Here is a 123,760-nt window from a genome sequence, read left to right as displayed (position 1 = left end):
GTGCACGTAGGGTGGGAGTGGCCAGCAACTGTCAGGGCTGCCCAGGAGGCTCCCACTGCAGGCCAAGGATGACCACAGGGTCTCCAACATCTCCCTCCAGCTCTGGGGCAGGCATTGACTGCAGCTGCCAGGGGGCTGCCGTCTCCCTGGACACGCCCCCCCACCCAGGGACCCGCTGCAGCTGTGGGCTCCGGCCTGCTGGGTGCAGGTGGCTCCTGGCCGAGTGTTGGCTCCCCTCCACCTGCACAGTGCAGGCCTGGCTTTGCTGGTCATTGCACAGAAGAGGAAACCAAGGCAGACAAGGCGGCCGCCTCAGGGCTGACGCTGGTTCTGCCCCCGCAGCAGCTCAGGAGCCGTGCAGGTCCCTCCTGACCTGGTCCTTAGCCCGTCCCAGGAGCACCGAAGTGCCAGAGTGGCTACCCCTAGCAGGCACGCTCCCTGCTCGCCCCAGTGAAGGAGGCTGTGTTCCGGGGGTGGGCGGCTCAGGGCCTGGAGGGGCCCCCCTCAGACGTCCACAGAAGGATGGGCAGTTGGAGAACACGCTGGAGGCGCCGTCTCCAGAGCAGGCCAAGGACACTGGTGCTCCTCAGGCCCCCTGGCCTGTCGTCGGCCTTCAGCACCCTGGCACTGCCGACAGAGGACTTGGGGTGAACGGCCCAAGGCTCTGCCAGGGCTGGAGGGGGTGCTCATTGCCCGGAACCCACCTCCTCATGAGGTTGAACGTCCTGGTCAACAAAACTCAAAAATTAAGAAAAAATAAAACTTCAAGGCCCAAGGTCCTCCCAGCAGCACCCGGGCGGTAGCCTGGAAGGTGTGGTCAGCCGGATGCCCTCTGCTGAGCCAGGACGGGCGGGAAGGCCCGACACCCCACAGCCCAGGGGTCTCTGCAGTCTCTGATGGCTCTGGCCATGTCCAGGCGTCAGCACCAGGCCTGGGCTTCGGGAGCAGTCACCAAGCTCAGTGTGCTCCCTTGGTGCCAGGGCTGGTGTGCAGGAATCTGGCTCAGAGGGAAGCTGGGGTTGGAGCACGCTCGGGATGCTCTAAGGCTGGGACCAGCGCCACCCGTGTCCTCGGAGACTGCGCTCCTTCCAGCAGTATTAGTGGACGCATTCCAGCGCAGACTGTCTTCAGTAATGTAATCTTGGGGAAATGTGTTATTTTTTTAGCTGTGTTTTGGCGGGAACTTTTGTTTTGTAACCTAATAAAACACGTTTTCGGATGACGGGCTCTTGAGGCTAAACCCTCTCCCGGGCTCCAGAGGATCATCCTGAGGTCCTCATGGTCCTGGTCACACGGCAGCAAACTCAGAGAGATGGGGTATAGGCAGGAAGTGTGCTGGCCCCGCTGGCCCTGAGCACTCGCATCTCTCTCTCTCTGGCTGTCAGTCCCTCTGACTGGGCTGGGGTGGAGGGTCCCCTGCCCTCACCCCAGGAGAGGACGTGTGGGCAAGGGAGTGGCCTCCCAGGGGCCTGGCCACCTCAGGCCCCAGGTTCAGGCCCCCAACCTCTCGTCCCTACTGGGTCCCTGGCTTTAGAAGGGTCACTGGCTTCCAGGCACGTCACAGACACCCTCGGGGACACGGGTAGTCAGGCACATGCACGCTCCTCGGCAGGACCCAGGGGGACGGACGGAACCCAGGGCTGGCTCCCGGCAGGCTTGCGGCCACCTGGGCTTCACTTTGGTCCCCTGGTCTCAGATTTCTCAGCTTTGAAGTTGTGAACGAGGCGTCAGGAACCTGTCACCGCAAGATGAGGCTGGGGAGGCTGCTCAGCCTTGAGGGAGGCCAGTCTGAAGCAGAGTCGGATGAACAAGAGGCCCGAGGCAAGGTGGGGAGAGGCCCACGCTCCCCCCTGCTGCCTTGGAGCTCCCCTGGGGTCCCCATGCTGGCCGTCAAGCACAGGGAGGCCCAGCGACACCCTTCCATCTGCGTCTTCCCTGGAGCACGTCTTTGCCCATGAGCAGCTGGGCCCTTCCCGGATTCACGTCCATCCCCGGGTCCACCGTAGTGGGCTGAGCGGGACACACATCCCCCCCTTCCCGGGACGGGACTCTGGACCACAGGCACCAGTTCCTCAGAACTGGACGGGGGCGAGGACTGGGATGACTCATTTGGGACAGCCACCCACAGCACAGACGCCGGGCGCTGACCGCCCTGCGGAACCACAGCAGCTGGTGCCTTCAGGGCCAGTTTCAATCTGTGCTTTAAAACAACGTGGTTTGGGGGTGGACGGCCAGTCAGCTTCTCACGCTGTGTGTGACCAACGACGGCTTAGACGAGGTGATTTTGGCTCACGGTTTCGGAGGCTCAGCCCGCTGTGGCCGACTCCCCGGCTCTCCCAGGTGAGGCAGGCTGTCACGGGGGAGGGACGGCAGAGGACCCTGCTCCTCCCAAGACGGCCAGGAAGCAGGGAGAGGGGAAGGTCCCCAGGGAAGACGCACCGCCCAGGGCAGCCCCGGGCCTCCTCCTCCAGCCAGCCCCACGGGCCCCAGTTACCACCATGGCCCCATCCACGGGACGGACTGATGAGGTCTCACAGGAGGGTCACTTCGCCTCTGGACAGTGCTGCGTTAGCACAGGGGCTGGGAATGCCTGGTGCCCACCACAACACAGGGGGTGAGAAGTACAGTTATTTTCAAATACACAAAAACACCTCCGATAGGTCTGATTTTTAAAAAGATGAGCTGGGCACAAAGCAGAGCTGCCCCGCTGTAAGGCCCCGTCCCTCATAGAAATGCTTCCACAAGGAACGAGAGGCCGGATCCGGAAACGGTGTCCACGCCTACACAGGTGGACTTTGGCGCATGCCCTCTGACTGGAAAGGAAGTCTGTCTGCCAGCAGGAATAGTGAGTGTGCGTCACCCAGTGCTGTGGCCATCCCACGACGTGGGCGCCAGACGACGCATGCACCACCTCCCACATTCTCCAGGGAACTGTCACTGCTGTGATCACCAGAAAAGGCCTGAGGACACACGCAGCTGCTTGGGGCGCTCGGCCAGCCCTCAGCTCGGCTCCCACAGGGGCTCAAGTGGAGGTCACCCGTGAGCGACACCATCCAGACCCGACTCGCAGTCTCCCTGAGGACTGACCAGCAGGACTCCAGGCCTGCCGAGAAGGCCGGCCAGAGAGGCTCAGGCCTGCACTGATGCAGGGAAGCAGCTTTGTCACTGGCCGAGGTCGCGTGAAAGCCAGATTCCACCAGCAGGGAGACACCACGTCCAAGGGCTCCTTTCTTGTTTCCAGCAACCATGTCACGGAGGTCCTGCTTCTCCTCAGTCACAGGAGGAAGTAGAACAGGCCGGGGGCAGCGCAGGGCTAGTCTTGCCCATAGAAGCCACCACTGCCAGGGCTCCCAGGACTGCTGGTGGCCTCCGTGGACATGGCCCTGAGGAACTGCCCCCTGGAGACTCAGGGGGCCTCTTCCTTGGCAGAGGCTCCTATGCACAGGCTCAGGGTGAAACCAGCACCTGGGAGACAGAGGTCACTCCTCTGGTGGACGTGAGGAGGTCCCAGACTTCTGGGGTCAGTCTGGGGGGCTCTTTGGAGGTGCCCACTCAGGACACGTGATGCCCACCAGAGGCAGGAGTCTGGACAGGGCTGCCATGTTGCACACCTGGGACTCGAGAACATTCCTACCGAGGGTCACCAAGGTGGCAGTCACAAGCACAGATGTGCAGTCAGTGGGCGGCGCCTGGGTCAACTTCCTGCCTGAGGGGGCCAGTGGCTGTCCAACTCCCTGGAAAGGGCATCTGGCCGGGAAGCTGGCAGACACTCCCGAGTCCCTTCTGAGGACCTGCAGGTTCCTAGAGCATCTAAGGATGTCTCCATACGGGGCCTGGTGGTGGCTGGCCTGGGAGTGGGAGCAGAGGGACAGGGAGAGACCTGTCCAGTGATGCCCAAGGGCTCTGATCATCCACTGCAGCTGCCCAGGGAACCACATGCCAGCTGACTCTCGCAGGTCTAGAGCGGAGCATGCGGTGGCTAGAAGGGGCGGCTGGCGTCCTCTAGACCACCCACAACCGGCCTGCAGCTGGTCAGCGGAGGGGCCTTTGTGGGGAGGGAGGGGCGTGGGGAGGGAGGGGCCGGAGGCAGCCATTTGCAGGACAGCTTCGACCTCATGCCACCAGGCAGCCACCAGACAGCTCTGCACGCAGCCATGAGAACCACAGGCTCTGGGACAAGCACACGTGGAATGTCACCTTCACGGGACAGCTTCATGCACCGAGCCTTGGGGACACACCCTTGACCCCAAACTGTCAAGCCAGGCTCTCGCCAGCGAGTTTGAGGTGGTTTTCTGTTGGTTTGCCCGTGGTTCGTCCTGGGGATGGAACCTGCAGGTGCCTTACCACTGAGCTTCCCGTCCACCTCAGAGGACTGGTCCAGTAGTCCCATCAGTCCTTTCCCTGGACGTACTCTCCCACTAGCTCACAAGCTTCTGTTCCGTTTTCCACCCATTAACTACACCCCCTTTGTTTCCTCGCCTGCTTTGGAAGTGGTTTAAAGGAGACCCGAAGGTGACTGAAGACCACCTGTGACCGTCTTCATCTCACGGCTCGTTGCCAGCTGCTACCCGACAGGAGGAAACTGGAGACGACAAACTTCATTTGGGAAAATCATAAACTGGGGACACCCCAGCGAAGGGCGTACATTGTCCTTAAGAACCTGGAGGTGCACAGCCAAGCCCTGCTCCTGGAGAGGCTGAGGCCGGAGGACGGCACGCTCACCCCCCCTCAGCTCTGCTACGGCTTGGATGCCAGTGTCCCTCGAAGCTCACGAGTGAGAGGGTCCAGGAGGGTTTAGAGTGGGAGGATTGGGTCACGAGAGCCTTAACCCGACCAGTGTGTTGATCCGCCTGAACGGATCCACTGGGTGGGGACTGTGGGCAGCTGGGGTGCGGCTGGAGGAGGAGGGTCACTTGGGTTGTATCTGTGTGTGGTCCAGGGAGCTCTCTCCGCTTCCTAATGCGAGTCCTGAGCTGACCTTCCGCCGGGACTTCTGCCTCAGCCGGCCTGGCCGTTCTGGATGCCTCGCCTTGCCCTGGGCTTGTGCACGTCACTTGTCACTCCCATGGCACGTGCTGCTGGCAGGGAGGGGCCTGCAGCGTCAGCCGGGCTGAGCTCGGGAACCCTGAGCCCAACTTTCCCTCTCATAACTATTCGTGTCAGGTCTTTTGGTCACAGCAGCAAGACCCTGCCTTGAAATAAAGTGAAAAGTCGGGGACGTAGCTCAGGGGAAGAGAGCTGGCCAGCACGGGCAAGGCCCTGGGTCCCCTCTCCAGCACCGTGGGGGAGGGGGTAGAGAGAGAGAGAGAGAGAGAGAGATTACAGAAGAAGAAAACGGCAGGCCAACAGCCCTCAAAGACGAAGACACTAAAATTCTTAGCAAAAATTTAGGGAAGTGAATCCAAAGGCAGCATGGTCCAGTGGGGCTCAGGCCAGTGTTGGGCAGCCTCAACCTTAGCCCACCCACTCAGCAGCTCAGTGGGTGCAGCAAGTGAGGGGCGGAAGACGAGGTTCTCAACCTGACACCAACGTCACGTTGCACGGTGGAGGCTGCAGGCCTCCCTTCAAACCCCAGCCAGGCATGGCCTCCCTGCCTCCTCAGTACCACAGGACCGGCCCTGGCCAGTGTGGCCAGTAAGGGGAAGAAAAGGGAGGAGGGAAGAGAGAAGTGGTGAGAGACAGACGGGGAGAAAAGGAGGAAAGAGGAACAACCGCAGTGAAAGGGAGGAGCCGTCTCCATTCAGGGTCCTGCGCACGCTGCAGAACGAGCTTCCCGAGGTCTCAGATGCAAGCATGCGCGTCCAGTCCTGCCCTACCCAGCAGCAGCCAGCAGCCACTTACAAAGGCACCGCAGTGTCACACAGGCGCCCTGGCCCTGGGCGCTGAAGGCCCAGGGCAGACAGACAGCAAAGCCGACGTCGGGCAACGCAGCCCGGCTGACCTGCAGGCCCCTCCCTGCCAGCGGCAGGTGCCCTGGGAAGTGACATGTGGCCGTACAACCCACGGGGAAAGGTGAGGCATCCAGAACAGCCAGGCTGGCTGGAACAGAAGCTCGCTGGACGACCCGGCACCCTCCTTTCAGGACTTAGTCAGAGGTGACAGGGGTGGAGCCCCCGTGATGCAGGGGAAACGGCCGGACAAGAGGACACAGGACACTGGTCCTGCAAAGGCAGAGGCAGCTCCCTGAAGAAAGGAGTCGCCTCGGGGCACCGCAGTGTCCCGTGGATGGCGCACGGAGACGTGCCTGTGGGAACACGAGGTTAAGGGAGCAAATCTACAGACTGGGCCCGTCGGGCTGCCCACCGGCCTTCCTCTCCAAGAAGTGAGCCACCTGCAGTCCTGCCAGGCTAGGTGGACAGGCCAGTTCACTGCAGGAGAAACGCAGGCCCAAGATAATGTCCATCAGAGGAGCCCAAGTCACCCTGAAGGGGGAGACTTTTGTGGTTTCACAGACCAGTCCCTGAAAGTCAGGGAGATAAGAATGATTCCTCTTAAGTATGAAATCTGTAAGAACTTATGGTCAAGAATCTACTTAGAACCAGTCGCCATGGGCCAGGGGACCTGGAGTCGCCATGGCAGCGGGGACTTGAAAGTCTGATGTCGACCTGCTGTCAGTCAAAAGTCAAGAGGTGGACCTGGGCAGGACTCTCCAGAAACTTTTCTGGGACCCCCAATAAAGCAGGAGGGGCCCACTGCCCTGTCCTCTCTGAGAAGACCCACTCCGTCCCTTGAGAGTGTCCCCTTCCCTTTTCCCATCCCTTCAGTAAACTCATTCCTGTTACTCTGAGGGGCATGTCTGAAATCTCTCTGACTCGATCACAAGACTCAGGGTTTAAGGGGGTCTTCACGCTGCCTCAGTTTCTCTGAATGCCCCAGCCCTGTAATGCCATAAGCAGCCGGCTAGCGGGCAGCAGTGTGGTCCTGCTCCTGGCCTGGGTGGCTGCGTCCCCAGGGTCCTAGTGGAGCCTCCTGCTCCTGCCCCGCTGGGCCTTGGAGGTCAGCATCCTGCTCAGCGAAGGTTCCCACTCCCCATGCTCTGGCCAGTTGAGGGAGGGGTCTCTGCGTCAGCCCTGCTCAGCCGTGCCCACAGCAGCAGCAGCAGAGGAGGGACGGTGGCAGAGAGGAGGACTCAGCCATGAGTGTGCTCATGGGACTGGACGGAGCAGCACGGCCTTGTGGAAGGACACGGTGGCATGGACAATAGGGACAGACTTGAGAACATGGAGCTAAGAAGCCAGACACAGGACAAGCCCCGAGTGACCCCCCCACAAGGGACACCCACGAGGGACACAGAGTGGCATTGCTGGCACTGGGGGCTGGTGTTTCGTAGGGACAGAGTTTCAGTTTGGAAGGCGGCTGGAGGTGACAGTGGCCCAGCAGGGTGAATGCACCTAAGCCCTGAACCGTCCACTTAAAATGTTCACACAGCAAATTCTACTCATGGGCAAGCCGCGAGGGCGAGAGGAGTGGGGACGCCAGGCCCCATGACACCTGCGCTCCACAGCTGCCTCCCGTCCAGACTCGCCCCAGTTTTTATCTACTCCTCCTGTTAAGGATGCTCTGAATGGCATGTTCAGCAGGGGTCAGCCCAGCCTGCTGGGCACACGACGTGTCCTGAACAGCCTGGGCTGAACGGCCACGTGTGGCAGCACAGCCTCGCTGTGGCCCCGGAGCTCACCAATGTCTCACGTTTGGGGGTTTTTGGAAAGTTCCCTGGTTGCTCTTTCAGTTCTGTATGGCATGTGGCCCAGGCCCGCGTTCTCCACGGAGGAACGTTTTCATGCCGTAACTGAAGCATCCCATTCACAGAATCGTACGTTCAGATAACACCGAGACCAGGTCAGGGCGCTTTGCAAACCCAGAACACATGTGGCCAGCCAGAACACCATCAGTGCCCAGAGCCTCGGGGTCCTCCCATCCCCAGCCAGACTGCGGCTGCAGCCAAGGGGGGTTCAGGAAGTTCAGGCTGGGCGGTCAGCGCTGCGCTCAGGGAGTCTGGTTCTGTGTCTGGGTGGCCTGCTCCTCGAGCTGCTAGAGTTCAGGTCAGAAACCAGCCTGTTTGCTGCAAGTGCTTCTGGGCCACCTTCTTGTCACACGATTCTCCTGTGCCTGAGGAAGCGTGCAGAGGGGGATTGCAGCGTGGACCCCAGAGCATCCGGCTCTCAGGTTGCAACCCTGTCTGCAGAGCCTCATCTGAAGTGATGCAAGCTCTCCACGCAGGCCGGGCCGGGCCGGGCCGGTTCCGCCCTCCCTGTGGTCACACACTTGGGGGTCCAGTGGGCAGTCCCTGTCCACTGGCAGGAGGCAGGTTTCCATGAAAACAAAAACACACCTGAAAGTCCAGAGGGGTCCTGGAAGTCTTGCCTCGGATGTGTCCCATGAGAGGCCCCTACCTGAATGTCACTTCCCCAGGGTGTGTCCCATGAGAGGCCCCTACCTGAATGTCACTTCCCCAGGGTGTGTCCCTGAGAGGCCCCTACCTGAATGTCCCCCTTGTATGGGGAGGTTTGCCAGGCCATAAACACCAGAGGGAGTGCAGACCCGGCGGTGGGCCAGGCCAGCTCTGTGGTGAGACTCCTGCCCAGGTGGCACAGCTGACCCCACAGCTGGTCTGCTGATGGGCAGGTCATGGAAGTCTGCGGCACCTCCCCAGATGGTGCTGCAGGCACCTAGGAGGCACACTCAGCCACGCAGATACTGCCACCTGCTGGCGGGCCACGTCCCACATGGTGGAGTGAGCTTAGGAAGGAGGAAGGGAGAGAGGGAGACAGCTGATCCCCGCACTCAAAGGCTGCACCTGCACCAAATCCCGGGCCAGGTGCATCTTGCCACCCTACGCTGCTGCAGTGCCCTCCATCCTCAGCTACCCCGGAGCACTGTCTCCGCAGCGGGAGGTGTCACACCAAAGCCAGCAGCCAGCCTCTCAGGTCCTCCGGGGCTCCTAACACACTGGACGGAAGCCTGGACCTCACGGTCTAGCCCCCGCCCCAAGTCCACTGCCCTCCCGCCAGCACTCCCAGGCTACTGAGCCCTGAGCTAGCAGCATGTGGCTAGTCAGGGGCCAGGAGGACTTGCTGACCTCTGTCCAGAGCACCTGCCCCAGAAGCCTGCACCACCAGCCTGTGCAGGTTCTCGTCCTGAGACCCACGGACCTCTCTCTCCATCAGATTCCCCAGCCCAGGGTGGGGTCTCTGCTGCACTGGGAGCTGTCTCCAGCCCCCAGAACGGTGCCTGGCACACAGCTGTTCAGAACCCTTGGTGGAGGACTGGAACCGCACTGCTGGCGGTCGAGGGTGACACCACATCCTCTCTGAGCCACCCTCGCATGGCTTGGCTCAGCACATGCTCAACTACACAGAGCAAGAGGCAGGGGCTGGCGCCCATTCCACTCAGATGGCCCTGTGTCACCACACCCCACCCCAGATCTGTCCAGCCACAGTAGCCGGTGCCCTGGCTCTTGCCACTTCTGGACACCACTGTCGAACGCTTCTGAAATGTCACTTGTTGGTCTGTGTTGAGGACACTGGTGGCCTCTGCATTCAGACAGCAGGACCAGGGAGGTGGCTAGTGGGACAGATGGCATTCATCCCTCTGGGGCAAACATGTCACTGGTGGTGGAGCTGATGGCATTGAGGGGACAAGGAGCCCATAGCAGGACGGGGCAGGCTGGTGCTGCTGGGATGGCTGAGGAAAGGAGAGGACGGGGGGAGCAGATGATGCAGCAGGGCTCACTGCGCTGGGTGTGGCTGCAGAACAGGGTGAAGACAGGCGGTTTTAACAGTGTGGAGAGACTCACAGCGCCAGCCCGTGAATCAGGTGACCAGGTGACCAACGGGAGACTTAGTCCTGCAATCCCGTAAGGATTCTGGCTGTGGACATGTACAAGACAGCCAATCTCCTCTGGTGAGCACACTCCCAAGGAATAGCAAGCATTTTGTTTTCCACAATTGGAATATTCTGCGGTCTCCCCCGGGAACTAATAAGACAACCGACCCATGCTCAGGGCCTGGCTGCTGTGGCAACGTCCTCCATGAGGAGGCTCTGTGCTAGAGTCTTACCAGCCTCAACCTCGACCTCAGACACTCAGCTTCGAAGAATGAAGGAACGCTCGTTAGACAACACCGATGGGTCACGGTGCCTCCACCTGCCCACGTAACAGTAACTGTGTACTATGAGCAATAAGCACTAACGATGCCAACGACCTAATGCAACCTGTGGACTTAAATAAAGCTGGCAGGTCCCATGGCAGCCTCTACTCCTGCCCTGTGTCGTGTTCCACGACTGAACACTCAGGGTCACTCCAGGTGAACTGGGCTGCACGAAATAACCACACAGGGCAAATACCTTTTTCTTTGGGTCCTGTCATGGCTCCTGACTTTAGGGGTCCACGGAAAGAGACAGGAGCACGCGCTGAACCCTTTTATTGGGGAGAAGCCATTCAAATGAGGCAGTGAACAGGTGAGTGTAGCTCCACCCCTCTGGGTGCCGCCTACAGGTAGGGCCACCCCCAGGGCCACACCTTATTGTCCGAGGGAGGGAAAAGCCCTAGTCACATGGCACTACCTCGCCAGACTACGGGTGCGTCAGGACTAAAGGTGGTGCATTTGGAGGGGCTCCCACACCCCTGCACTGAGCTTCGTCTCCTTTTGTTTTTCTTACAAGTCCCTGCACGGGATAGGAAAGCGTCAGGGAGCAGGGCACAGTTAGGAGGCAGTGAGCAGGGACATCTCAGGACTTCAAGGGTTGGCTCCCGAGCAGATGCCCTGCACGACGTGCAGGCGGCAGCCCCTCAGGAGGCGGAGAATCCCGAGGGAGGGCTCACAGCTCTCCAAACGGTGCTGAGGGCCGGCCGCCCACAGGGGCGGAGCACAGTCTGTGCCCAGGAGAGGCCTCAGGGGGCTGCGCCGCCGGGATCACACCTGTGCGAGCCCGTGAGCTCCCGGCAGGGCCGCGGCGGGACCCAGAAGGATGCGCCCAGCACAAGGAGGCTGCAGGCCCGGTGCGGGAAGGGCGCGGCTCCCCAGGTGCAGTGGGCCCCAGGGCCAGGGCCGGGAGACCTTCGCCAGCGAGCAACGTCCCCTCCCAAGGAGCTGAGGCGTCTCCTGGGGGTGGCCGGGGCCAGTCGGCACCTGCGGGGTGATCCGCTTCGGCTCCCGCGGGCACACACCACCCTGCCCCCGTTTAGGAAGCACAGGGCGCGGGGGTCCTGGACCTGGGATGGGACCCTGGTCTCCGAGGTGGGGCCCCGCGCATAGGCAAGGTCCTGGCCCTAAGGCACCGGGTCCAGCCAGCCTCCCCGCCCCATGCCCTTTAGGCTGCTTGTCTCCAGGTGGGTCAACCCCCCACACAGGCCTTCCCTGATTGCACAATCGGGGCTTTTCCAACCAATTTCTATCTTTGAAATAATTAAGAAAAACAGTGACCTTCAGCCATTTGAGCCCCTCGGGTTCACTGAGGGAGGTGGGAACCTTCAGGTGCATGACCCGCAGGGGGCGGACGCCCAGAGAGGGCAGCCAGTGGACAGGGGTCCTTTCCCCAGCACCTGGCTCCACACCAGCCTCGAAGCCCCTGCCCCTGCCCACCAAGGCCTACCCACCAAGGCCTGCCCACCTGCCCCTTCTGGCACCACCAGCCTCTTCCCGTCTCTATGGACTGACTGACTCGTACATTCCAGAAGGTGGAATGACCATACTGCCTGAGTGCTCCAGTGAACTCCAAGGGAGGCACCTCCTCTCAATTGGGAGAGTGGTTATAGGAAACTTTTCCTGGACTTAGACACTCTCTAACATAATTCAGTAATTTTTGCAATCCCAAACTCTGTGTCCAAGAGCTTGGGATTGTAAGGGTTGTTTTATATTTTATTTTTTTACCAGGGATTGAACCCAGGGGTGCTCTACTACTAAAGCTATATATTCCCCAGAGTCTCACTAAATTGCTAAGGCTGGCCTTGAATTTGTGATCCTCCTGCCTCAACCTCCAGAGTCGCTGGGATGACGGGTGTGCCACCACACCTGGCTACAGGTTTTAAACAATGACAGTATTTTACCCCAAAATTCAGAGTCTCAAGTGTGCCAAACAGACAGAGCCATCTCTCTCTCTCTCTCTCTCTCTCTCGTACTGGGGATTGAACCTAGGAACACTTAACCACTGAGCTACATCCCCAGATTTTTAAAAAAAAAAAAATTAGAAACAAGGTCTCACTGAGTTGTTTAGTGCCTTGCTAAGTTGCTGAGGCTGGCTTTGAACTCTGAGATCTTCCTGACTCAGCCTCCCAGCCACTGGGATCACAGGTGTGGCCACGGCCCGAAAGCAGTCTTGAAAGAGAAAAGAGCTGGAGGAATCGCCCCCCTGATGTCAAAGCTCCTGTGAAGCAAAACAGAGCGGTGCTGGCCCAGCCCGGCCCAGCCTCAGAAAGTCCAGATGCAATGTGCACCTGCTGGCTGGGCAGTTGCTGGGTCCTTTCACTGGGTGGCAGGGTAGTCCTCTGGATAAATGACGCTGGGAAGCTGGACCCCACGTACGATGAAGGAAGTTGGGAGCCCGTACCACACGCAGAGCCTGACCCAAATAGATCAAGGAACTCGACCCAGAGCTAAACCACACAGATCTTAGAAGAACCCACGGGGCAAAAAAAGGTTCACAACCAACGGTTTCTCAGCTAGGACACCAGGCGACAGATCAAAAACAGATACATCAGGCTTCATCAAAGTTAAAAAAAATATCCTTCAAAGAATAAAATCGATAGAATAAGAAGAAAACCCACAGAATGAGAGAGAGTATTTGCTAATCATCTGATACAGGATTCATATCCAGAATATATTAAAACTCCAAGACTCAAAAACCCCACTCAAAAACACAATTAATAATAGGCAAAGGACTGAGATGGACATTTCTCTGAAGATGTCCGGCTGGCCGATGAACACCTGAACTGATTCTCAACCGCTAAGTGCTAGGGAACTTGGAAAGCGCAGAGAGGCCCCGCCTCCTCACCCCCAGGACCAGCCCCAGCCCGGGGTGGTGGCCAGCACAGGGCTCTCAACCTGAGCACGGTGCAGACTGGAAGGGTTCTGCTTCCAGAAAGAACAGTGAGTGAGCCTTTCTCTGGAAGAGGCCTTTCCCTCCGTCCCACTCTATTAAAAAACGGTAATCACACCCCAGGTGTGAGAAATGCCTCCAGATGGTGGCTTTTCACCAAGGATATCAACCTTTTCATTGAGGCCCCTGATGCAGAGTCAGGTTTAAATAAGGGGCAGCAGGGGTGATGGAGTCGAGGGAGGACGCGGGAGGGAAGCTGACCGCACCACGGTGCGAGCCCTGGGAATGTATCCCGGCGAGGCCACCTGAAGGTCTGGCTCTAAGGCACCAATAAAAGTACATTTTAAAAAACGAGGATGAAGGTTTTCAAAATCAAGCCAGGAGGGGTGCAGGCGGCTGGCCTGAGGCCCTGCCACACCTTGGGACGCCCTGCCGGCCACTCCCCAGCTCCCCTTCTCAGGTCCCTTTCCTAATGGCAGAAAATGGAGGCAGATGCAACCTGCCCTGTTGCTATGGAGACATCTGTGATGCCACACATGGCTCCCAGGGTCCGCCCCAGGCAGCAGGTCCCCGCTCAAGGTCAGATTCCCCTGGACACCCCGAGCGGGACTGAGGAGGGTCCCCAGGAACAGCAGGCCAGCGTTCTGACTCCGGGCGAACTTGGGAAGTTCTGTCCCCCTTCCTGATGCTACCTAAGAAAGAGGGCACGATGACGAGGTGCAGTTTGATGCCTCACCCCCTCGCCAAGGGCCTCATGATCCTGCAGAATGTGTCCAGCCGTGACACCCAGAACCCAGAAGGGAGACAGCTCCGAAACCAGCACAGCCTCAGCAGGTCGGCACAGGCCATCAGCCGCTACTACCAGAAGATGGTACGGGCCTGGGCAGGAGGACCAGGGCTGCAGGAGCTCAGCCACCTTGGACTGACCCCCTCCTACTTGCCACCAGGCCCCGCGTAGCCGTCAGCTGACAGCACTCCACAGATGTGTTGGTGGTGGGTGTCCACAGGCAGATTCCAGGCAGCTTGGCGAGGGGCCTGCTCTCTCCAATCCTGAGCTCAGTAGCTGGGTCAGGCTGGCTCCCCTCTGTAGCCTGGCTCCCACTTCCTCTGGCCAGCCAAGCCCAGAGCAGGAACCCAACCCAGGCCTGGGGAGAAGATGCACCGTTTGCCTTGAGACTCCCTTAGGAGCATCTTGAAGAGGAGGGTGAAGGGGGAGAATGGGACATGGGAAGGGGCATCAGCAGAAGGGCCAGTGGCCTCCTGTGCTGGCAGAGCCTGAAGCAGGCTTGGCGCTTCCTAGACGTGCCCAGGGCTCAGCCCAGGCTGCTTCCATTGGGGGTCGGCATGGCTTTTGCTGTGACCTAGGTAGCCGGGAAGGGCAGACGGACGCAGTGGGCACCAGGCGGGGCCCCTCACTCAGCAATGGGAGCAGCCTCCTGGGTCTTCTCTCTCACTGACTGCCTCATGTTTCCTATTTTGCCAGAGTGACCTCAAGGACATGGACAGCCCTGATGGCTTTGTGTCCGAAATGGAGGAAATGAGGAGGGCGTTTCTCAGGCGGCCTGGCTGCCCCCAGTTTAGCACCAGGGCCACATCTATATCCCAACTGGGTAAGAACCCAGCCAGGGCCCTGGTGAAAGCCGCCCCTTCCCCTGCCACCCTTCAGCCTGCGTGGGGCCTTGGCGGCTGCTTTCAGACTCCACTCTGGCACAGGGTGCCCACGCTGGGGCCACGCCGAGACTGAGGGGCTGGGGAGGAGGGTCGAGGACTCTTCTGGGCCGGTTTTCCTTCCCACCTGTCTCCCACCTTCCTGCTCTGCTCTCATGAGCCAGGGCCCCCAACACTGTGGACAGGGGACAGGGAGGAGGCTGGGGCTGTGGGACTGTCAACAAAGTGGCCCAGGAGACCACAGGTAGCGCATTAGGAGCAATCACCGTGGTGGAGCCCAGCGGCTGTCCTGTCCAAGTCCCCGTGTTCTGATGCAGGGTGCGAGGCTCAGAGGACAGCTGGCAGCTCAGTGGTCAGAGCCAGGCTTCACCCCCGCCCCCTGCTCCCGACCTGGGCGTGTGCAGCCTCCCTTGCTATCCTTCAGGAGGGTGGGCTTGAGGCTCCGTGCCTGTGACCAGCCCTGGGGGACTGTCCATGGTCTCAGCTGGCAGCTGGGCACAAGTAGCAGTTCCTCCTCTTGGGTGTTGTTTCCCCTCCCCAGTGAGAGGAACCCTGAGGTGGGCAGGTCTCTGGGGCTGAGGGTACCCTCCTGGGCGTGGGTGTGCTCCACGTTCTGCTCCCTGGGCGCTGCCGCTGGCGTGCACTTGACAGCTGTGGTGGAGGAGGCCAGAACCCACCTCTGGTCAACCCCTCCCACCAAGTCACCTTTACCCTGCCCCGTGGTCAACCATCAGGCACCACCGTGGGCTCTGCCTGGGCCTTGGGGAGACGAGGCCGTCTGGGTCACCCCTGGCACCCCCCACGCTGCAGGTTCAGGCACTGTGGTCGGTCTGCCCAGGGAGGTGTGCGTCAGCCCTGAGACCTGGAGGGTGATGGAGGACCCGCTCCTGGACAGGCGGGGCTTGGACACGGGAGTGGACAGTAAGGAGCCCAGAGCCCCTGCCTGCTCTGCTGGGCCTGATCCTCCCCAGGACCGCCTGCTGCTCGGGGGCTCTGGGAGATGACCTCCCAGACAGGCTCTGCTCCATCAAGAGTGGACAGTGCAGTTTCCAGGAGAGCAGTTCCTTGTCTTTGGCAAAACTGCAGTTGAAAGATTTTGTCCCCCACCTGGGTGGACAGGCCTCATGGGCCTCACTGAGGGGCCCACGGGACACCCCATTCTTGGAGAGAGACCCGTAAGGCACATGCGCACAGATGGAACAGGCTCTCATTTGCCAAAAGACGAAATCCCCACTAAGATGCTTCCCTCTTGCCTGGACTTGAGGAAACAGTCTACAGTGACCAGCTCCTCTGGGGCTGGGGGAGATGGAGAGCCTGGGTCCAAGGAGGGTCAGCCTGGGGCCACAGGGCCACATTGGAGGGCCTCCTGGCCTCACCCCCAGCTCTGGTTTCTCTGCCCCCTGTGCGCACTGCAGGGACGGGCGTGGACGTGAGAGCGTCCCTGGGGACACCACTGCCTTCTCAGGTCCGCTTCTTGGGGAGGTGGGTGGACGCTGAGCATACGGGGATCCTTAGATTTTACCATGGCAGCAGAATCAGGAGACAGGAGCAGGTCACTGGGGAGGTGGCTGCGGGTGGGCTCCATGCCAGGCAAGAGCGCCCCTGCCTGCTCCTCCTCTGCCCCGCCAGGGCGCCTCATTCCCTTCAGTAAGAGCGCCTGTGAGCTCAACCACCTGCACAAGGAGGACGAATCCCGGACCCCGAGTCCCGTCGCCAGCAGTCCACTCACAGCCCAGAGCTTCCCGAGACAGAGGATGCCCTGGTACATCTCGGTCATCCACGAGAAGGTACTGACCCCATGCCCCTGGCTCTGGGTCCTGACTCCCCAGGAGCCTCTCCCCTCCAGGTCTGCTTAGCCAGGGCAGGCAGGCCCCAGGTGTGTCCCCAGAGGACCTCCAGACCCCTCTTTGGTTGCAACAAATCTGATGCTGACAGGTCCCTTGGCCCCTGTCCGTCCTCACCCAGGGGAACTGCCCCACGTTTAACCCCCAAAGCTCTGCAGAGCTGTCACCCCGAAACTCCCCTCTGGAGCCTTCTGAATCACACCTGCAGCACCCACAGCTCAACAGGCAGATCTGCACCCAGCTCGATTTCCGCCATGTCCTCTTTGTGACATCCATGTCCACGAGAGAGACTGGTTTATGATTTGCGTGTCTTACGATTCACTGTTGGATTCTGGTGCAAAAGGTATCAGGGTCTCACTGAAAAGTGAGCTCGCGGGCACTTTCCCTTTACCCTCCCAGGCTCGGGAAGATTGTGCCTAAGACTGGTCTCTCTTCTCCCGTAGATTCCAGAGAATTGCCATCGAAGCCATCTGTGCCTGGAGCTTTCTTATAGGAGAGGGTTTTTTTTTAATGACAAATGTGATTTCTTTACAAGAGACACATTTCATTTGTCCTCCTGTTTTGGTTGGGTGTGTGTTTGAGAAATGTGCCTTTTGGACTTTGCCAGAATACAAGGATGACCGATATCTTCCCCGTGGATTCTGCAGGAATAGCATTGTCCGTCATTTTTGTCTGGCATGGTAGTAGGTGAGAGTTCTACCCACTGAGCCATTCCCCAGTCTTTGATTTTTTTTTTAAGTTTGAGACAGTGTCTTGCCAAGTTGCCCAGTTGACCTCAAACTTGCAATCCTCTGCCTCAGCCTCCAGGGATAGCCTCTTTTTCAAGCCTGACAGTGGTAACTTTCACCTTCTCTTGTCTACATCAGTCGTGCTAGAGGCTGCTCCATTTTAAGTCTTCTGTTAGCATCTGCCCTGTGTTTTGTCAATTTTCTCTCGTGCGCAGTTATTTATGTATTGGTATTGGGGGTTGAACCTGGAGGTGCTGTACCATTGAGCCTTATCCCCAGCCCTTTTTATTTTGAGACAAGGTCTCACTCGCCAAATTGCTGAGGCTGGCCTTGAATTTGTGAGCCTCCTGCCTCAGCCTCCCCAGGTGATGGGATTGTAGACATGTCCACTGCATCTGGCTGTATGTTTAATTTTTATATCATTCATTTTTTTGAATTGATGAAGCATTAAGGAAAGGTACGGAAATGAGTGATAAGATGTTGGGCAGCTTGTGGGAGCACCAGGGGATGAGATTGGGTGGAGGCACCGTGGGACTTAAGAGTCCCAGAAAGTCCAGGTCCAGGATATTCAGGTGACATTTACCCCTGAAACTGTAAATGATGATAGCTTTCATGATTTAAAAAGTGTTTCTACTCTTTGACATAGCAATTCTACTTCTGAGAAATGGCCGGAGGATAGATTATCTAGAGTCACACAGACACGTGTAGAGTACCGTTGGCTGCACTGTTATCATGGACCAACAGTGGGATTTACCAGATAATGCATGTGAACCACCCAGGGGAAGGGCTGCAGGCTGGGCTGCCTCCAGGAGCACAGATGGGAGCATTAGGGTTGCTGTTCTCTCTTCCTATCTGTCTTAGATAAGCTACTCTCATTTGGTGGTGGGAGTCACCTGCACCAGCAAGCTACTCTGTGCAAACCTGGCAGCCCAAGAGGAGATCAGCGCTCTTACCAGTTGTCACTGGGCTAATTTCAGACACGTGCCATGTGTCTAAAACCACCGGGGCCAGAACAACACAATGTGAATCTGCATTATTATTCCCCCCTCTAATGTCTACTTCAGACAGAAAGGAAAGTTGTAGGAATAGCACAGGTGATTGGCACACGCCTGTTAGATTTCCCGAATGTCAAAATGTTGCCCAGTGTGCTGAGTTCTTCCCCCCCTCCGACCTCCTGTGTCTAACTGGATTGTTGGCTTCCTTCTTCCCTTCCTGTAGGTTAATTTGCATTTCCTGTTCTCAATTCCTGTGTTGGGTACTGGGATCGTGGATCTCCCATTTTCGCCCTAATACATGCATTTTAAGGCTATAAATTTGACCTTGATCACAGCTTTAGCTCCCTCCCACGGTTCAAATCGTTTTGTCATTTCCTTCATGATGTCTTCTTTGCCCATACGCTAGATAGAAACGTATCACTGTATTTCCAAATGGTAAAAAGGTTTCAAGTTATTTTTTCCTTCCAGAATATTCGGTCTGGGGTCATTTTCTCCCTGTCTGGAGACTTTCCTTTATCATTGACCTAAGTTCAGATCTGCTGATGACAAACCCTCCCAGCTCCTGTTGGCCTGAAGACATCTTCATTCTTGTCTTTGATTTTGAAGAACTGAAGGAATGGAGATTCTGAGAAGGAGGCTGAGGGCCCCGAGGAGCTCGGGCGTCGCTGGCTAAGTGTGGGGGAAGGCCGGCCTCCTGCATTTCAGTGGGGGAAGCTGGACGAGGCTTTGCTCTCAGGGCAGGTGCCCAGATGATGGGCCACGGAGCCAGCTGCAGGGACGTGCTGCAGCCCTGGGTCTCAGAACTGGGACTCTGGGTGGCCGCCTGCTCCTCCCGGGCGGGGAGGAGCTGTGTCCCTAACTGCCCATGGAGGTGCCTGTCTTTCTGCCCAGGAACACTCCCTGCTGATGCTGGGAGAGGAGATTCGGCGCCTGTCCGAGCTGGAGACGCAGGTCCAGCAGAAAGACCAGGAGATCCTGGCGCTCCAGAGGGAGAAGGAGGTCCTCAGGAGGCAGCTGAAGTGCCTCCTCAGAAGCAAGAGCCAAGAGACACCGGCGTCTGTGGATAGGAAGGTGAGCAGGGGGTGCTGTGAGTGGCAGGGCTGGCCACCTCAGGCCCCCGGCCAGTCCCAGGCCTGCTGGAACGTGGCAGGCCCCCTGGAGCGTGGCCTGGCCTTGGGTTCTGGTGGACAGGCTGGACTCCCGCGGAGACTCAGGCAGGGGTGGGAAGTGGGAGGCGAGCGCTGTGAGCTGGGCCCTTGACTTGCCTTCTCCTGGACAGTCGTGGCACTACCAGGTGGCTTCCCAGCTCATATATGAGTGAGGCTGAGCCCACCTCTGAAATCTGCAGGCTGGAGGCCACCTTGCAGGTGTGACCCACGCCAGGCTGTGGGTGGCACAGGCAGTGGTTCCTGGGTCGCCCTGACCTGCCTGTGAGCCCCTCTCCCACTTTCTGGCTTTGGACGGCTCTGACCCGGCCTCAGTGTCCTGGACTGTGGGACGGGGGCGGAGACGATGCCAGGTCTGGGCAGAGGACGCATGAGGCAGGTGTGTCGGGTCCTTGGATCTTCCCAAGACTTGACCCTGCCTGAGCTTATGCTGGGGCGGGGAGGAGGCCCGGACCACAGACAAACGCCCGGACTCCTCAGAGCTGCCACATGCAGAGGGCAGGGCCAGGCAGATGGGTTCCCCATCCACCCTCCAGGGCCACTGGGTGTGAGCTGTGGAGTGCCCAGGTGAGCCATGTCAGGGGTGCTGGTCTGCACTGGCCCCTCAACTCCTCCAGATGAGCATGCCTGTCACCCTAGGCCACTTGCCGGTGGCCCAGAGCCCTGCCAGCTACCCGGGACTGCCCATCTGCCGATCACTGCCCTGCTGGGCTGACAGAGCACCCAGTGCCCCCCCCCCTCTTCTGCCGTCGCCCACCTGGACTGGGTGGGGGCAACTGCAGTCAGGGACCCGCCGTGTCCTGCAGGAGCGGCCCTCGGAGGCTCAGAAGCTGGGGGTCCTGAGCATCCTGAAGTCCCTCTACAAGGATGAGGATGAGGAGGAGCGCTGGGTGCAGGTGTGGGGCAGCGCAGGAGCACTTCCCTTCTCCAGGGCGGCCGGGGTCTGGGCTAAAGGGGCCAGGCAGGCTGTGCCCACGTGCGGCCCTGGCACGTGGGGGTGGCCGTCCCCAGTGCAGGTGAGGGGTGGGTCATGTTAGCCCCGTGGGCACAGGTCCTGCAACCTCCTGACAGCAGGTGCCACGCTGAGCCGGGGGGCTGGGCAGGGGCTGGGCAGGGGCTGGGCAGGGGCTGGGGCTGGCCTCGCTGGTGAGCTGCTCCGCAGCAGCTGGGATGAGGTGCCCTGTGAGTGCCCTGACCAGCCCCCTTCTTCTCCCTCCCCCAATGCAGGAGGAGCACGCCAAGGAGCACAGCAAGGAGGAAGAGGAGGAGGGGGAGGGGGAGGGGGAGGATGGGGAGAGGGAGGGGGAAGAGGAAGGCCAAGACCAGGGGCCCCCGGTGACCAGGGCAAAGGGCAGCATGGGCAGGATGGGGGCCGTGCCGGAGGAGGGCCCTGAGGGGGAGGAAGAGGACGAGGAAGAGGACGGGGACCAGGAGGAATCGGAGGAACGGAGCTGGGAACTGCGGGAGGGAGAGGGGAGCCCCCCGAGGAAGGCCTACTCCCTGACCGAGTCCTTGGAGGAGGAGCTGATGGCCCAGCTGGAGGAGTACGAGCGCACGCTGGTGGAGTTCCAGAGCGAGCTGGGGGTCACCAGGACCAGATACGCCCTCGCCACAGGTGGCGCGGCCCAGCAAGCCGGCCAGGGGGCGGGCGGGGCAGGGGGTGCAGGGGGCGCAACCCGGGGACGTGGAGTGTCCCCCCGCCAGTCGGACCGTCCCGTGGTGTTCACGCAGGAACCATCACGACACTGCAGCGGCGGCTGGAGTTCCAAGAATCCCAGCTGCGAAAGGTCAACACGGAGAAGGAGCTTCTGCGGAAGGGCCTGCAGGAGCGGAAGCAGCAGCTGCAGGCCATGTCCGACAAGGTGGCTGTGCGCTGGCCCAGCCACGGGCGCCCTGGCCCCCCAGCCCTGGTTGGCTCACGTCTGGCGGCTGGTGGAGGCTCCCAGCCAGGGGCGTCTGAGCACTGGCCCGGGGTCACGTGGCTGACGGTGGCAGAGCTGAGATTCCCACCAGGGCCCACAGGTCCAGTGGTGGCCCTGCTGCCCTCTGGCCCTGACCATGTGTCTGTCTCTTGCCCCAGGTGCCCTGGGTCACTTCCGGGGTACCCCCTGGACGAGGCCCTCTGTGCTCGGAGAGCGTGTGGTGCGCGGAGCCCCCTTGCTCTTGCGGGGTGCTCTTAGCTCTTCTCCAAGCTCCTGGTGGCACCTCTTAAAGACTCGGGTGTCTAGTCCCGCAAGTCCCTGCCTCTCGCTGCCCTCCCCCAGCAGCCGCTCGCAAGCGCCCCTGATTCTTCAGGAATCTCGAGGTTTGCGACGGCAGGCTCAGCACCTGCCCCTCAGGTCTTCCTCTCCCCTGCCAGCTCTGCCTGGCACCAATGTCACCAGGAGAGTGGCTCCTGGTCCCCAAGTCACCGAAACCAGAGTTTTGAAAACAGCCTCAGGGCTGAGCGCCTCAGTTTGAGCCTCCGCCCCCACACGTGCTCCTTCTTGATCTCCCTCCTCCCTGGTGCAGAGGTGCTCCGGGGCTTTCCGGCAGGGTGCAGGCAGAAGGCCTGGGGACACAGAGTGCCTGCGTCCCACTCTGGTGTCAGATGGTTTGGTGGGCCGCAGGTCCAGCTGGGAAACGGCACCCTTGAGCCCTGCAAATGCTGTGCCTGTGGCCTTCCAGCCCAGGCTGCTGCGGGGAGGCCCAGGCTGGCGACCCGTCTCCTCTGGGTGCCACTCTAGCAGTGGAGGGCCGGAGCTGCCCCTTGGCCGGGTGTCCGGGCCTCACAGGCCGGGCCTCTCTTGGCCCACTCCCAGGCCTCGGTGGCCGTCAGGAAAGCTGGCCCTCCTGCCCTCGGTTCCGGATCTTTCTGCTGTTTGTTTTCTCTGAGGCTTCTCTGGCAGAGTGGTGTCCCTCGGGGAGCTTCGAAGGGCAGAGTCTTTTCAGGTCGTCCTTTTGGTTTGGTCAGCTTCCCTGCAAGCTGGGAAAGGCACCAGGGTCTTCTCTAGAAGGCCCAGGCCCTGGGGCGGGGTGGGGGAGGCAGCCGGCTGCACCACTTCCCACCCACTCAAGCAGGTGGCCTCTCCAGCCTGAGGCCAGCCGTCTCTGTCAGGGTGGATGAAGGTAGGAACCTGGCCCCTTGAGGCTGGGAACAGGAGTGGGGCTGAGTTTCTGAAGTAACTAGTCCCAGCCTCGGGGCCGCTGCCTTCCTGAAGCCTAGGAGCTTGTGGGTGAGCCGGGAAGTTTGCGGTTCGCCCTGTGGGCGGCTTAGGTCCCGCAAGTCCGACACCGCCGGGCCTCTCAGGTGCTCTCAGGCGCTTCCTCCTCCTCTGTCACTTTAGGGAGCTGGGGAAGGAGGCAGCGGGAGCCAGGGCTCCGCCTCTCCCCTCGGCGCGAGCCTCCCAGGCCAAGCCTCTGTCTGCCTTCCAGTTCTCCAGCCTCCGGGAAGAGAAGAAGCACCAGGAGATGATGGGGCTCATCCAGAAGGACAACCTCGTCCTCCGAGAGGTGCCAGCCTGGGTGGTGTGGAAGGGCGGGCCGGGGGGCTTGTCCTTGGTCTTGGTTGGCTGAGCCTGGGCCTCTTTATTCAGGCAGCACCACCCCACACGCCCCAGGCCTCCGATCCGCACGGGGGGGGGGGGGGGGGGGGGGCGGGGGGGGGCCCTTGCGATGGCTGGCTCTGGGGTGGGAGGGAGGACGCACGCAGGCCGAGGTCTCCAGCTGTTGGAGGAAACCAGTGGGGACCAGACGGGAGAACCTGGGCCAGATGGTGACGCCTGTCCTCCCTGGCTCCTCCCAGCGGGTGTCGGAGCTGGAGGCAGAGCTCACCAAACGTGACCTGGCCATCACGGAGCTGAGCACCAAGGTGGGCGAGCTGCAGACGCAGACTGAGCGGGACCAGGACCAGGGGCAGCGATGGCAGCAGCTGCACGAGGAGCAGCAGAGCAGGAATGAGATGGTGCGGCAGGCAGAGCAGGCGACCCGCGTGGCCCTGGAGAGCGCCCAGTCCAGGGTATGCGGCCGTCCTCCCAGGCCTGGCCCGCCCAGGGAGACTGTGCACCAAGTGGGCAGGGGTGGGCCTGGGTCCACCTGGGATCCCAGGACCCGGGGAAAGCTGCCGCTTAGGCTGTGGCGGAGGAGGGAGCAGGCGGTCTGGAGCACCCGCAGGCGGCCTCGCTCAGCAGGGAGTGGGCCTTGGGTTGGGCTAGGAAGGTGCAGAAGGACTTGGTAAGCGAACCAGGCAGGAGAGGGCCCAGCCAGCACTGCTCTGTTAACGTCCTTTGACTCGTTCAACAAAGCTGTGAAGTGGACCTACTCACTGTCCTCGCTTCACAGAGGTGTGGCCTGAAGCAGGGAGGATGGGTGGGCCACACCTGCTGTGGTGCTGGGGCCTGAACCTGCTGTCTCACCTGGGGGCTGCGCTCAGCCCGGAGGTCATGAGCACAGCACGGGATGGGTGCACCTGCCAGAGAGGGACCCAGAGCCCATCTTGATTTAGGATCCAAACTCAGCAACAGGAAAGGTCACACACACACACACACACACACACACACACGGGCTTTTGAAGTGACAGTTTCCTTCCCCATCCACCCTCCAGGCAAGTCCACTCTATCCAACTCTGTTCCCTTCCTGTTCAGGCCAGCCTCTCCCATTGGCCTGGACAGCACCACTGAGGCCCTCACACTCCACCTCTTTTAGAAATCCAGCCCCACCCTTGTCACCTACCAACTCACAAGGACTTGGTAGAGTGTGGAATGCTGTGTAGATAAAAATTCTGTGAGACTGGGGTCCCCAGGACACCGTGCTGCCGTGGAGCATGCCCTGGATGACCAATAGTGCTGAACAAATGGAAGTACTCCTGGTACAGAGAAGTCCCTTGTCCTCTCGGTCCTCTAGCCCCTAGCATGGTGCTGGGGATAGAATGGGGGTACAAATGTTGGAAAGAGCAGGATCCCCCTCCCCTCGAGGCCCAGGGGCTCATAACATTCCGGCTGTTGCTTAAACTGCCCAACAGGCAAACAGACATGATGACACTCCCTGGCACTCCAGGCCCCTGGCTCTCGGTGGCATCCTGCAGTGTCAGGGATTCTGGACACAGGGGTTCACGGAGTTGCCCTTGTAGCTGCAGCTGGGGACCCTGCCTGAGGCTGGCAGGATGCTGCACAGCTCATTCCGGTCTGGCGGGAGGCATGGGGGGCGGGCTGCCAGCGTGCAGGATGCTCACGGCAGGGAGAGACCAGAATACTTCCTCTGCAGGGCCTGGCTGAAGGCTGCTCCACAGCACGATGCCTCAGGCCATGAGGAACAGGAGGAGGGCCATGCGTGCTGGTGGGGAGGGGTCCCAGACCAGGTCAGTTGTTAAGTGCCCAAATCCAGGGCCAACGATGCTCAGGGGAAGGCCTGCTGGACTCCTGGAGAGTGTCCTTGAGGGCCAGGAGTGGGCTGGCTGGAGCTCCCCTGCAGGGTCAGGAGATGAGGCTGCGGCTGTATGCAGCTCTGAACTATATCTAACTCAGTGCAGGTTTTACTTTTTCCAATTTAAAGACAGGCAAAAAGTTGGAGTGGCAGAAGCTTTTGGTCTTGACGCTGGGCTGCCCAGGGTCGTGGATTTGATCTGGTACCTCTGAACCTGGGGCAGGCACGTGACCTCAGGCCCATTTCCAGCTCCTAACACCATGCATAGGGAGGGCAGGACGTGCCTTCCTGGCCTGTAGGACTCAGGGCATGGCACAGCCAACGCACAAAGCATCTTTCTGGGGCAAAGAGTGATGGTATCCTCCCTCTGGTGGCAGCTTGAGAGACTGAGGAGTAAGATCATCCAGGCCACCTTCAATGTCAGCGGGATCAAGTCCTTGGCCACTGAGATCTCTGACAACCACATCCTGGAGGCCCTGCAGGTACTCTCTAGTATTCTCTGACTCTCCTTCCTCCAAGAGCTGCAGCTGGGGTGGGGGGAGGAACCTGGGTTGGATTTGGGGGCTCTGTCACCCTGGCTGTGCACCCGTCACCATGGCCCCAGGACCATGCTTTCCTGAGCAGAGGGTACCAGACCCTCCCTAGGGGGGCCATGCCACAGAGCTGGTGAGTCTGGGCTGTTCTCAGCCAAAAGAGGCAGGGTATTGGTGACTGGTGGCTGCAGCAGCCACAGCGCCTCCTGACGACCACAAGCAGGGTCTAGCTGCTGCATCACGGGGCCACTTTGCTTGGCTCAGGCTCCTTGGTGGAGGATTCCCTTCTGCTGGACACTAGACCAGACCTCTGAACCAGGACCCTCTCCCTCCCAGCCTCAGCCTTGAAGCTCACTGACTTGAGGCCCCTAAGCAGGGGCTCAGAGGGGCAGGGGCTGCAGCAGAAGTAATGCAGGCTGCGGTGCATTGGCTGGAGCAGTCACCACCCACTCAGTGGTGGCCAGGCTGTGGGCCACTCTTGGGCTCCCTGGGCCACTGGGGCTTCGCTCTGTAACGGGGAAGTGCACCCCCACCTTCAGGATACGGTGGGACCCAGAGCTCTGGGGTCTCTGAGCACCCGAGGCTGAGCTGGGGGTCACTTCTCACTCACAGCCACTTCTGTTCCCAACACCCATACCTCCTCCACGGTGTTGCCCTCTGAGCCCAGCACACACCCATGCGTCCCAGCGGCCAGGTCCTCTGCCTCTGCAGTGTGGGGGGTCTGGTCAGTAATGCTGCTGTAAGCAGGAATAGAGGGGAGAGGTCAGTGGCCTGGCTCCTGTTGGTCGGGGAGGGAGCACCCAGGGCCTGATGTGCTGACAGCCAGGGCTGAGGAGGGCTGGGAGGGGGACAGGGACTTTCCCTTGACCCAGTGCTACACAGACAGAAAGGACCTGAGAGACAGATGTCCCTTCTAGTCTCTGGGAGGCTGGGCTCCTCACACTCTTGGGCGGAAGGGGTGAATGGGCGTGGGCTTCGCGATGAGCCAACCCAGGAGCTGATGGTGGGAGTCTACTCCTGCCCTGCCCCTGCCCCTCCTGTCCGCCCCCGTCCGCCCAGGCTGGAGACCAGCTGCTAGAGTCCTACACCACAGGAACTGGCAGAGGGCACCAGCAGAGGTTGTTGCACACACTTGCACACCACTGCTCTAGCCAGCCTCCAGGGGAGGACGGGGCAGTGTCCAGCAGCCCACAGGGCCTGGGCAGAGGCTGTAAGGCCAGGTGGGGAACAGGGAAGACCACCTGCCCATGTACTTCCTGTCCAGAGGATCATCTCAGAGAGGAGCGACTACTACAACCAGCTGAAGCAGAAGGGGGTCAGAGTGCCCCCGCTGCAGCAGTCAGAGATCATGCTCACCAAGCCCAAGAAGGTCACCTCCAAATAAGCCCAGCAGCGGCCCAGGGCAGTGAGCCCTCAGAGGCCAGGACCCGGGATGGGGGGGGGTACCTGCTCTGATTCAGAATTAAACCCTGGTGCCAGCCTTGGTCTCCTCTCTTCCTTCCCTGCTGCCCCGTGTGGCTAGTCTCCTCCACCCTGGGCTCATGGTCCGCACGCCAGCACTCACCCCTGGGACCTGCTTGGGGAGGCTCACACTAAGCAAGCCCCCCCCCCCCCCCCGTGCCTCCTGCCCTCAGGCTGACACCTCCCCTTCTCTGTAGCACCCACTTCTCAGCCATCAAGGGCCTGCTATCTCCATGGGCGCAGGTGTCTGGGCCACTTCCTTGGTGGCTGGGGTGGGGGCTTTAGAACTCCTGCCATCCCTCCGCTCCTGGACTTCTGGTTTCGCGAGGCCGCCGGGCCGCGGGAGGACCAGGTGCCCTCTGCGGCGGCGCAGCAAGAGCCCGACCTGAGCCCCTCCCACGTCCGCTCCTCCCGGCCCGCCCCTCTGGGCTCGGCTCCGCCCCTCCCGGCCCGCCCCTCTGGGCTCGGCTCCGCCCCTCCAGGCCCGCCCCTCTGGACTCGGCCCCGCCCCGCCCCGGCCCGCCCCTGTGGACTCGGCTCCGCCCCTCCCGGCCAGGCCGAGAAGCCTCCCGCCGAGCGCGCAGCAGCCCTGGTGCCGGGCGCAGGTGAGACGTGGGGGATCAAGTTGCAGAGCCCGGTGCGGACGAGGGAGGGAGCGGGCCTGACTGCACGCCCCCGGCCCTCCGAGGCCCTCCAAGGCCTCGGCCTCCCTGGCCTGAGGATCGCTGTGCACGTGGAGGGCAGACCTGGCCCCACCGCGGACTGTCTGTGGGGCCTCAACTCCTGCCCAGCTCTTGGTGGCGCTTGGGGACAACTTCAGGGACAGTGACTCCCTGGCAGGGTCCCTCTCCTCTTCTCTGTTTTATTTATTTAAGGCTGGACACATCAACTCGCACCCAGAGGTGGGAACCACTGGCCAGGCCCTGACCAGTTTTTTGTACCCAAGAGGCTTCAGCCCCACCAGGACGTGCCCTTTGTAAGTGTGGGGTCTTCAGAGGTGCTTTGGGGGACCAGTCTAACTTTTGCAGGTGCTGCACGGAGGACTTCCTGTGCTCGATCCTGCCCCACCAGCTGGTGGAACCTCTTGAGGCCCCAGGGCTTGACAGAGGCCCCTGATAGGCTTCTCTGGCTCTCCCTGTGCCTGTGGGGACAGACACCCAGTGAGGGAAGCCCTCCAGAACCCCGCCTATCGGCAGCTGGTGGCTGTGTCCAGTCAAGATGACCTGGGAGCCACGTGTCCTGCACCAGTCAGCAAATAACAGGATCCTACTATTCCAGGATGGAATCTACTGCTGGGGTGGTTGGGTGTGTGTGTGTGCACTCTTCTGGGCACCCAGAGAAGCCTGAGTGGGCAGGTGGGGTGGCTGTGGAGGTAGCACTCTCCCTGATAGTGTTGCAGGGTAGCTGCTACAGCTCCAGCCATGACACCAAGGGAGGAAGAAGATGGCTGTTAATTTCACAAAAGCAAAAGCCCCCCCCCCCCCCCGCCCCAGCATTTTGCCTGCCCCTGGCGACCAGGGCTGTTAAGCTGATCAACCCAGATGTGCTCATGACATCTGGGCCTGGAGCAAGAACATGGCTGCCTGAAACAAGACTGATTCTGCCCACTAGGAGTAAGGCATGAGCGTAGGACCACAACCCCTCTGCCTGACACATTTCAGAAAGCAGAACTGGCACTCCAGTGACATCTGGCCCCTGTGGGTCTGAGGGTCAGCCCCAGCAGAGTTCCCACCTGAAGGCTTGGTGGCTTTGGGGACTGGACAGCTGGGTATTCCGAGGCTTGGGGCTGACTCCTCACGGGACAGCAGCCTGAGGACAGCAGGGCAGCCCAGAGAAGGTTGAGCGTTCCCACTGTAGGGCCCTCAGCTGCTGTGCACCCAGGTTACCTAGCACCCCGCTTAGGTAGGTAACAGAAGGTCAGAGGCCAGCCGGGTGCTCTGTGAAGTGCCCGCAGGCCCTCCACTTCAGTCCCAGCCCTCCTCCCTGTCTCTGGGGCACAGGACGGGGCTGAGTGCTGGAGGGCAAGACAGTCCTGCAGAAGGCAGAGCCGCAGGAGCTGGGTGGCCTGCTCCAGCACCCGGCCGTCCCTCCACCCTCCGACCTGCCAGGGCTCTTGGAGCCCCTGGATCCCCAAGCCTGGCAGAGGGTGGGGGAAGGGCAGAGGACACAGCTGCTGTCCTGAGGCTACTAGGCCTCCTCCCCCACAGCCTGGCTGTACCAGCCAGGGCCCCTGCTCCATCCCTTTCCTAGCCAGCCTTTCCAGAGGTCAGCCCTGAGGCCTTATCTGGCAGGGCTGGGAGACAGTTATCAGCCACCGGAGCTGGCCGTAGTGTCCTCATCCCTGAGGGCAGCACCAGCTGTGCTGGTCTCCCTTGATAAATGCACTGTGGAGGCCAGGCCCCAACGCCCCAGGGGGCCCTTCTGGGTGGAAACAGGGCCCACATTCCTGAGGGCAGGGCTGGGCAGCCTCTCAGCCTCCTGGGTTGGAATTCCTGCTTGGCCTAGCCCTCCCCATGTGACCTTGGACAAGTTACTAAACTACCCCGACAGGTCAGGTGAGACCAGCCCATCTTAGTGTCCCTCCTCCCTGCAGAAAGACCATCCCTAACTGCAGCCCAGACAAGGCCTGGCCACTGCCCTGCAGGGGCTGTGCTTTGGGGTGACGTCAGAGCTCTGCCTCCGGCCCAGCTTAGGCACCACAGCATGCAGCCCCACGAGAGCAGTGTCCACTACAGCAAGTGGGACGACAGCAGCAGGGACGAGGTCAGCGTGGCTGCTGTGTCCAGCACAGAAGAGGCCTCCTGTGGCAGGAGGTGAGAGGCTCTGGGAGAAGGCTCCTCCCACCTGTCCATTCACGTGCCCGCAGCCCTGGGCCTTCCACTGGGTGGGCTCTTGGGATGGGGCATCTCCCGGCTTTAGCAGAGTACCCAGGCCTCCCTTCACCTGGCCCTCCTGACGCTGGCCACCCTCCCTCAGGTCCTCCTCCCCTCCCTCCCCCAGCTCGCTTGGGTGGCCCCTCCAGGGCTGGCCTGGGGCTCACCTCCCAGCGGCTCTCACCCTAGGGTCGCCCAGAAGCTGTGCTCAGGCAGGCTGGGGATTGCCATGAAGGTGCTGGGCGGAGTGGCCCTCTTCTGGGTCACCTTCATCCTGGGCTATGTCACAGGCTACTACGTGCACAAGTGCAAATAAAGGCTGCCCCCCTCGCAGCCAGGCTGACCACAAACGCCGGGGATCTTGGGCTTGGAGGGACAGAACCCTTCGTGGACATGGACCTGAAGGCACAGGGACACAGACCTAGGGGCAGAGCCAGCTCATAGGCATCCGGGCATAGGAAAATGCTAGTGTGCATGGTTGTCACGGGCCCCACCCAGGAGTGCCCAGGTGGACAGCTGAGGATGCATGTGCCACGCGGCCCCAGCACATGGGCCACGTCCCTCACAGGCAGCTACCCAGGGGCACACAGAGCTGGAGACTGGGCCCTGTCAGCCTGGCCAAATCCCCAGAGTTCCCTGGGCAGCTGTCCTCCCTAGCTAAGGGCTTCCCTCGTCAAGACCAGGGTGGGGGTGCTTTCTAGAGACCATGGGGGTCCTCCCATGGGGAAGTGCAGACGCATGGCCCTGTGCTCTCTGGGCCTGACTCCTGGTTTGCAAGGAGGCTCTGAAAAGGACGGTGGCCCCCTGTGCACCTGTCCTGAGAGGTGGAGACCAGCCCCAGAGGCTTCCTGTGTAGAGTGGGGTGGGCCCCTCAGCAAATGAGGTCCCTGTTGGGCAACCCAGCTCCCAGGGCAGCTGCAGGAGGATGGTGGTGGTGTGCCCACCGGTTGGCTTCGCCCCAGCAGGGCCTGCTTCTTTCCAGTGCTTGGTGTGGCCAGGAACCTGGCACAGAGCAGTCATCACAGGTCTGCTGGACCAACAGCAGGAGGCACCGCCTGGCCAGGCATGACTCGCGGCCAGGACTGTGTGGAGGACCTGCTTCTCTTGCTGCGCCTTCTTGCTACCATCCTGTCTGGTTCTTGGCCTTGAAATGTGTCCCGTCCTGGATGAATCCTCTTGTAGGGACACGGGCAGGCCTGAGCCCAGGATGTGGCTGGTCCTATTCCGTCCACCTGACACATGGGCCAGGCCCCGGCTGCTCCGGGGCCTGCTGCCCACCTTGAGAACCTTCGTCCCTCCTGGTACCTGCTCCTGCTTCCTGGGCTGTGTGCTCTGCCAGTGTGTGCCACCAAGGGCGCTGCCAGAAGCGTCCCTGCAGGAAAGTGGTCTCACCTGCCCGGGCTGAGAGCGGGAGACAATGAGCAGCTACGGGGCTTGGGGTCAGGGAATCAGAAGGCTGAGGCCCTGCCAACCTCCAGGCTGGACCCCCACCCCCCAAACTCCTAAAACCAGAGGGGCCCGGCCAAGCTGGGCAGGAGGGAGGCCTTGCCCAGCTTTGGGGAGGGCCGGTGCAGCTGCTCTCCCATGCCCCTTGCTAGGGCTCTGAGGAACGGGTGAGGCTGTTCCACAGGCCTCTCCAGGCAATGACCCTCCGACGGGAGCCTGCAGCAGTCCACTCCAGTGGCCCTGGGCCTCAGCTCCAAGAGACCCCCGGCCATACCCAGTGCTGCCTGGCTGCACGCTGGGGAGGAGAGGCAGCAGCTGGAGGCTCTCCCTGGAGCCCTGTGGCAAGGGGCACAGGCTGCTGGGTCAGCACTCTGCTCCAGAGGTCTGGGGTGGGCCAGGGCTGTGTGGCTGTGGGCAGGAGTAGTGTGCAGATGGTGCCAGGAGGGACAGCCCGTGGACAGGTGCCTTCCTTGCAACAGGGGACCAACTGGGAACCAAAGGAAGGGCAGCAACGGGGCTTCGCTAGCTGGCCCAGCCCTGCGCCCCAAAGCCAGTCCCATGGCCCTAGCTCACCCTCTGGCAGCCCTGACACTCAGCCTAGGGACTCCAGCCAGCACCCTGGTGCCCACAGCCTCACCGGGCCACCTCCATAAGTGACCCGAGGCTCCAGGCCCTCCCTGACCCTTGTGGTCATGAATTTGGGTTCTGGGGCTTTATGGTCCTCGGAGAGTTGGGAGAGCATGACAGGACCCTGCAGAGCAGTCCCTCTGCCCCCTCCTGGAAGATCTGCTGGACTGGCCCGAGTGAGTGGCTGCCTGGGCGAGCCCCAGTGGGGTCCAGATATGGGTGGGGACAGCCAGGAGCAACTGCATGGGCCCTGGTTCCCAGATTCCCCATGTGGGCCACTGTGGGCTAGCGTGGATTTTATGCACCTCCACAAACAGCCTCTGGAAGCAGTAGTAGAGGGTCACTGAGCACGGATGGAGGCATTTCTTAGGAAATGTTTTATTAGAGATGGCCAGGCAAGGACGGTGTCGGACAAACTTCCTCTGAACACTCCAAACCTCATGGTACTCGGCTGCGTCCTCAGCAGCCTGGGGAGTCAAGGCAGCTCTCCTGGGCCTCCTAGCAGGTCAGAACCCTTGCTAAACACACCCCAGCAGCCTTGATGGCCTGACAGCGACTCATGAGACCACATGCAGGGCCATTGACACAGGTGTGACACAGGCTTTGGGAGGACAGGCCCCAAGGGAAAGCTATGGTCTGCAAGCCCACTGTAGCCAGCCTGGCCACTGGATTAGCCTGAGCCTGGTGGACTGGCCAGCTGGGCTGGAGCTGTAAGGCAGCCAGCTCATGCCTCTAAGCTCTGGAGCCACCCACCTTTGTTAGGAACCCACCTGGAGGGACCTTGGGTTTCCTACAAATCCTCCAAAAAAATCACCAGTCTCCTCCGTGAGAGAAAAACTGTCCCTTATGTCAAAGGCTACCAAAAGAAGTATCATGAAATAAGATGCTGATGTGTCAGGTGCTGCTCCTCAGCCAGAACCGAGCAGTGAGGCCACAGGACCTCTGGACCAAGCACTCTGGCTCCAGGGAGGGTGTGCATGTGCCAGGCAATAAACCCACACATGAAACAGCCTTCACAACAGAACCCACCTGAAGGCCCGACACGGGAAGCCACTCATCCGACGCTAGAACTTTATGATGCCTTCTCTGGTCACCGCCCATGCCCTTTAGCAGGCCAGGGACCACTGACGGCTCATGAACAGAGCTGTCCTATATGCCCACCCACGCCCCACATTCCTCTAGGGCTAGGTATGACAGCTGTCCATAGCTGTAGTGCTGCTGCACCAACGATGACCAGCCCCCATTCACCCCACCTTTCCTGTCCCAGCTGTGCAGAGCCCACAGACCTGGGGCTGCTGATCCTGAAGGTCCCGTATAGCTCACAGCCGTCAGGCGCCCCACCAGCCAACACTGAGAAAAAACACTGCTTGTTCTAAATTTGTGTTTAAAAAACTTTTTTTTTCCCCTTTAAATAAAAAGATTAAAGTCATGTAAGCTGGAAAACATGACATTCTGGCACTACTGGCCCAAAATGACTTAGAAAGACTACATCATAGAAAAATAACTGCAGTTCAGTTAAACGCATGTTGACCAGCTGTCCAACTGACTTTGGCATACTCACACCAATCCCAGGGTCTCAGTGGGCCTGCATGATTTGGAACATGCTGAGTAGCTACTTCTGGTATTTGAACAATTCCATGAAAACCTGCAACATCAGTTTAGTGTTGTGAAGACAACACAGCCATCACTTTACAACAGAATCACTGGATAAAGCAAACAAAGACACACCTAACAACACGGAGGTGGGAACATACTGAATAACTTAGCGTCACTCACAAACCCCGTAAAACCAGGCACACGCGACGGATGGCCTGGTGGCCTGAGCCCAGTTTGGCCTGTCAGCGAAGGACGGTAACATGGGGAGGAGCTGCAGCCAGGTCAGCCTTGGACGGGTACACCACCTTTAAGCTCCCCTCCAGGTCCACCACGCGGACCTGCTCCACCACCAGGGGGGACTGTCCATCCTTCCCAGCACCAGGATTCACTTGAGGATCTGAGAGTTGTCCAGAAATTGCATCAGCTTCCGTATCCGAGAGTGATCCTTCCTCTTTATTTTCTGAAGTGTATTTGTTCATTTCTGCCATTTTCTGAAAAGGAAAAAGTGATGAGAGGTGGCCCAGGCCACTGGGCCCCTGCAGGCAGCTGTGCAAGGACGGACAGTGACGCTCTCCCGAGGCTGGGCAGGGCTCACCAGAATGAGGGTGTCCATGACATCTTTGCAAATCTGCAGACTAGTGGCACTGGTCACTTCCAAGAACAGATCACTAGTCGTCTTCTTAATCTTAAAAGGTCAGATTCCAGAAAAGAACAGAGTTATCCAGAGCAGACGCCAGCAACCAGCACGGCATTGAGGAGAGAGCTGTAGAGCAGAGCGGCCCTGAACCACGCCCCGGCCTCCCACCGCCAAGGCAGCCCGCAGCTCCAGGGAGGGCGGGCCTGTGCCTGGTGGTCTGCATCTCCACAGGGTGCCGGAGCTGCCGGGAAGACACCCACATCCCGGTGTGCCGCCCTACCTTTGTCTTCTCACTGTTCGTTATTGGTGGGAAAGAAATCACATCTCCGTCTGCGTCCATGAGACAAGGGTAATTCTCCTTCCCGTCCAGTAAGTGAAGGTACCTGCATGGGAAGGAAGACCTATTACAGGCACCTAAAAGCTAAACTGGCCACATGCCCTGATCCCACTGACTCGGGAGGCTGAGGTAGGAGGACAGCCTGGGCAACTGAGGGAGGCCCCGTCTCAAAACAAAATAAACAGGGCTTTGTGCGTCAGGTGCAGGGCTTGCCTAGTACAGGCGAGGCCCTGGATTCGACACCTAGCACCACTGTAAAGTGCAAACAGGCTAAATTGGATTAAACCAGAAAGTCGTCTAGACGCACCAAACACCACTAAGGCACAAGTTCTGCCTGCTCCAGACGGCCGCGCACGCAGGAGTAGCCGATGCCCCACACCTCTGTTTGCCAACAGACCCCCCAGCGGTGCCCGAGGCTGAGGGAGCTGTGGGTTTGACTGGCAATTTACATCCTGTCCTGTCCCAGGGGCCACCCTGCTTCTGTCAAGCATCCACACCCGGCACCTGCCAACTCCCCCTGGAGCAGGCTACTTCCCACGACGGGCCTGGGTCCACGCAGGTGAGAAGGCCTCACATCTCTTTCTGAGGGAAGTCTGGGGAGACTGATTTTCTGTTCTACACCTTTGAGAAAACTCAAGTTCTGGCAGCTTTAAGAACCTGCTGAGGAATAAGCTGACCAAGTGGTGGCCAGAAATGCCCACGGAGCTGGCGGACCCACCGGTGCAGCCCCGAGACGCTCTGCCTCTTCTTCTGCTTCCGCTGCTCCTCAGCCTCCAGCTGCAGCTGCCGCACCAGCTCCTTGGCCTTGGCTTCCTTCCGCCCCAAGGGGACAATCTGTCAGGGAGAAACCCAGAGGCAGTTCGGACAACAGCCCACTGTATTTACGCATCAGTAATCCTCCACCCTCCCCTGCTGACCTCCAGAGAGCTGCCCAGCTGCCCGAGTGGAAATCACACTGACCAGGAAGGAGCCTGCCTGCCAAGCCCCACATGGTCACTGTGAGGACCTGTGTGCAACGGTCTCTCTAGCCACCCCACTGGGACCTGAGTGCCTGACGCTCAGATTCCTCTGAAGCTGGGCTTCTCCTCTAACCCGGCTAAAGCACAACTGTTTCCAAGTACGCAGGGCCTCAGAAGGCCAACAGAGAGGTGGCACTTGGCAGCCAGAGGGAGCTAGGTCAGACACACAGCCTGGGCAGGAGGCCCTCCACCTGCTGAGGACACAGGCGCAATGCACAAAACTAAACAGACCAGGGCGGCACCTTGATTTGACAACTCACACTCAAGTTGGCCCACGGTGGCACTTTTGGGTAAAAGTGAACAAAGGAAGGAGACCTCTTTAGAGTCCCATCCCCCCAGGAGTCTGGACAGCTCCACAGCTGCTCCAAGAGTGGTTGCAGCAGGCATGCTCCCCACTCCACTCTGCACATGCTGACCACTGTGGAATGCCTGGCTTCAAGCCGTGAGCACCGCATCATGTGGAAGGACACCAAGGAGAACCTGGAGACACAGACCGAGTGGGCAGTGAAGGCACCTTGAGGTCCTGGGGTGGCCGAGTGGCATACAGCAAGGGTCCCCGCAGGGCACGCAGGTCATGGGTGGCAATGGTGGCTGCCGTCCTCTTCCCACAGAGGTCTTCATGGAGTCTGGTCTGCAACACGACAGTGAGACTGTAGGCCTCAGTGGCCCCGGCACCCCAGGTGTCCACATGCCCTGACCAGCCCAGGCCCCACACCTGTCCGTGCCTCACCTGCTGAGCGTTTCTCAGGGAGCAGGGACAGCAGAGCTGCCTCATCTGCTCCCTGGGGCCTTGTTTCTTTCTCTAATTCTAGAACATGCATCTGAAGAACCCACCTTGAGCTAAAACTTGTGGCTGAAAAACCAGAAGCCAACAAGGAAAACTGCCCAGAAGCCTCCCTCGGGCAAGGAGGGGCTCTTATTTTAAAAGCTGGGCAGACTCACAGCAAAACAGCACCCAGGAAACAGGGCTGGCCGGCACCCGAGCACCTCCCATGAGCTCCACGTGCGACTCGGGTGGAGTCCCAAGACCCACTGTCTTCAGCCAGCAGCCTGAACGAACTGCAAGGCTGAGTCCCGGAGCAACGCAGAGGCCGGCCACCCGCCTGTCCAGCTGTTCAGTGGCCCTGGGATGTCCTCCCACACCCACCCCATGTGTCGAGCCAGTGCCCCCACCTGGGAGGTCAGGAAGCGCTTGAGTGCATTTCCGGGCCGTAGGTCCATGCCCCGCACGACAGCCCCCACGATGTACGGCCGCACGTCCCTAACCTCGGGGCTCACTCTGACCGTCAGGGGCGAGGGGTTTTCAGAGACATGGAGGACCCTGAGCAGCAGCCTGGCGGCATCGGTGGCCTCCTCCTCCCCCTCGCCACTCTCCCGCCTCTGCTTCCGCTCCCGCCTCTTCTTCCCGCCGTCTTCCTTCTCAGCACCCTCTGCCCTGCCCTTGCCCCGGCCGCAGCCCCGGCCGCCAACACGCAGGTACTCCAGGATGGACTTAGTCTGGCAGCCGCTGACCATCTTCTCCAGGCGCTTGTCTCGAAGCTTGTTTCCTCGGAAGTTGACCTCCTTGAGCTTGGGGCAGTCGGCCAGCTCAGCAGGGATCTCGCTTAGCTGGTTGTTGGAGAGATCCAGGGTCTGCAGAGAGAAAGGCAGCACACTGGCCAAGCTGGAGAGGACCTGTGCACGGGCTCCCACGACGGGCACCTGGGTCAGCGAGAAAGACCCAGCAATGACCGCCCCACCCCTGCAACCTGCAAGGACAGCACCAATCCACGGTGCTTCTCCAGCAGGGAGTGGCCGGCAGGACAGCACCTCTGAGAACTCGTCCTGCTCCACTAAGGTTGTGACAACTGCTCCAGGGTCCAGGCTCCATCATTTAGTGGCAGGAAAAGGGAACAGGGAGCGGGACCTGGCTGGGGATGTACCCTGCTTCAGGAACAAACCAGTAATTCTTCCCAGAGAAAGTTCCCCTCAGGGGGCTATTTTTTTTTTTTAAAGGGCAACAACAAATGTGGTGAACCCTGACCGCCTCTCCGGGAGGGAGGACTGAAGCGATGGAGGACCCAGGAAAGGTGTCGGGGCCACCACACTGACACCCTGAACGAGCGCAAGGCCCTTTCCACCTTCATGGCTTGTCCTCGGCACTGGAGGGGGCACAGGAGGACCTGTGTGTAGAGCCTCTCCCCTCCCCGGTGGCAGGTGGTGAAGAGGCCCGCCCTGCCCTGTGCTTCTTCCTGACAAGTACGGGCCTAGCAGTGGCCCTGGAGGGCCTTTTTTGCTCACAGATGCTAGAACCTAAGCCTTAACATGCAGTGTCCCTTGGAGCGACTGGGGTGCCACCAAGGCCCCAACTAGGCAGCCCCAGAACGGTCAATGAACTGGATTAGCGCATCTAATATAACTGTCACTACTGGTGTCCCTTGTCCCAAATGCATGGAACCAGAAGTGTTTAGGACTTCGGATTCTTTCAGGTTTTGGAGCCTCTGCTCGGATGTAATGAGATCTCTTATTTAAATACAAAACCCACTGAAGTTTCACATGTACCTTCTACAGGTGGCCCACAGGGGACATGGGCAGCTTGTGCCTGTTCTGCAAGCAGCCCATCTGGGGTATGGGGCTTCCCACTCGATCCTGGACCCCAAGATTAGATGCCTGACCTTCACCTTGTGCCCCAGGTTTCTTCCATTCTGCAGGGAGGCCTGGGTGGGGCACCTACCCTGGCAGCCATTTCCACTGGAGGCAGGGCCCCTCAAGTGTCACTAATAGTACCACTAGCAGGCAGCACGGGAAGCAGGCCCTGGTTCTGAGCAGGTTCTAAGGCTCACAGACCCCGCCTTCCCCACTCCAGCACTAGGAGCTGGGGCTGGTCTAAAGCAGGATGGGGCCAGCCCAGGAGCCTCTGTGCCTTGGCAAGGGGTTTGACAGTCAGCTTGCAGCAGTCTGTCTGTATACAGCCTGCTCGGCACATGCTGAACATGGAGGCTTCTGGCTGTTCAAAGGGGCTTTGGTGGAAGTACCAGAGAACTCCAGTAGAATAAAACCTCGTCACTCCACAAAATCCCAGCTGAACGCAAGCTTCCTCTTCCACTGATGAAAGACACGTGACTTAAAACCTAGAAAGAGCAGCAGAGGAGCAACGCAAGCCCAGTAGTGCAGGGCTCAGTGCCAGCAGCCGGCTGAGGGCTCCCCAGGAAGGACTAAGTACCTACACACTGGGGCAGTGGGGTCTTCCAGAGACAACCACCACCGCACAGAGCACATCTGGGCAGGAAGCAGGGCCTGGATGGTAGCCCAGGATCTACTGGACGGCCCTATGGAGAGAGAGCGAGAGGGAGACAGCAGCAGCTGGAGTCCTGAGGGGGCAAAGGCCCAGATGCTGAGAGCCACAGTTAGAAACTGTGGGGCTGCTGAGGAGGGCACAGCTAGTTCCACTCCCAAACTGCGTCTGTCCCAGCTCTGGGCACTAAGAAGACAACCTCATGATGGCAATAAAGGCACGGGCTTCAAGAGTGGGCACCACTGGAAGCAGGGGCCTCTGGACCCTTGGAGGATAACGCAGACAGTTGGAAGCTGCGTTGGAGTGCAGGTCTCCAGATGCCTGACTGGACCTGCTACAGCGCCCAGGGCCGGCTCCTCCTGCAGAACACAGCCTGGCCCCGACAGCCACAATGGGCAAGGGATCCCAACTAGGTGGCTGAGGGAACCTGCACTCTTCAGGTCCCAAGTGAGCCCTGTCATCTCTGGCAGCAACTGAGAAAACCAGAAAATAGACCTCATGCCCAAAACTGAAGTTCTCTGTACTAAACTGTGGGAGGAGAAGTCCTTGTGTGAGCTCCAGTGAGACTGGTCCTGGGCAGGAGAGATCCCCAGGGGGCCTGTGCTGATGGAGGCGCTGCCCTGTCTGCTCCAGCAGCCCCGGCTGGCGGCACCACAGGCCTGGGTGGTAGCCACTTTAGAAGCAGGCAGGCAGAAATGAAATGCCCCATTCCACAACTTTGGCACTGAACCCACCGGGTCACAGAACCTGGGAAGAAGAGGACGAAGGCCACCCCAGGTTCTCTCGGGTCTCCCCCAGGAAATCGAGCTAAATGGGTCCAAGGCCAGGGAGATGAAGCCAGGCCCATCGGCAGGCAGCTACCCGAGGAGGTAAAGCCCAGAAGGGGGCAGCCAGCTCCTTGGCTTCCTTGTCTCAGCAGCTGGGGTGGGGAAGAGGGTCAGGGTCTTCCTGTTGCCTGAGCCCATGCACTTGTACCCTCCCCCAACTAGGAAAGGAGTGGACAAGTTGCAGCCTCTGTGCTGCTACTCTGCTCCCTAACTAAGTGGTACTCCTGGTGTTCTGTCCTGGGTTGGGCTTTCCTTACGGCAGGATGCTAGTCCTGCTCTGAGCCTTAAGGCCCAGCCTGCAGCCAGCTGAACACAACCATCTGCAGGCCCCTGTGACTGTCACAGGCAGTCACTGACTGTGCCCACAGCCTGAGGCTCTGCATGGGGAGGCACACCTGGCTCCACAGCCTTCCAGGAGCCACACAGGCCTCTCAGCCTGCAGGTAGAGCAGACAGTACAAGTGTGCAGTGTCAACCTCAGCAGCAGAGGAACACGATAGCTCCAGAGGATCAGGACACCTCAGGAGACACACCCACAGCTTTTCAGGAACGCCAGCAAGGCCAGGTGGTTCTGCTAAGTGCCTGCCTGTCTCCTCACCCCCCACTGCATGCACAGATGCGTCTGTACACAAGCATGTCTGCAAGACGAGTGCCCCGTTCAGCAGTGGTGTCCCCTGCAAGTTCAGTCGCTAAACAGTACACACCTTTCATTAAGAAACTGTTCCATAAACTCAAGGATGAGAAGCAGGAGGAAGAAGAAATGCAGGACTGCTTTGCTCAGGACCAACGAAAAGGGAAGATGCAGAAAAAAACCCAGAATGGAGTTAGCTGTGGCTCTGGACGCCTATGGCACTCAACAGACTTAATGGGCACTTGTGGGCCGGGCAGTGTGCTGGGGCTGGGGAGCTACCCAGAGCTGTTTGCTTCAGGCAAGCCCTTGGGCTTTCAGAGAAACCTGACCGGCCACCGCAACCTCAGAAGGAAGTGGCCGGGGTCCTGTGAGACACCGGGTGCAGCGTGATGCCTATGATGCTAACTGCAGTTCTTTCAGATGTTTGTGCCTCGACTGATGTCCCCCACTCCTTTGGGGCTCAGTAGGTTCACAAATACGAGAAACTTGGACACGGGTTCCTCTCTTCACCTGCTCCCGACCTGAAGGAGAAGCCAAGTCGGCTAACACTAGAAACGCCCCGCGGAGACCCCGGAGCGCCTGGGTCCCTGCGGGCGGCGGCCTCCGGGCTCCCTCCCGCTCCGCGGCCCCCGCTGACCTTGAGCGAGGCCAGGTGCGCGATGTCGGGGCTGAGCTCTCGCAGGCAGTTGTCTGCGGCCGCCAACTCGCTGAGCAGGGGCAGCGCGCCGGGGCTGAAGAGCGCGGCGGGGAAGGCGTCCAGGCAGTTGCCGGTGAGGTTGAGGCTCTGCAGGCGCGGGGCGCAGCGCGCCAGGTCGGCGGGCAGCTCGCGCAGCCGGTTGCCGCTGAGGTTGAGGCTCTGCAGCTGTGGCAGCCCCGGCGGCTCCGCGGGGCCCAGGCCCTGGCCCGGCGGCAGCGCCTCCAGCGCGTTGCCCGACAGGTCGAGCACGCGCAGCGCTAGCAGCGGGCCCAGCTCAGGGCTCAGGCCGGGCCCCAGCGCGTTGCGCCGCAGCACGAGGCTGTGCAGCTGCGGCAGGCCCTGCGCCAGGCCCGGCCCCGGCGCGCGCAGGCTGCCACAGCCGCTCACCTCCAGGTAGTGCAGCAGCGGCAGCGTGAAGAGCCGTGGAGGCAGCCGCCCGCCCGCCGCCCGCACCCGCTCCTCCAGCCCCGGGCCCGTCAGCAGCAGCTCGCGCCGCCGCTCACGCTCCGCAAGCTCCAGCTCCGGCCAGGGATCGGACACAGCAGCCGCCGCCATCGCGCCGCCGCCTGCCGCCGCGCGCGCCGGGGCTTCCGGGGTGCAGCGCGCCACTTCCGGCCAATGCCGGAAGAGGTCATAGAGAGCCCGTCCGATGGCTAGAGAGCGGCGGTGCGTGCCACAGAGACAGGGGCCCAACGTGCGCGGCTAGCGCGGCGCGCGGGGGCCTGTAGGGCGTGAGGGGGCCTCCGCGGCGCAGAGATAGCCCGCAGGCGGACGCCAGTCACCGCCAGCTACACCCCGACTCTAGAATACCGGCTGGATGCAGTGTCTGGATCATTCCTAGTGATTGGAGCGATAGGTAGGTAGGTAGGCCGATTGATGGTGGGAAGGAGAAGGTAGGTGACAGCAGGACGGTGACAAGCACTGAGAGCTGAGCCCCGGGAGTTCTACCCTGGAGCTGCACCCCAGCCCGTTTTGGGTTTTATTTTGAGACAGGACCAGGCTGGCCTGGAGCTTGTGGTCCTGTGCCGCAGCCTCCCAGTCGCCGGGACTGCAGCACCAGGGGAGTGTCTAGAGGACGTGGGTTCTCTCCAGGGCGTAGGAGGGCCCCAGCTCCACTCTAGGACCAGAAACTGAGGCCGAGTCAGCCGTGTGAGCGGGTCAGAAGCTCCGAGGTCTCTCAAGGTCCAGACAGCCTCCCAAGTTCCTCTGCACACGCTCAGACCAGGGAGTCCCTCTGAAGGGGCGTGGAGGCAGCAGAGGCTTCAGATTCACCCAGGGTGGGCCCTGCCGCCCGGCTGTGCAGTGTGAGTGTTGGAACCCAGCTCCCAGGGCTGTCACTAAGGACCATACTCCTGGCCGTGGGTTCTGGAATGGTTGCAATGAGGCCAGGCTAAGGGCTCATGGGACAACTTCTGGGACTTTCCCCGTCCCTGCAGCAGCAGCTCACAGGGTCCCTAAACCCTGCCTGACCTTCCTAACACGGCTTGGACCTCCCCAGCTTTCCAGATGAGGACTCTGGCCAGGGTTCCAGACTTGCTGGGGAGCAGGAGCTAAGTGACAGTGGGGGCAGGTAGAGACTACAGGGGACGTGCCAGTGCTCAATGCTGTCATGAATGATGAGGGGACGGGATCATTTCAGAACAAATTTCATCTCCAAGAACCAACAGGCAACGACATAATGGAGAATACCTAATTCGAAGAGTGCACTGTGAAGGCACCTGGGTGGGCGTGAGCCCTGTGTATGTGCTGGAGCCCCAGACCCCAGGCCGCTGTCTTGGGCAGCAAGTGGTGCCTTTTCCAGACACCTTCCCACCTCGCACTCTACAAAGCACACGCAGCATTAGCCAAAGTCAGCTCCCAATTTTGAAGCAATACATTTGAACTTAAGTTTTAAGTTCACCTGTACCTGTGTAAAGGACAAAGCTGCACATACAAGACTTTAACATGGAAATAATTATAAAATCACTTATATAATATATAATCAAATCACTACGAAAGCTGACAAACCGAGAAACCACTCTGCACCATGTGGAGAAAACGCTGCATATGATCTTATTTGAAGATCAAATAACCTTGTTGGTTGGTAGAAAAGGCGGAAGACACGGGGACCACGTGGTGCAACCTCCCCTGGGCGCAGCTGGAGGACACAGGACATTCTGAGCCTAGTTAGTGGACACACTGAGCATTCTGGGGTTTTCCCACAGGAGGGAGCTGGTCAACAGTTCAGTCTATGTAGCTGGTACAAGTCTTCTAGCTTCTCCAGCACAAGCCCATTGGACGACTGGTCCAGCAGCTGGACCCCAATTGCCTCCCTCCTCTGTGGTTTCCAACCTGCCACCCTCAGTTTCAGGCTGAGCTACATGTGTGATCACTAATGTCAAAGTTATTTACAGAGTGCTTTTCAATTATAATCTTGAAATAAAAGTGACAAAACCTTAGCGATCTTTTTATTAATATACTCAAGGTGAATTAACCCTTAAGCCCTAAAATAATAACAAAAAATATATTATTTATTTTATAATTCTGGTACCTGAAATAAAGACAAATAGAAAACTGTTAAAACATTAAAAAGTTGCAAATTTTCATTAAAAGTATTTACATTTCTAATGTGAAATTTATAGGTACAATTTAAAATTTTTAAATTATATTAATATCCTGAAGTAGAAAATAATAAATACAATTAAATATCCAGAACCTATTCATAAATGAAAATTCAATTATTAATTAGTATTCTGAATTTAGATATTTATTTATGAATGGCTGAGGGATCTTGTGGTTCCATTTATATTTTCTCCCTTTAATCCTGGTCCCTGGATAGTGTGTAACTCTGTGAAAACTTCAGTGGCCACTCCTCACTGCTAGGATCATTTCAGCAAAGCACATGATTCTTCTGTCACCAGCAAAAGAGCAGAGGAGGAGCCCAGTTTTGTTGATCAATCACTAAAAATGAAGTATTTTTACAAATATCTTCTTTAAGTTAGAGCAGAAAACATTATATGTATCTTTCTGAAGTTTTGTCCAAAGAGAAAAGAATAATTCCTTGGTTAACTTTTCTCATTTTACTTAAAGAAGTGTCTCACCTGTACTTGGGGGGGGGGGGCAGTTAGAAACCAAGGCCGCCATGTTGGAAGTGAAGGAGCATGCTGTGCCGTGACCCACACAGTTTACGTTCTTTCTCCCACACCTGAAAGACGTCTAATAGGTAGGCCTTGTTCTCACCCAGTACTCCCAGACAACCCTAATGGAGGTACTAGTTTGGGAACTGAAGTGATTAATGGTTATTAACATACCCAGGAGTCGGGGCTCATGAGGCTGTTGGTTACCATACCTTTTGTGGTTTCACATGGTTGGGAATTAAAAACACTCATACACTAATCGCACCATACTCATTTCCTCAGTCCAAACACTCCTAAGTGGCATTCTGAAAGCCTGCTGTGTGGCCACAGGGAGCAAGCACAACCCTGGCCACTGGTGGACTGGGCACCTGGGCGCAGAGACAGCACAATGAGGTGAGGATGTACTGGGGCTTTCCGGCAGGTTCCAGATGGTCCTGGGCCTCTCCACGCAGCTGTGGGAAATAGCAGGTCTAACAAGGAAGCCTAGGCCTCCTGTGGGGAGGGTGGAGGAGCTGTGGAGGAGACTGCTTCTGAGGGCTGTGTCATCTCCTGAGCAGCGCTTTGGTGTGAACTGCTGGAAACAGGTGGACTTGTGGTCCCAGGTACAGTATGGCAAGGAAGGATGGAGGACAGACCTGGCAGAGGGGCTGGGCCTGCGGAGTGCGTGGGATGCTTCTGGTGGGTCAGCAGATGTGGAAGATGCTGTAGGCAGAAACAAAACAGGTTTGGAGACGGGCGTCCTGTGGCCGGGTGAGTGCAGGGTCACTGGGAAGTCACTCCACACTCCTTCCTCGGGACACTGCCAGTGCAGAGCAGCTGCAGGCCCAGGCAAAGGCATGACCAGCCTGCGGCAGGAAGCAAGCCGGGAGCAGGGCACGTGCTGACGGGGTCATTTCAGGATCTGCTTTCCAGGTTTTCTTCTTAACCATTACTTCCTGCCACAGTGGACACAGTCCTGCAGACACTGGCCTTGCTTCCCTGTGACTACTTGGGCTGAGTGGAGACCGATGGGCTTGAGGAAAAGCACAGTCAGATGCTCGTTCTGAACTCTGCCCTCTCGGGGCCACGGGGCACTGTAGTGAGCTCGTGCCCTGCACAGTCTGCCATGTGCGACGAGGACTCATGTGCCACAGGCTTCGGTGACTTTTCCAGGCAGCAAGGAGGAATATGCTCCGTGTGCCGATCCTCCCTGAGCAGTGGCTTCTGGCCCATGTGCCTCTGTCCTAATAGAAATCAGGCCTGGAGCTCAGCACGCAGGGCGGCGGCGGGCCCCGACGGTGGGGCTCTTTGGTCAGATTCACATACATCACTTGTAGGACAGCAGAGAGCTGGCACAGGAGAGGCCTAGGGCAGCAGGGACAGAGACAGGGCTGGTGCGTCCAGAAGAGTTTTAGGAGAAATGGTTTGGGAACACTTGCCCAGTCCCTGGTGGACAGGGCACGGAAGGTCCCATGTCACCGCTTTGTGTGTGTCCTGCTGGAGCTTTTGCTCAGGCCTCCCTTTGGGGTGGGGATCTTGCTTCCAGACTTGGCTCCTGAGCTGCCTGACTTGGTCCCTGCGAGGCCTTTTCCTGTGGCATAGACACACACGACACGGGACTACATTAGGATGGTGACTCATGCCCATGGTGGCAGTGTGAATGGCGGGAGGAACCCACCCTGAGCAGCTGGGCCTGAGAGGCCTGGGACCATGTCTCCCAGCCTGGAGGTGTCAGCACAGTGGACAGAGGTGGAGTTATGGTGTCTCCTGAAGACAAGAGAGGTGAGCTGTCAGGCCGAGCACCTCACCCTAATCAGGGCGTTACCCACGCAGGGGATACCTGGGTGGTAACTGTAGGCTGGAGGAGGTGGGTCACTGGGGGTGGATTCTGTCCCTCATGAACTGAGCTTAGTCTGTCTCCCCAGCTGCCATGTCCTGGGTTGCCTTCCTCCACCACAGGATGGCTGCTTGCCTCAGGCCCAGAGCAGTGGAGTCGGCCATCTCTGGACTGAGACCTCAAACTGTGAGCCCCAAATAAACTTTTCCTTCTGTAAAATTGTCCCTGTCAGATTTTTTTGGTCACAGAAGCAAAAAAGCTGACCACAACAAGTGCAGCGTGAGGAGCTGTGCAAGGCCACAGGTGCAGGTGCTCAGGTGGCAGCAGGACAGGACAGTCTCAGGGGTGCAGACACATCCGGGGTGGGAACAAGAATAGGGCCTGTTACCTGACCGTCATTCTAAGAACCCAGTCCTCAGCACGCAGCAGGGTGGCTGTGCACCGAGGCCAGCCTCCTGGCTGAGGGCCTGGGCCCTGTCCACCTATCTGTAAGAACTGGAGGGGGCTGACCTCTGCACGAGCGCCTCAGCATGGAGCCAGCACAGACCTGCTGCCGCAGATGCCACCCCCTCCCTACACGGCACGCCTGAGGTAAGCGTGCAGAAGTCTCCAGCATGGGCGGGTGGCTCTGCAGGTCTCTTTGTTCCTAAATCCTTCAGGCAGTCCCACAGGCAGTGCTGAGGAGCAGCATGGCACCCAGGAGTGCTTGGCCTTGTGGATCAGTTCTCTGGGACCTGGGAGAAGCAGCCACAGTGGACGGAGAGGGGCTGTGGCATGATTGACTTGCTCCTCATTAGGGAACCGGAACACAGCCAGGGACACTGATCAAGACGGCCCCAAGGCCCGCATGGGCGTGAACCTCACCTGGGAGCGCAGCCTGGGCCTTGTGCAGGATGTGTGTCTTGCGGAGGTTCCTCGTGCAGCCGGCAGGGCCCATCAGGTGCACCTTCCATGCCTGCAGCGAGAGGAGGCAGTGGCAGGCCCCACCTGACCACCAGGACGACTCACTGCTCCGTCGACACGGAGCTCCAGAGCTGCAGAGGCCCTGTGCCCTGCTTGTGCCCAGTCCCTGGCCACCAGGATGACTCACTACCCCAACAACACTGAGCTCCAGAGCTGCAGAGGCCCTGTGCCCAGCCCCTGTGCGCTACCACAGGGGGAGGCCCTCGTGAGAGTGAGAGTGTGCACATGCGTGTGGTTGGGGGCGAGGCAGAGCACCCCTGGGCCTGCTGGGCTGCACTCTCCTCATCTTCGCTTCTCCTTAAGCACCTCACCTGAGGCCCTAAGGAGTGTGCGCTCACACGGCCTGGCCAGAGGGTGCTCTGGGCTCCCTCAGGGCCATGAGGGGTGCTGCTGGGGTACACAGAGCATGTGCCACACACACAGCCCTGCAGGAGGGCCTGGCTATCCCCAGTCTCTACCCGAGCTCCCTGCAGCACTGTGCTGTGCTCTCCGAGGTGCCCCATGTGCATTTTACGTGTATTTTTGTGGTGTTGAGGATGGAAGCCAGGGTCTTGTGCATGCCAGGAAAGTGGTCTTCCACTGAGCCACACCCCTCACCCCAGACCACCATCTTAAGACACGGCCACTGGTCACGCGACCCTGTCTCAGGGCTGCATTCTGCCTTGCCCCAGCCCACGCCGTCAGACCTTGCCCTGGGCCCTCCAGGCCCACAGACCTTCCTGTGGCTAAAGCGAGGATGCCTCCCAGGCTCACCTGGCTGGTCAGCAGCAAGAGCACATGGCTCATCCCTCCCCTGCTGGCTTGGAGGGAGGGGGCTGCATGCTAAACCTATGGGTAGGGCTACTGGGCCGAGGGGTCCTGGAGCTGGGAGAGGCCCTGGCTGACAGCTGGCAGGAGAACAGGGACACAGTTGGATGACCACAAGGAGATATTCCTGCCAGCTGCTGGAAAGTGGGTGCTTCCCTAGCCAGGTCCGCAGCCCGGCCAACAGTGAGGAGAGGCGGCTCAGGGAAGCCAGGGAGGTCAATCACCTGCTCCTGCCGTGGATCCTGAGGCCATGCCATGAGCACTGGCAGGCAGTATGGGGAGGGCACTACTGGTAGGAGCCGGCAGGAGCTTCTGGCTGCCTTGCAGCCACTGCCAACCACAAGGGCGGCACTGATGCCGGTCAGATGCTGGGGAAAAGGTGGTGAGGAAGGAGGCCACTAGCTGCCTGCTGCAGACAGTAGCCCAGAGGGACTATGGGTACCACAGGAGCAGGTCAGAATGGAGAAGCAGAGGTTCTGGGTTCCAGGCAGGAGAGAGTGCTTCTCCACATGTGTGAGACCCACTCACAGTAAAGACGAGAGAGCACACCAAGGCTAGTCCCAGGAGGGGCAGCAGGGGACAGTACAGCAGCTGCGGCCTTGCTGTGCTCTTCTTGCCACATGGATGATTATAAAGATCTGGGAGACACGAATCCTATATGATCATGGAACTCAGTTTACACATTTACTGTGGGAGGCATGATCAACTGGAGCTAAGCCAAGTGACCTGGGACAGCGGATCCTACTTGTGTCACTTTCAGACTAGGTGTGGAACAGATCGAGTCTCCCTGAACAGCACTGTCTCCCTGGGGGGGGGGGGGGGGCAGGAGGCTGCCCTACATGCAGGGGCAGAAAACAGGGTCCACCTACCATGCCCTAATTGTGTCTCCAGGGTCACTGGAGTGGGGCTCTCAGGATGGACAAAGGACACAGACATAGGCAGCAAGGTGAAGAGGCCGTGGCCAGGAGAGTGAGGAGGAGACTCTCGGGTCACTGAGCAGCCTGGCAACAGGACCCACCCAGCAGCAGTGAGGAGCCTGCATGTGGGAGCCCGCCGGGGCACATGGCACCAGGCAGGAGAAGCACGTGGGCTGCTAGGGCTAGGCCAGAGGCCGGGAGCCCAGTGCAGAGGAGTGGGTTGGCGGAGGTAGGGTCTCCACTGCAGTGTCCCCACATGCCCAGCCCATGCTGCTACCTGGACCTCCTTTTCTGACACCTCCTTCCAGTCCCTCTGGAAAATGCCACTGACTTGGCTATGTTAAGGGACTGAGGTGCTCCTGTGCCTTTCTCATGCAGAATACAACCTCAGGTGGTGACAGAACAGGTGTGCTTCTGCTTAAGGAACATTCTGGCTGTGGATGGAGGGGCAGAATCAGAACACTCTGCTGCCTCCGATGGAAGAGCCCGCCATGGCCACCCCAGCTCTGCACCTGATGAGCACAGGACACAGGAGGACACACTCAGAACATTCAGCCTACAGAGACCCCAGAGGCCACAGGGCCTTTCCTCATCAGAGGCTGGAAGAAGAGAGAGCTGTTGACAGCAAGGTGTGCTCCATGCCCTGGAGGGACACTGGGCACAAGGCCCAGTCAGCAGGTGCTATGTGAAAGCTCTGCACTAAGACACCTGTGGGGGTCTGGGATTGTGGCTCAGCGGTAGAGTGCTCGCCTAGCACAGGCGGGACCCGGGTTCAATCCTCAGCACCACATAAAAAATAAAGGCATTGTGTTGTGCCCATCTACACCTAAAAAAAAAAAAAAAAAAAAGACACCTGTGGGTAAGACCAGGCGCCGTCTGGACCACGATGAGAGGCGGGGAGCCCGTGGGGCAGAGGGGGGACAGGCTAGGGACAGTGCTTGCAGGGCACCTGAGAGCTCTTTTACTCTTTTGTGTACTTTGTGAGCATTTGAAACTTGCAGGTTGGAGAGGAGGGAAGAGCGAGCGCACCAGGCAGGGCGGGTAGGACCCTGGCAGAGTGTGCTTGGGGACAGCATCTTTCCTGCTTTATGTGAGCTTTCTGTGGTTGAGGGACTGCTTGGTTTGAGCCATCTGCTGGGACACGGAGAGTCCAGCATCATGACAGCAAGTGGATGGCAGGAGACAAGAACTGAGAAAGTGGGAGAGGAGAAAAGCGGGTCTCCAGGGCCGGCCTGCCCTGTCCAGCACACAGAGGTAGCACTAGCACACTGCGCAGAGCCTGGGTGCCCCTGTCACCTGAGAAGGGAGACGTGGGAAGAGGTGGTGGGCATGGAAGAGTTGCCCCTCCCCACCAGCCCTCAAGTCACACTGCAGCATGGGCAGGGTGGAGAGGAGCGCTTGGTCTGGGGTAAGAGGTAGGCTGCCTCACCAACTGGACCAAGTCTTCTTCACCAATAAACCCAGGGCCAGTGTTATAGACCCTGCCCAGGGGCCCCAACAGATGAAAGCAATGACCCCAAACCCCCAAACCACGTGATGCTGGAATCCCAACCAGGTGAGACTCTTCAAGTAAACTGTGGATAAAGGTGAGGGCACGAAGTCATGGGAAGAGGCAGGTGAGTGGCACCCTGCTGCGACAGGGTCACCCTGGACACCTCAGCTGTGGCCAGCACCAGCACCGCAGGCAGCGGCTAAGGGTGTGCTCACCTCCATGGTGCTCACTCCCCCGGGGAACGCCCCTCACCTCTTCTCCAGGTGTGAAATTCTCATGGCACAAGGGACACCGGTTGGCCAGCTTCTCTGATTTGGCAGCTGAAATGATTGAAATGGAAAAGACTGGGTGACTTGTGGCAGTTGGAGCAGGGGGCAGGGACTGCCTGCTTGCCTGGCAGACACTAACCACACACAGGTCCCTGCGACACCCTGCTGCAGCTGCCCTGCGCAGGGGACATGTGGTGACCAAGGGCACTCACGGTTGCAGACACCCTGCTGCAGCTGCCCTGCCCAGGGGACACGCGGTGGCCGGGGACACTCACGATTGCACTCCTTCGCCTTTATGTGCCTGGGCAGCTCTTCTTTCCGCACGGCCTCGCTGCAGCGGTGGCATTTGCCAAACCCGTCTTTCTGGTCACATTCTGTCAGCAGGTGCTCTGTCAGGCTGGAGATCTCCACCACCTGGACTCCGAGACACAGGGTGCTGCTAGACGCTGGTCTGTCCTGCCAGGGCCACCTGCAGAGCTGGGGCCCGTAACGCAGGACAGCTTCTCTGTCATTCCCACATGAAGGCAAGCCAGAGAACCTCTGTGGTGTGTGACTCTAGTCATCTGTCACACTTGTCATGTCACCTTGGTACCACTCAAGGTTGTGCCAAGAGGCAGGCACGGGGGCTGCAGTTGAGTATGACCAGCTCCTGGGGCAGAGCAGCCCGCGGCTGAATGTGTGCCCTGGGCTCGAGGCCTGGCTCCCCAGCGTTGCTTTCTCTCTCTTTTTTTTGTGGTCCTGAGGGTGGACCTGGGGTGCTCTGTGTGACCAGCGTCCACCAGGGGCAGCTGTATTCCCAGCTCAGCTCTGAGACAGGGTCTCACTCAGTTGTCTGGGCTGACCTTGAACTTGTGATTCTCCCGCCTCAGCCTTCTGTTCCTGGGTAGTCCCAGTAGTTGGGGTTGCAGGCGTGTGCCACCATAACGGGCAAAGATATTTTTGGGGGAGTGTACTAGAAATTGAACCCAGAACTTGAAGCAAGCCAAGCAGTGCTCTGCCACTGACCTGTGCCCCAGCCCGTCTCCAGCATTTCTAAGGATGTGCCCAGAAGCTGGGTCCTCTCACCCCTGACACCTTTGGCAGGAATGACTTGTGTGCCCTCTAGAACTTAGTGCTAAGGCTCCACTCACTGGGGGGAGGGGGTCAGTCTGTGCTCCCAGGGGAGGGGCAACAGCTCTGAGGGCAACTCTGCCCACGAACCCCTTCCTGTGGGCCTGAGTCTCAGAGCAAAGGACAGATGTCCACTGTCCACTTGGTTCTCTAAGAAAGAAGGCCTGTCACTGTAAAACCTAACTGCAGTAGATGTGCCTAGCCACACCCTCGGCCCTTTTTATATTGTATTTAGAGACAAGGTCTCACTGAGTTGCTGAGAGCCTTGCTAAGTTGCTGAGGCTGGCTTTGAACTCTCAATCCTCCTGCCTCAGCCTTGTAAGCTGCTGAGATTATAGGTGTGCACCACTGTGCCCGCTCTGCTGTGTTTCTCAATTGTAAATGACACGTTGGACCCCAGCCTAAACTTATAATGAGTCGCTGTCTTCATGGTTTTCAGGGTTGGCTGATGATACTGACCGTTTCTGTACTAATTGTTCACAGACAACAAGGCTCCACTGTGTTGTCCACTGCTGTCTTGGCATGACCCCTGCCCTGTGTGTGCCTTGTCCAGTCACATGCCACTGCCACCACGACCTCCAGGCCACCCTGAGGCAGAGAGGCCCAAGCTACAAATGGCTCTTCCAGTAAACCCCAAACAGAATTCCACCCACTAGGGGCCCCTGGAGGCTCCGTGGAGGACCTGCTGCCATGCCCTTGCCGACGCCCTGTCCAGCTTGAAGGCGCCAGAGCAGCCATCACCCAAGTTCCCTGATGGCAAGTCAGAGTGACCTCTTCAGAAGGGGACTGAGTGCAGCAATGTGGTGGGCAGGCAGGGAGGGGACCACCACTGCAGCCACTCCCTGGACAGAGCCTCCGATAGGCCAGCAGCGCGTGACCAAGCACAGGACAGCAGCCCGCCTGGAGGGGAGTGATCATGAGTGTCTCATGTGGAGGCAGCAGCTCCCCTCCTAGAAGTCATCACCTCCAGCAACACCATGTAGACCCTAGGCAGCGGCAGTTCGGCCACCACCAGCCTGGGACCCTCTCTGGGGGAGCGCCACTCCTTTCTCTTTCAAAAATAGTTACTTTACTCTCAGGGGAAAAAAAAGGAGAGCCGCTGTGGAAGAGAAGACATTGGAAACTTAGAGCAGGGTTCCTTAAAGGGGACAGAGGATGAGCCACAGACTGGTGAGGGGAGCCCTGCAGGCAGATGGCGGAGACCGGGCGCAGGTGCTTGGTTCCTCCACACAGCAAGGCTCAGGCTCACACGTGTGGACGGCCACAAGCCAGGAACAGACTGGCTGCTCAGGACAGGAGACCACAGGCCCTTCACAGAAGAGGACGCTGAGGGCCAAGGACCCAGTGGCACTGCGCTTCACACCGCAGGGCACGGGCACTGGCACCGGAGGCCTCCAGGTGCGCATGCAGGTGCCCCCTCTCAGGTAGCCTCTGTCTCTGGGGGCCACCAGCTGACATGGCCACTCTGCAATACTGCGTGGACCTGCTTGGCAGCTGAGCGCCCATGGCCCAGCAATCCCCGCAAGGCACATGTGCACTCAGATGCCACAGCAGAGGCTTCACAGGAGCTCCGGCTGCCTGCAGCTGGGCCACAGCTGGGTGCTCAACACCTGCCACGCACTCGAGCCTGGGCGCAGCAGAGCGGGCGTCCATCCACCTGGCACGCAGGGCAGCACGCTGCAGGGTCCCACTCACACAAAGCCCCCAAGCCACCACCAGTGGCAGGGTGGGGACCCGAGGGGCCCCCTCTCTGCAGGCCAGGGCTGCACAGGCCGCCACTGCTCTTCTCAGGACTCCCCCTGAAACTACCAAGACCCGGGACAACTCCGTGATGTGGCCTCTCAAAACCTGGCATGCATGTCAGCGCAGGGCCGCCGGGGCCAGCGCCTCACCTGTCTGCAGTGGTCGCATCTGGTCAGCATGAGGCAGTGCTTCCAGTAGTGGAGGTCCAGGCCCTCTTCTGTGAAGGACTCGCTCCTCTCCCCACAGAAAATGCAGAGGCTGAGTGAACAGAAGCAGGTGGAGGCCAGGTCCTCGCCCGGGAGAAGCTCCGGACCCCTCCACCCGACGGCCTGGGCTTCCTCAGGCAGTCCTTCCACCCCTGACCTGCCACGGTCAGGGGTGAGCTCAGGCCCCTCAGTCGGAGGAGTGCTGGGGTCACTGACACACAGGAAGGGACTTCCCTATGTCTCCTGCACATCGGTCCTGGTCACTGAGTGGTGAAGAGCACTTCACAGCCACAGGACTTCTGACAAACAGGGTGACTTCTGTGGGCCAAGAAGGGACGGTGGTCTTGCTGGGCTCAGCTGAAGCTCATCAGCTTAGGGCAATTTTCCAGGCTTTAAAAATCATGGGAGAGAGCCCATAATCGACTGGCCCAAGTGAGCCAGGGAGGAGGTGTCTGTACTCAGTGCTCCTGATGGGTCCCCGTGGCCCCACAGGCAGGCCAGGGCAGTACTCACTTGTCCAGGTAGTGGTTATCTGGAATTTCCGGATCCTCAGGTGGGACTGCTTTCCTTCCTTGAAGGTTAAGAGAGAACGTGAGCCAGTTCTGTGGAGAAGTACCTGCAGCTCAGGGACAGTCCCCGGGAAATGACTTTCTAAAAAGGCAGAGCTGCTCCACACACAGCCGAGGGTGTGCGACATGCTGCTGGCCCTCCCTGGCACTGCTGCGGGCCCTCGGGGTCTCTAGGTGGCCTCTGGGTTGCAAATACCTACCCTGATTCTTGGGCCTCACGGTATCGATGTCCTTCTCCTAGGACACAAAACAGAAGCATCAGGGACAAGTGCTGAGGTCACTGTGGGCCACAGTCCACCTGGGCTGGTGCCCACAAAGGGACACAGACACGGCCCTGTGCTGGCTCTGGCCCTGAACAGCCCCGTGAGTCGGCCACATCTGTCTCCTCACTTGTAAACACAGGTGTGAGTCCACATGCCTGGGGGCAACCCGAGGAGCGGACACACACGTCCAGCACAGTGGCAAAGGAAGCTCCTCCTGCCCCCTTCGCCCAGCTCAGCAAGTGCTCTGTGGCCCCCGCTCCTCTGCAGGGTGTTTCCCTTCCCCACTGGTGACCATGCCTTCTCCCCTTTCACAACTGTGCCAGACCCACCCTCTTTGCTGCGCCCGGTGCTCAGGGCGGCAGGCGGCTGCAGGCAAGCGCCCTGCACACACTGGTGACTAGCTTTCACCCACAGGAGACCTCCCGACTCGCTGACGTTCTCTTTCTACGGGAAACTTTCCTTCAACTTCAGGAACTGAATCACAACTAATTTCAATTCCAGAAGCAGGGCAGCCTGGAAGGAGCACGTTTGTATCTGACCAAACCGAATCCAGGCCTCCCACTCAGGACGCCGTTCGACTGGATGGTGACCCCAAACCTTGCTCAGCAATCTTCAGATTCGGGTGCATGTTTTCACTCTGCCTCTGGAGGAGGCAGGGAGCTCTCTCGCCTCCCATTTCCCTCACCTGTCTCTTCCCTCCATAATCCTGGCAGCAGAGCAGAATATTCAACCAAATACTCCACGTCTAATTCCATCTACTACCCAGCAGACTTTTAAAAAAAAATCAACCCCCAAACCAATTCAGGAACATGAGAGAACAGCGACTGTCACCTGCATGACTAACTCCCACGCCAGCCAAGCCCCGCGCTGCCCCCATCACCTGCACAACCCACGGTCAGTCAAGCACCCGTTGGTACCCAGGGAATTCCAACTGAAAAAATCTGGCAGACGGGCCAGCTGCCCACCTGGACGTGGGCCTGCGTCTCCTGCAGCGCGGCCAACTGCCCCTGCAGAACTTTGATCTCTTCCTTCTTCTGTTTTTCTGCTTCTTCTGTGGCTGCTTTTTTCTGTGCCTGGTTAAAAAAAAAAAAAAAATTTTTTTTTCTCCTTTAGAGTAGCTTTTTGGGGCAGTCTCAGACATTGGCAGACAGAAGCACACGAGGTACGTTTTACACACCACAGCAGTCACTGACACTAACATGACCACAGTTAAAGTCTCAGGTCCATTGGGTACCCGGCTACTGACAAACTGCCAATGACCACTCTTCACGTGAGCTTCCCGTGCAGGAGTAGAGGGGTCAGGCCCCGAGTTGGGGAACACAGCCTTCGCCAGGCCCCTGTGCTTCCTGCACACAGGGCTCCTTATGTGGGTTATTTACTCATGTTCTAAGCAACTTTATTTTTAAAAATACATTCTTTTTTTTTTAAAACATTTGTTTTTTAGTTGCATGTGGACACGATACCTTTATTCTATTTTTGTGTGGTGCTGAGGATGGAACCCAGGGCCTCACATGCACTAGGTGAGCGCTCTGCCACTGAGCCACACCCAGCCCCTCTAAGCAACTCGAGACCTGCTGCGACCACCCAGGAGGGCCGGCTCACCTTCACTTCAGCATCCGTGGGCCTGCCGTCTATTTTAGCAAATCCCTCAAAAATAGTTTTATAGAGGATGTTCCTGCGCGTGCTGCTGTCATCCGGAGGAAGGTACTCCAGAGTGAGAGCCTGGTGCTGCCTGTACATGTCCAGAATGATTCTGACCGCTGTTTCTCGGACCTCATACACTCTGTGCTCCAGGGCGCTCACTGCAAACTGGAAACAAAGTCGGAAGGCTTCTCGTTACTGGTTCTCACAAAGTTGATTTGTTCCAGCATAAAAAACAATACAGGTTTGTTATAAAAATGTGAAAAATTTTTATTTTTGTTTTTTATTGTTGTTATAACAGTTTGAAAAATAAAGAAAAAACAGACACAACCACAAATATCAAGATGCAGAGACCCCTCCTGATAGTTGATCTTGCAGATACAGTTGAACCCATGATTGATCCGTATGCTTTTCCCAATTGAATGAGTTAACGGGCATCTTTAGGTTATATCCTTCCATAAACAACTCCTTCTGCTTCTTCTCCTTTTTTTTTTTTTGATGGCACCCAGGGCCCTCTATCATTGAGCTATGTCCCCAGCCCTTCTGTTTTGAGACAGGACCTTGCTGAGTTGCCCAGGCTGGCCTTGAACTTGCCGTCCTCCTGCCTGCCTCCGCCTCCCACGTAGCTGGGACTACACATGGAGACCTCTGTGCCCAGCACCATAGCCTCATAGTAAGTATTATAAAATATTCCAAATATGTGTAAGAGGAAAGAAAACCTCATGGCTTCCCCATCTGAATTTAACAAATGCTTTAATTCCGCTGCCTATTTTGGACCTTTCTGTTTTTAAGAAGTGCAATGCTGTGGCTGCTGTGCAGTCCCTCTGGGTGTCTCCCAGACCCACGGGCTTCTCCTTGGAGGCCCTGCTCTCCTGAACTTGTGTGTGTGCTGCCCAGGCGCACAGGCTGAATGTGACCTGTGTCCCTGGGTCTTTTGCTGCAATGTCATAAATAGCACACGTGGGTGAGGTTGTGGGTCAGAGGTAGAACACTTGCCTGGCATGTGTGAGGCACTGGGTTTGATTCTCAGCATCACAAATAAATAAATAAATAATAAGGTCCATCAACAACGAAGAATAAATACATAAACAAACAGCACACACGCTGATTCCAAACCCCTCCTTTCCCCACTCGACACCATTTGCCAGGTCTGTGCACCCCCCTCAGCTGTTTCTTCTACTCCTTCCGACCCCTCTGTCCTCTGGTGGGGCACCAGTGACATTCCGATGCCTCTTTGATACCTCTGTGGTGGGCACCAGTGACACTGCGGCGCCTCTGTGGTGTGTGAGTGAACACACTAGACCACCCTTCCCCTGTCCCAGGCAGTGGTCCCTGGTGCCTGGGCCTCTGGTCGCTGGCCTTCCTCACTTCCACGGGCTCGGCTTAAGGCACACGCTGCTGAGCTCCACCCCAGATCTCGTCATCACTGTCACCCCACTCAAGAAGGACTGGTCTAAGGGCACTGAGCTCTGGTCACCACCTGCTGCTGTGCTCGCCGTCCTCCCGTCCTCGGCCCTGACTACAGCTGGCAGCGTACAGTCCCCCGTGCAGTCCCTCCTGCATCCACAGACATGCACGCAGCCCAGTCCTCCTTCCTTTGCAATACCAGGTGGCGCCGACTGTGACAGCAGGTGCCACGATCACACTGCTGGTTCAGACTTGAGGCCACACGTCAGGGGTGCCCCAGGTGCTGTGCTGTCCACAGGACCACGGCAGTTCCCCCGACAGGCTACTCAGACCTCCACGTGATCTGAACCTCCCTGAGCTCCAAGGGGCAAGGTGTGGTCTGCTCCTGGGGTTGGCCCCTCTGTGCACAGCCTGATGCCTGTCCACTCCCAGGCTCCACCCTGTCGCGGGCCCACTTCATCTCCTATTTAACCTCTCCTCTCGGTTTCCCCCACCTGGACCACGGCACAACACCAGGCCAGCTGGCTTTGCCCTGTGCACAGCTTCACCACGCTCTTCTCCGGGGTTGGCCATCTCAGTGGAAACTCTCCACAGATGCGCTCTGGTCACTTTCTTCTACTTGGTGGCAATGGAGGTGGCATCATTCTTGAAGGACACTGAGTCCTTGAGTGACTGTATGGAGCAGAGCTCCTCTGTCCTTGCAAACTGCATCAGCTTGCTCTGGGCTGTTGGACTGTGGGCGTCTGCGCTGCGCAGAGCTCCCTCCAGCCAGGCTGAAGCCGACCTGCAGTAGGGTGCTGCTGTGGGAGGAGAGGGGGGCGACACACCTTGCAGGGCAAAATGGCTGCTTACTGACTGCGACTCAAGGCAGATGCAGGCCTGCTGAGCTGGCAGCACAGGGAGAAAAGGATGGGAGTAATTAGAGCACTGGTGTGTGGGGGCTACTACCAGCGGCCTCTGACAAGGCAAGAGAAAGAGCTGAGCTCAGCACAGGACGGCCAGCTTGAGCAAAAAGGGCCCACAGGAGGCCTGGGCTGCTGGAGCGTGTCGTCCTCTGCAGTGTTCACAGGAGGTCTCAGTGTGGAAAGGAGCCCACAGGCCCGGGTAGAGGCAAAGACCAGTGTCCATCGACCTTTCAGACTGCTTCCCACCATGAACCAGCATCGCCCACACCACACACCAGGAATGGGGGGATCAGTGCATGCAGGCGGAGTGCCCTCATGCGCTGGCATGAAGTCAGGCTCGCACTCGCTCGTCGAACACTGATGGGACTCTCCACGCTCAGGGTCACAGTGGCTAGCACACGGCATGAGGTGACTCACCTTCATCACACTGTCCACCGTGAAGCCCGTGCTCCCGGTGCCCAGGTCCCTCAGCAGCCGGGCCAGGAGGTCCATCTGACTCATGGCCAGATGAGCCGAACAGTTGACTTTTAAAGGCTGCACCAAGTAGGATGGGATGATCTGGAGAGGCTTCACCTCCTCAAACAAGGCCATTTCCTGTGGAGAGCAACAGGAAAGCACGAGGGATGATTCAGCACCACCTGGCAAGACTTCCCACTAAACTTGGAAGGAACAGAGAGGACAAGAGGTTGCAGAATCGTCATGGGCGTGCAAGCTCACACTTGTGTGAGAGGCATAACAGGGAAGAACACACCGCCCAGAGGCTGGTGAGCGCCTGTAGGAATAGCCCAGAGCGTGAAGGTTTCGGTTCTTGGTGCTCCTCAACCAAGAAAAGGTTCTCTGATTTCTAAAATCCTAAAAATAACTACAGTCTTGTAGCTGAGGCCATTATTTTAGTATTTCATGTCAACCAAGAGAGTAACAATGTACAATTCTCTTGTTAATATGATTAAAATGAAAAAACGAGCAGGATTACATATTTATTAAGTGTCTAAGCAAACAGGTTTTTCTATGGCCAGAATGTCTGTGATTTAATTAGCCAGCAACAGAGGAATGGGTAATGAAGTGCCGAAGCAGGTGAGCTGGGAGAGCAGATCTGTTTTGTTAAGTCTCAGGTCCTGTCACCTAGAATCCCCTCTCCTCTTGGCAGCATGATTCCTGTGCACTTGGGCCCCGGATGGCTGCACAAGTAGGAAAAATAGAATAAGTGCTTTCTTCACCAAGTGTGGACAGCAAACTCCTCAAACAGCACATAGATGCCACAGAGGTGAGGAGGTCCCCAGTTGCAGGGGCCTGTGGATGGGCAGTTGCACCCAACACCCACGGCAGGGCATCCTGGCAGGCTCGGCAGCCACACCTGCAATCCCAGAGACTCAGGAGGCTGAGGAAGCCTGGGGTTGGGCGACAGACTGCCTCAAAGTAAAAACGTATGAATAAAAAAGGCTGAGGGCTGGGGACAGAGCTCAGCTGGTAGAGTGCTTGGCTCGCATGCACAAGGTCCCGGGTTCAGTCCCAGCACCACACACATAGAGGACCACCTCAAGTGGAAGGATTCCAGCACCACTCGCCTGCTCACGTCAACACAGCTTACAACAACTGAATGAGGGACAGCGCAGCAGCACACTGGGCTGTCCCAGCTGTGCGGAGGTGGGGGCAGGAGGATTTGAGCCTGGGCTGCACAGCCAGACCCTGTCTCTTAAGGAAAAAAAAACAAAACAAACAAACAAAAAAAATGCAAAAGCAAAAAACAAACAAAAAACCCCCAAAACAAACAAACCAAAAAACTCACAATAAACAAGTGGAAAAAAAACCTGAAGCAATAAGATGTTCTCATTTTGACCTTTTTTTTTTTTTAATATTATTATTAGTTGTTCAAAACATTACAAAGCTCTTGACTTGACCTATTTTTTTGAAAGATGAAAACCTCTCCAAATTCTGAGCTGTGTTAACAAGGCGGGCCTTTTGCCACTGTCATATGACTCATTTTTACTTTCTAATCAATAATATGGTACTTATTTTTCCTCATTTTCTCTGAAAATCTGAACTTCTTAAATGAAGCTAGTTGTGGCGCTCTTCAGGTTTTAAAGAAAGGGAGAAAGTGCTGGACTCCTTCCACCGAGAGGCAGCGCCTCAGTCTTCCTCAGGACCTGGCCCAGAGGAGGGACGTTTGACGCGGTGGGGTGTTCATGACCACGATGTCAGGTTTTATGGTAAAGTTCAGACCTGAATAAAATTTGAAGCCATGATGCGCAGGCGGGTGGAGGAATCTCCGGTCCTGGCAAGCAAGGCAGGAATGGTCCTCTCCACACAGTGGGTGGTCTCAAGCTTGCTCAGCTGATGTTTGGGAATATACTGTGTAATCATCATTTTCAGTAATTTCAAAGAAGCCTGAAAGACCTAGGAAATGGGATAAAAACAGTTGAGCTCTTCTAACTGGATTTTCCAAGAGAAAACACACACTTCACTATTAGTACTAGATTTATATGGGTCATGCCGAGACCCACGCGCTGTCTGAAGTGCTGAAAACGGAAACCAACAACTGCTCTCTGAAGACCCCACCCTGCTCCCGTCTCACTGTGCCAGGGAGCACTCGCCAACATCCTGGCCCAGAGGGCCAGCTCGTCTACAGCTGCAGCCAGGGTGACACTGTGGCACTTGTTCTTCAGGCCACGTGGAGTTGGGAAAACACAATTCCAGGCTCCTCAGGTCTCGTGTTTGCTGGCAGTGGCAATCAGGCCTCTGCACACACTGCTGGGGACTGTGGCAGAGCTGGCACTGCACCAGGCAGAGGGGTGAGGAAGCAGAGGCAGTGGTCTCAGACCTCACCTGCCCTGCATCTTCCCAGACAGCCTTCACTCCAGTCACCTACGACAAAGGACAGGCTGCCCCTCAGCTGCTCTGCTCCACTGTGGAGTGGCATGTCACCTGTGGCCAGCACGCTGAGGGGACTCACCGAGGTCACAATGTCCTTCATGGCTCTTCTGACAAGAAAGACAGATGCTCTCAGCATGCTCTTCACGTCTTCCTTCAGGGTTCCAACAGGCACCTCCATCAGCCTCTTGCACAGACCAAGCAGCGCATCCTCTCGGCAGGACCAGGTCTTGGAATAGGCACCGGCAACCTGCCAGGCACAGAGCCTGCTTGGTCCTGCTTCAGGGGGCAGGTTCCATCCACCCACCTGCCCTCCAGGTCTCCACAACGCAGCAGCACGTGTCTGCTTTTAATACTCTGGACCTTTTCTAGTAGCGGGTCCCTGGTAGAGTGTGTGTGTTTAGGGAACAGCTCCTTGGATGGGAAGGCTGTGCTAACACACCAACTCCACCAAGAGGGCCCTCTGGAGTGGGCCAGGGACAGGCAAGGAGAGGCTCTAGGCTCTTCCCTGCCATCACTGTCACTGCAATTAGCTGCTGCTCCTAGGAGGGATGCACCCTGCAAGCTCTGAGAACACCAGGAGGAAACACACCTTCGGTGAACATGCTTTCATAACACCCGAACCCAGCCGTGCTCCGCAGCCCTTGAGAGTGAGTGAAGGGCAGGCTTCCTGGCGGCAGCGGCAGCACCACCAATGACCCCCCCTCCACTGTGAGTGTGCCTGTGCACACACACGTGTGTGGCGGTTTCTCCTTTTTACCAGGGTTTCTCCTAACACTTCCACCGCGGAGCTGGCTTCCCTCAGGGCCTTTTCGCTCAGGGGCTCGGGCTCCCCGGCCACACCTCCTCTTCGCACAGTGCCCAGGTCGGCCTCGCCTACGTCGGGTTCTGTCAACACTTCTGCTTGCTGTTTGCGGGGGGCTGGGAGGGGCCGCTCGTCATAGGGTAGGGTGTCCACCTGCAGGAGAGAGGACAGCACCCCAAGTGACACTCCCCATGGCCTCCTGCTCTCCTGGGAGAGCGAGTGTCAGAAAGGTATTCTTTTGCTCACTTTCAGCATCATCAGATCGGAGCAGCAGTAAACAGGAAGTAACTGGCACAGTTCGAAGAGGTCTTCTAGTCCTTTCTAAATTTACCATAAAATAGCAATGCAGACTTGGCCTCAGTTACTACTGACCAGTAGCAATTTCAGTTCAACAAAGATTACGAAAGCCAAGAAAGGTACTGCATTTTTTTTCCTGACAAGACCACTGGTCTTTTTTTAGTTTACTGCTGAAAAGTCAGCTCCAGCCTGCCTATTAACCCGCTCACCATCCAGCGGCCTTGGATTGACCCAGACAGCCAAGGTCAGAGACTCTACACAGGCTTGCTCTGCTTGCCTAGGACCCCGGCTAGGCAGCTGCCTATCTCACTCTCCCACTGCTCCAGCAAATATTCAGGGGCGCCTAATTTGTACCAGGCACTCATCTTGGAACACACAGTAACGAACAAGATGGACCTTCTGCCCTGCTTGCAGTCCCATAAGGAGACAGGCCCATGACCAAATGAGAAAGAACGTAGCAGAGTTTTGGGTAACGAAGGGAGACGAGTAGAGGGAGAAAGAGGTGTGTGTGCTGACACTGCAGTGGGTGGGGCTGCCGGTCCACTCCTGGCGCTCACAAAGATGGTGAGTGAGAGTGCGCCAGTGGGCGAGTTTCTCATGCCCTCAAATCTAGTCATGAGACACTGAGGCAATAGAACCGGGAAGAGCACTGTGTATATTAAACTGAAGTAGTCAGCAGAACATAAGGTCAAGCCCCAGGGACGTGGCGCGTGGCCTCTGCAGCAGGCACTCTCTGGGGCAGAGGCGGTGTCTTCCTTTCTGTCCCCTCACAGTGCCGGGAGGCCCTGATGGCCCATTCCACACACCCCTAGTCTGGCCCTGGCTGCTGCTTCAAGGCTGGTGCGGGAGACTGTGGATGATCTAACCAGGTAGACACAAGGGTGCTGCTAGAATAGGACACTCCCTCCCCCTCAGGTGGCACAGGGCACCTGGTGACCGCAGCCCTGGGGTGATGTGGGAAACAGACTCGACATAGTTCAGCAATGAATCAAACCGACTGAGGCCCACAGGATCTCCTAAGCTGCTAGCTACGCCCAGTAAGAATCAGGTGTCCGGTCACTCACAGCACAGGAAGTTCTATCAGGCATGGTGGCCAGGCACGAGTTTTATCACATGCTAGGTGGCTTGCTGGTGTGCTAGGCATTTTTTGGAATTTTTTTTTACTCTTTGGTCGATGCTTTAAGAAAGTGTTTTTGTCTTTATACAGAAAGCAGTGGCTCAGAGGCGGAAGGACGTGTGAGAACACAGGTAAGGGACAGGACAGGAGGGGGCTGCAGGCTGACTGCGGACGGTGCCTCCCAAGGGTGTGGCTCCTTGGCTCCTGCTACTGTGGCGCTCTGGCCTTAGCCCTTGTGTCCGTGGCAGAACTTTGGGAGGGGCTTGGCCATGTGCGGCGTGCCTGCCTCTCCTGCACTGGACCACGCCTGACACAGCGTGGTGGTTAGTAAAACACCTGTGGCATAAACAGTACCAAAGTAAACAGAGCTACCCACGTTGCTCCTTGGAGGCGGGCCCCCGGCAGGCAGCAGCTGTTCTACTGCAGTGTGCCGCGGAGGAGGAGCCAGGGGGCTCGAGGAAGGCTTCTCCTGAAGAAGCTGGTGGGCAAGCTGGCTTTCGGGGGCCACCTCTTCTGGCTGTGGCAGTGAGGGGGCTGGCTTTCGGTGGTGAGGACTGCTGAAATGATCCAGGGGCTGGAGGGGCAAGTCCAGGGGCCTCCGCATCTGGGGGAAAGGAAGGGACATTGCATCTCAAATGCCATGGAGCTACCATCTTGTCCCCAGGTGAGTGACTGGAGGAAGGCTGTGCTGGGAGAGGGTCCTCAGCATGGCACATCTCAAAGGAAAGCTTCCTACTCGGGCCCAAGTCGCGAGGCTTCCCTGCCGTGCTCTCCTCAGGTGCTGGACACAGAGCCACCGTGTACACCCAAGTCCCGCTGTGAACGGGTTTGTTCACTTGTGGAGAAGCCGACCATGGCAGGAGGCACTGGTTGAGCCTGAGCAGGCCTGTGCTCAGAACCAGGCACTACTATTCCCTGAGGGTCAGGGGACCCTGCACAACCGTAAAGGGCATAACCAACCTGCAGTCACCTCACCTGGGCATGGTGCCCAGGGCCACAGACTGGGCATCTCACTGTGCTCTCCACTTCACCCTGCTGGGACGTGGAGGCAATGCTGGCCAGCATCAGTCTGAGGTCAGCGGCCAGAAGGGAGGGCCCAGGTGAGACCCAGGCAGCCTGTGCTCTCCACTGTCCTGTGGCTCTCAGGGCCTGTTTCCTCACCTGCTGTACGGGTGCCTACCTGCCTGTCTGAGCTGTGCCAGAGGCAGGGCACCACCCACCGGGGCCACAGGTGCACTCGGAACCTTCTCCTTCTCTCGGGCGGGGCAGGCGGGAAAGCCACCACGCCTTGCACGTGAGCAGAGGGGGCTGGGTGAGGGGCTTGCTGGAGAGGGCAGTGCCCATCCCTCCACCCCCCGCTGGCTCCCGCCTCCTCTGGGTGACTCCTTGAGGGTCCTGTCACTACCCAGAGCCTGTCGCCCTGCCCAGTCGGTGCCCCGCCCTGCTGACCTCCAGCTCGCCGTGCAGGAGGCCGTGCAGCTCCAGCTGCTCGTACACCTGTGCGCGGTAGCAGGCCATCTGCTGCTTCTTCTCCTTGGCTAGGTCATAGTCCTCCTTCTCCACCGCACAGCGCTTCTCCACCTCGTATCGCCCCAGACGCTCGCCCACCTGCAGCACAGGGTGTCTGCTGCTTCAAACCACGTCTGCAAAGACCACAGCTGGAGGGGAGCTCACGAGGCAGAGACTGAGTGTGAGGTGTGCGGGGAGGGGTCAGCGCAGAAATGGGAAAGGCCACACTCTCTGCAACAGCAGCGCTGCGCACTGCTGTCCTGGTGCCTGATAAAGCCAGAAATCCACCCGAGCTTCTGAGCACGTCCTCTACCACTTCTGGCAGTAGCAAGGGTCCTGCTCAGCACAGTGGCGGCCACGTGTATCCTCAAAGTGCTCATCCCTCCTTACCTCTCCCTGGAGAAGACCTTAGACCCCATGCCAACCCACAGCTGGCAGAAACCCGCTGCTCTGTTATAACTAAGAGGCCATCCACCGGCAGAGGAGTGGGCTCACAGAGGCAGTACCTTCTGCAGGTCAGCGATAGCCTGCTTCAGTTTCTTGGCGTGATCATAACGCTCCCTTTGGACAGCTTCCCGCTTCCTTTCATCCAACTTGCGGATGATCTGTGCAACCTCGGGGTCTTGGTACATGTCAAAAGCCAAGTCGTCCAGTGGAGAGATATAGTCAGACCTCCTAGGGGAGAAATGCATGTGGCAGGGCTTGTTCCTCTCCAGGGGATGCTGCTGTGGCCGGCGAGCCTTGGTGCTCCATGATGAGCAGTCTTGGAGAAAGTGCCAGCCACCCCTGCATCTGGCACTTCCTATGTCAGGGAGCCAGGGCTCCGAGAAGTCATCAGGGGCCTCTCTGACACCCAGCCCTCCTCCACCTGATCCCCTCAGGCTGCAGCCCTTGGAGATGGGAGGGCTCTGGGGAAGGGGGCCGCTGCCTGGGCACAGAGCTGGCCGGCGGCAAACGGCTCCCGAGCACCTGCACAGACAGCCTACTCCATGTTTTGTGCAATGGTTCAAATGTTAACAACATCCTGTTAGCAGACTCCACTGACACTCAGGTGAAGTGAAATCACACCCCCAAATTATGGACAGATTTGAAACTTCTATTAAAATTTAAAATGTTTCATCTCTTCTTTACTGGTAAGCTGCTGTCAGAGAAGAGGAACCAGTGCTGTTTTGAATTCCTTTTCTCTTTAGACTGGGGCATCTTTGGGACAGGGCCCTATGCTCTCATAAACACTGTGTAAACACTGTGTGCCCAAAGATGCAGCTGGGAAAGAGAAGGTGACGGACGCAGCAGGTGGGCAGCTGTGGGAGGCTCTTCAGCTCCCCGACTCTTGACCCACCAGGGTCTTCCCACTGTGAGGGGGAAAAAAGAGGGACAGCAAAAGTAAAGCGTACTCAACTGTCACTGTGAAGAGTGACCCAACAGGGAGGGGGTGCTGTAAAGCCGCTCTGCCAAGCTGCCCTGGTGTGAATTTAATTTTAAAGAAGCCAAAAAATAAAGTCTTGAGTGATTGATAATTTGGGCCAAATAGTGTCTTTGAATTTGCCTGTGCCAGTGAAATGTCAAAGGACAGAGGACGAGCTCAACAACAATGCACTGTAGGGGCCTCAGCCTGTCTTGGACGTCCACAGCCCAAAGAACTAAAGAACCCGATGGCCTTGCTCTTGCTGTGCATGGAGACAACCCAGTCAGGGGCTCATCCAGCTCCAGACTGCATTTAGACACCTCTGAATGCAGAATCCATTAGCAAGGAGACACTGGTGACTCTGAGGAAGGTCATGCTAGATAGCATCCTGCCAGGGCCAAGAGGTGGGGAAGGCACTTACCCAGCGTAAGTCCCCTCTAGGGCTGGATCCTCCGGGTTGTGCCCAAGATAATGATCAATCAACTTCTCTCTAGAGGTCTTCAGGAGCAAAATGTCTGCTTAGGATTTCGGCACACAGGCACAACATGAAATCCTAACTTCATGATAATCTGATAGGAAGGTCAGCAAGATGTGGCAATCCTATTCTTTTGGAGAGACAGCTAAAATTCTTAAGTAAAAGGTTATTAGACTATGGCTGCTGAAATTATCTGACAACGATTCGCTATATTTATAAATACTTTGAAAATGATACTTTCTGCAATGAAAATAAATGATCCCATTAGAAATACATATTCTTTCTTAGGAATTAAATGGCTCAAACTTACAATATTGCTTTCATCACCAAAATCTGCAGGGTCTCCAATGATATTTACTGCAACCAAAGCAACCTAAGGAGAAGTTAAGTAAACAGAAATAAGCATAAAATAAGTTTAAGAGGCCTTCAGCCCTTTATAACAAATTCTGACTTACACTGTTATCAAATGGGGAGATGACACATACCAAAGTGTGTAAACCATGAAGTGTTACGCTAACATACAGGACATTGTGTTTTTGTTGTTGTTGTTCATACAAAGGATTGAACCCAGGGGTGCTTAACCACTGAGCCACTTCTTTAGCCTCTTTTATTTTTTATTTTGAGACAGAGTTGTTAAATTGTTTAGGGTCTTGCTAAATTGCTGAGGCTTGCTTTGAATTAGCAATCCATCCTCTTGCCTCAGCATGATTGTCGCTGGGGTTACAGGCCCAGCTCAACATCATCCATTTTCAAGTAAATTACATAAATTAGTATTCAAATGCTTACCCAAGTGCCTATTTCAACTGTTTAAAGCATGTTAAAACAATAGTAGCTAAACACTCCCGAAGTCATCACAGCCTATAATAAACTCAAGGTTGAGGTCAGGGGTCATAACCATATGATAAATTTAAGACCATGAAAGGAAAACAGAGATTAATGTGGCTGAGGTTATCGGGTCACTGATCCTCCACCGCAGGGGAGGAGTCACTTTCGCATCACCATCCTCATCGCTGAGAACCACTTTGGCCTCAGTGCCTAATCAGGGTGTTACCTATGAACACAGCAGGTGACATGGAGCAAGCAAAGAAAGGCAGGCATGGCTCTCGCAGTGTCCTGCCAAGTCATGCTGCCACGGTAGCCTAGTAAGCACTTCCAACTTGCTCACTTGGTACAAGGTGTGATTTCTTGGAATGCTTGTATTTTTTTTTTTTATTTTAATTTTTTTCAAGTAGATGGACAATGCCTTCATTTATTTTTATGTGGTGCTGAGGCTCAAACTCAGGGCCTCACACATGCTAGGCAAGTGCTGTACCACTGAGCTACAGACCCAGCCCAAGAATGTTTGTATTCTTGGAGGGGCAGGGAATGTTGTAATTATTTGTCAATAAGACTGCTTTGGACACAATTGATTTCTAATTCATTTATCAAAAGAAAGAGTGGGTGGGAGAGGATTAAGAGTCAGCTGCTGGAGCCAAGAGCCCCCAGGCAGGCCCCCAGTGTCTACCAGAGGTTTGTCTCCTGTCAGCTGCAAGGGTTCATCTAGAACAGTGCTGTCCACAGGGGTGCAGTGCCGGCTGCACAGCCATTGTTTTCTAGCAGACACACTGAAGGAATGGAAAAGAAAGAGGTGGGAGTGATTTTTGTCAAAATATTAACCCACTACATGCAACTGACACAAAAGCTTCCATGGACACTCTTACATTCCTTTCCAGCTGAATCTAGAGCGCTACGGTCATACATTAAAGGTCTTCCTTAGAAGAGAGGCCTGAACATGCAAGTGAGGACACCTGGGCAGGCGCAGGGGCAGGCGCAGAGGCAGGCGCAGAGCTGCAGGTGCAGAGGCGCTGTGCTCACCTGGTTATAGGTGTTGTACTTGTTGATATGGTTCTGGTGGAATATCAGCTTGAGAAACTGCCCCACGGCGTCCACATACACTGACTTGAGCTCGCGGGCTTTGCAGCCAGTCTTCTGGTTATCACAGAGGGAGACGTAGCTGAAAGGCAACACAGTGGAGAAGGCGTCCACTCAACAACAACCCACCCCTGGCTCCTGCTGGACTCAGCAAGCTTAAATAAAAGCTGAGCTTGGGATGGCAGCCTGGGAAAAAGCCCCAGATTCCAGTTAGTGTTTCTGAAAAGCTCTCTACCTGCAAAGCACAACTGGCTGTGGGCATCAGGAGATATGATCACCCGGCGGTTCAGCCCACCCAATCCCTGGCAGGTGTTGGCAATGCCACATTGGACCCAATGTAAGGGGTAATTCACTGATTCTTAAGAGCTCTTAGGTAGACTTGGTCAGGCTAAAAGTCACCATTAAAATTTTGCATTTCATTCTTACCCAAGTCTGCGAAATCGCTCCGCTTGGTAGGGTACAAAATACTCAGGCAAGCTTTCGCTAATATAGAACTCGATTTTGCTTGAGATCATGTACTGGTGTGCAAGCAGCTGCAGCTTTCTTATTCGACACCTCTCTACCATCTGAAGAACAATTTCTTGTGGGAATTGGCAGAATCTGAAAGCAAAGACATCTTTGTTTTTCTGAGCCATGACTGCAGAGTCCCCAGATGCTGTGCTGCCAGCCTCAGCAGGTGAACCCATGGAGCTGTGGGGGCCAAGCCACAGGGCGCAAGAGGAGAGGCTGTGACACTCTGCCCTTCTTGGAGCTTTTTGGGGCAGAGCCAAAGGATGGCCCTGGGTGGTCCATCTGTCAGTTACCCAGCACAAACCCGACTCCTGGCAGCTGTAACCACAGCTCAAGTGGACCTGAGGTTCACTATGGGACAGATGAACCCATCTCAAGGGGCTGAGTAGTGGGCAAGGTAGAGCCCAAGATTTTCCCACAGGAGCTAAGTACTTGATAAACCCCCTGGTGACGGCCTGTGCAGGCATGGAACCTTCAGAAGGGACTTGGAGGGCACACTGGAGTCCAGCCTCTGCTTCCCTGGCCTCCGGGAGCTGGACAGGCTCCTCCAGCCTGGGCTTTTCCCTGCCCCATCACAGGCCCCGAGCAGTAGGCTGAGTGGCCACAGACCGAAACCTCTGTGAGCTAGAATAAACCTTTCGTCAACTTGTTCACGGAATCTGAGGACCTGCCACAAGTGCACCATGCTCTCGGAGAAGCCAGGCTGGGTGCTTCTAATTTTGCTCAGAAGTACACAAGACACTAGGCAGCGAGAAGGGATTAGAGAACCGTGTCAGCCAGCACCGACTTTCAGGTACTGCACGGCCAGGATGGCGGCAGAAGGACCTACATTAGCTAACAAGCATGTGGTAACAGGACCGTGGAGGTCCCCAGGCCCATGAGTTGAGGGATGGGGTGGTCGGGAGTGTGTCCAGTGCCCTGCGGGTGTGCTTCTGGATGTGTGGCAGCCCCGCACCTCACCCAGGAAACACACACGGCAGGCTCTGCTGCCCAGCGCAGCAGCTTCCTGCCGGGTGCCCTCAGGCCCACTGGCCCATAGCAGCAGAGCCTGTTCTCCTGACCAGCACTCACAGCACACACACAGTCCAGAAAGTCCCAGCTCAAGAGCATATCCAATGACTCGGTGTCCCTCTTCAGGGGTTTCCCATTCTTTCCAAATGTCATGCTGCCTGAAGCCACCACCACTTTCTCAAACCCTTCCCCTGTGCCACTGCCCACAGGTCACCGGATGAAGGCCACCATGGACTTCTTAAAGCCAAGTGCCATGTCTCCTCCTCGGCTGTGACCTTGCTCTGCTACACAGTTGCCCACATTGCTCAAACCCTCTACTTGGCTCCAGTGTCCTTGATGCTACCCCTTTCTAGTCCTCCTACCTCCTTAGCTCCCTCCCCTGGTCCTCAGCCATGAGTTTGAAAGGTCCTGTTCACGAGGGAGCCTTGCCCGGACACCACCCTGAGTGACCCACACCCAGTGGGAGAGCCACAGCTCCACACAGACATCTAAAGGCCTGGAGTGTGATGTGGAAAACAAATGCTGACCCCACCTCCCCACCCACCCCAGGGTCCAGGCCTCATCCACGAGCTTCTACCAGGTATCCTCTGTGACACTGCTGGAGAGCCCAGGCCGGCAAGGAGCTGTGGTACGTTTCCTGCTCCCTGGAGACCGCAGTGGGGCATCCCTCCACCTGCCATTAGCTGCCCCTGAACACACTTTCTGTAGTGGTGGTGACAGAGTGTCTGGTCCTGTCTTCAGGACTCCTGGCTGGAAGATATTTTCTTTTGCCTTCTTGCCATGTGCTTGACTTTGGGACAGTCTGTGTGGTGACCAGGAGTACACACATTATTTCCTTTGGAACATGTCTCCTTTCTTCTGAAAGTACATTACTAACATGCCCCAAAAGAAATACCAAGCCACGAGGCATGGTGAGGCACAACTGACATTCCAGAGGCTCGGGAGGCCGAGACAGGAGGATTGCAAGTTCAAGGCCAGCCGGGTAACTTGGCAAGACCCTCAGCAACTTAGCAAGACCCTGTCTCAAAAATAAAAAAGGACTGGGGATATAGCTCAGTGGTAGAGCACCCCTGATGTGAGTGCTGGTCAATCCCCAGTAACAACAACAAAAACAATAGCAAAATAAAAAACACTACTACGTCACTATACAAAGGCATCATAGGCTTCATATTAGTGTTATTGTTATAAATATTACCAACAGGGTAACTATTTATTTGAAAACCTTAAAGTACGTAAAATCACCGAACAGGGCTGGGGCTGTGGTTCAGAGGTAGAACACTCTCCTGGCAAGCGCGAGGCACTGGGTTCGATCCTCAGCACCACATAAAAATAAAATACATTGTATCCACCTACAACTAAAATAGATAGATAGATAGATAAACACACACTGAACAAAAGCAGTCAGCGACAGGACCTCTGTGGAAGGGTAAGGGAGGTTCCCTCGCACTCTCCATCAGGGAACCCTGGGAAGTGGAGGTGAGGCTACTGGCGGGTGCTTCTCCCGCCCTCCTGCCTTGGGCTTCACAATATATTTCTGCCCTCAGTGCCATCAGCAATTGGGTGCTTTTGCATCCCTACCTGCTTTGCTCTATTTAATTTCAACTCCCTCAGGACTTGGGCAGGGAAAGTGAGCCTGTTTTTTGGGTACCCTAAGAAATCAAAGAGGAAAATAAAATTTAATTTTAAATGTGATTTACATTCAGTTTTCAGCAGGACACAACAATATGATTGAATTGCAAATGCCCTACATATTTACAGGTTTTTCAGTTAGATTCCTGTGGATTGAAACAGAGACAAGGACCCTGGAGGTATTGAGCATTAAGCAGGTCCATGGAGCCTGCTCAGCACAGCTAGGTGGTGTGCTGGTGAAAAACACAGGCCTCTTGAACCAAGCAGATGCTTCAAAACAATGTAAGACACACACTCAAATAATAAACATTCTTATAAACATGTACAAATGTTCAAGAGAAATTTGAAAGAGACCCTGGCTGAAACCTGTTGTCACATAAAAGCAATTAGAGGCAAAAATCTTTCCCTGTAGGTGCCTAACCACAAGACCAAAAAAGTGTGCAAACACAGCCTTTGCTCAGAAAAGGGATGAGAATGCATCACCCAGCATGTGGTAGGAGAGGGTCAGTGGTGACGCAGCTCTGCTTTCTCTTCTGTAGTTGCTCACTTCCTGAGTGTGGGCTAATGGTAGAAGGGAAAGGGCCAGCATATCTTTTTTTTTCCCCCTTTGGTGCTGAGGACTAAAATTAGGGGTGCTCTACCACTGAGTTATGACCATGCAGCCCTTTTTTTGATTTAATTTTAAGACAAGGTCTCTCCAAGTTACCAAGGCTGGCCTTGAAAGTGCACTCCTCCCGTCTCCCAGGTTGCTGGGATTACAGGTGTGTGGGATCACACTCAGCCAGGCCAGCAAATAAACGTAAACAAAAAGGAAAGGAATCCCATCACAGAACTAGTCACGTCACACTGCTGCACACTGTGACCACTCTGTGGTTCGTGATGTCCAAGTTACTGAAAGGGATCCATCTGCAGATCAGGAACTGGTGCATCCCCCAGCCCAGCCTCACCCAGCCTCACCTTGGAGACCTCCACCCACTGACAGTTGGTGCGTGGATCATCAGTTCTCGGGCACTGAAGCCATCCTCGTGTCCAGAAGAGCTGACCACGACGAATCCGATCTTGTGGGGCATTCTGCAGGCTTGGGCTGTTTAGAAGAGGGAGACTTTTTTAAGGAATCCACTAACACAACACCTGAGGTATCAGTTCACACTTGGATGATGTACGCAAGAATTAACAAAGCATTTAGATTTCTCCATCATGTTGGAAGAGTCCAGTTTTTCTGTGTAACACTTTTCTTTGGGGGTGGTGCTGGGAATTGAACCCAGAGCCTTAACATGCCAGGTAAGAGCTCTACTATCCCAGCCTTATCAAACACTTTTTATAAATACTTCTGATTTTACTTAAAGTACCACTTAAGATTTTCCCCCAAATTTGAATTTATTTATTCAAGTTTGACCTGTACTGTGAACTGAATTGTGTCCTCCAAAGACATGTTCAAGTCCTACCTTTGCTACCTGTAAATCTGACCGAATTTCAAAACAGGGTCTCTGTAGATGTAACCTAGTTAAAATGAAGTCCCAAGGGTACACCCAATCCAATGTAACTGGTCTTTTTAAGAAGGGAGAAGGGGCTGACGGTGTAAAACAATGTAGAGCTCTTGCCCAGCACATGCGGGGCCATGGGTTTGACTACAGCACTACAAGACAGCAAACCAGCAAAACACACACACACACACACACACACACACAGTGAGGATATCAGGCAATACCACGGGGGCAGGCGCGTGGCAGGGTCTACAGCACAGAGTGCCAGGGACTGCTGGAAACCATCAGAAGCTGGAAAAACAGGAAGGATCCTCCAGAGTCTTCAGAGGATGTGGCCCTGAGGGCACTCCAATTTAGACTAAAGCTCCAGAATAAATTTCTATTGTTTAAGCCATTCAGTTTGTGAAACTTTCTCACAGTAAAAACAAGTTATTTGCTAGGGTACAAACACATTTTTTTTTTTGGAGGGGGAGGGTTAGGAAACCAATAGAACCATGTTAACTAGTTCTCAGTAACAAGCGGGGAAAGGCAACCTATTCACTAGCATAATAATTGCTGTGTAAAAAACGTACAACCAGGAGGAAAGCAGGAGTCTCAGATGCAAGGAGTAAAAGACGCACAGCTGGCTGGCTCATAGGCCATCTAGAACACCAGCCAAATGACTGCTATCATGGCTTTCAGTGAACCTGACCTTGACCTGATTCAATACCACCTGGAAGGTGCCTACTGAGCTGTGTTGGCCGTGTGGCACCGTGTCACTGATCTTAATTAATACACTCTGTGACAGCACCTAGACTCACACATTGGACCTTTAAGTCCAAATACAAGAGTACCTCCACTTTACCATGGTACCCCAATAAATCCAAACAAAGTACTGGCCCTGGAGAAACAGGCAGGAGGAAAGCACCAGCACTTGAAGGGATGTTGCAGCCTCAGTGTGGGCATCTGAAAAGCCTGAAGATCTCTGCATAAACATTCAAGTGTCACATGAGACGCTGCTAGGCTCTGTAAGAGCCACCACGGACTTTGACAGAACCCTGCTCTGTGGTACTGGCTGATCTTCACCAGACACTGCAGCCCCAGAGACAGGAATGAGCAGCCCAGCAAGTGCCAGTTGACACTTCTCCCCAGGCCGGTGACGCTCCTGCTCCCTATACTTAACCTCCAGCCGGCACGATAAGCTACAAATTAGATGAAACTCAATTTAGCGACTTCCAAAGGCTGTGCTAGGAAACAATTTCTTTTCGTTTCTTTTAAAAATTACACAATAAAATAACAACTTTGAGTCAAATAATTGTAAGACTGAAGGGGCTTCGGAGAAATCTGACACTTAGTAAGTAAGCTCTCCCGCCCCTCGCCAAGGCCCAAGTTCAACCTATGCAGGGCCAGAACCACGTTCTTCCATCCTCGGCAACCGGCCCGGCCCGGTCCGCTCCGCGTGCAGCGAGCGCCGGCGGAGGAAAGGCCGCCGGGGCGGGCGGCGCCGGTGCTCCCGCAGGCCCGGGCAGGACCCCGCTGGCCTGCGGCTGCCGGCGCGGCGCGGACGGGAGTCCCGGCGGGTACCTGCGGAGACGCGAGAGCTCGGCGCTGCCGCCCGGGGCGCGCGGGGGGTGGAGCGCGGCCGACGTTCTACGGTCCCGCGCGGGCCGTCGCTCCCTCTGGCGGAGTTCGGGGGGCGCCGCCGTCGCCGTCCCCGGCTCCGGCCGCCTCAACCCCAGGCTGCGGTGGCAGCCGAGAAGCAGCCCGGGCCGCCTCCACCCAGCGCCCGGGACGCAGCCCCGCTGTCATGACAACCGGGCCACTTGCGCCCGCGCGCCCGCCTCCCGAGCCTGCGCCTGCGCACGAGAGCAAGCCTCGGGTTCGGGCGGTGCCTGCGCCTGCGCACGGGGGCTGGCCTCCCTTCCAGATCGCTCCTGCGCCTGCGCACGGGGGCAGGCCTCGGTTCCGGGTCGCGCCTTCGACTTCGCGCGGGGGCAGGCCTCGGTTCCGGGTCGCGCCTGCTCCTGCGCCTGCGCACGAGCGCGCGCGAGAATTCCGGAGCTTCTCCGCTGAGCGAGAAGTGTCTGGTTTTCCGGGATCCTTACCGGGATGTGCGCTGTGGTCAGCCAGCTCAAGACCGTCAGGCTGCGGGCCTTGCGCAGCGCACAGAAGTTCGGCGTGGCAGGCCGGAGCTGCCAGGAGCTGCTGCGCAAGGGCTGCCTGCGCTTTCAGGTCCGCAGGGACTCGCAAAGGGTGCTGGTTGCTGCGCGCACTGTCCAGGCGCGGCCAGGGGAGCGCGAGTCAGCGGCAGTGGGGTCCGCGAGGGCCGCACCTGCCGCCCGCTGCAGCTGGGGTCGTGCAGCGTGTACCTGCACGGCGCTGAATGGCCCCCGCGTCCCTCCGCCCCAGCCTGTCCTTCGGCAGAGCGAAGGCCTGGGTCACTGCCGTCGGGGCATCCCATCCATGGGGACAGGTTTTTTTTTTTTTTTCCCTGAATGGGTGTAGACCCTCGCTGGGAACATGCATGAGCACGTGGGCGGCGGCGGGGAGTTGCTGGAGTGTTGAGGGACCAGGTCCCGAAGACTGGCAGTGAGGCTGTGCGCAGACTGGGTCACGGGCTCTGGGGATGCACTCAGGCACCAGTTCCAAACAGGCTAGCGTTTTACGTGCCCTCGAGGAGTTCGTTTTAGAAGGGCGAATCCGCACTGCAAACGGCTTCCAGTTGGCATGTCTCAGGCACCTTGGCTGTAGTGCCAGTTTGGACGTGCACCCAGACGGTCCTGAACTGGGTTCCTGAACAGCTCGCGCCTTTTGTTTGGGAGGCCAGCAAACAGCAGCTCCTCTGCGCTCTAGCCTAAGCGTCCTGCTCCTCCTGCTTCCCTAGCTCCCCGTGCAGGGCTCTCGGCTATGCCTATACGAGGATGGCACCGAGGTGACTGAAGACTACTTTCCGGGCCTCCCTGATGACGCCGAGCTCGTGCTGCTCACCGAGGGCCAGACATGGCAGGGCTGTAAGTGCAAACCTTGGAGATGGGCGGGAAGCCGCACCGAGGCCCAGTCCAACTGAGTTTTCGGTCCTCTTGCTTGGGAGCTGGGTTGTTCAGTTGATTGTCTTTTTTTTTTTTTTTTTTTTAAATTTAATTTTTTACTGCTAACAGGCAGAGGCTGAGGCTGAGGCTGCAGTTTTGTGGGTATTGGGAGCCAGGGAGAGAGCTGTGAAGGCTGGGGTCTTGCTGCTTCTTTTGGCAGGGCAGGGCGGGGCGGGGCCCATCTGTGTACCTGGCTGTTTTCTAGTAGTGTTTGCTGAGACGTTGTCTGCAGGGCTTATGTTGAGGGCTGTCTTATTGGACACTTGCTCCAACAGGTGGTTCTTTAGGGATATCTGAATTGAAGGCCTGGGGTGTGATTCTTAACTTGGTGGACAGCAAATCTGCACTGTTTGTGTTACAACCCAGCATGGAGAGTTTCTTACCCCTGGTGGAAGTCTCCTTGGAGTGCCAATCCTCTGGGGGGTTCCTCTATAAAGGATATAGAGATGGGTGTCCTAGGAAGGATGGGGTGTTCCCAGGGGCTTAGTCCTGCCTCCTCTGCCGAATGGGAGAGAGAAGCTGAAGAGTTTGTCCACATCTCCAGGCTGCAGGGTAGGGGCTCACTGCCAGCATGAAACATCTGGACACAATCACCATAATGTCACCTGGGATGGCCCTTTGTGGGAGGCAGGAACTGGACACCTCTGGATCTTTCCTTTTCTTCCCTGGTTCCTGGTATAGTTTGAAAAAAAAATGCCACAGGCTGCTGTCTGTGCCACCTACCTCCCAGTCTTTGTCTCCTTTGTCTCTCTCAAGTCTCTCGTGGTTCTGTCTTCTCTCTATCTTCCTTCCTCTACCAAGACCTTTCCTAGGAAGACTTGTAAAGAAATGTTGAACATTAAAAACAAACAAAAAAATAAAAACAAAAAAACCCCACAGTGATTCTCAGGAACTTGCAAAGATAGGAAGGTTCCACGCACCTTTTACCACTTGTCCCAAAGTCACTTCTGACATGACCCTAGCACAGCGTCTAACCCAGGAAGCTGACCCTGGGGCCACGTCTGTGAACTACTGCGATGACTCCTGGAACTACCTGTTCAGTCGAGGTGCAAGGTACTTCCACTCGTCATGATCCTCCTGGTGCTGCCCTTTTATGATCCTGCCTGTCCCCATCTATCGAAGTCATTGCCCCTGGTGACCACTCATATGGTCCATCTCTATAATTTGTCATTTCAAGAATACTAGGTGGATGGAATCGTGTGATGTACGGCTTTCTGGGATGGGTCTTATTTATCTAAGTGTTGAGTGTCAGTGGTCCACTCTTCCCCATTGTGTGACTTGGTTGTACCACAGTTAGCCTCACCTTTCGCAGGCTGGGGGACATAAAGCTGCTGTGAGCAGTCATGCCCAGGTTTTTGTGTGGATGTGTATTTTCATTTCTCTGGGAAAGATGCTCAGGAGTGCAGTGCTAGGTCATATGGTTAGCATGTGTTTAGTTTTTAAAGATAAGAATGTTCACTCCTAGCTGGGCACAGTGGCGCACACCTGTAATTCCAGTGGCTTGGGAGACTGAGACAGGAGAATCGCTAGTTCGAAGCCAGCTTCAGCAACGGTGACCCTGACTCTAAATAAAATAAAAAATAGGCTGGGGATGTGGCTCAGTGGCCAAATGCCCCTGAGTTCAATTCCTGGTACCCCCAACAGCACACAAAAAATGTTCACTCTTGCCACTTTCATTTATTGTTGTATTGGAGGTACAGTGCTAGGACAGTTAAGAAACAAGGCCCTCAGATTGGAAAAGAAGTACTCTCCCTGCAGAGGTGCACTGTTGTAAGTAGGAGTCCTCAGGGATCCATTAAAAACACTTAGAACTAAGAATGGAGCGTAGCAAGCTGCACGATATGAGAGCAGTATACAAAGCCACTTGTATTTCTATCCACATACAGAGGGCAATCTGGAAATGAAATAAGGAAATTAATCTAGTTTATAGTAGCATCAAAAAGAATAAAATACCAGGAACAAATATAACAAGAGAAGCATAAAACTTTGGGCTGGAGTTATAGCTCAGTGGTGGAGCACTTGCCCAGCACACGTGAGGCATTGGGTCTGATTCCTCAGCACCACATAAAAATAACGTATTGTGACCATCTACAACTAAAAAAAGAAAAAGAATTAAAAAAAAAAAAAAAAGAAGCATGTAACTTTTATTCTGAAAACTACAAAACATCAAAAGAAATTTAAGGTGGGAGTAGATGGAAAAGCAGCTCATATGTGTGGATCAGACAAACCTGATACTGGTGAGGTGGCAGTACTCTCCAAACAGGTCTTCAGATTCAGCACAGTCCCCAGGGAATTCCAGCTGCTCCTTTACAGAAGTTGACATGGTGATTCTGATTTGTAATTCATGTGGAATCACCAGGGACTCAGAATAACCTAAACAATCTTGAAGAAGAGCACAGGAGGACTCACGCTTCCCACAGTGGTGACCAAGACCATGGTCCTGGCCAGGGGTGAATGTGTAGATGAGTAGAATGGAGAGCCCAGAAGTAAACGTGGTCACTGTTTCGACAGGGGTGCTGAGAGTAGTCAGTGGGGGAAAAATAGTCTCTTCAGCAAGAGGTGTGGACATAACTGGACAGTCACACAGAATGAATGTAGTACATGCAAAAATCAACTTAAAATGGATTATGACCTAAATGTAAGAAGTAAAACCCAAAACACTTAGAAGAAAACAGGAATAAAACCTTCATGACTTTGGGTTTGGCAAAGGATTCTTAGATGTGATACCGAAAGCATGAGCCATAAAGGAAGAAACAAATTGGTCGTCATAAAAACTAAATAACTCTGTGCTTGTCTTTCTGCTCTTCTTAACAGTGTCTTTTGCAGAGCACATTTTAATTTTTCATGAAATCCAATTTGATGGTTGCTACTTCTCTGATTCTGCCTTTGGTATCAAGTCTAAGAAACCCCATTGAACCCTGGGCCCTAAGGTTCCTTCCTGCTGTGGAGAGGTGGGTCTTGTGGGTTAGTTTTGAAAACTGAACCAGGCTTGACTCCCCACTTGGCCTCCCTGTGCTCCTCTTTAGAATCCCTGGACCCTGTGGCGATATTCTGATAGGGCCCTTGGTGGCTGGTCTCTCTTGACCCTGAGAGCTTGTGGGAGAGCGCCCTGCCCTGGGAGTTGTGCAGACCTCTGCTCCAGGGCAGGAGGGAGGGTTGGGAGGTCTGAAGAGGGGTCTCCAGGGAAGGCCCTCAGAAGGGGGTGGTTCAGTTTAGAAGAGAGGAGGCCAAAAGGAGAGCAGGGGTGCTCAGGAGGAGGTGCTTTCACTCCCTGACACACGTCCCTATGGGGGCAGAGGGCGGGAGCTGGTGTGTAGTTGGCTGCTGGATACAGCCGGCCAGGAGGAGGGCCTGGACCCCTTGAGTCTGAATTCTAGCAATCCCCAGGCTGAGGGATTGAGGCCTGCTGAAGTTGGATCTGGAATGTCCCTGAAGGCACAAGTTGAAGGCTTGATCCCCAGTGCAGTGGTGTCCATTGGTGGGGCTTTGGATTGGATCCCAAGGGTTCTGATCTCATCAGTGGGTTAATCCACTAGGGAGCTCACAGCTGAGTGGGCTCTTGGAGGAGTGGGGCCTAGTTGAAGAGAGTGGTCCTTGGGGGTCTCTGCTCCCTGGATGCCATGAGGTGACAGCTCCACTCTGCCAGGCCCCTGTCCATGATGCTGTGCCTCACACAGGCCCACAGTAGTGGACAGAACTGACCATGGACTGAAACCTGCAACCAGGAGCCGGAAGAAACCTTTCCTCCCTTAAATTGTTTTCTCAGATATTTTGTCACAGAGACGGAGAGCTGCAGCCTCTTCTCTGATCAAGGCTTCCCTGGACTGAATGCATTTCTGTTTGTTCCCTGCTGGTGGCAGATGTGAGTGACATCAGTCGCTTCCTCAGCATGTTTCACGAGGCACAGGCTGGGGTCATTGAAGCTGCACGGCAGCTGCTTTCTGGCGAGAGGGCCCCCCTGAGGCAGAAGCTGCTGGCGGACCTCCTGCACACTGTCAGCCAGAACATCGAGGCTGAGACCCGAGCCCAGGACCCGCCCTGGTTTGAAGGTGTGTGGGCTGGGGAAGGGCCCAGGAGAAACTGGGGTCTGTCAGGTCCTAGTGTCCACAACCAAGAGCTGGTGTGGCCTTTCAGGGAGGCGGGACAAGATGTGCTCTTCCAGAGCCTGGGGAATGTGGGGAAGGCACCAGCAAGGGCTCGTGGAGAGTCGGGTAGCATCCAGGCAGCCTCCAGCTGCCCTTTTTGAATTTATTACTCTTAAAATGTTGAGGTGAAAACGAGTGCAGCATACAGTTTACTGTCTTGGCCGTTGTTAAGTAGGCTTGTCTCCCAGTGTCTGGGGAAGAGTTTGGTTTCAGGACCCCCATGGGACCAAACCCTCGGGATGTGCAGATCTGTTGCCTGCAGCTGCTCGCATCCCTGCAGTCATCCGCCGTGCGGTGGGCCGCATACACAGCTGTCGGTGGGCTGGGGAGTGGCAGAACAACAGGCCTGTGGTCTGTATAGGTGTAATTTTTAAACGCCTAAGACTTGTGGTTGGCTGAAGTACAGATGTGGAAGCGAATGGCATCACAGTCCAGTGGCACTGAGTATCCACTGTCATGCTGCTGTCACTGCCGTATGGCCTGGGGACTCTTGCATCTTGTACCTGTTGAGCCCTGATCCCAGCCTGATGCCCTTCATCCTACTTTCCATCCGAGTGTGATGACTCTGGGTGCCTCCCGTAAGTGGGACCATGCAGGGCGTGTCTGTGTGACAGCTTACCTAGTGAAGCACGCGCCCTCGGGTTTGTCCTCGTGGTGCCTGTGTCAGGACTGTCTTTTTAAGGCTGGGCAGCGTTCCGTTGTGGATAGGTGCATGTGGTTTCTCTTCTACTAATGCACACTAGGGTCATTCCTGCCTTCTGGACTGGCCTTGGAAGCCAATTGGAGGTAGCCTGAGGAGTTGGCACCCATCTTGGAAAAGGAGGGCTGTTTGGGCAGCCAGGCAGAAGCCCTTAGTGGTGTTTGAGATGCCTCAAAACCAAAGACCAAATGAGGCCCTGCATGCCGCCACCCTCGGTTCTCTAGATGAAGCTGGCAGACCATGAGGTCTGCCCTGCTTGGCAGGCAAGCCCAGCCGGGCACAGCCAAGAGGCCCTGGCTGCCCTGGACTCCGGGGACTCTTCTTCATCCTTACAGGCTTGGAGTCCCGATTCAGGAACAAGTCGGGCTACCTACGATACAGCTGCGAGAGCCGGATCCGGAGTTACCTGAGAGAGGTAAGTGCTTCTTTGTTCAGGCCAGCTGTGCCCAGGGCTCTGGGCCCAGGGTGTGGGTAGGTGGTGGGAGGCCACTTTTCTGCTGGTACAGCTCTCCTGTGCCCCACCTCTGAGGCCACTATTGGGTGCCCCAGTGTGCTAGAACCTGGGATGGAGGCCTGTGGCTGGGGTTGCTGAGGCCCAGCAGAGCCACTTACTCCCCCTCTGTTTTGTGTGGACTTCTTCCTGCTGGTGAAGAGCAGAACTAGCCCCTGAGTGTTTCCATGTGGCAGCAAGTTCCATTCTGACTTGAACTCTCCCATACAGATGCCCTTTCTCTCTGTGCCTCGCCCTGCTCGGGCAGCAGTCTCTTGCCAACACTCTGGGGCACAGTGTGGTCATCTGAGCTTGGAGAAGAACTGCAGGGCCAAGTGGCCGCATGGGGCTCTGATGCTGGCTCCTCCCTGGGAGAGGCTTGGCCCAGTGGCATAGGAAGGAGTGTGGACACTCCTGGGCAGCTGTCTGCCTTCAGGAAGGCAGGCCTTGGGTCTGTGGTCCTGGCATGGTCCCTCTGCTGCTCCTCAGCAGATCAGACCTGTGTGACAGGTGGAGTGCAGAGTGGAAGGGGATGCTCCGTGGAGCCTAGTGGGCCAGGTGTCTGCCCCAGGAGCGTGGGCCCGAGCTCTCCAACGCACTGGGCTCTGTGTGTCCATTCAGGTCCTTCCGGGTGGGACAGTAAGGTCTTGGCTCTGGCAGCTTTGTCTGCTTTTGGTCCCTGCAGGCCCGCTCGCTGGCAGGAGTTGAGCCAGCTGTAGAGCAGGGGGTGGGTGTTGTCTTTTCATGGTGTGCCATCCCTGTGCCTATGTGGCTGCACAGACTCTGCGGTCTCTTGGTCATCTCCCTCCACCCCTACCTTGACTGGGCCCTGGCACGCTTGTGGGACTGGATGCAGCTGCATGTGCCTCCTGGTGGTCCTGCTGCCACCAAGGACGCCCTCCTGTGAACACTGCCTGGCTGTGCCCGTGGGTGACCCTGCTGTCACTGAGGATGCCCTCCTGCGGGCATGCCTGGCTGTGCCCTGTGGGTGACCCTGCTGTCACTGAGGACGCCCTCCTGCGGGCATGCCTGGCTGTGCCCTGTGGGGTGTCTCCAGGATACTGTGTGTGGTGCTGCCCCTGTGCTGCCATCCTCTGTCTGCCCACCTGTTGCTCCTGCCAGGAAGGGGCGAGCACCTGTAGGCCTCCTTATGCAGACGATGCTTAAGCATGGGTTTCTTCCATGGTGACCAGGAAGTGCCAGGGCAAGTGCTAGGGCCAGCGGGCAGACTGAGAGGGTGCTCAGAGCTGAGTCCATCTCGTGCCACCGTGACTAGGTTGGTAGGTCTAGCTGAGGCCTGAGGGGTCAGCAGCCTGAGCCACAGGTATGGGTCACCGCCTCCTCTGTCACTTGGCCCTCCTCCTGTGGCCCTGCCCTCTTTTCTGAAGGTGGAGCCAGCTCCCACCCCTTTCTTCTTTCCTGTCTGCATGGGTTTCCTCCCCGCACTGGCTGGTGGAGGGTTGTGTGCTGTCCCAGAGCTGCGCCATGTGGCCAGGCTCCCTGTACCCTTGGTCTGCCTTACTTGCTGACGTGCTGCCATCCCCTGTCTCTGCACCTCCCAAGGGCTTGGTGGCTGGCTGTCCCCGTGTTCCCAAGGAACTCAGTTCACTGGAATGTCAGGGCTGGTCCTGGTGCTTTCCCTCTTCAGGAGAGACCCAGCCCTTAACCATGCCTGCTGTTGGCCTGTCCACAGGGAGGTGGCTGCTGTCACTGTGTGATCTTAGTTCTTATCCAGCCTGGTGACCAGCATGACCATTACCTCCAGTTCATGGGCTCAGTGATTTCATAGCATGGGACAGCTGGGCAGTGGGCAGACCTCTGACCACAGGACTGGGTTTGGGCAGGGTCTAGTCCATGTGGCCAGAAGGGCAGGTCTCTGAGGACCTTGAGGCTTGTAGGTTGGAAGCCTGACAGAGGCTTTGGGACCAGCGAGGCCCTGGACTCTTGCAGGTGAGCTCCTGTTCCCGAGTGCTGGGCGCAGAAGCTCGTGAGGAGTACTTACGGATCCTTGGTGCCATGTGCCAGAGGCTCAGGTCTGCGCAGTACAATGGCAGCTACTTTGACCGAGGAGCTGAGGCCGGCAGCCGTCTCTGCACGCGGGAAGGCTGGTTCTCCTGCCAGGTGAGCAGTGTCCTTCCTTCTAGGTCAGCCCTGGTGGCCTGAGCACAGCTCTCCTTGAGCGAGGCAGGAAGAGCTGAACCCTTGGCTTGCCTGGCACAGCCTGTGGGAAGGGGTGGCCCTCGCATTCAGAGCTGGGAGGGCAGGCCTGTGAATAGCACTGAAGGCATGTTCTCATCCCAGGACTCAGTTCGAGACCCTCTGGCCTGGACAGGGGGCAGCTGCAGGAGCGAGAAGCTCTGGCCTTGGCTTGTGCTGATGTTCATGTGCCCGGAGCCTTGCCATCAGCTTTCTGGGTGGCAGAGTCCCTGTGTGTCAGGATTTGTGGGGGCACTGGTTGAGCTTCACTCCCTGGTGGGGGCATCAGCTATAAAGAATGCTCTGGGCTGCACAGGCACACCCCCGGTTCTGGCTGGGCCACCTCCTGACGGCCAGAGGAGCGTCATTTCACATGGGGTCTGGAGGCTGGAGCAGTGATGCAGTGAGGGTGAGCCTGGCCGTCTGCATGTGCTTCCTGTGTGCTGCTGTCCTGGGCTCCCTTCTGGGACATGAGGCGTGGTCCAGTGTTGAGTGGTAATGGCTCCAGGGCGTGGCATTTCTCTGGGCCCTGCTGCAGCATGGGGGGCACCTGCAGGGGGGCCTCCTGCCATGGCAAACTGCAAGTGCTTGTACAGTGAGTCTCCACACTGGGGCCTTCCTGCTGGGTGTTTCTGACAGCAGAGCTGGGTGGCCAGGGTGGCCTCTGACCACTGGGATTTCCTGTTGGACCATTCCTCATGGCGATAGGTGGTGATGATGGAAATGTCCTCCTTCCCAGCTGGCCAAACATACAGACTCCCAGGGGCTCACTGCACCATTTGCTGAGAGCTCACTCTGTGCCAGGTGCTATGCAATGAGCTGGGGACAGAGATGTCTCCTGCCTCTCTCTTGTCCTCGAGGAGGTAGAGTAGTGGGGGGTGGACAGTTTGCCTCTGCCAGGGCAGAGGTGGCTGTGTGCTGGGAGGCTTCGAGGGGTGCAGAGAGTGGCAGGTGCGGCCATAGTGCTCAGCAAGAGTCCCACAAACATCCGAGGTGCACAAGTGTTGGCCCCGGGAAGGTGGCAGTCTCCACCGCGGCATATTCACCCAGGCGGCTCAGCTTCTGTTGGTCGCAGGGAAAGTCCAAGAAGCCTTGCAGAGCATCATGCAGTGTGGTCCTGCTCACCCCTCCCCAGCCATGGCCCTGGCCGTCAGCACCTTCCCCACTTCCCAGGAGGTAGGGGCAGCTGTGTGTGGTCACAGTGCCCTGAGACAGCTAGAGAAGACTGGTCTACCCAGCGTGGAGACATGTAGGCACATGATAAGACACGTCTCTAGAAGCCCTGACAAAAACCAACTTGTCCCCTTTGCAAACTCAGCAGATAGCGTCAGGGGCAGTGAGGGGGAAAGGAGATGCCCCAAAGGCAGAATTCCTGCCCTGCTCCTGACAGCAGATGCTTCTCTGCCCAGTAGGCTCATCCCAGGGGCTGGAGACCAGTGCAGGGGCTTCATCCTCGCCTCCCCTGTTCTGTCGCCGCAGGGCCCCTTTGACCTGGACAGCTGTGCGTCGAAGCACTCCATCAACCCCTACAGCAACAGGGAGAGCCGGGTCCTCTTCAGCACCTGGAACCTGGATCACATGTGAGTCTGCGGCAGGGGGACCTTTGGGAGTGCCTGTTGCCAAGACTCAGGTTTGCAGACAAGAAGAGCAGCTTGCAGGGGTCCAGGCCCTGCCAAGGAACCTGTGCTCACTGTTGTTGGCTGCCTGGTGTGTGCTTGCTGTGCTGCGTGGGTCTGGTCCAGGGAAGCAGCCCCGTGTGTGCACGTGGATGGGCTGCTGGACAGACATGTTCTGCCTGCTGTCAAAATGCGTGCCTGACATTGAGCCCTCTGCTCTCTGTTCCCACCTGTGGATGGGCCTTGTCTGGCCTTAGCGCCTGACTCCCTGTGGCCTGGTGCTGGGCTCTCAGAGGCTGGTGCCACATGTTGGAACTAGAGCTGTGGCCATGGCCTGTGGGGAAGTTGGGGCCAGCAGGGCCGTTTCCATAGCTTCTTGTTTGCAGAGCTCTTCACAAGTCCTACGTCTCTGGTGGCTGTCAGTGTCACAGATGCCTTCCACCTGGCTGGCCTTCAGCTCTCCGTTCTCTGATCACAGCAGATGTAGGTGCTGGGTGTGCTCTGGGAGGAAGTCGTCCTGCCCACTCGTCATGAGGACTCGCCGAGTTCTCTGCTGGTTTGTTTGCTGGGCTCTTTCTGACACCGAGTGTCCACATGTGGCCCTCCGGACTGTCTTGTCTGCTCTGGAACTCTTCACGCCAGCCTAGAACAAATACAGATGGTGGTGGCGGAAGGCCTGGCCTGAGCTGGTGATGGTGTTTGTGGAGTACCCTTGTCAGTTTCGTTCTCTTTCATAAGATATACATGCTTTCAGTTGTGTGCACTGGTTTTTAACTAAAAGTGTCGATTTTACCAGTGCTCATTAAGAAGATGAAGGAACACTGTCCTCCCCAGCCATAGCCACAGCCTTCCCCTGATGTATGGGGCTCAAGACTGTGTACATGCTTAAATGTGGAAGAGCTAAAAAGCAAGCCACCTGTGAAATAAAAGGGCACCGTCCTCCCATTCACATGTTGTGGCGCAGAAGGCCAGTGGCAGGTCGGAGAGGAATCCAGACTTTTCAGAGGTCTGGCGTCCGGCAGTGCAGGGGAGCCCTTCCCTTCCTGGCAGCTGCAGGGGTCCGGCCAGGGCCTGGCTCCCTCAGCACTCTGTGTCCTTGGTGTTAAGGCACATGTTTCTTCTTGCCTGGCTTACTTAACAGCAGCCCTTGAGATCCTTTTGTGGTTCTAGAGGCTGATTTTCATCATGACTCTCTCGATGCAGGGTTATTGACAGCCCTTGGTTTCCAGAGATGTCTGTGTGGTTGTTTCAAGCCTTGGCGTGTTCCTCACGGTTCTGCGTCACAGCCTGTTTGCTGTGACTGGCCGAGACTCCTCACGGAGATGCTCTTTGCTGCTCCACAGTCGCCAGCTCTCTCAGGCAGGATGGCACTTGTGTACCTTCCCAGGTGCCCTGAGGTTGGCATTTGTCTCGTTAGCCAGGTTAACTGCTTTTTTCATCCAGCCTGAGACTTGTGTTGCCCCATGGCGGTGCTCTCTGCTGGAACACAATCTTTGTGGGGTCACCTGTTCCCAGTGTCCAGCACAGTGTCTGTCGATAGTGGCTGTTTGGTCAATATTTTATTGCATGAGTAAATGGACCTGAGTTTATTGGAGCTGCCCTGTTCTGAGTTTCCTGCCCACAGCACCTTCTCTGCACTTCTTTCGGGTCTGTACTGTGCTTTTCGTTGTTGCCTGAGTGGTCCTTCCTCTCTGCCTGTCACCGCCCTTCAGTGCTTGGAACGTGGGTGCTCAGCTGTGTTCTGTCGTGGCAGCCCTGAGTATCTTAACACCCGAAGTCTGCATCGTCTTCCTCACTCTGGCATGCTATTCTCCTTTTGGTGGTTGTCCCCAGGCAGGACGTGCTCCCTGACCAGAAGGACCAGGCCTGGGGCATCGGCCTTGGGCTTCTCTCTCAGCCCTGGAGGACAGTCTGCACGTCAGCTCCGCCCCCCAGTCTGCAGCAGTGTTCTTCACTAGTGGCCCTGCAGTTCCACACTGTCCAGCCTGTCCGTTGCAGATCATGCCCTTCCTAGAAGTCAGTGCTACCAGCCTGACCTCTGGGGGCGCTGGGGACTGGGGTCAACTGTAGACTGTGCTCCCGAGGCTTGGGTGCTCTCCCTGGTTGGCGGTGCTCTCCCTGGTTGGCGGTGCTCTCCCTGGTTGGCGGTGCTCCAGGCGCATGGAGTGGCTGGAGGAGTGGTCGCCTTGTATGCCTCCTCCCTGGCTGATGCCAGGCTAGGTGGCCTCAGCTGTGGTGACTCAGAGCCACAAGCACAGGAGCCGTCAGTGGGGCTGGGAGTCCTTTTAGAAAGTCTCGAGTTGGAGGGTGGTCCAGGAAGCCCGGCACCCTGCATGGGTTTTCTGAGGCGAGGTGTCTTGGGCAGTCACCTGGCCCCTCCCTGGCCTTTGTCTTGTGTAGGGACAGCGCTGCTCGTCCAGGTATGGCTCCTTGGTGGTGTGTGGGCTGGGTCCAGCACTCATCTCGGGTGGAGCTTTTCCTGTGCACACCCATGTGCTGGCCTGTGGGCTTCTCTCTGGAGTGTCTGTGCCCTTGTTCCCACAGACACCCAGGGTTGTCAGTGGTGCTGAAGCAATTTCACGCTGCTGCTTGCCTGCTGTTCCCGAACCGTGTTGGTTGTGTTCATCTGGACTCTGCCCATGTGACACCGGCCCGAGGGTGGATGACTGGAGATAGGTATGACTGGAGATAGGTACAGATGGTACCTGCCCTTCGTGCCCCTGCCCCTCCCCTGATGCTGAATCCAGGTGTGGCCACGGACCTTAGCAACAGGAGGCAGATGTGGCTTGACAAGTGCTTGCACGTCAGCTCTTGTCCTCTTGATCACCCTTGGGGATGCAAGGCCATTGGGGAGAAGGGCCCAGGCCCAGCTGACCCTCAGGAAGTGCAGCAGCCCTGGGAGGGCCTGCAGGGCCAGCAGGAGACCCTTTACATGGTGGAGGGGCAGCTGACTGGATGGCATGGACACTGGATGCAGAAGGGCCTCCCTCTCTCTACCCAGGGCCCTGGGCACGGTGTAGGCCCCTCGAGGCCCCTCTGATGGCTAGAGTGTGGTGCCCTCGTGCGTCAAACAGTGATTTCTGTGTTCCTGGCAGCTCAGTGCCTCCTTTTTCCTGTTGCTTTCACTTATGTGATAAAGTATTTTTCTTAGCTTTTCCAGGCTGTGGGGTGAGGACACCTTGGTGCCAGATGACCTGTTCACCGTGGTCCCATCTCCTTACTAGATACCTGGTGTTCTCTTGAATTGGTTGCTTACAAGTGAAACAGATTTATACAGAGTAATGGCATGTTTTTTTAAAAAAACTAGACATGTAAGATTAGGACTAGAAAGAGACATACTGAATCCTTAATCCCCGTCCCCAAGGTAGGAAGCAGACATGAGATTGAGGTGGGAGTCAAAGGTGACTTTAGCTTCAGGTCATTTTTAAATTTCCTGCCTTGGGGGTCCATCTTGACCTGGATGAAATGGGACACAAGCCCAGTTGCTGGTGGCGGCTCGTGGTGATGGAGTATGATCAGCTCCTTCTCCCCTGTGTTCTTTTCAGCATTTTGAACAGTGCCCACAAATCAAGTGTTAAAGAGTAAGACGTGCTACACTGGGCGCAGGCTCTGCTAGACAGACCTGCCCATAGGTACCCTCAACTCGGGGACGACACAGGAGTTTGAGCTGGGCTCCTGCAGTGTTGGCTGAGCCCACCTGTTTCACTGCCATGTGGTCCTTCTGGGATGTTCCTGGTGTGCCTCTAGACTCTTAAAAGATCCCACGCTGGTCTTTCCTGTAAGTGGCCAGGCACTGTATGTTTTAGTGACGACAGGCGAGTAGGAACCGTACCACATCTGGGCCATGGCACTGCGTCAGCAGAGTGACCACCTCTAACCTGGCTTTGCAGAATAGAGAAGAAGCGCACCATCGTGCCCACACTGGCTGAGGCCATCCAGGAACAGGGCGGGAGAGAGGTGGACTGGGAATACTTCTACAGCCTGCTCTTCACCTCAGAGAACCTCAAGCTGGTGCACATCGCCTGCCACAAGAAGACCACCCACAAGCTCGAGTGCGACCCCGGTAGGATCTACAGATCCCAGAAGAGGCCAAAGAGGCGGCGGCCTGCTCGAAAGTGCCAGTGACCCGGGTGCCGAGTCCTTTACCCTCCACAAGGCCCAACTGTGCCTAACAATAACAGGTGCGATTTTGTATTTTGTCCTCATTCCAGTGGTTCCTGGAAGAAAACTTCTTCAAATCTGATTTCAGTACAGTTCAGAGTCTGTTTCCTCTGCCAGAGGACATCTTTTGGGTGCTTGCTGGGCGCTTGTGTCAGGGAGTCATGCTGAGCTCTGGCCTTTGGCACTGATCTGCCAGCACTGCATGTGCTCCTGTGGCAGTCTCCACGCTCACAAGGCCCCACAGCTGAGCCTGGCTGCTCCTCTGCCTCAGTTTTGTGCTGGTCTCCATTTAAATGGCAGTTCCATCTCTGGATCCTTTTAAAAGCCTGAGAGAGAGATGTGTTGCTTCTGGGGTAAAAGTCTGGGTTCCCATGTTAGTGCTGTGAATTATTTAAAACTTTCCAAATGTCTCAGTGGGGAATAGCTGAGTGGCATTATGTTGGACCTTGCAAGCTTGCTTTTTTTTTTAGGTAAAAAATGGTTGGATGTCATTAATTTCATGATTTGACCTAATGCATGTACATAGTGCAAAACTGTAATAGCTTTAAGTGTTTGTAAGTGTTCATGTGTAGAAATGGGAAGCTGTTGAGGGCACAGGGGGCTGGCTATGCAGAGTATGACCTATTTTTTTTTTTTTAATATGTATTTTTTTGTTGTAAGTGGACACAGTACCTTTATTTTATTTTTTATGCGGTGTTCAGGATCAAATCCAGTGCCTCACGCATGCTGGGTGAGTGCTCTACCACTGAGCCACAGCCTGACCTGCTGGTTTTTTAAATGTGTGTAGGAAGCTGGATATAGTGGCACACGCCTGTAATCCCAGCACTCAGGAGGCTGAGGCAGGAGGATTGCAAGTTCGAAGCCAGCCTCAGCAATTTAGTGAGGTTCTTAGTAATGTAGCAAGCACCGTTTTAAAATAAAAAATAAAAAAAGGGGGAGCTAGGTCTGGGTCTCAGTGGTTAAGAGCCTTGGGCCTTAATCTCCAGTACCAAAAACAAAGTGTATTATGTGCAGATAATCTGGGAGGAAACACCAAGCTGTGCATGGCAGTGATCCTGGGCACTTAACAGGGGTGGAATGGGTAACAAAGTGCTAATTTCCTACATCATGCATTTGTAATACTTGAATTTTTAAAATGTGTTTTATAACAATTCATAAGGTACTTTGTAAAGATAAATTTCATAATATTTGGATTTTTACACTTATGCCATTAGAAAAAGCAATAAAGGTCTCTCTAAACCGTCAGGAGTCTGCTCATTGGGAGTGACGAGAATAAAGCTGAACTGAGAGGCTGGAGGCCATTAGTGGCCGACCCTAATCCTCCATCTGCAGAGACCCAGCAGTCTCGGAGCACAGCTGTGGTGGAACTGAAGTCCCCAGCTCAGGGTGGTGTCTACTTGGCCTGTCAAGGGCATGAGGCAGAGGGAGAGTTGGGCTGGTAGCCAGGATGCCCGGCACAGGAACTTCCTGGAACTGAGGGTCCCACCTGTGCCGCAGGCTGTAAGCCTCTCTAGTCCAGAGAGGGCTGTTCCAGGTGCCAGTGGGGACTTGCCCTTTGTGGTGGCTCACACCTTCAGGAATCGCCCCTTCCTTCTCCCCTGGGCACACTGAGCACTGTGCCCACCACGTCTTGTGTTTAGAGATGGTTTCTAAGAAGTCCTTTTGTAATAATGTGGCCTCCTGTTGCTTTGGGGCTAGGCCCGCAAGGCAGATGCTTGTGGTCAGCCTGTGCAGAGGGTGTGCAGTGCTCATGGTGATCTTACTATACGCTAGTGTGTTCTGAGGTTTATTTTCTCTAGTGCTTAGTGTTCACATGTGCTGTGGGTTGATTCCCTGGTGTTTCTGCAGGTGGCCCTGCATCTGGAAGCACAATGGCAGGACCTCTGCACTGGGTCCATTTGCTCCAGAGGCCCTGCCCACCACCTGGGGCCGCTTACTGTACATGTGATACCTGTGCTGTGGCAACTCTGCTTCCCTTTGATAGTGACCTTCAGGGACTTAGGTTTGCCATCTCTGCCACCTCAATCCTAGATGTCATATGAGGCTTCTGGGACTGGCTCAAGTTGCATGACCAGTTAGGAAGGGCCCTACACAGGTCCAGGTGTGGCAGAACCCATGGTGCTCCCGCCTAGGCAGTACAGATTACAGACTGCACTAATGCAGCAATGTAAAGATGTAAATTATTTCCCCTGGCTATCAGAAAATGACTACAAATAAGTTTTGAATTATATTCAATCAATGAATAAATGGCAGAATCTTCCAGAGCAGGTGACGGTCACAGATAATGGGAATCACAACAGAAGCAGAGAATGGTGCAGGGAAACTACTTGCAGGGAGGGCAGTGGAAGGAGCCTCACAGGGCTTGTCACCTGCTGAGTGGTCTGCTGTGTTGTCACTTCCTGTTACCTCATAGGACGGCTGACAGTTGGCGGGCAGCCTGGCTACACCCAGCCAGGACTGGGCAGGAGCCCAGACATGGAGCCACTCCTTACAGAGTCCTGTGTGTTCGCAAGGGCCGAGCACTTTTCCCGTTGGTACAGCCAACGGCCAGGCTTCCTCCTCCTAGGTGCTCTGCTGAGACCTGGCACACAGCTGAAAGGAAGAGGCTGGGAAAGCCTCCATGTGCTGCATCCCTTTGTCCACTGGGGAAGACACGTCACCAGGTGCTCCTTGATACAGGTGGGGGCTGGGGAACATCCCCAGGTAGGGCTCAGGTGTGTGGGCCCAGGGTGCCACCTGAGAACACATGCAGCCGAATGGTACACCTCACTGGATAGTGCCTCCACCACGCAGAACGAGGGAGGCAGTCTGACCCTCTTGTGGCAAAGGTGAGTGAGCTGTCAACAAGGACAATAGGGCAGGGCAGGGGCTGGGTCACCTCTCAAAGCCTGTCCCAGCGGCCTTACCTCTCCTGCAGGTTAATGGGCCTTAACAGTGGTCCTAGCCTAGGGATAAGATTCATTTCTTCCCTTGACTCTCAAATTTTTGAGGAAGGAGTAGTTTTAGGTACAGTACTTTAAAAATTTTCAAAATATATTTTTATTTCTTTCCCATGTGTATTTTGTAAAATTTCAAGGTCAACAACACTAGCTCTACACTGCAATGAGGACAATCCTGCAAGCACTGGCACTGAATTGATCAGGAGTGATTAGATTCTGATAATGGAAAAAAAAAAAAAAAACTTGCATATCATAAAACTAAGGAGCTCAAGGGAAGGTTTCCTTACAAAGATCATACTCACTTAACACGGAAGCACGGAGCCCTCATGACTAACCCACGCCAGCACCACAGCATACGAATGTGACAAAAGATGCCTGCACCCAAGCAGCAGCTGCAGGGCTGCACGGACACCTCCCACAGGCATCTGGTGTTCTGCACAGTTCTCTTAGGGGTGAAATCTGATTAAGACATTCTCTTGGAGATGCACTGTATATAAATTGCATAATTTGCTAAACTGTCAAACTGTTAACTATCCTGAATGTGTCGAGAAATCATTCTGTGCTTCTCTACATTTCTGCATCATCGTCATCCTCATCGTCTTTGGCTCTGAAATGCATTTTTCTGAATTCTCGTCTGCTCATTGAAGGACAAGCTGAAGAGGCTGGAGGCAGGTCCTTAGAGGGAAGAAAACACGGACTTCAGTCCCAAATGACACAATGAGAGCACCTGCACGCACAGTTCACCTTGGTTAGCTCTGGTCTGGCAGAGTGGGCCTCCCTGTTAGACATGGAAATGAGGAGATCCAAGCACCCATCCCTCGGTAAGGAGGAGTCTGGTTCAGGCAAGAGAGGGGCAGACAGATTCAGGAAACCACAGTGGTGCAGGGTGCTGGTGCACCTGGAAGGTGCCCGCCTTTCTCAATGGCAGGATTCTGAGCCTGGGAGCTGGAGGGAGTGCCCTGATTAGCTAACCCTTATTTTTTTCTCTTGCACTAAAATTATTAAAGTGTATTAACTTTGTGGCGAGGCATGCTTGCAGGCCTCAGATGCAGCAAGGGAGGGGGATGTGCCACTCTTACCTGCATGAGTTCAACATTTCCAAAAAATCGGCTCACTGGCATGGGCTGGTTGCTGTCATCGTCTAGAAAGACGCTGTTGTCCATCTGAAACAATGGCTTCCGCACATCCTCTCTTTCCAGTGCCACCTGGTCCTGCCCCACAGAACAACCATTTGACTCCTCTCCCCCTGCCCCTGCGCTAGGTTCCTGCGTAGACAGACCATCTTCAGTCTTTGCTGAGCAAGGGTCACTGGCAGCTTTGCAAGGGCTGTGGGGAGGCGCTGCAGCCTCCTGCTGTGTAGCAACACCAGCCTCACGGCCTAGGAGCAACATACTGTCTTCTGCAAACTCATTTTCACAAGGGACCTTGGGTGCCACTTTTGGCAAAGAAGCACTGTCACTTTTAGGGACCAGTTTCTGTAATTCAACCTTCAAAAGATGACTTCTGTCACACTTGAACTTCTTGGAAGTCCGCCTGTCTGCAGCCTTGTGGGATGAGGAAGTCTGCCAAGAAAGAAGAATAAAGGGGAAACTAGACACATCTAGCAACCACAGGCCTCGATCCCAGAGGCTCCTGTTTCTTCTCACCTGAGACAACATAACTCTCGTCACCTTGTGTCACCACTGGAGGGACAGAATACACACTAATGGCCGAGGATGAGTCTAGACACAAACCTTGTCATTACTCCATTGCTTTCGGTTTTCCCTGGGGGGGGGGGGTGGTGTTTCCTGAAGCATATGTTTACTTTTGTTATGAAATTACAATAAGAGGATCCAGTCTCCATCCATTCCTACTAAATGGAAGCTCTACTAGTTTTTGTATTATTCTCCCAAGCCTGGTGTGTGGGAGGTGCTCAGCAGAGGTTGCTACATGGACTTCAAGACTTTTACAAGCAGCTGAGCAAGAGACAGCACCAGCTGACCAGTGGGCCAGGGACTCCTTGGAGACAACAGCTCAAGACTATCAGAGGGTCCTTTCCTAGCCCCCTGAGCCTTCCTCTCGTGGTTTGGGGTGAAGCAGTGTGACAATGCACCCTCATCACTTGGACAGGCCACCTTCAGAGTGAACAATCGTGTCTTGGAGCCCAGGTCTCTGACACACATAATCATCCTGGTGGCAAACGCCAGGAAAGCCACTATGGACTGCACAGCACAGCCTCCTGAAAGCAAAGTCAGCAGCACCAGGCTCTCCTCCGATGGGCCCTGGGATCTAAGCTACATTAGCGTCTTGGAGTGATAACTTAGTATTTAGACCTTGGTATTCTTCATGGCAACAGAGCTCACCAGACATGCTGTTTTGGCAGACGTGGAGCCAGTGACATCCTGGGCAGGGGCCAAGCTGGCTTCAGAGCAACTTCGGGCTCGTAGGCGCGCTGAAGATCGCACTCCACCTGTGAGCTAGACCAGATGGAGGCTCAGTCAGAGGATGCTCCCAGGAAAAAACATGAGCGTGCAGCTGAAGTCTCCCAACTAGAGAACCCCCCCAGGCTCTTACCACCTTCATAGGAAGGCAGCTGTGGCCTGAATATGCACAAACAGCTGACCTTGGGTTTAGATACAGGATCTGCTGTGCATGATTTTGGGGGCTTGGGACAATCTGTCCCCTCACTGTGTATGTTTGTAGGACCATGTGTATGTTAATGGACTCAAAATCATCTCCAAGTGTCTAGAGTAAGCAGCACATATCCTTCCTCAAAGGCTCTCAATCTTTGATGTGTCAAGTTCTTGACAAAAGGTAAATGAAAACGAAGGCGAGTTGCTGGCCTCCCCTCCTTCCCTAAATGGCAGTCCTAACTCCAGCTTTAAGCAGGTAGCTTCTTCCAGATCCTACTGTCAGCTGCTGTCTACTTCTGTCTTATTCTAAAGACAAAGGAAAGGCTTCTAATAAAAAAAAGCCTTAACATTTAAAATAACCTTATTTAAGAATAATTTTAGGTTTTCAGAAAAGTAGCAAAAACAACAGAGCAACACTAAAACTTAGCATTGATTCTATACTGTGAACTTTGGATGATATTTGTATTTCCTCTGTCTTTCCATGAATACTTTTTTATTCTGTTCTAGAATCCAGTCCAGGATATTACACTACACTTAGAAAATAAGTTTCAAAGTTCACCTTAAAAATTGAAGAGTATAAAAATGAGTAATAAAGAGAAGCAATAAACAGAAGTGAGGAATTAAGGTAGAAATTACAAACTCAGAAGCTGTTGCCACAATGGGCCCTAGAACTAGAAATCCATGAGGTGCCAGATGCAGGTGCTCTGCTCAACAGCAGATGGAAAAACAGAAAAGGAACAAGCCAGCGTAGGGTAGCAAGTCTCCACATCCACCTTCCAGCCCTGCCATGGACTCTGCCCAGCTAGAGACAGAGCATTTGAAAAAGTGTTGGGGCCGCAACCTGAGAAAGGAGGGGGAACCCCTGCTACAGGCAGTACAAGCAAGGGCTCTTGGCCAGGGTCAGGGGCTGTTGCATGGTTGCTGGGGCCAGGCTTATGTCACCTCACAGCACAGGGCTTGGTGGGAAGAGCCCTGCAGCAGCAGTTCTGTCACTGAATGTGACATTGCCAAGAGCTGCTGTGCACCTCTCTCAGGGACAAAACTACCACTCAGCCCAGACAAGTCCATGTCCCCACACTGTCAGTGAATAAAGAGGAGAGAGATGACAGTGTCACATCACAAGAGACTGTGGGGGGAGGGGGAGGGGGAGGGGGAGTGTGGGAGTGTGTGTGTGTGTGTGTTCCCAAGTGGAAACTCTATAGAGTTTAAAACTACAGGGAAGGGCTCTCAACAGCAGCCACGAACTGAAGATTGGTACATCATGTAAATCAAATGGAAAAGGGAGGGAGCCTCAAAAACACTGAGTGCATCACGTACACCAACATGTGTAATGGAACAACAGAAAGAAAGGAAAGGAGAAAAGGTCCAAGGAATAGGGAGTGAACAGTTCCCAATCTACACATCCAGGAATGTCAACGAACCAAACTTCAAGTGGTGTAAATGCCAAGGTAAGTGGGGTAAATCCAGACACATCAGTGTCAGTCCCGAAACGCCTAGATAAGGACAAACTCTGGAATCAGCAGCAGACCAATGCCCATGGGAAGGGAGCCGTGGAGGCCACGGGAGAGCATCAAACACCTTCAAGGTACCTGAAGAAGACTGCCCACCAAGAACCCTAACCCAGCCAAGCTGTCCTTTGAGATGAAGGCAGGGCACAGACCTCCAGCCACAAAGCTGAGATTCGTTGCCAGCAGCTTCACGTTACAAGAAATACAGAGAGTTCTTCAGGTTGGAGCCAGTGACCCCAGACAGCAATTTAAATCCAAAGAAAACGGGGCCAGTGGGGCCCACTGGCCAGGCCTGTCATCCAGTTACTCAGGAGGCTGAGGCAAGAGGATCACAAGTTCGTGGGCAGCCTCAGCAAATCAGCAAGACTCTGCCTCAAAATAAAAACAAAAAAAGGCTGGGGATGTGGCTCGGAGGTAGATCACCCCCGGGTTCAACGCCCAGGCCACAAAGGACGGCAGCGGGCCGGTCAGTGGTCGCGTCCTTGGAAGTTCTACATGCACATCCCCTCCTTCCCTCTCGGCGGCTAGGGCGAGCGGTGTGCACCGGGACGCGGCCACCGCAGGACCCGGCGGTCGACTCGCGTCCAGTTCCCGACCCGACACAGGAGGCGGCGGAGCGGGCCGCCGCGGGCTAGGGAACGACCTCGGGCGGAGAAGACGAGACGGCGCGGACGCCCCAGCCCCGCGACTCGCAGGAGCCGCAACCGCAGCGCTCGGTGGCCGAGCAGCCCTCCGGCGCTCAGCCCCGGGCCGGCCGGTCACGTGCCGAACTCCCGCTCCGGGCGGCGACAGGCGGCCCGGGACTCGGGGCACCGCAGGAGGCCGGAGCCCCCGCCCCCGGGGGGGCGAGGCCAGGCGGAGGCCGCCCCTCGCCCCCCCGCGGCCCGCCCCTCACCTTCCTGCTCCTCATGAGTGTGAGCGGCGCCGCAGCTCCCGCGCCCCGCCAGCCGCTCCTCCACAGAGCGCCAACCCCGCGCCCCTCGACCCGCGTCGGTACGGCGTCTGACGTCTCCACGGAGCTGGCCAATCGCGGCTCGGCGTCCGCGGCACGTGACCTAACAACGTGGGTCTTCACGTAACCGGGCGGGGCGCAGCTCGGAGGATTCGGACCTGGATGCGGGAGGCGGGAGCCGGAAGTCGAGCGTACTTCGAGGCCATGTTTGAGACTGGCACTTCCTCGGCGCGTCTGTGGCCGCCATGTTTGAAGCGGGGGGCGGCCGCATCTCAAGGCGCCCCAGCCGGGCCACGACGGAGCGCGTGCGTGGCGGCTGCCCTTCTGGGTCCCACCTGCGGCAGGTCCTGGGGTGGCTCGCATCCAGTCCACGCTGCACTTCCAAGAAATCTTCCTCTAATGATATGTTATTTCTCTTTCTTTTTAAAAGAGGCGGCCTCGTCAGAAGCTTTAAGGCCTCCGGTTAGACTGCAGCGGTTGGGAGTGAGCTGCCCCAGGGCCCCCGGCATCTTCTGTAGCGGAGGTGCGATGCACACCGAAGGCACCAGTGCTCCCTGCTCTTTTCAGTGCATTAAAGACGCGAGTCCGTGAGGACCCTGCGGGCTCCTTTCCTCCTAAGAGACGCTTTCTTAGGTGTGCAGTGACTCCCGGGGGTCAGCTGGGCTGGATTTCCCTTTGGGCGGAGCGTGGACACTCACATGCTTGGCTGCACCTGGTCTCCAGTCCTTCTCGCCATACTTTCCCCCACCAGGTGCATGGAAGGGAAATGACAGGTGTGTGACCGGCAGGAAATCCATTTGAAGGGAAATTAATGTGATTGCTGCCAGGTCTTAAAAACCAGCGGAGTGCTCTGTCACACACCGAACCTGTCCGCCTACTGGTCGCTTCCATAGTTTGATTCAGGGATCTTTCTGGAGTCCTAAAGAAGCTCACAAGCCAGGGAGCGGGTGACTGCCACAGCCAGTTTCCACCCCACTGTTGGCAGGTGGAGTCAGGGCACCGTGTGATCTTGTGATGGGTGTTGTGGCCTTTCTGAGCCACCGAGGTTGACACCCCTAGGACTCTTGGTCCTTCTTCACAGGTATGCGGTGTTGGTCCCTCATTCCTGGCCAGGGATGGGAACAGTTTCCAGCAGCTCTGCTGTTGGTCCCCACCCCAGGGTTTTCCTTGTACTTCCTTCTCTCTGGCCACATCCCATCAGCTGCTGGACCCTGTTATCTCTAGACTGCGGAGCCTCACTGCTGGCCCTCACTGCTCCTCTGGCCCCCTGCCCACAGCAGCAGGGCAGGCAGGGCTGCATGGTGGGGACGTGCTTCACTTCTTCCAGGATCAAGAACAGTAGTCTCAGCATCTCTTCTGAGACCCAGTCTGGTGCCCAGCACATGGTAGACCCTGGACAGGTGCCTCACTGAATGGAGGGCCCTTGAGCTTGCCTGCCCGGCCTCCTCTGGCCACAGTGCCCTGCTGTGCACACTGCTTGCTGCTCAACTCCCCAACAGCTGCCATGGCTCTTCCATGTTTCTCTGCTCAAAAACCTCCTCCCCCCACCCACCCCATTTTTGCCCGGCTCATCAATTCTTCAGCTTAAATTTCGTGTTGTTAGGGTGGCATCACCAGATGCCCTCTTGCCCCCACATTAAATCTGTCAACTAAGGGCCTTTGCCTCAGGACATGGTGCTGGGTTGGGTGTCTTCTTCCCATCTCCCATCGCTGCACCTTCATGCTTGCTGACTCACTCAGCATGTGCCTGCTGAGCTCCCATCGTGGCCCAGACAGGCCCGCACTGGGGTACAGTGGCCGCAGATGCAAGCAAGCTGACTTTTTAGAGCTTTGGTTCAGTGGGGGAGAAGAGTGTTGGTGAAATGTTCACATAAAGAACTGTGGATTTTCAGTGTGATGGGAACACACGCGATAGGAGGTGTCGGGCCTGCTGGGATGGGGGCCCAGATAAGGGTTCTTGGTGACCAGGGTCACCTCCTCCCTCCTTCACCTTTTGGGTCTACTAGGAGGAAACAGGTGGGGCCCTAGGCTGGCAAGCTGCCCCCTGATGACAGCTGCTGAAGTACCCAGAGGAGCCTTCCCCACCCTCCCCTTCTCAGTTGCTGGGTTGGGTTGCAGCAGATCCTGGAAGAGCACAAAGCCACTCCAAACTGAAGCCAGTCACTCCATGTGTCTCCGAGTTTCTCATGTTTGTTTCATTTCTTTATTTCTGATTAGCTGCCCCCTGCCCTTCCAGGATGAGGGGCACCACGAGGGCATCGTCTTCATGGCCGCCGCATGGGATGCTTGTGCAGTGCTCGTGTGGGGTGGGTCTCCCACACGGACTGTAACCCCTGAAGGCACGGCCTGGCACGGTGCCTGCCCTTCCGGTGGACTCCACGCTGACGTTTGTGGAATGGGCTGTGGTGGGGATGATGCATTAGAGACCTGGGACTGCAGATTCGAGGGAGCTGGGTACTCTCCTACACCACAGAGTCGCTGCTTAACCACCACGTGTCCACAGCTCTATATTTGCCTTCAACAAACCCGTGAGGCTGATGAGAAGTTGAAGAGGATTTCCAACTGATTAGCAGCCAGGAGACCCATTAACCAAGGCCACCCGGCCAGAACACATCTCATTACTGCAAGAGACGGTGGCCTCTGTGATAAGGAATGATCCTTTCCTGCATCTGACCCTTTATGTCTTAAAGAACCATGTTAAAGAAAGAAAGAGGAGAAACCAAGGGAAAAAAAATAAAACAACCTGCTTTAAAATGTCCTCTGATAAAGTTTCTGGTAGTCACCTTCCCCTTCCTCCTGGCTTTGCTGCGCAGTAATAGCCAGGAGTAGGGTGGCATCTGCTGTTGGCAAGCCTTCATTCCTCAGTGGCTCCCACACAAGTTCACCAAGGTCCTGCCAGATGTGAGGAGGTGGAAGGAGGATGTGTGAGATGGGACCTGGTGGGCACCTGAGCCAGGTGCCAAGCAGGAGACAGTCTGTAGTGTCAGGTTGGTCAAGAAGAGCGTCGGGAGGCACTGACTTGAGCTTCACGCTCTTTGCTGGCTGACAGTTCCTGCAGAGATAGAAGGGAGGGTAAGGGAGCGGGGGTCCTAGACATGGGCAGTGGGAACCCCAGTGCCTTGTAGGGCTCTCACTGGGGCTAAACATTCTGGGAGTTTTGGGAGCTTACTTTGTAGACTGATCAATAGTCCGTGACATTAATATGTTTGAGTACAGAGACCATTTTCTGCTTCAAATATCCCCCAACCTCCTGGGATTAGGGTGCAGCTGTGGGTTGATTATACCTGCTCCTTTTCAGCAAGACTGGGATGGGTTTTGGCCTGACGTGTGGACCTGTGTGACACTGCCCCAAGCTCACAGCCTGTTCCCATCTCATCTTGGTCTGTTGGCAGGAACTTGGAGCATTCCTTATTCATGTTTTCTTGTTCACTTGTCTTTTCATTCTTGGCTTCTGTCTTTTATCTGCAATTAATCGTGTGTGTTTGAAAAGTCTAATTGTGCTTCTGTTTTTATTGATAGCAACTCAGAATCATTTTGGTGAATCTTCCAGACATAAGTAGAGAGGAAGGAAAATGCTCATAGGCCCTACACTGCACCAACATAGGCCCCAAGGAAGTACACCAGAAATCATCTGCAGACATCTTCCCGCACCCCGTCACTGCACTTGGAATCCATTTGTTTAATCCTTCAAATGTCTGGGGAGCTCTTGGTGTGGGCTTCTGCCTCGTGAGAAATCCTGGGGCAGCATCTAAGAGTGTGGGCCCTGGGCTGGGGGTGCCGCTCAGAGGTAGAGTGTCTGCCTAGCATGTGCATTCAATCCCCCCAGCACCGCAGAAAACAAAACACAAACACATGGAGCCAGGCCCTGATCGCCTGCAATGTGGCTCTCGCTGGGGATGAGCTTGCAATCTGCTGAGCTAGTCCAGGTGCACACGCAGAGCCAGCAGAGGCCACCATGAGGCACCGAGCTCTGGGGCCACTGTGGCTGCAGCTTGCCCTGGTGATGCTGAGAACACCCCCCGGGGTGTAAATGACGTTGCACGAGCAGACATGACTGTCGTGTCGTGAACTCGGACACCACCCAGGGCTGGCCTCCTGGCGGCCTCACGGCTCTCTGCAGCCCTGTGGCGGGATCACAGTGGCAATGCCCTTTCATGAAAGGACAGAGCCTGGAAAAGGCAAGATTTCCAATTCAATGCAAAATACCATTTTTTGAGGCAGGAAGAAGTACATGAAGGTGGAATGTCCTATTTTGAGAGCCGCCTTGCCTTCTGGGGGTGGTGGAACGTGAGGTGAGGCTCTAGCTGCAGAACAGGAGGCGGGACCTGGCCTCTCGCACAGACCATGGCTGCTTCCCTCGCCCAGGTGCCCCTCGCCCTTTGGCTAATTGGCTAAACATTAGGGACAGATTTTGCCCATAAATGTGCCCGTTGACAGGAGTGGTTCCCTCTGTGGCTGTGCGGTGACACTCCCGTCGGGCACAGGAGGAATACTGCCCGTACAGAGGGCAACTGTCCGTACCAGAGCTGCAAGGGAAGCTGGTGCATGGACACCCTGCCCCTCCACGCCAGGAGATGCTCCCGGGGGGTTGTACGGGGGGACTCTGCCCATTCTCACTGATGTCCCTTTGGCAGAATGTGGACCCAGTTGGGACTGGGGACATTGACCTCCAGCCATCTCAAGGGCCGTTCCCACATGTGGCCTCCCAGAACTAAATTTCATGGACTGTCAAATCAAACGGGTTCCTTCAGGTGCCAGAGATATAAGGTGCCCTCGCTGTCCCTGGAGGGGACCAAGGCCTCTGAGGTGGCATGGTGGCGGGTGCAGGAAGCAGAAGCACCGCCCGGGGAGCGCACAGGGCCTAAAGCCTGCCTTCACTTGAAGATGAGCATCAGCAGAAGTCATTTTGCTGAGATGTGCAACTGGAGAGATCCAGCACCGGCAGCATCAGCTTCAGATTGGAAGCTTGGTGAGGAGGAAGCTGCCCTGTCCCCACAGACGTGGCTGGCCTCGGTGGAGGAAGGGGGAGGAGTTCCAGGGAGGCGGCCTTCTCAGAGCAGGGCTGAGGCAAGCCTGCAGGTGGGCAGGAAGCAGCTCTGAGCAAGCTGGGGTCCATGAGAGGCAGAGTGGCCCTAGTTCTCCTCGTTGGTCAGGGTGGGGTCTGCCCTGCTTGGTGGCCCAGGAGCAGAACGGCAAGCAGTTGGTCTCTGTTCACTCTGGCCGGCTCCTTTGTGTGCAGGAATCCCCAATTTCCTTGTAGGACATTTGGCTGCTAATACCCCTGTGGCTGGTGCCCTGTCCAGTTGTTCTCCAAGAATCCAGATTCAGGCCAGCGGGCTTTGAGGAGGCCGAACGATGGATATGTGGCACCGCGCACTGGCAGCACCTAGCAGCTATGAACTCACCTCGTGGCGCGGCCTTGCCTCTCGGGCCTGGCTCTGCCCACGCCCCGCTGTCCAGTGACGCGTCCTCCCCGTCTAGCTCAGGCACCCGCTCCTCTCCGCCTCGCGCCCCCCTTTTCAGAGTCTGGGCAGAAAGCAGAAGGCAGGGCCCGCCTGGTGGCTGGTCTCCACAGGCCCCTGGGTTCCTGGGGTGTCGGCTCATGCATAAGCCGCAGCTCACAAGGTGCGTGCCTTGTCTACGGTTTTATGTCGGCACCATCTGGAATTCCTGGGTGTTTCCCAGGTGACTCATTGGACTGAATTTAAAGGTGAAAAGGTGGGGGAAATCTTTCTGTTGGGTCCGTCAGTTCCAGGATGTACACTTAGTATCCCAGAGGGAGAATTTTACCAGATGCAGGAATGGGGGACGATTCTGTCTCTGTCTGTCTCTCTCTGTGCCTGTCCCTCTCACTCACAGACAGCAGGCCAGGCCACACACACGGGAGGGTTCCCAGCCCCCCAAGATCTCATTTCTGAAGCCAGTCACAAGTTCGGGGTCCCCAAGATCACCCTCAGATTTGATGATTCACTAGAGGGCCTCGCAGAACGCACCAATCGCTGCTCCACTCAGAATGATGGCCCCTCATTGGGAAAGGACACGGGTCAGACCAGCAGGGGAGGGGACAAGTGGCTGAGTCCAGGAAAGTGCCTGAGCGGAGCTCTTCTCGTCACTCCTGGGGTTACTCCACTGGCACCCGTACGTGACCACTTCACCAGCCCAGGGAGCTCCCGAGCCCCCGTGTCCAGCGTTCTTGTTGCTGGGCTCCATCACCTGGGCAGAGCTGACTGGTGGGTTGCCCACGTGGCCATCGGTCTCCCAGCTGACTCTCCATCTGACCCGAAGCCCCTACCCCAAGGCACGCGGCTCAGCTTTTGGCTTGGCCAATCCCACCCTATTGCCATCCAGTGAGGCTGTGCCCACCCTAAGTCACACCACGGGACTAATCAGGGTGGCTCCAGGCCCCAGGGAAACAGTGACACGCTCACCAGACAGAACCCCGGCGAGGCTGCCTCCCAGAGCTGCTCTCTGACACAGGAAAAAATGAGGTGAGATGTTGCCCGGTGGGTCTGCGGCTCCCCTTTCCTTGGGTTGGTTGGAACATTCTTATCTCCTCTTCCCGGATTTCTGTGGAATTTCTCTGGAACTAATACCTGCTGCACGTACCTGATGACAAAGAAAAAGGTTTTGTAGAAACATTTTCCTCTAAGGAAAAAAAGAGGCACCCTGCCTTCCTCTCAGTGGGAGAGAAATGTTCTTCTGAATAATTTTTTAATTTACTAAAAGTTTTCTGACTCCGTTGCTGAGGGGATGCTAACTTCCCGCAGAGGGGCTTGCAGATAAAGTGTCTCCGTGAACGTGGCGCCTAAGCTGGCCCTGGAAGCCCAGGGGCGCCTCGCTGTGGGATCTGCTGAAGACTCCTGCCTTTCCCTCCTCCCTCGAATGGGGCCCTGCTCTCCAGCCGGCCCCAGCCTGACCCCGGCCACTTGTCCGAGCAAGAGGCTGGCCTTCCCCAGTCAGTGACGAATGCATTGTCTAACCCATCAGGGTGTCGTGGACCTCTCGTCATTCATTTCTGCTGGGGGTCTTAGAGAATCAGGCGTCCGCGGTCAGTGGAGGCTGGATGTTCTGCACACCCAGCCCCAAGCCTGTGGTTCTCACTGGCACACACAGGTCGGGCACTGCACCCAAACGGTGATACTTCCCCCTTGAAGTTCTCAAGAGGGATTTTTCTAGCAATGATTTTGAAAATTCATCACTACTATGCCCAGGGATACCAGAAGCCTGCAAGAGCAGAGCTGCTGCCGAGCCAGCGGAGCCCCGGCCTGGGATCTCGGGTCACCTCCAGACCTCCTGCCTGGATCTTTATGCTGAGGATGCTTTGCGTGAGGCGCTCAGGGTGCAGGGCCACACTGCAGAGGCCGGGCTGCGGGGTCCTGGGGTTTTCTGAGAATGGCTGGGAAAGCAGCACATAGTGACTTCAGAGTGGAGGACCCCCCCCCCCTTTACAGGCTCAGCCCCCCTTCTTTATTTTTTAGGATTTTTCTTCACAATATCTTTATTCTATTTATTTATTTTTATGTGGGGCTGAGGATTGGACCCAGGACGTCGGATGTGCTAGGCAAGTGCTCTACCACGGAGCCCCAGGTCCAGCCTCAGCCTGCACTCTGACCTCATAGGACTTCACCTTTGCAGGGCGTCGGCTGTCCACCTGCATGGGTGGCTGGCACAGGGTCTTGGGCACAGGAGTGACCACGGTTTTAGTGACCAAGTCATGGATAGTTGCCTCCTGGCTTGGCCCCCACTGGATTCCCCGTGGGTGGAATAACGAGGTCCCCCTGTTTTGAGAGCACCCCCATTTGTTCATGAACTGTTGGAAACCTCTCCTGTGGACCACTTCAGGTGATTCTCCCCACAACCTATGACAGACAAGTTCTCTTGTTGCCTTCATTTACACCTGGGGAAGCTGAGGCACAGAGAGGGGGCGAAACTCACCCAGGATCACACAGCACGGAGGTGCTCGGGCCAGATTTGGACCTAGACATCCCCCCACTTCTCCACCCCGTGGGGCTCTGTTTCTGAGCACTAAGCTAGCACTCAGAGAAGCCATCCCTGGGCGTCTCTGGTCCTGGACACCAGGGGGCAGGATGAGACAGCAGAAGAGGTGGCTGGCAGCCCAGGCAGCACAGTTTCTGGGCTGTTTCCTGGTCTCAGTTTGTTCTTGGATCTAGCATCCCAGGATGCCCTCTGGGAGGATGAGTGGCCGTGGTAAGCAGGCGAGGGACACAGAAAGGGGCTCCTTTCCTAGGGCCTTTAGAATCTTCTGTGCAGCCGGGGATCAGAGTGAGCAGAAGCATTTTCTGTGCGTTTTTGGCTTCTCAGGTTCCCAGCACCTTGGCCAGTGCCAGGCAGTGAAAGTGGCACCTTAAGAATGCGTTAGCGGTGGCAGCTGCTTACAGCGCAGGCGGGAGGGCTCACTGCACCCTGTGCGTCCAGAGCTGGCCACTGCCCTCTGGTCTGGAGCAGGGCGAATCCCTCCCATCCCCGTGGTTCTGGGCTGGCGTGGCTGGGGTTTCCAGGTGCCCGGCTGGGCTGCTGCTGCTCTCCCCTGGGGCTCAGGCACCTCCTGGGTGGCACATGTGGGCCGACTGGTCTTCTCCTTCACACAGGGGCACCCTTCCTGTGTTCAGCGGCCCAGCCCCTCCCTTGGGTGGCCAAGCTGTGGCTCCAGCTGCAGGGGCTTCCACCCTTTGAGACCCCGAGGATAGCAGGGACTCCGAGCTCCGTCCTGCTTCCTGGCTTTTTCCTTTCCTCTCCGGCCCCCCCTCCCATTGGCTTTTGCTAGAAAACACTTTCTCTCTCCTGAGATCACCAGTGAGTCACGTTGGGGGGCACAAGGGTCTGTTGGTACAGATAGGAAACTGAGGTCCCGGGTGGCCCAAGACCTACTGAAGCCCTGGGACCCAATGGCTGGGCTGGCCCTGTGTGCACCTGCACGTCTTCCTTGTGGAGAGGGCTGTGTCTTCTCTCAGCCTCAGGTCTCTGCCCACTCCGTACTCCCCATTCCTCCCCATTCCTCTCCTGCCTTCTTTCCCCTCCTTGGGTCCCCAGTCCTGCTTGCCTTTGGTTCTGAGTCTCTGCACGAAGCTCTGCTCTCCAGCTGGGCTCATACTGCCATGGTGCATGTTTGGGGGACCTGGGACACGCTCATGGCTTTTCAGGGTTTCTGGGGGGCTGGGCCTCGGAGCTCTCCTGAGACGCCAATCTTTTCCTAGCATGGTTCCCTACGAACGCTTGGTGCAGGTGTTTCCAGCCATCCTCCAGGTACGCACTGCAGCACCTTGATCCCAACTCTTCAGTTAACCAGGGCAAAGAGACGGAGATGGAATTAAGGCGCAGATTAACTGTCAGTCCACCCCGCGGCCCAGCCACCTGTTTTCCAGGGCAGTGAGCCAGGGCAGGTATGGGCTTCCTCCAAGACCCGAGCCTGTGGGGGGGGGTGTGTGGTTCTGAGCTTCCACATGTCAGGGGAACCCGAGAGGAGAGGCTGCACCCCGAGAACTGCTGGAGAGCTGTGAGCCTGTTGGTGAGCAGAACAGAAACTAAGCAAAGGTTGGGACAGCCGTCTCTGGCCCTGCGCTCCCCAGAGCCATCTCTGCTGGCCATGGGTCAGGGCGGCCTGCTGGAGCCTGGCTGCCAGTGCAAACACAGATGTGGGCACGGTCTTCCTGTGCCAGACAGCAGCTGCTGCGCTGGGCTGCTGGGCAAGGTGCTGAGCTGGCAGAGCCCAGTGCCCAGGAATCAAGACACAAGGAACCTGGTGGTTGGTGGTTATTCCAGGTGCTGGGTTGGGGCTGACAGGCCCTGTCATCCCAGGCTGGTGCTCGAGGGCCCTCAGCAGGCCTGAGAGGGCCATGGCAGTCACCAGCAGGCCTTGCTCACTGAGCATCATGCTGTGTCCCCACTTCCTGTTTCCCACTTGCTCCCAGGCTGCAGGCTGGAGGGTCAGTCTTTCCTCCCCACCCCTCCCAAGCCTTCCCTATCTCGGCCCCCTACTTTTCTAGTTCCCACATGGAACCCTCTTTCCTGAAATTCATGCTGTGACTGTTTTCTTGGCTGAATTGGGCTGGCACATGGGCCAAGCTCTCTGTAGGTGCATCTACTCCCGGAGAAGATGGCGCTGCCTGGTGCAGATGATTGTCCCTTCCGTCAGCCTCGCCCATTCCACAGCAGGCTCCAGCGTTCTCTCTGCCACCCTGAGGCCCATTGTGGGTTTTCACACACAGAAGAGCAGTTCTCCCAAGACGAGGCCTTCTGAAGCCTCCAGGGCACAGGGGACCAGGGCGGGAGTCAGGTGTTTGCTGCCCACGCCTGGCGTTTCCTTCCAGGGAAAAATGCCTCTTCAAGATGCTCTGGCCTCTTGCCCTGGGCCCTCACTCCTGCCCACGGCAGCGGGCTGGGCCTGCTGTGGAGGCTCACAGTTCCTCAGTCTGCCTTTGACCATGGGCTGTAGATAAAATATGGGATGTGTGAGCTGAAGAGACCGAGTCTCCCCACCCTCCCCCCTGGATGGGTGCAGGAGCAGCCGGTGTGTCTGCCTGGGCTCTCGGCCTCCTGTCGGGGGGCCCTGCCAGCTCTGCTCTGGGGTGGGAAGCCTGTCTGTTCCTCCCCAAAGCTGTGCCCCCAAGCGAGACTCCGGCTCACCCTCCACTGACTCGTTTGTCTTGTTTCTATTTGGCGCAGAACTTGGGTGGGAAGAAGGGTGATGTCATTGGGGTCTCCTCAAAGACCCTGGCTGGACGGAGCTTTTTAAACGAGCGCTTTAAAGGATCCCAGCACTCCTCCACCTCGGTGTGCCCTGATCAGGCTCTGGAGGCAGCAAGCCTGAGTTAGGTCTGGACGCTGCCTGTGCCTGCCCTGTGGCCTGGGGACGCCCCACTCCTGGGTCCCTGGGTCCCAGTCATGAAAGGTAGACAAGCAGGCTTTCCACTGATGTTTTCAGGATCCAGCGGGAAACTGGACGCATGTTCTGTGAACACGGGAGGGCGGTGTGCCTCCTGAGCAGGGCCTCAGCCCTGGGGTCATTCTTCCATCTCAGCCTCTCGGAATTGCATGCACCTGACCTTGACTTTGGGGCCTCGAGGTCTGCTTACCTGTGACTTGGGGGTCATTCCAGGTGCTGCATGGACAACTGCTGCCTTCACATTCAGTCACGGCCACCAAAGGGCCCACTCAGGAAGGAACAGGAGTCCTGGCTGGGATAAAAGCCCTCCTCTGGCTCCTTCTAGAAACTATCAGCTTCCCAACTGGGGACGAGCAGCAGCACTTGGAAGAGAAGTCTGACGCAGCCGTGGGGCCTCCTTGGAGAGATGCCTCTTCCCATCACCGCTGGTCCCACCCTCTGGCCACACAACACTGTGGGAAACCAGACAGCCACAGGGACTCAGAGGTGGCCCGGGAGAGTGGGGCTCGTGGGCTGGGAGATTCAGAAATAGCAGAGACTAATTCGTTTCACTTGTCTGCCCTTTTCTGTGTGTATCTGAGGGAAATGCGATACATAAAGTTTTTTTTTTTTTTGCTCAAGGATTTTATAAAAATAAAATTACAGGTGATAGGAAAGCATTGAGTTAAGATTTAATTGGCAGAATTTAAAATTCTTTCTTAGTGGTCCATCACATAATGGTATGCCTTTGATTTGATGAAATATGTGATTTATTCTGACAGATTCAGACAGATCCGAATTAGAATTTCAAGTTCACCTCTGCAGCTGAACAGCTGTGTGAATCTGGCTGCTTTGCCTAATCCCTGAGCTTCAGTTTCTTTATCTGACAGTGGAGATAAGAGCTGATAGGGCTCTTTGGATTTTGCAGGTGAAAAGGAGAAAACAACCCAAATTGGCTGAAGCCAAAGACAGGACTGCAGGTCCCATAAATTCCAGGCCCGTCTCGGTCTTTGGTTCTCTCCACTCAGGTGTGGCCTTTGAGTCTCCAGTTCCAGTTGGGAGCAGGACGCCCTAGAAGCTCAGGGCCACCTCCCCAATTCCAGACCCCTAGGAGTGCACTGTGATTGGGTCCTGGCCCTGCTGTGAGCCAGTCACCAGCACCACAGGAGCTGATTGGTCAGGCCTGACAGGAAGCCAGGTGGAGTCCGCCCCTTCCTAAAGGTGCTCCCACTGCTGTGGAAGATGGTGGTCCCGGGGGCCCCGGGGTCCAGGGGTTGGCCTGTAGTAAGGTCTCAATGAACTGAACCCTCCTTTCTTTCCATTTAGGGTCACCCTCTTTGGGGGGGTTAACCAGGACAGGTCAGTGGCTGCAAAGGGGAAGCCGGGTGCTGGCGTTCCCAAGTGGGAGGTAGGATGGAGCCTCCTGGGTCGCAGAGAGGGGCTCAGGTGGTTTCTCTCTCAGGCAGCCTCTCCTTGGCAGAACTGCCAAGTGCAGGGCCCAGGCATGGTGGGCGCCCATTTCCCGCCTCTGCCGGGTCGGGTGGGCACTGAACCTCCTTTTCCAGGATAAGCCCGTACGTTTCTCTCGTGGTGGGTGAGGAACAACCTCTGAGGCAGTTGCTGGGGTTTGGGTGGCAGATTTCCTAGGAAACCCTTGAGCTAGTCCCCGGCTGGATTGTCATTCCAAAACACCTGCTGCAGGGAGCCCGGGGTGTGGAGTGGCACAGGTCCTGGCCAGACAGAGAGATGAAGAGCCCTCCCAAGGGCGGTTAATAGGCTTGGGGATTTATTCCCAGGGTCTTCAGCCCTGGGCTTGCCAAAGGGGAGGCAGAGGGCTGCTCTGAGCAGTGCGCTTGGAGGTCAGGGTGCCTGAGGGCTCCTCCTCCTCCCAGTGATGACCGTCTCCCCCCCACTCTTCTCCCCTATCCAGCAATCCACCAGCTTCAACGCGTTTGCCCTCCCTGGTGCTATTTGTGGCTTCATGGCTCACGCGGGTCTCCCGCTCGGTTCAGAGGAAGTCTTTGTGAGCCAGGAGGGTCAGCAGCAGAGGCCAACTCCTCCTGCCCTTTAACCTCAGCCCACAGCACCAGCTGTTCTTGCAGGGACACTCCTTTCCTTTCCCAAATAGGGAATCAGTGTCATCGGCATGTCCACCGTCCCCTGCTCAGGAGCTGTGGTGGTGGAGGGTGACCCTCTTCCTTGGTTGTGAGGGGGCATGGATGGGTAGTGGGGTAGGGGAGCTGGGCTTACACGGAGACCCCTCCCACTCTCTTTAACCTCTTTACATGTTGCATAAGGCAAATCTGGGCAAGGTGGCCAGTTGGGATCCTGGGAGCAAGGACAAGTGGCTATTGAGGACTGTGTGCCCATGTTCCGGGGACGGTTTCACCAACAGAGAGAACTCGTGGAAGAAGGTCCCAACAGAGCTTCCCTCCACACACTTCCTGCCATCGGCCCAGGAAGAAAGAGACCCAGACTCTGACTGTCCAGCTCAGGGGCACTTTTAGCCATTTGAAATGGCTTTCTTGTCCCCTCCCTTTCCAGAAATTGCTCGAGGTTTCTTCCCAGCCTGCCGCCCCGCTGTCTTGGTTTCTGGGTCCTCACCCCACGTGCAGCTGGACTGAGTGAGCTGCAGGTCTCTTGGGTGAGAGATGCCTGTCATCACGGCCTCCTGTGCCCCACCTCCAGGTGACAGCTGGCTGGCCCTTTCCCCTGCCCAATTGTGCAGGTTTGGGGTGATGCTGTGCAGGGGTCCGAGCGCCTTGGAGACGGCAACCACCCCTTCCTCCTTTAGGGGAAGCTGCAGCCAGTTGTGGCAGAGAGTTCTCTTAAAACTGCCTCGACCGAGTTTCTCGACATCTAAGGCACGGCCTCTGAGCAGAGGTGGGCAGGAGCAGGGACTCTCGAGAGGTGAAGGCCTGCCGCACTTCTTCTGTGGGGTGTTTTTGTACATGGGTACAGGCAGCTGCCAAGACTTGCGCGATGAACACTTCAGAACTGTGCATTTTGGTATGTAGATCAGGCATAATTTAAATAAGCTTTACACCAGCTCCTAGATCTGTTTTTCCATGTTTCATTGGGGACTGAAATGAGAACATCCATCTGAGCTCTAGGGAGGGGCCTGGCACACTATTGACCAGGAGGTGCTCGCAGCCGGTGTTGCAGTGCTTGTTGGTGCTCCTGCTGTTTAACCCCATCCCTCCCTCAGAACCAGAACCCTCTCTCCCGGGGGAAATGGGGGCTGGCTGTCGGCTCAGTATCCGTGAGTCAGCTTTTCATTGCTGTGGCCACAGCACCCAGTGAGAACGACTGAGAGGAGGGAGGTGTGCTTTGGGCTCACGGGGTCAGAGGGTGGGCCCACAGTCAGGGGCCCCGTTGCTCTGGTCTGTAAGTTGGAGCACCGTGGAGAATGGGCATGGGGGAGGAAAGGACAAGTGGCTATTGAGGACTGTGAGGGCCGGGAAGCTGAGGCAGAGAAGGAGGGGCTGGGGACAATAAAACCCTCCAGGGCAGCCCTAGGTGACTCACCTCCCGACCCCCACCTGCCCACAGTTTCCCCCCAGATGCACTCACCCTCTGATCAGGTCCAGCTCTCCCTAGTCATTCCAAACATCCCAGCAACACAGGAGCTCTGGGGGACACTCACATCCAGAGCACAACAGGCTCCCGGTGCTACCCTCGGCCTCCAAGTCCCCTCTCTGTCCTTGCATCCCTCATGCTGGAATGACATGGTCATTTGTGTGATCATTACCTGTTCACCATTCACCTGCCCCAGGTAGTAAGTTCCATGGGTCAGAGATCCTGTCTCTTTTTATCACTGAAGTCTCAGCATAGAGCACAGTGCAGTGCTAGATCCATGGTGTTTTTTTTTTTTCCTTTTGTACTGGGGATTGAAACCAGGAGTGTTTTGCCACTGAGCCACATCCCCCAGCCCTTTTTTATTTTGAGACAGGGTCTTGCTAAGTTGCCTAGAGCCTCAGTTGCTGAGGCTAACCTTGAACTTGTGATTCTCCTGCCTCAGCCTCCTGAGTCACTGGGATCCCACTCATGTGCCACCATGCCCAGATCATGGAACTCTTCATAAATATTTGTGGAAAGATATCAGGATCATGGTCAAGATGATTATCTAAATTCTTTCTTTGTGTTGCTGTGACACAATTCCATGCGGGCTGGTAATTTGTAAAGAAGAGACATTTGTTTTTACAGTTCTGAAGGCTGGGAAGTCCAAAGTGGAGGCCCTTATCTGCTGAGAACCTTATCTGCAGGAGAGCATCAGGTGGCTAGAGAAAGGAGCTGTATGTGCGGCTCAGTCTCTGCTCCTCTTGCGTGGCTGCTGACCCCGTCACAGGGCCTTCCCTCATGACCTCGTCTCGCCCTAACCACCTCCTAAGGGTCCTGGCTCCAAGTGAGATCAACACTTGAACTTTCAGACTAAGTTCCCAACACATGCATTTTTGGGACATATTCAACTCACAGCAATGATGATAATTTTGATAGTAATGAGAGTAGTTAACTTTTGAAACCTTTCTATGATAACAAAACCCACACACGACAGAAAAATCATACCAAATGCCTGTTTAGCTTAATGGGCTATCAAAAGGCAAACAGCCCCCAAACCACCACCCACATCGATTAACGGAACTCTGTGCGGTGGTACCCATTATTTAAACCTGATGTATCTTTGATTTAATGGACAGGTTGCCCATCCTGCCCTTTCACTTCCTACGTGTTATCTGGTGGGCTGGCTCTAGAGGGGTCCCGACTCTGCACTTTGCTGACTGCGTCGTCCCCATGGTGCCATTCACTGTGTTCCTCTGTCCTTGGTACTTCCTGGCAAGGGGCAGCTGAAACTGGCAGCTCAATAGATGGCTTGGTTCTTTTGATGAGCCTGCAGGTGGTGCTGGTTCTCTCAGCAGGAGGCAGGTGACATCCGGTCCCACTCTTTGCTGATGTGAGCAGCTCCACTGAGTATAATTGTGTTCCTAAAAAGGTAAGTTCACATCCAAACCCTCAGTACCCATGTCTTCCATCTTGTTTGAAGATAGGGACTTTGTGAGTATAATCGGGTTAAGCTGGAACCAGTGTTTTGGTGGCCCCTGACCCAATGACCAGTGTCATATAAGAGGAAACTTTGGATGCAGACACCAAGAAAGGAGACTCCTTGTGGAGTCGGAGACACACAGCCAGGAGGAGCACGGTGCGAAGACGAGGCCAAGATGCAATGATGCATCACAAGCCTGGGGAGGCTGAGGAGGGCTGCCAAACCCCGGAGCTGGAGAGGCGTGTGGAGCAGATTCTCCCTCAGGGCCTCCAGAGGGACTGACCCTGCCAACACCTGGATTTTCACTTTTGGCCCCCAGAACTGTGAGAGAAGAAATGTGTAGTGTTTTGAGACACCCAGTTTATTGCAGCGGCCGCAGGAAACCAATATGGCAAGCCCAGACCCATCCATTCATCATGTAATGGATAGTGGCCCCCAGGGTGGCCATTAGCTTTCCTTACCTGTGAACCCCATCCACCCTCTAGCTGGAGGGATCCTACCTGGAGACCCGGCCCCTCCTCCTGTGTCCTGCCCCACGGTAGGAGCTGTTGTAACAAGAACTTGCTCTGTGCAGCCCCAGGGCTGCGCCCTGCACCCTGCCTGATTCCCTTGAGGGTTTCAGAGCCCCGTGGAGCAGCTGCTGCTGTTCTGAGAGGCCGTGCAGGGAGCAGCTGCAGCCAGATGTCTTGACTCCAGTCTCATTGCTGCCACTGTCTCCCTGGGAGCCCGGGGTGAGCACGGCTTCGTCTCCTCGTCAGCAAGACCAGGGTGATGTTAATGCCCACGTCCTCAGGTCTTGCAGGGAGAAATGAGGAAACACCCCAAGCCCAGAGTGGTATCTGGCTCCTGGTGGCTTTCTCCAAGGGTCAGCTCGTGCTGTTCCCCGGCGGTGGATAAGGGAATGAGCCCTGAAGGGCTCAGCAGTGGGTTCAAGGCCACGCTCTTAGGCTCCGGCACCCACCCCCTCAATGACACCCTTGTCCTGCACATTCTCAGGATCATACTCCTGGGGATGGGCCAGGACCTTGGTGTCATACCAGCTGGCTCTATCTGGGGGCACCATGACATGTCAGGGTCTGGGTCACACTCCTGGACTCTGAGACATGTGGGTCAGCTGGTAGACTGGACGGGAAGATTGAGAGGCAGACCAGGCCTGGGTTGGGCACTGAGGGAGGGGTGTGCCAGGCCTGTCCTGTCCTAGGGAGGGTGCGCACCTCCTCCCATCCCAGCTTTGTGTTGTGCACTTGGGAGAAAAGAGATTCGTCATTAGTTTTTGGCACCAGGCCGTGTCTGGAAATGACAGTTAGTTGCCCAGGGTCGAGGCCCTGGCTTGTGGGGCTCTCAGCTCCTGCCTGGGTGAGTCTGTGGGAAGCAGCCCGTTCACCAGGGGAAAGAAGAGCCCCTGTCTCAGCTGGCACGTGGCCCGGGGTCATTTGGGGACAGTCCTGCTCACTGTACGCCACACTTGCCTGGTGATGGATGGATGGATTATGTAAGCTACTTGCAGAGTTGGAAGGATTAAGGAAAAGTTCGGAGTCATTACAGACACTCTGACAGCTGCTGGCTGAGCCACCAAAGGGCTTCCACGAGGCCCTTTGAAGTCGGCCCTCCTGAGGGCTGTGCTGGGGCCTGACCGGGCGCCTTGAGGGGCGGCCCGGAGGGGTGCCCTGTGCTCCTGGCTGCACCACCGCCCACCTCCTCCCGGCCTGCCCTCCTCACCTGCGGGGGTCTTCCCTCGCCCCCTGCCCCCTGCAGAGTCTGTGGGAAGCACCCACAGATTCTCAGTGTTCTGCTCGGCAGTGACTCTGTGGCTGTGTGGCCCTGCCAGCGTGGGCCAGAGGATGACGGGTAACTCCCCTAGCCACCGGATGCTGGAGGGGAGCCAGGGACCAGGGGAGGGACGGCAGGGTTCCCACCGGCTCCTTGTTCAGAGCAGGGTCGTGTCTGCAGCCTGTCACAGCCTGTCTCTTCCAACTGAGTGCCCCTCCGCACCTGCCTGAGCCTCCCGCAGAGGTTCTGCCTGGACCCCACGTTCGCAGCCCCCAACCAAGTCCAGGGCTTCCCCGGGCTTCCCCCTCACCCTGTCCCTCCTCAGGCTCCAGTGCTCTGTCCCCCCAGCCACCCAGACCAGAGCCAGTGGGGCCACCTGCATCTCCCTTTGGCAACTGGCCCCTCAGGGAATCAAGCCCCTGAGCCTGCCCCTCTGCCCCGCCTGCCCTGGGAGTCCTCTGCTTCTCGAGTCACAGCGATTCACGTACACCTCTCTGCAACCAGATGACAGATGCCTCTCTCAGCTGGGGCCCTCTGGAGTCTCCTCCTAAGTCCCAGCAGTTTGTGACCAGGAGCTGGGGACCTAGGAGGAGCCTAATGCCTGAGTGGCATCCCTCCTTCCTGCCTGGGCCTGCTCCAGGATGCTGGCCCCACTGGTCAGCTTGGTATCCTGCTGGACTCTTGCTCCATCCAGAGCATGGGCCGAGGTCCCCCCAGCACTCAGCCAAGGCCAGGTCTCTGCAGCGCCCAGCATGCCGTGCAGGAACTGGACTGTCAGAGGGCTAGGTTGGGGGGTGGGAGGCATTGCCACCTGCCTCTGCCCCTCCAGGGCCATGGAGCCACGTGTGCCCAATGTGACTTTGCCAGCCCGACCTGCCTTCGCTCAGTGCCACATCCGTTATCCCAGCATTAATTGTTCCTCGCTGGGCCGTGGAGGCAGCTTGGTCTTCGTTTCATCTTTCCTTAGACATATGGCAGCACTAATGGGCAAGAGCTTCCTCTCTGCAGGACTCCCGCTGGGCAGACTCGTGACGCGCAAAACTCCTGCCCCTCTCAGGCAGCCCTGAGAGGCGGGCAGCGGCAGCTCCAGGGCACCGAGCTGACAGTGCCAAGTAGCCCCAGGGCCCACTGTTGCCCTCAGAGAGGAGACTCAGGCCCAGAGGGGTCAAGCCTCCTGCCCAAGGTCACAGAGCCGGGATGTGGTGGCCGGAGGTTTGAAGCTGGACCTCGCAGGAGCCTGTGCAGCCAGGTTGAGAGCTGGTTGGCAGAAGCTGAAGGGAGGTCACGGTCCTGGGGCCACCCACTTAGAGGCTGAAACCTGCACAAGTTTGCTCTCTGTGGCTGGTGAGCAGAAGCGAACGAGGGTGGACAGTGCTGGCCCCTCCGGAGGTCCCGGGGGAGAACCATTTCCTCCTGCCTTCCCAGCTTCTAGGGGCTGCCTGCAGCCCTGGGAGACCTTTCTCCATTTTCAAAGGTGGCCACGTAGCATCTTCTCTCACATTCTGTCCCTGTGAGGACCCTTTGTGACCACAGTGGGTCCTGCCACCCCCCACCCCACCCCAGATAATTCTTCCTGCCTTAGGGTTTTCCAGAGGAAGTGTAGGATGTGTGTGTGTCAGTCATCTCTCTCTCTCCCCCTTCACTGTGCTCCCTTGGTTTCCATTGGGATTGGTTCCTGGACCCCCCATCCAAGCTCCCTGGATGCTCAAGTTCCTTATATAAAATCCTGCAGTATCTGTGCATGCCCTTCACCGTCCTCCCAAGACTTGATTTGTTTAGTTTTTGCAGAGCTGGAGACGGGGCCCAGGGCCTCACACACGTTGGGCAAGTTCTCTACCACTGAGCTCCACCCCCAGCCCTCCCTCAAGACCCGAAATCATCTCTAGGTCACCTGGAATATGTCATTTAATGTAAATGCGATGTAAATAGTTGTTTAGGAACAATGGCAGGAGAAACAGTCCGTATATCATCATCACAGATGCAATTTCCTTCTTTTTATTTTTTGATTGACACATAATATTTGTACATATTTATGGAGCATGATGTGATGTTTTGATTCATGTCTGCATTGAGGAGCGATCGACACAGAGTAATTAGCACACCCATCACCAAACACTGGTCCTTTCTCCGTGGTGAGTGTGTTCACACTCATCCCTTGAGCTGGTTTATACGCACGCTGCCTTGTGCTGATCGCATCCACACTGCTGTGCTGCTAACAGGACTTTTTCTTCTCATCCCTTGAGGAAGAGGTAGAAGGGCGTAGGCAGGCAGGGCAAGATGGAGAGGAAGGAGGTCCAGGCAGGGCCAGAACAAAGGAGCACGGAGAGGGTCTCCTGATGAGGTCAACTTCCTCCTTGACGAAAGCGCTTGTGGACACAAGCGGGGACAGACGTTTCTGTATTCCTGCTCCTAAGGGGGGGACCCAATCGAAACTCGAAAACAGAACACAGGGGGCACCAATCAATAATGGTGAGGAGCACGTGGACAGGGAGGAGGTAAGGAAAGGAGGACATTTCAGAGACCATAAAAAGAAGAGGCCAAAACTGCCCACCAGCCTCCTGGCCCCGGGGCCCCTTCTCTTTGGAGAAGTCTGTTCTGTTGGGTCTGCCCTCAGCCTGCTGCCTGCTTCTGTCTCTGTCCTGCTCTTGAATTCTCTGCTGAGCGCAGACAGGGAACCCAGCACCCCTAGAGGGTAACAGGCTCAGCGACATTGCACCTGCCGACCTGCCTCGCCCACGGCCTCCCTCTTCTCCCTACTCTCATTTTCCATGAGATCAACTTTTTAATATTCTACTTATGAGCAGATGCAATTTTCTGAATATTTTTGGTCTGAGGTTGGTTGAACCCCTGGATGCACAACCCATGGATTTGGAGGGTCGGCTGTGTGGCTATAGAGAGAATTTGCCATGTTTGTGTGTGTGATGGCTTAGATACGAGGTGTCCCCCAGAAGCCCATGTGTGAGACAGTGCTGAAGAGTTTAGAGGTGAACTGATGGGGTTATGAGAGCCTTAGCCTAACCAGTGCAGTAATAATCCTCTGATAGGATCAACTGGGTGGTGACTGCAGGCAGGGAGGGGCGATTGGAGGAGGTGTCATTGGGCCGTGACTTTGGAGCACCTATTTGTCCCTGATGAGTGGAGCGCCCTCTCCCTCTCTCTCTCTCTCTCTCTCTCTCTCTCCCCCTCTCTGTCTCTCTCTGCTTCCTGGTGCCGTGGTCTGGTTGCTTTCCTCTGCCACGTCCTTGTGCCATGATGCGCTGCTCCATCTCAGGCCCTGAGGAATGGAGCCAGCCTTCTCTGGACTGAGACCTCTAAAATAAGCTTTTCCTCCTCTAAATTGTTCTTGTCAGGGCTTTCGATTGCAGCCGTGGGAAAGCGGGCTACAGCAGTGTGTACGTGCGCATCTGTCTACGAGGAGACTTACTACGGGGACCGGCTCACAGGATAAGGAGCCAAGTGGTCCCACAGACTGCTGCCTGCAAGCCAGAGGCCAGGACAGCCAGGGTGCAGTCCAGTCTGGGGCTGGAGGCCTGAGAATGGGCAGCCGGGTCATCCAAGGCAGAAGATAAATGGCCCTGTAGAGACCACAGCTGCCCTTCCTCCACTTTTTGTTTTCTTTGGGGCCCCAACTGACTGGATGACGTCCACCTGTACTGGGTGATCCTGCTGCTGGAAGGTGACCACCCACACTGGACAAGGCCCACCTGCATGGGTGGGGTTCTTCTGTCTACTGATGGAAATGCTCCCCTCCCATTGATGCACCCAAATGAGGTCGCGCCCGCTCTCTGGGCCCTCCTCAGCCCAGTCGAGTTGACACATAAAATAAGCCCCCACACTGTCCATCTCAAGGTCCTTATGTCTGCAAAGTCCCTTGTGCCGCGTCAACTGATGGATTCACAGGTCCCGGTGACTAAGACTTGCACATCTTTGGAGACCACCGTTCAGCTGACCAGGGCCCTGTGAGCTCTGCTAAGGAGTGCCCAGTGTCCTTCAGTGTCCAGAGACAGCAGGGGAGCAGGAAGGACACGGGGCTCTGATCCCCCGACCGCCTGCCCTGCCCGGGGCCAAGCTTTGCCTGCATCCTTCGTCACTGCTGAGGAGGGAGATTAAAGCCGCATCTGGCTGTGGAAGCTCCTGTCCCCAACACCTGCCAGTGACAGAAGCCGCTGCTTTACAGAGGCTCATTAAAGATGAAAACATGATGTTGATTTCCAGCAAACTTAAATTACTTAAGCTCGTGTAAGTGGGTAAATATTTCATGCTGCCGTTTATGAAGTTCCACCAACAGTGCATCTGGTGGCACGGACCTCTCCAATGTCTCTGTGTGGTCTGGGCTGGGACCACCCACTGGCGGACCTGCTGGATTCTCAGGTCATGCTTGGGCCCAGCCTGGTGACCTTCAGCGGTGTCCAGCTCAGTGGGTGACTACAAAAGACAAAACACAGCCATCAGGGACAGTGACAAGGACAGCATCGCCTGCTGGGTTCCTTCCGCTTGGCAGGGGAATTAGAGCCAAGCCTGGGAACCCTCTTCAGGCAGGGCTGCCGAGGGGGTGACGCTCTGGCTCCCAGGGGGGCGCTGGCACCTGAGCCTCGTGATGAGTCTGGGACTACGGGGGTGGGGGCAGGAGGTGCCCGGCTGGCTCCCCACGCTCCCTTCTCTGCCCCACTTTCTCCCCACAGCTGCAGCCAGGAAGAGCCATCTGCCCTGAAGCACTGTGTGAGGGAGGCCCTCCAGGGAGCAGAAGTGGACACACACAGGGACTCCTGCCTTGGCGGGAGGCCCAGAAGCTGTTCTGGCCCCTCAAGGGCACCTTACACCTGAGGCTCCAGTATTTGTGCTGTGTGGTGACACAAAGGTCCCCGCACAGGCCCATGGGGGGAAAAGGCCTTTGCACCTACTAACCTGAGGGGTGGCCGTGGGGTGCACTGTGACTCCTCTGAGCCATAGGGTGGAGCCCCACTGCCCAGTGCTGCAGCAGGTGACCTTACTGGGCAATGGAGACCTTGCCGAGGCGATTGGCGAGGCGGAGGTCCTTAGGGTGAGCCATAATCCAGAATGACGGGTGCTTATAAAAAGAGAAATTTGGAGACAGACACCCCTGTCCCCTGCCCACACTGGCAGAGAACACCTTGTGAAGAGGGAGGCTGGGGTGGGTGGTGCCTCTGTAGCCAATGATCAGCAAGGATCGCAGGAGGAGCTGGGGAGACGGGGACAAAGTCTCCCTGGCGGCCTCAGAGGATCCAGCCCTGCGGCGTCTTTTCTTGCACTCTGGCTGCCAGGATCACTGCTGGAGAAGCCACCCGGTCTGTGGGCTTTGCTGTGACCGCTGACCAAACCACACAGCTAACTGTGCTCCTTCCGGATTGGGGGAGACCATCGTGGGTGGTGGGGCTGGGGGCGGAGGGCCACGTGGATCTGAGCAGCACCTCTGGGTGCCGGAAGCCGAGGCCAGGCGAGCACGTGCCCGGTGCTATTAGAGTGCCAGCTCAGACAGGCTGGCGATGGAGGCGCTGCCATTGCCCGCAGCTGTGGGTAGCAGAGCTGGGATCAGCACCCACACTGCCCACCCTGGGGGCCATGCTTTTGTAGGGAAGGGTGGAGAGTGGCTCTGGGACCAGAGATGACTTGTGGGGCGAGCGGTCTACATGGTCCCCCAGGCTCCCTGGCCTGCTCCCCTGGAGAGCGGGCCAGAGTACGTGACTCCATGGGCAACACTGGGGACAGGAACTGCTCACCCGTGCACCAGGAGGGAGGCCACACGGGGCGTCCGTGCAGGCTCCAGTTCTGCCCTGCAAGGAAGTGGCTGCCGGGGTCTGAGAGTGCTGTCCATTCCCGGCGGCCATTCCATCCTGTCCAAGGTGCCTGTAGTAGTCTCCCCCATCCACAGTGTTGTCACGTGGGTGGCTCCGGCTCCTCGGCTTCTGCAGGGATGAGGCTCCTGCCTGTGCACCTTCCACTTCTGACAGCGAGAGACAAACCCCTCCATGAGGAGGCTTTTGCCAGCCGATAGCAATTGTCGAGAACGTTTCGGGTTCTGCAGGTCAGTGTGGGCCTCCTAAATAGGGGAGCTGGGAGCAGACAGAGCAAAGCTGCCCGTCCTCCAGGACCTGTGTCTGCATTCGGGGACAATCAACTCAGCTGACTGCCCCTCCGAGCCTGGAGAGGATTTGTTGGCATTCAAGAGTCAAGAGAAGTTGTAGCAGGAAGGGACAGTGAGAATATGCACCAGCTGGCCTGCTAAAGCACTAGGTTTCCTAGTTTGGGGTCCCTCTATGTGGTTCAGCCCTCTGTGCATGCAGGTACATGCACTCAGGCCACGTCGCCCCGTGGGGATTGGGGCTGGGGAATTGGTGGTAAGAGGCGGGCTGGGGCTATCTGTGCACGAGGGATCAGTGTCCTGTTTCTCCAGCTGGGGGTCTTGTGTTTGCGTGTGTGAACACACGTGGGGAACAACAGCAGGCACCTTGTGTTTTCGACTAGGCTGGCCGCTCAGAGGAGGAGATCGAGGGTCCCGGGGCTGGTTAATGCATGTGAAGAAATTCCGGGGTTCTAGGCTGGAGGCCTGACTCCGGGGACCCCAACAAACCAGGTCTGATCACCCAAAAGGTCATGGTGAGAGGCAGGGAAGGAGCTTTGTCAACCTGTCCGTGTGGGGAAGGCACGGGGGATCCGCACCCAGCCCCGTCTTGAGGGGCTGCAGGTTTAAGTAGAGAAGAGGGGTGGGGCTGGAGGTCTGCTTAATTAAGAGCCTTGGTCACGCTGAGGTCACCATTTCAGTTCTGGTTCAGCGAGGTGTCTTTGCCGGAGAAGGCTTTGTCACTCGATGGGCGGGTTTCACTTATTGTCAGGGTGTTTACCTGTCAGGTGTTTCAGTTCCCAGGAGGCGGTCACTCCTGCTGGAGGGTGTCACTGTGGGGTGACGTTCCTGCCTCCCAGGTTCCTGGAAGGTGCAGGACAAAGATGTTAGGGTCTGTAAACAAGTCAAGATGGCGCCTGGCATTTTGCCAGGGGGAGTGGTTTGTGAGGTGGCGCCAGCGAGCCATTAAGTGTGGAGATTCCTGATTGGCTGACTGCTGTATCTAGTTTATGTTAATTAGATAAGCTGTGTGGAATGTCTATATACCCCTCCTGTCCTACAATAAACGGCTCCCACTCCTGCTGAATCAATCTACGCAAGTTGCTCGTCACCCCCTGGTTATTTTGCTGCAGCCGGACTGCGGCAGATGGTGGCCCGTACCGGGAGCCCCAGGACACTCGGGGGTAAGTTGACGAAAAAAGCTGCCCGTCCCTAGATAGGACGGGAGCAAATCTGCTCGTCCCTAGATAGGGCGAGAGGAAAAATGGCCATTTTGAGAAAATGGAGAAGATTGATGCAGTATGTTTGTGTCTTGTTTTGTCTTGAAATGTTGTATTGTCTTTGTGACGAAAATATGCAAGGGGTGTTAAGTAAATTACTAAGGGAAGGAGGCACCCCAGTGGAACCAAGAATAGTTAGGGCATGTGTTGATAAGAGCCCAGGAACTCTAATCAGAAAGAAAAAGAAAGTTCAGAAGAAGAAGGATTATCAGGAAAAAAGTTGCAGCAAAAGGCTATTACTAAATACTTTTTGTTACCGGAGGGTATGTGAATCGGCGCGGTGGCTGCCACGTGCGCGAGCCGGTCATGGCGCAGCGAGGACTTTCCAAGTGGCGGCAGCCAGCTCTTCCCCGCCCCCCGACCGGGGAGTGGGATGCCACTGCGAGAGCCCAAATCTAGACCTGACCTGGAGGCATAGTCTCGCAGGCTCTTGCTCCCTGTGCCCAGTGGCAGTTTGAGTCCGGAACACTCCCCGGACTCTCCCCGGGGCCATCTGGGGCTGCCCGGGACGCTGCAGGTGGAAGACGGCCCATGTCCCTAAAGTTTGATCATTTCCAAGGCCAGTAACTACAATGGTTCTCCCACACCTGGAAGCTAATGAGTAATGAGCACTATTAAGGCTTATTTCAAATGTGAAAAAATCTTGAGATAATGCACTAAATTGTTCAGAAAGTTGTTTTCTTAGTGCCTGCTGGAATACTATAGGATTTTCTTTAGCATCATTGCCGGAGTTCCTGCCTTCGTCCCAGTGCCGGTGAGGATGAGGGTGGAAGAATTTCCAGTGTTGCTGAGAACCGGACGAGACTTCGGATCAAGCTAGCTGCCTGCAAAACTTACCTAGACTGTGATTTAAGCTAGCTGCCTGCAGAACTTACCTGGACTGTGATTTACCTGGACTGTGAGTTAATCTATTGAGACACTGCTTTACCTGGACTGAGAGAACAAACTGTAATCTACAACAAATTGTAACTCGGTATCTTTGCTAACGGTGTCATTGCTGGTATAATTTTTCCAAGGGCTTCTTGCATGGAGCCATAAATTGGCTTGGTATTGTGGCATTTTGTATCCTCCCCTTCTGCTTGTAGCAGATTATTTATGGTGTTTGTGTAAAAACCACTATGGTCGTTATTTAAATTAAACAAAAGGGGGAAATGTTAGGGTCTGTAAACAAGTCAAGATGGCGCCTGGCATTTTGCCAGAGGAAGTGGTTTGTGAAGTAACACCAGCGAGCCATTAAGTGTGGAGATTCCTTATTGGTTGACTGCTGTATCTAGTTTATGTTA

The 123,760-nt window shown here is 56.6% G+C and overlaps 6 protein-coding genes and 2 long non-coding RNA genes across 23 annotated transcripts; 4 read left to right on the top strand and 4 right to left on the bottom strand.

Moving 5' to 3' along the window:
- The first annotated feature begins 13,744 nt into the window (after positions 1-13,744).
- Ccdc27 (coiled-coil domain containing 27) lies at positions 13,745-26,953 on the top strand. Its single transcript, XM_046424881.1, has 12 exons — positions 13,745-13,906; positions 14,519-14,645; positions 15,514-15,624; positions 16,333-16,490; positions 19,192-19,341; positions 20,243-20,334; positions 20,636-21,051; positions 21,168-21,298; positions 22,851-22,928; positions 23,221-23,433; positions 25,214-25,318; positions 26,634-26,953. The coding sequence occupies exons 1-12, from the start codon at positions 13,745-13,747 to the stop codon at positions 26,751-26,753; spliced, it is 1,863 nt and encodes a 620-aa protein (XP_046280837.1). The 3' UTR covers positions 26,754-26,953.
- A 365-nt stretch (positions 26,954-27,318) lies between these two features.
- Smim1 (small integral membrane protein 1 (Vel blood group)) lies at positions 27,319-30,053 on the top strand. The gene is made up of 4 exons (XM_046424872.2): positions 27,319-27,435; positions 27,706-27,806; positions 29,424-29,643; positions 29,893-30,053. The coding sequence occupies exons 3-4, from the start codon at positions 29,534-29,536 to the stop codon at positions 30,017-30,019; spliced, it is 237 nt and encodes a 78-aa protein (XP_046280828.1). The 5' UTR covers positions 27,319-27,435; positions 27,706-27,806; positions 29,424-29,533; the 3' UTR covers positions 30,020-30,053.
- A 2,085-nt stretch (positions 30,054-32,138) lies between these two features.
- On the bottom strand, positions 32,139-41,363 carry Lrrc47 (leucine rich repeat containing 47). 2 transcript variants are annotated; one of them, XM_046424870.2, is made up of 7 exons: positions 40,734-41,363; positions 36,539-37,066; positions 35,880-35,996; positions 35,065-35,180; positions 34,290-34,392; positions 33,968-34,057; positions 32,139-33,863 (listed from the first exon to the last, which is right to left on the bottom strand). In XM_046424870.2, the coding sequence occupies exons 1-7, from the start codon at positions 41,346-41,348 to the stop codon at positions 33,615-33,617; spliced, it is 1,818 nt and encodes a 605-aa protein (XP_046280826.1). In that variant the 5' UTR covers positions 41,349-41,363; the 3' UTR covers positions 32,139-33,614. The 2 variants fall into 2 exon arrangements, with proteins under 2 accessions (XP_046280826.1, XP_046280827.1); XM_046424871.2 differs by having other exon boundaries at positions 36,539-36,997.
- On the top strand, positions 41,331-45,933 carry LOC124079353 (uncharacterized). The gene is made up of 3 exons (XR_006847307.1): positions 41,331-41,649; positions 45,435-45,670; positions 45,814-45,933. It is a non-coding gene; the product is annotated as an uncharacterized LOC124079353 (long non-coding RNA).
- Cep104 (centrosomal protein 104) lies at positions 43,522-74,843 on the bottom strand. Of its 2 annotated transcripts, none has more exons than XM_046424869.2 (22): positions 74,602-74,842; positions 72,512-72,638; positions 68,831-69,004; positions 68,348-68,486; positions 66,804-66,866; positions 66,440-66,516; positions 65,120-65,288; positions 64,554-64,712; positions 63,481-63,708; positions 61,646-61,843; positions 60,968-61,135; positions 60,238-60,411; positions 58,435-58,611; positions 55,667-55,873; positions 55,030-55,137; positions 54,002-54,038; positions 53,746-53,803; positions 53,176-53,284; positions 50,449-50,587; positions 50,157-50,224; positions 46,590-46,680; positions 43,522-45,479 (listed from the first exon to the last, which is right to left on the bottom strand). In XM_046424869.2, exons 2-22 carry the CDS (start codon positions 72,622-72,624, stop codon positions 45,364-45,366), a joined length of 2,772 nt encoding a protein of 923 aa, XP_046280825.1. In that variant the 5' UTR covers positions 72,625-72,638; positions 74,602-74,842; the 3' UTR covers positions 43,522-45,363. The 2 variants fall into 2 exon arrangements, with proteins under 2 accessions (XP_046280825.1, XP_046280823.1); XM_046424867.2 differs by lacking the exon at positions 43,522-45,479 and adding an exon at positions 45,486-45,655 and having other exon boundaries at positions 74,602-74,843.
- A 137-nt stretch (positions 74,844-74,980) lies between these two features.
- Dffb (DNA fragmentation factor subunit beta) lies at positions 74,981-90,659 on the top strand. Of its 14 annotated transcripts, XR_006847180.2 has the most exons (10): positions 74,981-75,249; positions 75,902-76,028; positions 79,967-80,155; positions 81,287-81,366; positions 83,392-83,562; positions 83,954-84,046; positions 85,117-85,217; positions 87,798-87,929; positions 88,799-89,031; positions 89,144-89,266. XR_006847180.2 is itself a non-coding variant. In XM_046424483.2 (9 exons), exons 1-9 carry the CDS (start codon positions 75,127-75,129, stop codon positions 88,836-88,838), a joined length of 1,056 nt encoding a protein of 351 aa, XP_046280439.1. In that variant the 5' UTR covers positions 74,981-75,126; the 3' UTR covers positions 88,839-89,286. The 14 variants fall into 14 exon arrangements, 13 of the variants coding, with proteins under 13 accessions (XP_046280439.1, XP_058428737.1, XP_046280440.1 ...); XM_046424483.2 differs by having other exon boundaries at positions 88,799-89,286; XM_046424480.2 differs by lacking the exon at positions 88,799-89,031 and having other exon boundaries at positions 74,983-75,249; positions 89,144-90,659.
- A 1,770-nt stretch (positions 90,660-92,429) lies between these two features.
- On the bottom strand, positions 92,430-97,501 carry CUNH1orf174 (chromosome unknown C1orf174 homolog). The gene is made up of 4 exons (XM_046424492.2): positions 97,369-97,501; positions 94,696-94,809; positions 93,433-93,915; positions 92,430-93,028 (listed from the first exon to the last, which is right to left on the bottom strand). The coding sequence occupies exons 1-4, from the start codon at positions 97,381-97,383 to the stop codon at positions 92,921-92,923; spliced, it is 720 nt and encodes a 239-aa protein (XP_046280448.1). The 5' UTR covers positions 97,384-97,501; the 3' UTR covers positions 92,430-92,920.
- A 19,591-nt stretch (positions 97,502-117,092) lies between these two features.
- LOC124079261 (uncharacterized) lies at positions 117,093-120,375 on the bottom strand. Its single transcript, XR_006847224.2, has 2 exons — positions 120,024-120,375; positions 117,093-119,543 (listed from the first exon to the last, which is right to left on the bottom strand). It is a non-coding gene; the product is annotated as an uncharacterized LOC124079261 (long non-coding RNA).
- Between the last annotated feature and the right edge of the window lie 3,385 nt (positions 120,376-123,760).

The sequence above is a fragment of the Marmota monax genome, unplaced genomic scaffold (assembly GCF_021218885.2).
Source record: "Marmota monax isolate L192 unplaced genomic scaffold, Marmota_monax_Labrador192_F-V1.1 WCK01_AAM20220418_F8-fsc00080, whole genome shotgun sequence".
Taxonomy (NCBI): domain Eukaryota; kingdom Metazoa; phylum Chordata; class Mammalia; order Rodentia; family Sciuridae; genus Marmota; species Marmota monax.
The sequence above is the reverse complement of the archived record's forward strand: the minus strand, read 5'-3'. Positions and strand labels throughout refer to the sequence as shown.

Bases quoted from the DNA above. Each gene is read 5' to 3' on its own strand.
- Ccdc27 (XM_046424881.1), top strand. From the start codon at position 13,745: ATGACGAGGTGCAGTTTGATGCCTCACCCCCTCGCCAAGGGCCTCATG. The intron at 16,491-19,191 runs GTACTGACCCCA...CTGGGAGAGGAG, and splicing joins TCTCGGTCATCCACGAGAAG to ATTCGGCGCCTGTCCGAGCT. The intron at 20,335-20,635 runs GTGGGGCAGCGC...TGCCCTGACCAG, and splicing joins GAGGAGCGCTGGGTGCAGGT to CCCCCTTCTTCTCCCTCCCC.
- Dffb (XM_046424480.2), top strand. From the start codon at position 75,127: ATGTGCGCTGTGGTCAGCCAGCTCAAGACCGTCAGGCTGCGGGCCTTG. The intron at 75,250-75,901 runs GTCCGCAGGGAC...CTGCTTCCCTAG, and splicing joins AGGGCTGCCTGCGCTTTCAG to CTCCCCGTGCAGGGCTCTCG. The intron at 83,563-83,953 runs GTGAGCAGTGTC...TGGGCTGCACAG, and splicing joins AAGGCTGGTTCTCCTGCCAG to GCACACCCCCGGTTCTGGCT.
- Cep104 (XM_046424867.2), bottom strand. From the start codon at position 72,624: ATGCCCCACAAGATCGGATTCGTCGTGGTCAGCTCTTCTGGACACGAG. The intron at 68,487-68,830 runs GTAAGAATGAAA...GTTGCCTTTCAG, and splicing joins GAGCGATTTCGCAGACTTGG to CTACGTCTCCCTCTGTGATA. The intron at 61,136-61,645 runs GTAAAAAGGAGA...TGTGCCTGGCAG, and splicing joins AAGTGTTAGGAGAAACCCTG to GTTGCCGGTGCCTATTCCAA.
- Lrrc47 (XM_046424870.2), bottom strand. From the start codon at position 41,348: ATGGCGGCGGCTGCTGTGTCCGATCCCTGGCCGGAGCTGGAGCTTGCG. The intron at 35,997-36,538 runs GTGGGGGCACTG...GTCGTGTTGCAG, and splicing joins AGCGCTTCCTGACCTCCCAG to ACCAGACTCCATGAAGACCT. The intron at 34,058-34,289 runs GTAGGGCGGCAC...TGACCTTTTAAG, and splicing joins CGAACAGTGAGAAGACAAAG to ATTAAGAAGACGACTAGTGA.
- CUNH1orf174 (XM_046424492.2), bottom strand. The intron at 93,916-94,695 runs GTGAGCTCTGTT...CTTTCTTGGCAG, and splicing joins CTGCCAAAACAGCATGTCTG to ACTTCCTCATCCCACAAGGC. The intron at 93,029-93,432 runs GTAAGAGTGGCA...CTTCCCTCTAAG, and splicing joins GAAATGTTGAACTCATGCAG to GACCTGCCTCCAGCCTCTTC.
- Smim1 (XM_046424872.2), top strand. From the start codon at position 29,534: ATGCAGCCCCACGAGAGCAGTGTCCACTACAGCAAGTGGGACGACAGC. The intron at 29,644-29,892 runs GTGAGAGGCTCT...CTCTCACCCTAG, and splicing joins GAGGCCTCCTGTGGCAGGAG to GGTCGCCCAGAAGCTGTGCT.